The 113,118-nt window shown below is 50.2% G+C and overlaps 7 protein-coding genes, 1 long non-coding RNA gene, 1 other non-coding gene and 2 pseudogenes across 16 annotated transcripts; 7 read left to right on the plus strand and 4 right to left on the minus strand.

Annotated features, from left to right (window-relative positions):
• Positions 1-13,072: 13,072 nt before the first annotated feature.
• On the plus strand, positions 13,073-13,263 carry LOC117081914. The gene has a single exon (XR_004436378.1). It is a non-coding gene; the product is annotated as a U2 spliceosomal RNA (small nuclear RNA).
• A 2,217-nt stretch (positions 13,264-15,480) lies between these two features.
• On the plus strand, positions 15,481-23,711 carry WDR74 (WD repeat domain 74). Its single transcript, XM_033205021.1, has 11 exons — positions 15,481-15,703; positions 15,782-15,888; positions 15,975-16,096; positions 19,422-19,497; positions 19,616-19,762; positions 19,926-20,027; positions 21,249-21,349; positions 21,445-21,500; positions 22,699-22,844; positions 22,961-23,017; positions 23,487-23,711. Exons 1-11 carry the CDS (start codon positions 15,640-15,642, stop codon positions 23,664-23,666), a joined length of 1,158 nt encoding a protein of 385 aa, XP_033060912.1. The 5' UTR covers positions 15,481-15,639; the 3' UTR covers positions 23,667-23,711.
• Positions 23,712-24,567: 856 nt separating this feature from the next.
• Positions 24,568-50,848, plus strand: STX5 (syntaxin 5). Of its 3 annotated transcripts, XM_033205511.1 has the most exons (12): positions 24,624-24,728; positions 25,418-25,661; positions 28,979-29,049; positions 29,212-29,267; positions 29,385-29,455; positions 31,078-31,194; positions 31,278-31,334; positions 31,499-31,580; positions 32,055-32,161; positions 32,333-32,454; positions 43,472-43,589; positions 50,117-50,245. In XM_033205511.1, the coding sequence occupies exons 2-11, from the start codon at positions 25,437-25,439 to the stop codon at positions 43,545-43,547; spliced, it is 984 nt and encodes a 327-aa protein (XP_033061402.1). In that variant the 5' UTR covers positions 24,624-24,728; positions 25,418-25,436; the 3' UTR covers positions 43,548-43,589; positions 50,117-50,245. The 3 variants fall into 3 exon arrangements, with proteins under 3 accessions (XP_033061401.1, XP_033061403.1, XP_033061402.1); XM_033205510.1 differs by lacking the exon at positions 43,472-43,589 and having other exon boundaries at positions 24,568-24,728; positions 50,117-50,848; XM_033205512.1 differs by lacking the exon at positions 43,472-43,589 and having other exon boundaries at positions 24,585-24,728; positions 25,570-25,661; positions 50,117-50,848.
• Positions 41,016-41,116, plus strand: LOC117081832 (annotated as a pseudogene).
• A 1,402-nt stretch (positions 50,849-52,250) lies between the features above and the next one.
• NXF1 (nuclear RNA export factor 1) lies at positions 52,251-68,457 on the plus strand. The gene is made up of 21 exons (XM_033205509.1): positions 52,251-52,413; positions 53,744-53,930; positions 54,151-54,304; positions 56,070-56,153; positions 56,285-56,389; positions 56,518-56,598; positions 56,708-56,777; positions 56,920-57,008; positions 57,136-57,243; positions 57,848-57,957; positions 59,769-59,805; positions 61,255-61,323; positions 61,404-61,459; positions 62,060-62,167; positions 62,283-62,341; positions 62,452-62,567; positions 62,691-62,733; positions 63,555-63,627; positions 64,129-64,311; positions 67,928-67,988; positions 68,111-68,457. Exons 1-21 carry the CDS (start codon positions 52,386-52,388, stop codon positions 68,147-68,149), a joined length of 1,860 nt encoding a protein of 619 aa, XP_033061400.1. The 5' UTR covers positions 52,251-52,385; the 3' UTR covers positions 68,150-68,457.
• LOC117080442 lies at positions 55,529-69,622 on the minus strand. Its single transcript, XR_004435827.1, has 3 exons — positions 69,268-69,622; positions 66,603-66,607; positions 55,529-55,543 (listed from the first exon to the last, which is right to left on the minus strand). It is a non-coding gene; the product is annotated as an uncharacterized LOC117080442 (long non-coding RNA).
• On the plus strand, positions 68,518-70,210 carry TMEM223 (transmembrane protein 223). Its single transcript, XM_033205516.1, has 2 exons — positions 68,518-68,902; positions 69,617-70,210. The coding sequence occupies exons 1-2, from the start codon at positions 68,587-68,589 to the stop codon at positions 69,907-69,909; spliced, it is 609 nt and encodes a 202-aa protein (XP_033061407.1). The 5' UTR covers positions 68,518-68,586; the 3' UTR covers positions 69,910-70,210.
• Positions 70,211-70,288: 78 nt separating this feature from the next.
• Positions 70,289-73,192, minus strand: TMEM179B (transmembrane protein 179B). 3 transcript variants are annotated; one of them, XM_033205513.1, is made up of 5 exons: positions 73,027-73,189; positions 71,315-71,502; positions 71,099-71,233; positions 70,849-70,927; positions 70,289-70,642 (listed from the first exon to the last, which is right to left on the minus strand). In XM_033205513.1, the coding sequence occupies exons 1-5, from the start codon at positions 73,120-73,122 to the stop codon at positions 70,481-70,483; spliced, it is 660 nt and encodes a 219-aa protein (XP_033061404.1). In that variant the 5' UTR covers positions 73,123-73,189; the 3' UTR covers positions 70,289-70,480. The 3 variants fall into 3 exon arrangements, with proteins under 3 accessions (XP_033061404.1, XP_033061405.1, XP_033061406.1); XM_033205514.1 differs by having other exon boundaries at positions 70,293-70,642; positions 70,829-70,927; positions 73,027-73,191; XM_033205515.1 differs by lacking the exon at positions 71,099-71,233 and having other exon boundaries at positions 70,293-70,642; positions 73,027-73,192.
• A 20-nt stretch (positions 73,193-73,212) lies between these two features.
• On the minus strand, positions 73,213-96,000 carry TAF6L (TATA-box binding protein associated factor 6 like). Of its 4 annotated transcripts, XM_033205507.1 has the most exons (12): positions 95,816-95,853; positions 94,139-94,214; positions 92,363-92,522; positions 91,194-91,280; positions 89,266-89,416; positions 89,059-89,109; positions 88,394-88,488; positions 85,236-85,310; positions 84,871-85,091; positions 84,374-84,506; positions 74,164-74,292; positions 73,213-74,037 (listed from the first exon to the last, which is right to left on the minus strand). In XM_033205507.1, the coding sequence occupies exons 3-12, from the start codon at positions 92,507-92,509 to the stop codon at positions 73,258-73,260; spliced, it is 1,869 nt and encodes a 622-aa protein (XP_033061398.1). In that variant the 5' UTR covers positions 92,510-92,522; positions 94,139-94,214; positions 95,816-95,853; the 3' UTR covers positions 73,213-73,257. The 4 variants fall into 4 exon arrangements, with proteins under 4 accessions (XP_033061398.1, XP_033061396.1, XP_033061397.1 ...); XM_033205505.1 differs by lacking the exon at positions 94,139-94,214 and having other exon boundaries at positions 95,816-96,000; XM_033205506.1 differs by lacking the exons at positions 94,139-94,214; positions 95,816-95,853 and adding an exon at positions 95,597-95,778.
• Positions 81,291-82,109, plus strand: LOC117081673 (annotated as a pseudogene).
• Positions 96,001-103,329: 7,329 nt separating the features above from the next.
• POLR2G (RNA polymerase II subunit G) lies at positions 103,330-108,956 on the minus strand. Its single transcript, XM_033205518.1, has 8 exons — positions 108,810-108,956; positions 108,569-108,678; positions 107,447-107,606; positions 104,488-104,538; positions 104,316-104,381; positions 103,998-104,069; positions 103,769-103,802; positions 103,330-103,551 (listed from the first exon to the last, which is right to left on the minus strand). The coding sequence occupies exons 1-8, from the start codon at positions 108,819-108,821 to the stop codon at positions 103,538-103,540; spliced, it is 519 nt and encodes a 172-aa protein (XP_033061409.1). The 5' UTR covers positions 108,822-108,956; the 3' UTR covers positions 103,330-103,537.
• Between the last annotated feature and the right edge of the window lie 4,162 nt (positions 108,957-113,118).

Here is a 113,118-nt window from a genome sequence, read left to right on the forward strand (position 1 = left end):
TAGTAAATGGTACCAGCACCTGTTATGCCCAGACCATTTATTCCCCGAAGAAGACCACCAGAGTCCAGAGTCAAAGCCAAGCGGCAAGGATCTTTAATGCAAGTTCGAACTTGGTCCCTCCGTTCTACAACATACAAGAGGGCTCCGAATGATGCATGTGCCCGCTTTTTATAGCCCAATGCATACAGGATATGTAAGGTTAGGGAGGTACAAAGGAATTCTTTTGGTTGCAGCATCACAACTGGTAATTGGTTAATATTTTAAGTTATACAATTAACAGTTTTCTATTTGTTCCCGCGCATTTAGTAAAACTACAAACGGTTGTGACCTTATCAGGGGCTCTCTAGGTGGTGTTTCTGAGGTGTGTCGGGGGAGTGTGTTTGTGTTGGGCTCAGGAAGTTGGGACAAAATAGAGGAATGTGTTTGTACTGGGCCCAGGACTAAGATATGTGGCAGACACCGGTAATTAGAACAGAACAGAGCGGGACAGAGACTTTCACAACGTTTGTCCTTACAATGTCTGGAGTCTATAGATAACCTAATCGGTTAGGTCTGGGGTCCATCTTTAACTAGGCTCAGGGCGCCGCCCGGGCTGTTTGCCTGTGGACTTCATTTCTGCCTCTTAGTTTTTTCATTTGATCTCTTTCACACCAACAAGCTCCTCTATCTCAAATGCAGCAATGTGCTCACCAGAAAAACCAAGGCCTTGTGTTTTTTGTTGACTCCCGTTGGGTTACATCCTAGAGGAAGGAGGAGAGACAACATGAGACAGCCAAACAAACAACTGAATATTATTGAAATCGTGCAGTAGTTCTTGACCAAGGGTGTTTTTTGCCCACTAGGGGACATTTATCAACATCTGCAGACATTTTTGGCTATCACAACTTGGAGAGGGGAGGTATATACTACTGACAACTACTGGGTACTGGGCAAGGATGCTGCCAGATCCTACAGTGCACGGGACAGCCCCTCTCCCCCATCACCCCCCAAACAATGAACTGTCCAGTCCAAAAACTCAATAATGCTGAATTTCAGACACCCTGAGATTTAAATATTTACCGGCAAAGAAAGTGTGATGCAGCAAGAAAGGCGGTGGTCGGAAGGCTGGGTGTAGTGGCTCATGCCTGTAACCTCAGAACTTTGGGGGGCCGAGGTAGGCGGATCACCTGAGGTCAGGAGTTCAAGACCAGCCTGGCCAACATGGTGAAGCCCCATATCTACTAAAAATACAAAAATTAGCTGGGCATGGTGGCACACACCTGTAGTCCCAGCTACCAGGGAGGCTGAGGCAGGAGAATCGCTTGAACCCAGGAGACGGAGGCTGCAATAAGCTGAGATCGCACTACTGCACTCCAGCCTGGCAACAGAGCAAGACTCTGTTTCAGAAAAAAATAAAAAATTGGCCCGGTGGGGTGGCTCACGCCTGTAATCCCAACACTTTGGGAGGCCGAGGCGGGTGGATCACGAGGTCAGGAAATCGAGACCATCCTGGCTAACACGGTGAAATCCTGTCTCTACTAAAAAATACAAAAACTTAGCTGGGCACAGTGGTGGGCACCTGTAGTCTCAGCTACTTGGGAGGCTGAGAAAGGATAATGGCGTGAACCTGGGAGGCAGAGGTTACAGTGAGCCGAGATTGTGCCACTGCACTCCAGCCTGGGCAACAGAGTGAGACTCTATCTCAAAAGAAAAAAAAGTGGTCAGGGAAGGCATCCCTGAAGGGGTGCCACTTGAGCTGAGACCTGTAAGAAAAGATAGCGAGACACGGGCAGAGGTCCAGGTTGAGGAAACAGCAGATGACATAAAAAGGACCAATGATTCATGTGGGGAAAAGAAAGAGAGATCAGACTGTTACTGTGTCTATATGGAAAGAAGTAGACATGGCCGGGCGCGGTGGCTCAAGCCTGTAATCCTAGCACTTTGGGAGGCCGAGACGGGCGGATCACGAGGTCAGGAGATCGAGACCATCCTGGCTAACACTGTGAAACCCCGTCTCTACTAAAAAAATACAAAAAATTAGCCGGGCGAGATGGCGGGCGCCTGTAGTCCCAGCTACTCGGGAGGCTGAGGCGAGAGAATGGCGTAAACCCGGGAGGCGGAGCTTGCAGTGAGCTGAGATCGGGCCACTGCACTCCAGCCTGGGCGACAGAGCGAGACTCCGTCTCAAAAAAAAAAAAAAAAAGAAGTAGACATAAGAGACTCTATTTTGTTCTGTATTTGAGATGCTGTTAATCTGTGACCCTACCCCCAACCTTGTCCTTTCAAGAAACATGTGCTGTGGTGACTCAAGGTTTAACGGATTGTGGGCTGTGCAGGATATACTTTGTTAAACAAGTGCCTGAAGGCAGTATGCTTGTGAAAAGTCATCACAATTCTCTTAATCTCAAGTACCCAGGGATACGTACACTGACTGCCAAAGTTCTCAGGGACCTCTGCCTAGGAAAGCTAGGTATTGTCCAAGGTTTCTCCCCATGTGATAGTATGAAATGTGGCCTCGTGGGAAGGGAAAGACCTGATAGTCCCCCAGCCTGACACCCGTGAAGGGTCTGTGCTGAGGAGGACTAGTATAAGAGGAAAGGCCTCTTGGCAGTTGAGATAGAGAAAAGCATCTGTCTTCTGCCTGTCCCTAGGCAATGGAATATCTCCGTGTAAAATGCGTAAAACGATTGTATGTTCTGTTTACTAAGATGAGAGAAAACCGCCTTAGGGCGAAAGGTGGGACTTGCTAGCGCAATGCTGCTCTTTATGCACTAAAAGAGTTTATGGAGGCCGGGCGCAGTGGCTCAAGCTTGTAATCCCAACACTTTGGGAGGCCGAGACGGGCGGATCACGAGGTCAGGAGATCAAGACCATCCTGGCTAACACGGTGAAACCCCGTCTCTACTAAAAAAATCTAAAAAAATACAAAAAACTAGCCGGGCGACGTGGTGGGCGCCTGTAGTCCCAGCTACTTGGGAGGTGGAGGCAGGAGAATGGCGTAAACCCAGGAGGCGGGGCTTGCAGTGAGCTGAGATCCGGCCATTGCACTCCAGCCTGGGCGGCAGAGCAAGACTCCGTCTCAAAAAAAAAAAAAAAAAAGAGTTTATGGAGATGTTTGTATATGCATATCAAGGCACAGCACTTCTCCTTAAACTTATGTCACAGAGATCTTTATTCACATGTCTTACTGCTGACCTTCTCCCTATGATGATCCTATTATCCTGCCACTTCCCTTTTTTTAAGATGTTAAAGATAATGATCAACAAGGCCGGGCGCTGTGGCTCAAGCCTGTAATCCCAGCACTTTGGGAGGCCAAGACGAGCGGATCACAAGGTCAGGAAATCGAGACCATCCTGGCTAACACCGTGAAACCCCATCTCTACTAAAAAACTAGCCGGGCATGGTGGCGGGCACCTGTAGTCCCAGCTACTCAGGAGGCTGAGGCAGGAGAATGGCGTAAACCCGGGAGGCGGAGCTTGCAGTGAGCTGAGATCCGGCCACTGCACTCCAGCCTCGGCAACAGAGCGAGATTCCGTCTCAAAAAAACAAAAAAAAGATAATGATCAATAAATACTCAGTGAACTCAGAGACCAGTGGCGGCGTGGGTCCTCTGTATGCTGAGCGCTGGTCCCCTGGGCCCACTTTTTCTTTATTTATTATTATTATTATTTTTTTTTTCTGAGACGGAGTCTCGCTCTGTCACCCAGGCTGGAGTGCTGTGGCCGGATCTCAGCTCACTGCAAGCTCCGCCTCCTGGATTCATGCCATTCTCCTGCCTCAGCTGGGACTAAAGGCGCCCGCCACCACGCCCAGCTAATTTTTTGTTTTTTAGCAGAGACGGGGTTTCACCGTGTTAGCCAGGATGGTCTCGATCTCCTGACCTCGTGATCCACCCACCTCAGCCTCCCAAAGTGCTGGGATTACAGGCAAGATAATATAAGTCTTTTAACACTAGTTGACAATTTAAGGTATATTAGTTTCATGAAAATAAAACATGAATTTTAAATTTTTATTTCATTTTATTTATTTATTATTTTTTGAGATAGGGTCTCCCTCTTTCACCTAACCTAGAGTGCAGTGGTATGATCACGGCTCACTGTAGCCTCAACCTCCCAGGCTCAAGCCATCCTCCTGCCTTAGTCTTCCAAGTAGCTGAGACTCCAGGTGCGTGCCACCACACTTGGATAATTTTTGTACTTTTGTAGAGACAAGGTTCGCCATGTTGTCCAGGTTGGTCTCGAACACCTGGCCTCAAGTGATCTTCCTGCCTTGGCCTCCCAAAGTGATAGAATTACAGGAATAAGGCCCTGGGCCCTACCCCTGTACTAGTTTCTTATCGCCCCTGTGTTCCTTTCTTGTGGCTGTTGTAACAAATTACCCACACACTCAGTTGCCAAAAACAAAACAAATGTATCATCTTACAGTTCTGGAGATAGGAGGTCCAAAATGAGTCTCAATGGGTTAAAATCAAGGCGTAAGGACAGGGTTGCCATTGCTTTCTGGAGGCTGCATGGACGAATCTATTTCCTTGCTTTTTCCAACTTCTAGCTGCTGCCCACAACTCCCTGGCTGATGACTCTCTTCCATCTGCAGAGCAAGCCCTGGCTGTTCAAATCTTCCTCAGGTTGCATCACTCAGACCATTACTCTCTTGCCTCCCTCTACCCCTTATAAAGACATTTGTGATTCCTCTGAGCCCACCCAGAAAATCCAGGATATATTTCACCTTCTCAAAATCCTTAATTTAATTATATCTGCAAAGTATCTTTTGCTATGTGAGGTAACACATTCAGAGGTTCTCACTGACCATCTTTGGGGTGGGGAGGGCATTATTCTGCTTACTATCCTTTTTTGTTTTTGTTTTTGTTTTTTTTGAGACAGAGTCTCACTCTGTCACCCAGGCTGGAGTGCAGTGGCATGATCTCCTCTCACTGCAACCTCCACTCCCAGGTTCAAGCGATTCTCATGCCTCAGCCTCCCAAGTAGCTGGGACTACAGGCATGCACCATCATGCCCGGCTACTTTTTATATTTTCAGTAGAGATGGGGTTTCACCATGTTGCCCAGGCTGGTCTCGAACTCCTGGCCTCAAGTAATCCACCCACCTCAGCCTCCCGAAGTGTTGGGATTACAGGTGTGAGCCACCACGCCCGGCCCCCTGCCTAATACTCTCTTGATGTGGCACCTCTCCTAAGGCTCTGGGTTTACTTATGAGAACTTGTAGAAATTTCTTTTGATTATTAATACTAGTGTCATAAAATCATAGATTATCAGAAGCTTTGCTGGTTGACATTTTATCAGAGAATGTAACGCCTGACTCCTGCCTGGAGGATCTCAGCCATGCAAGACGCTTTGATGCAAAGACACTGCCTCTATTTCCAACCTGGGTTAAAGGGTTTCCAACAGAACGATCTCCGTTCATATTAATAGAGCTTCCAAGAAAGCAAGACCGTAAGTCCCTTCTCAGCAAGGGCCTCATATTAATCCCTTTCATTCTGGCGGGTTTCCTTTGATCGATTAAAAAAAATCGCGGCCGGGCGCGGTGGCTCAAGCCTGTAATCCCAGCACTTTGGGAGGCCGAGACGGGCGGATCACGAGGTCAGGAGATCGAGACCATCCTGGCTAACACGGTGAAACCCCGTCTCTACCAAAAAAAAATATACAAAAAATTAGCCGGGCGAGGTGGCTGGCGCCTGTAGTCCCAGCTACTCGGGAGGCTGAGGCGAGAGAATGGCGTAAACCCGGGAGGCGGAGCTTGTAGTGAGCTGAGATCCGGCCACTGCACTCCAGCCTGGGCGACAGAGTGAGACTCCGTCTCAAAAAAAAAAAAATCGCTACATTTCAATTTTACCTACACTCTCCTCCTCCTCCTTAGCCCCAGTTCTCTAACGACCCTGCCTCTGCCTTCGAGGAGAGGCCCTGTGGTTTCTCGGTCAGACTTCCGAGTGGGCTGCCTTTCCGCGTTGCTGGTCGGTCTGAAAGTAACTCTAAGGAGTGCGTGGGTTGGAGGACATCGGAGCTGAGGCGTCATACCTTTCTCCCACCGCGGGATCCCGGGTTTGAGGATCAGGAGCCTCCGAAATGGCTTTCTCAGGGCATCTTTCCCTCTCAGTGAAGGGCCGGGCGGTTGCTGGTGGACACTACAAATGCTGTTGTGCCCCGGTCCTTTAATTCACCAAAGAAGACCACCAGAGTCCAGAGTCAAAGCCAAACGGCAAGGATCTTTAATACAAGTTCGAACCTGGACTCCCGACCAAAAACTGTTAGAGAGCCCCCGGCTGGGTCTGAGACAGCGTTATACAGTCAGCAGTAAACAGGCACAGAGTCACAGGGGATTTTGTGCAATACAGATTTGGGATTGGCTGACATTTGAACAAGGCGATTTGGCCGTTTATGATTGGTTCCCGCCTTTTGGGAGTTTCAGTTATTCTTTCAAACACTCATGACCTTTATCAGGGGACTCTCCAGGTGGTGTTTTTTTTTTCCAAAAGTTGAGATATATGGAGGAATGTGTTTGTGTTGGTGCTGGGCTCAGGAAGTTGAGATATATGGAGGAATGTGTTTGTGTTGGGCCCAGGGCTGAGGAATGTGTGAGTGTGTTTGATCTCTTTCATTTCCCCCTTTCTCAGGAGACTGAGGGTCCAATCTTGGATCCCTATAAGGTTATCTCTGCTCCTTCTGCGCCCCTGAGGTCTAGGGGTTGATATTGGGCACGGAGAACCATAAGTTGGATGGTGTTGAACCTTTCTCTAACAAATTGCAATATTTTATTAATAACGCATGGTCCTATTGTGAGCAGGAGCAAGAGGGTTATCAGTGGCCCAATGAAGGGGGCTAGGAGAGAGAACATGGAAGAGTTCCACCAGTTATTAGCGGCTGAGGCAAACTGCTGCCTCTTCATTTCTAGGTTTAACTTGTGTAACTGTTGTACCCGACTTTCCACTAGCCCCGACTCATTTATATAAAAACAGCACTCTTTTTTGAGGAACATACAGGTGCCCCCTTTCTCAGCGGTGAGTAAATCTAAAGCTCTCCGATTTTGGAGGGTTACTTGTGCTAGAGAGGTGAGTTGCCGCTGGAGGGAGGCAAGGGATTCAGCCGACGCTTCCATTGCGACGGAGAATTGCTGGAACAGCTTGTCACTTTCCACTATTGAGTGGCCTAGTGCCCCCCTCCCCCCGCCAACCCAGCTGCAATAAGGGATGTGGAAAGGGAGATTCCAGCGACAAGGGGTAGGAACACTGCCCGTTTATGTCTAAGGGCCTCGTCAAAGACGGCACCTGTCCAGCCCAGGAACTCAGCTGGTGTCAGTAAAGTTAGCCGGGGGACCAGAGTGACAGGGAGGCATATCCGTCCGTCAGGAGACTCCCCAGACAAATTTTTAAACAGTGTACCATTGCACCAGAAAAATATGCCAGGTGGGGCATACAACGGGGTACTAGGGAGGGCAGCTGTGTGGTTACAGAGACTGGAGTTGGTAGCCAAATAGCAGTAGGGGAGCTTTTCCTGGTTCGGATTACGGTATAGGAGGACGTTTGACACCGGAGCAGCAGACGAGGGTTTTACAGTTTGGTTGCTGGGTGAGGTAGACAGGGGGACAGCAGTCAGTGGCGGACGCCCTAGAGCTGCACACATAAAGCAAGAAGACAAGTCGCCTAGGCCCGTAAGGTTGGCGACCATTAGCCCCTCCTGCAGTAGGGTTAGCCACGAAAAGGGACGTAGGTCCTGTAACAGTTTTTCTTTATGTTGGTGGATGTTCCCGTGGACTAGGGACTGGACTTGGACTAGGCTGCACCACAGATATAAGTGACTACTGGGCCAAGTACTGGTGGAGGAATAGTAGACAGCCCCATGCTGTGGCGAGGTCCACTGGGAATCCCATGGGTCTTTAATTATCCAAGTATAGGTGCCTGCACCGTGATAGAAGTTCCACCCGGTTTGTGTCCACTCTCTGACCGAGTGGGTTTTACAGTAGCTATAGGGGCATCCTGCACTCATTTGCTTCCAATAATTTTTACAGTTGTGTTGGGCCTGATCAAATTCGAAGCAGATCGTGGGTAATGCCAGTTTGGCAACCTGAAACCCAGTGAAGTTGAGGTAAATTGGGGTACTACATCCAGAGGGGGGGCAATCTGCACTAGCTAGCAATTTGCCAGCTTGGGGGTTTCTCCTGGGTGGGTTTGGTTCTCATAGAGCCAGAACCTCCAAACAAAGGGGTTAGTAGCTGGATTTGCAGTGAGCGGGGAGGATAGGCACAGGAGGCACAAAGTCACAAAGAAAGCTAACATAGTTACAGTGGGTTGCGGCGCTGGCGCAGTGTCAGCTTCAAAAGATTGTCCTTAGTTCGATCTATTGTCCAAGTATCCGCAGTCCCTGGCATCTCCACGCCTTGCTGGAGGAGATCTGCCGCTGGGTTCACCGGCCTGACGTGGGTGTGATGGATCCACGACGCGATGCCCTCAACCTTGAGAGCGGTAGGGGTGGTTAGGAGTACCTGGAATGGTCCTTTCCACCGTGGCTCTAGGCTTTCTTGCCGATGCCGCTTGACCAAGACCCAATCTCCTGGTTGATGTGAATGAGGTGTAGGCGAGGGTCCAGACTCATACAATTCTCGCAGTCGAGGCCACACTTCCTCCTGGACTCTCTGTAGAGCTTGCAGGGAAAATAAGAACTCAGAGGCCGGGCGCGGTGGCTCAAACCTGTAATCCCAGCACTTTGGGAGGCCGAGACGGGCGGATCACGAGGTCAGGAGATCAAGACCATCCTGGCTAACACTGTGAAACCCCGTCTCTACTAAAAAAAAAAAATACAAAAAACTAGCCGGGCGAGGCCGGGCGCGGTGGCTCAAGCCTGTAATCCCAGCACTTTGGGAGGCCCAGACGGGCGGATCACGAGGTCAGGAGATCGAGACCATCCTGACTAACACGGTGAAACCCCGTCTCTACTAAAAAATACAAAAAACTAGCCGGGCGAGGTGGTGGGCGCCTGTAGTCCCAGCTACTCGGGAGGCTGAGGCAGGAGAATGGCGTGAACCCGGAGGCGGAGCTTGCAGTGAGCTGAGATCCGGCCACTGCACTCCAGCTTGGGCGACAGAGCGAGACTCCGTCTCAAAAAAAAAAAAAAAAAAAAAAAAACTAGCCGGCGAGGTGGCGGGCGCCTGTAGTCCCAGCTACTCGGGAGGCTGAGGCAGGAGAATGGCGCGAACCGGGAGGCAGAGCTTGCAGTGAGCTGAGATCCGGCCACTGCACTCCAGCCTGGGCGACAGAGTGAGACTCTGTCTCAAAAAAAAAAAAAATAAGAACTCAGAAACACTTTCTAAGTCTGGGTTCAACAGGTCACTTTTTGAGCTGGAAATTATAGGTGGGGGGTGACCATACATGATTTCATATGGGGTAAGTTTTAACCTATAGGGGGTGTTACGAGCCCTAAACAGAGCGTAGGGGAGTAAGACTACCCAATTAGCGCCAGTCTCCATGGTCAATTTCGTTAAGGTCTCTTTTAGGGTCCGATTCATTCTTTCTACCTGTCCTGAACTTTGGGGTCGGTAAGCACAATGTAATTTCCAATCAGCCCCAAGGATGGAAGCCAGGTCCTGACTTACCTTAGCGACGAAAGCCAGTCCATTGTCAGACCCTATCTGGACAGGAAAGCCATACCTGGGGAGGATTTCTTCTAAAATTTTCTTTACAACAACCTGTGCAGGTTGGGAATGCCTCAGTCCATCCTGAAAAAGTATCTATGAAGACTAATAAGTATCGGTACCCATATTTACCTGGTTTAACCTCAGTGAAATCCACTTCCCAATAGACTCCAGGCCTGGTCCCTCTTAACCTCGTCCCAACAGTTTGGGACTGACTATAAGCATTGTTGAGTAGACAAACCTTGCAGTTTGCAGCTATCTTGCCGGCCTTTTCAGCCACATGCCTAATTTTAAGCTTGGTGTGTCTGATTAAGTCTATCATCCTTTGGGCCCCCAAGTGAGTGGACCTGTGGATACGTTCTAGCACTTGCTGTCCCAGCCTTTCAGGTAGGACGATGTTGCCACATGTATCTGTCCACCATCCATCTCGAATCTGTTTCATTGGGAGCTTGTCTATCCACCGTAGGTCTTCTTCTGAGTATTCAGGGTTACAGGGTAAATCTCGAGGTCCTGGGTCAGGGAGTTGGAGTGCAAGGAGCCGATTGAGAGCTTTTGCAATTTCTTTGGCAGTGGAGTCCGCTAGGTTATTGCCCCGGGCGACTGGACTGACTGGTTTCTGGTGTCCTGGGCAATGCACGATGGCCAGTTTCTTTGGCCTCCACAGGGCTGCTAGTAAATCAAGGATTTCTTTTTTATTTTTAATGTCCTTTCCTTCTGCTGTGAGCAAACCTCTTTCCCTATAAATAGCCCCGTGCACATGTGCTGTGGCAAAAGCATACCGGCTGTCAGTGTAAACTGTCAGCTTGTGGTTTGCCCCTAACGTAAGGGCCTGGGTGAGTGCTATAAGCTCGGCTTTTTGTGCCAACGTCCCGGGGGGTAATGGCTCGGCCCAAATTACCTCAGTTTCCGAAGTTACTGCCGCTCCTGCATACCTCTGTCCTTGGTGGACAAAACTGCTTCCATCGGTGAACCAGATGAGATCGGCGTCGGGTAGTGGGTGGTCTTGTAGGTCTTCCCTGACTCCGTGTACCTGGGCCAGTATCTCGGAGCAGTCATGGAACGGGGTTTCTAAGTCTGGATTTGGCAATAGTGTCGCTGGGTTTAGGGTCGTTGGGGGCAGGGAAGTTATCCTGAGGGGGTTCAGCAGTAGCCCCTGGTAGTGGGTGAGCCGGGCATTGCTAATCCATCGATCAGGCGGCTGTCTGAGAACGCCTTCAATGGCATGTGGAGTAGTGACCCGTAGCTCCTGTCCCATGATAAGCTTATCAGCATCCTGCACCATCAGGGCGGTTGCCGCGATTATTCGGAGGCAGGGCGGCCATCCTGCGGCTACGGGGTCCAATCTTTTTGACAGGTAGGCCACTGGCCTCCGCCAGGGGCCTAAATACTGAGTTAATACCGCTTTGGCAACGCCCCTGCTTTCGTCCATGTATAAGTGGAAGGGCTTGGAGACATCAGGGAGTCCCAGCGCGGGGGCTGATAACAGAGCGGTTTTGATCTGTTGGAAGGCCAACTCAGCCTCTTCCGTCCAATTGAAGGGCTGCTGTTCCTTTGTTGCCTGGTATAGGCGCTTGGCTAACTCTGCAAACCCGGGTATCCATAACCTACAGAACCCCGCCGACCCCAGGAATTCTCTTACTTGTCGCGTTGATTGGGGTCTAGGGATACGTAGGACTGTCTCTTTCCAGGCACTGGTTAACCAACGTTGCCCCCCTTTTAGCAGGTATCCCAGATAGGTTACCTCTGATTTGCAGATTTGAGCCTTTTTTGCTGAGGCCCGGTAGCCTAGCTTCCCCAAAGTCTTTAGGAGGTCTTCGGTTCCTTGAACACAGGCTTCCGGGGATTTGGCCGCTACTAAAAGATCATCAACATACTGCAAAAAGAGTTATTTCGGGGTGTTGCCGTCGGTACTCACCCAGATCTTCGTGGAGGGCTTCGTCGAACAGGGTTGGGGAGTTCTTGAATCCCTGTGGCAATCTGGTCCATGTTAGCTGGCCGTTTATACCCCTCTCGGGGTCTGTCCATTCAAATGCAAAAAGCTCTTGACTTTTGGGAGCCAAGGGTAGGCTGAAAAAAGCATCTTTTAAATCAAGGACAGTATACCACTGTTTTTCAGGGTTCAAAGTACTTAAGAGGGTATATGGGTTGGGTACAGTGGGGTGTATGTCCATGACTCTTTTGTTGACTTCTCTTAAATCTTGCACCGGCCTATAGTCTTTACTATTAGGTTTACGGACAGGTAACAACAGAGTGTTCAGGGCGAGTGGCAGGCGCGTAGAACTCCTTGGTCTAGAAGCCGGCGGATGTGGGGCGTAATTCCCTTTTTGGCCTCTAGGGGCATTGGGTACTGCCGAACCTGAACCGGGTCTGTCCCAGGCTTAACTTCAACAAATATGGCGGGGCGGTGTTTTGCCAGCCCTAAGTCCCCGGTTTCTGCCCGTGTTTCCGGGAAACGCTGGAGCCAGGAGTTGATATCTTGATCAGAAGGCACTTGCTCCTGATGGAGTCTATATTCATCCTCCAGGGTGATAGTGAGGATGGATATTTCAGCAGTAAACAGGCACAGAGTCACAGGGGATTTTGTGCAATACAGGTTTGGGATTGGCTGATTTGGCCGTTTATGATTGGTTCCCGCCTTTTGGGAGTTTCAGTTATTCTTTCAAAGACACATGACCTTTATCAGGGGACTCTCCAGGTGGTGTTTTTTTTTTTCCAAAGTTGAGATATATGGAGGAATGTATTTGTGTTGGTGCTGGGCTCAGGAAGTTGAGATATATGGAGGAATGTGTTGTGTTGGGCCCAGGGCTGAGGAATGTGTGTGTTTGATCTCTTTCAATGCAATGTGCAGGTCGTGCCTCGCCCCTATGTCCTCAGTTCTCACAAACTCCCGAGAGTGCGTGTCACCATTTCCCCGTTTAACTGAGGAGGAGACAAGGGCCTAAGTACCAAGCCTCAGGTCATTAAGTCAGGAACTGGAGAACGGGGAGCCCAACCTCCTTTCTTGGACTCCAAAACCTTTGCTTTGAAACCGCGCCGCGGCTTCTCCCAAGAAAGGTCCCAGAGAGGGGCGCCCCCACCTGCAGCACTGTCCCGCTGCCCCCTGGAGAGCCCCAAAACCTCTAGGCTGGGAGACTAACGCCACAATCTGGGAAAAGGAGGCCACGCGGGTATTGAAATCACGATTGGCATGTGGGCCAATCCCAGGATACTAAAAAAGCGAAAGGGCGGGTTTATGCAAAACAAACGGAGCAGCGAGCAGGCGGGAGAAGTAGTACAGGACTCTTAAATAGGTCTATTTCCAAACTATAGCCACTATTATTAAGAGAGAATAATGAAAACTGCGTTTCGGAATGATAACGTATTGGAAAATAATTTAACATTTAATGCCTAGATAGTTACCATAACTATATACAAGATGGGAAGGATAAAGCCGCCAAGGCGGCGCCATCAGCGGTATCGCTTCTCGGCCTTTTGGCTAAGATCAAGTGTAGTATCTGTTCTTATCAGTTTAATATCTGATACGTCCTCTATCCGAGGACAATATATTAAATGGATTTTTGGAAATAGGAGATGGAAAAGGAGCTTGCTCCGTCCACTCCACGCATCGACCTGGTATTGCAGTACTTCCAGGAACGGTGCACCCACCCCTCTCGGGGGTGACAATTACGTGTCTTTGAAAAAAAAGAATTGGAGAAGAAAAGCTGAACTTTCACAAACGTACTCGCTGGCATGTGAGTGAATAAACCGTGTGTGTTTTTTGTTTAGTGCTCTTTTATTTTGGTTTTGCTATAGCAAATGCAGCGTTTAACTACCGTCTCACTTCAACCGATTTTTCTATCTCAGTTTTCCGGGTGGTTGGGATTATAAAGGGCTTTTCTCCACGCCCGGCTAAATTTATGTAATTTTAGTAGAGATGGGGCTTCACCGTGATATACCCTGATTTCGTGTTCCGCCCGCCGCGGCCTCCCACAGACATGAGCCACCGCGCCCGGCCTGAGTTCTTTTTATCGTGTGTTTAACGCTTTTCTCCTCATGGTTTAACTAGAAACTGAGGCGGAAGAATCTCTGTAACTAAGGAATTCCAGGTTGATAGTGCACTGTGACTCCACTCGAATCCTTTTTTCTTTTTTTTCTTTTTCTTTTTGAGACTGAGTCTCGCTGTGTCGCCCAGGCTAGAGTACAGTGGGCGCGACTTCGGCTCACTGCAAACTCCGCCTCCTGGATTCACGCCATTCTCCTGCCTCAGCCTCCTGAGTAGCTGGGACTACAGGCGTTCGCCACCACCCGGGCTAATTTTTTGTTTTTTTTGTTTTTTTTGTTTTTTTTGTTTTTTTTGAGGCGGAGTCTCGCTCTGTCGCCCAGGCTGGAGTGCAGTGGCCGGATCTCAGCTCACTGCAAGCTCCGCCTCCCAGGTTTACGCCATTCTCCTGCCTCAGCCTCCCAAGTAGCTGGGACTACGGGCGCCCGCCACCTCGCCCGGCTAGTTTTTGTATTTTTAGTAGAGACGGGGTTTCACCGTGTTAGCCAGGATGGTCTCGATCTCCTGACCTCGTGATCCGCCCGTCTCGGCCTCCCAAAGTGCTGGGATTACAGGCTTGAGCCACCGCGCCCGGCCAATTTTTCGTATTTTTAAGTAGAGCTAGGGTTTCACCACGTTAGCCAGAGTGGTCTCGATCTCCTGACCTCGTGATCCGCTCACCTCAGCCTACCAAAGTGCTGGGATTACAGGCATGAGCCACCGCGCCCGGCTATCCGCCTCTTAACGAGTAAACGAGGCCGGGCGCGGTGGTTTAGTAATACAAGCTGTAATCCCAGCTACTTGGGAGGCTGAGGCAGGAGAATCGCGCCATTGCATTCCAGCCTGGGCGACAGAGTGAAGGTCTGTCTGTTATCTTAAAAAAAAAAAAAAAAAAAAAAAACCTTCGGTTTCCTTTTCCCATCTTTCTTTCTTTTGTGACATATTCCAGAACGAAGCCCCACACATCGTTAATGATCTGAATCGTTTCTAAAGTGGTTTTTATTTATTTATTTATTTATTTTTTATTTATTTATTTATTTTTTTTTTTGAGACGGAGTCTCGCTCTGTCGCCCAGGCTGGAGTGCAGTGGCCGGATCTCAGCTCACTGCAAGCTCCGCCTCCCGGGTTTACGCCATTCTCCTGCCTCAGCCTCCCGAGTAGCTGGGACTACAGGCGCCGCCACCTCGCCCGGCTAGTTTTTTGTATTTTTTTTTTTAGTAGAGACGAGGTTTCACCGTGTTCGCCAGGATGGTCTCGATCTCCTGACCTCGTGATCCGCCCGTCTCGGCCTCCCAAAGTGCTGGGATTACAGGCTTGAGCCACCGCGCCCGGCCTAAAGTGGTTTTTAAATCGTTTGTTGTTTCTTGTCTAACAGTCCAGAACACATATTACATAACGGAGCCGGGAAAGAGACTAGGGCTGGCTTGACCCGGCCACGCAGTCCAGGAAAGGTGCGTTTCACTCCAAGTGCAAAATGATCAATGTACTCTTCCGATCTCCCTAAACAAGCACCTCCTGGTTTCATTTTCGTAAAGCAAAACAAGCAAGGAAGCTTTACTCTTTCGGCTCTTTGAACTCCCAGAAACTGGGCCGGGCGCAGTGGCTTACGCCTGTTATCCCATCCCTTTGCGAGGCCGAGGCGGGCGGATCACGAGGTCAGGAGATCAAGACCATCCTGCCTAATACAGTGAAACCCCGTCTCTACTAAAAATAGAAAAAAATTAGCCGGGCGTGGTGGTGGGCGCCTGTAGTCCCAGCTACTCGGGAGGCTGAGGCAGGAGAATGGCGTGAACCCGGGAGGCGGAGCTTGCAGTGAGCTGAGATCGCGCCACTGGCTCTCCAGCCTGGGCAACAGAGCGAGACTCCGTCTCAAAAAACAAACAAACAAACAAACAACAACAACAAAAACTCCTAGCAACTGCACTGCCCTGCCTCGGACTCGACGCCCGTCGGTGACGCACACGCTGCGCCGGAAGTGCGACCCATCTGCCTCCAGGCTTTGTCATGGCTGCTGCTGCCGGGCGCTGGAACCATGTGTGGGTCGGCACCGAGACTGGGATCTTGAAAGGTGGGTGGCAGGCTCGGGCGTCGGGAAGTGCAGGGGTGCACTCGCGCCCCTGGTGTGACTGACGCCCTCCTCTCTCAGGGGTAAACCTTCAGCGAAAACAGGCGGCGAACTTCACGGCCGGAGGACAGCCGCGGCGCGAGGAGGCAGTGAGTGCCCTGTGTTGGGGCACGGGCGGCGAGACCCAGGTGAGTGGCCGCTGGCCGGGCCGGAGCTGGGGGCCTGGGACACAGCAGCCTCGCTCTCCTTGCCATCTTGCCCTTCTTTGCCGCAGATCCTGGTGGGCTGCGCGGACAGGACGGTGAAGCACTTCAGCACCGAGGATGGCATATTCCAGGGTCAGAGACACTGCCCGGGAGGGGAGGGCATATTCCGTGGCCTCGCCCAGACCGACGGGTAAGACCAATCCCCTCGCTAAACGCAGGGCCTAAGAGACAGCTTTGATGCTCCCTGCAGATACTGGAATGATGGCGACAGACAATCTGAGTGACACGGTTTTCAATAGGTGACAGAGACCTGGGTTTCTGCCTTACGTAGTTAATGCCTGTAACACATTTATTGAACACCTACTGAATTCCAGGCACTGGGCGAAGTACAGGGGCTGCTGGTAAAATTTCTGCTTTCAAAAAGTTCTCATCCTCTAAGGTTTTTCACCTTACTCCATTATAACCCTCTGAGTTTTGTGTGTGTGTGTGTGTGTGTAGACGGAGTTTTCGCTCTTCTTGCCCAGGCTGGAGTGCACTGGCGCGATCTCGGCTCACTGCAACCTCCGCCTAGGAGAACTGCCTCAGCCTCCCGAGTAGCTGGGATTACAGGCACCTGCCACCGCGCACAGCTAATTTTTGTATTTTTAGTAGAGACGGTTTCACTGTATTGGCTAGGCTGGTCTCGAACTCCTGACCTCAGGTGATCTACCTGCCGCGGATCCTCAAAGTGCTGGGATGACAGGCGTGAGCCACTGTGCCCACCTGTCATTTAACAGTTTTAAGCAAGTCTGGGTGTGGTGGCTCATACCTGTCATCACAGCACTTTGGAAGGCCGAGATGGGTGGATCACTTGAGGTCAGGAGTTCAAGACCAACCTGGCCAACATGGTGAAACCCCTTCTCTACTAAAAAAAAATACAAAAATTAGCCAGGTGTGGTGGCGCATGCCTATAATCCCAGCTACTTGGGAGGTTGAGGCTGGAGAATCACTTGAATCCGTCCCTCAGAGGTTGCAGTGAGCAGAGAGAGCACCAATGCACTCCAGGCTGGAGAAGACAGCAATACTTCATCTCAAAAAAAAAAAAAAAAGGAGCCGAGCGCGGTGGCTCACGCCTGTAATCCTAGCACTTTGGGAGGCCTAGGCGGGTGGATCACGAGGTCAGGAGATCGAGACCACGGTGAAACCCCGTCTCTACGAACAATACAAAAAATTAGCCAGGCGCGGTGGCGGGCACCTGTAGTTCCAGCTCCTCGGGAGGCTGAGGCAGGAGAATGGCGTGAACACGGGAGGCGGAGCTTGCAGTGAGCTGGGGATCGCGCCACTGCACTCCAGCCTGGAGGATAGCGTGAGACTCCATCTCAAAAAAAAAAAAAAAAAAAAAAAAAAAGATTTTAAGCATTCATTCATTAATTCATTTATATGTTTTGAGACAGAGCCTCACTGTGTCACCTAGGCTTGAGTGCAGTGGTGCATTCATGGCTCATTACAGCCTCAGCCTTCCGAGGTCGAACGATCCTCCCACCTCAGCCTCCTGAGTACCTGGAACCACAGGCAGGTGCCACCCTGCCCAGCTAAATTTTTAAGTTTTTTGTAGAGATAGGGTCTCACTGTGTGCCCAGGCCGGTTCAAACTCCTGGGCTCAACTTGAGCTCAACCAACAAGGTGATGTACCTCTGAAGGCAAAGATTAGGAAGGTGCTAAGTGGTTGGATTACTGGCCCTGCTTTCTTCCAAAGACGATGAAAGAGGGCTGTGAAGCAGGCTGCATAGGTTTGGTGGTGGTAATTCTGACAAGTGAGGTCTAGAAAGCCTCTGGGGAGGACTGGATGTTTGAACTGGGTCTTGAGGGATGGGTAGAATTTTGACTGGTGGAGAAGAGAATAAGGGTATTCTAGAAAGAGGGTACTGCCTGGGAGAGGCCAAGGACTGGGGGCATGCTATAGGGTACATAAATAGGATAAATAGCATTTGATTTGGAAGTTGACAAGAAGGAACCTTTTTTTTTTTTTTAAATGCAGAGTCTCACCCTGTTGCCCAGGCTGGAGTGCAGTGGCATGGTCTCGGCTTACTGCAACCTCCAACTCCCAGGCTCAAGCGATTCTCCTGCCTCAGCCTCCCAAGTAGCTGGGATTACAGGCATCCACCACCATGCCCAACCAAGTTTTTTTTTTTTTTGTATTTTTATTAGCGACAGGGTTTTACCATGTTGGCCAGGCTGGTCTGCATCTCCTGACCTCAAGCGATCCGCTCACCTTAGCCTCCCAAAATGCTGGGATTACAGGTGTAAGCCACTGCACCCAACCAAGGAAGCATTTTAATACACGATGGACACTATATTAGGTTGGGATTAAATGTAAAGGGCTTTAAGTGCTAGGTTGAGAGATGTGTACTTTTATTGGTGTTGGTGAGTTATTCATTTTTTGTTTTTGTTTTTCTGAGAGACAGAATCTTGCTCTGTCTCTGAGGCTGGAGTGCAGTGGCATAATCCCGGCTCACTGCAGCCTCCACCTCCCTTGTTCAAGCGATTCTCCTGCCTCAGCTTCCCGAGTAGCTAGGACTACAGGCGTGTGCCACCACACCCAGCTAATTTTTGTATTTTTTAGTAGAGACAGAGTTTCACTATATGTTGGCCAGGCTGGTCTGGAACTCCTGACCTCAGGTGATCTGCCTGCCTTGGCCTCCCAAAGTGCTGGGATGACAGGCGCGAAGCACTGTGCCCGGCCGAGTTACCAGTTTTTGAATAGCAAGTACCATAGTCAGCACTGGGAGCCTGTAGGAGTATGGAGGGTAGATTGGAGACAGCAACTGGGAGACTTTTGTCACAGCTCAGGCAAGTCGATACAGAGCCTGAACCCAGCTGGGGAGGGTTGGCAGGCATGAGAAAGAACATAGGCGCAGGCTGTGCAGATCCTGGGGAGAGACTTGCTTGGACTTCTTGAGATACTTTAAGCAAAAGACTGACATTTAGTTCCTGAAACCCAGAGCAAGGAACACAAGAAGCTGGTGTTTGACTTTGACCAAACCCTAAATTCAGACCAGTCCCATTTCAATCCTTTTAGAACTACTGATCCTGAGCCCTAGTAAGCAACTCAAGATTCAGATAGACCAGTACGGCCAAGTGCTAGACACAGCTGTGAACAGCAAAAGCACTCCGGAATATTACAGAGTTGATTTCTAGCTGCGTTTGTAACATAGCTGAGTGGCAAATTAGCTTCTCAGCAATTCTGTTTCCTCACTTGGTAAACCCTCACCCTGTTGAGTAAGTTGAATTAACAGATTAGGAAGCTGGAAGCTGTCAGGCTCTGCCTAGAGCCCAGTGACCTAGAGACTTTCTTCTAAACTGGACTGTTGGTAGGGAATCGGGTTGATAGGAGTTTGGGGCCTAGAGAATACTTTTGTACTTTTTTTGTTTGTTTGTTTTTAAACATTAGTCAAGTCTAGTAGTGAGAAGGAGAGAAAGATTAGAACAAGGAGTTTAAGCACTTAAAAAATCCCAACTCTGTCCTTTCTCTGCAGCACCCTCATCACATGTGTGGATTCTGGGATTCTCAGAGTCTGGCATGACAATGACAAGAACACATCCTCTGACCCAGTGAGGCTTCCCTGCCCTGATGGTTGCGGGAGGGGGCTGGGGTAGGTGCCTAATGATCATGTTGGGGAAGGGAGGATTATGAACTCTAGAACGAACTCTTATTTCCCATTCTTTTTAGCTCCTGGAACTGAGAGTGGGCCCTGGGGTGTGTAGGATGCGCCAAGACCCATCACACCCCCACGTGGTTGCCACGGGTGGGAAAGAGAATGCTTTGAAGATGTGGGACCTGCAGGGCTCTGAGGAACCTGTGTTCAGGGCCAAGAACGTGAGTGACAAGAGTGTGAAGGAGCTGTTCCTGAAGTTGAGGAAGGCTGTGGCCACTGACTATGCGTCAGAGACTAGATGGGCTTTAGGGGGCGAAGGAGGGCTGAAAGGAGGAACACATCAAGCCCCCCACAGCCCTGTTCCCCATCTGCCCACCCCACCAGGTGCGGAATGACTGGCTGGACCTGCGGGTTCCCATCTGGGACCAGGACATACAGTTTCTCCCAGGATCACAGAAGCTTGTCACCTGTACAGGGTACCACCAGGTAAGGTGTCATCTCACCCCTACCTTCTCCTGGGATAAAGCAGCCTTCTGGAGAAATGGCCCCCATGGTTTGGCACAACTGCCTTTCTCACCATTCTGAGCTCAGAGGAGCAAGCGCATCCCCATCTGTTCCAACCCTGTCCCTGAGCCCATGACCTTCCTCTGCTGCATTCTAGGGTGGAGTTTCCTGAACTGTGCTATTTTCCTCCCACCTGGAAGAGAGGAAAGGAGAGTGGATCCCCTTCACTGTGGGAATTATAGGGTGCAGGTGTCAGAGGACATTGGGCTAGGGGTTAAGAGAACTGGGTTCTGGTCCTGATGCAGCCTCTCTGATTTGCTTTGGGACTGAGGCCTGAGCCTCCCATCTCTGGCCTCAGCTCCTCAGCTTTACAGGAAGGGCCCAAATGAGGAATCTTTATGGCTGTCTCATTTGACGTCTTGAGACACGGGTAGGGCTGGGTCACTGTATTTCTCCTGTTTCCTTTGCTTTCTGCACATTGAAGTCTGATCTTGGTCGTACGCCTTTGCTCAAAACACATATGAGGTCATCCTCTTTCGTCCTTCATTCAGGCTAACCTCTGCTTGAAATTTAGCACCCACCGACTACTAGACTGACTTGCTTTTCCATCCCTCCATTTCCCCTAGATGGGAGTATGGGGGGATGGAATGCTCACACACTTCCAACCTAGGGGACCTCTCCCCTCAGCTCTGTCCATTTATGCTGCTAAGCAGCTCTTCTGACACCCTGATGCTCAGAGAAGAGGCATACATCTAAGATGAGAAGGTTTCTGACAGTGGATCATAAATAAGAGAGCAGTGTGCAGGGAGCAGGTGAGGATGCAGAGATGCCAGAGGGTAGGTGCAGGGTGAGGATACTTTCTTTTTTTTTTTTTTTTTTTGAGACGGAGTCTCGCTCTGCTGCCCAGGCTGGCGTGCAGTGGCCAGATCTCAGCTCACTGCAAGCTCCGCCTCCCGAGTTCACACCATTCTCCTGCCTCAGCCTCCCGAGTAGCTGGGACTACAGGCGCCCGCCACCTCGCCCGGCTAGTTTTTTTTTTTTTGTATTTTTAGTAGAGACGGGGTTTCACCGTGTTCGCCAGGATGGTCTCGATCTCCTGACCTCATGATCCGCCCGCCTCGGCCTCCCAAAGTGCTGGGATTACAGGCGTGAGCCACCGCGCCCGGCCGAGGACACTTTCGTGATGCTTCAGTCTTCCTCTAGGTTCGTGTCTATGATCCAGCATCCCCCCAGCGCCGGCCAGTCCTAGAGACCACCTACGGAGAGTACCCACTGACAGCCATGACCCTCACTCCGGGAGGCAAGTGAGTGTTTAGAGGGGAAGGGGTGGGAGGGTGGGGCTTGGGAAGGGCTCCAGGAGGTTACTGCTGACTCCGCTTGCCTCTGGTCTCATCCTCAGCTCAGTGATTGTGGGAAACACTCATGGGCAGCTGGCAGAAATTGACCTTCGGCAAGGTGAGTGGACTAGGGTATGTTGGGGGGGAAGGAAGGAGCAGGGAGAAGGGTAAGGATTCCCTCTAAGGCGGTGCAGTGGGGCCAGTGAGGCCTCATTCAGGTGCCAGATTGCCTGGGTTCAAATCCTGGTTTCCTCAAAAGCTGTATGACCTTAAACTATTTCAACTCCCTGTGCCGTAATTTCCTCACCTGCGAAATGGAAATATTAGTAGAAGTTCCAGTCTCAGGGTTTTATTTTATTTTATTTATTTTTTTTTTTGAGACAGAGTCTCGCTCTGTTGCCCAGGCTGGAGTGCAGTGGCCAGATCTCAGCTCACTGCAAGCTCCGCCTCCCGGGTTCCCGCCATTCTCCTGCCTCAGCCTCCCGAGTAGCTGGGACTACAGGCGCCACCACCTCACCTGGCTAGTTTTTTGTATTATTTTTAGTAGAGATGGAGTTTCACCGTGTTAGCCAGGATGGTCTCGATCTCCTGACCTCGTGATCCGCCCGTCTGGGCCTCCAAAGTGCTGGGATTACAGGCTTGAGCCACCGCACCCGGCCCAGTCTCAGGGTTTTGTTGCAGATTAAATGTTGAAATGGAGGCCGGGCGCGGTGGCTCAAGCCTGTAATCCCAGCACTTTGGGAGGCCGAGACGGGCGGATCACGAGGTCAGGAGATCGAGACCATCCTGGCTAATACGGCGAAACCCCGTCTCTACTAAAAATACAAAAAACTAGCCGGGCGAGGTGGCGGGCGCCTGTAGTCCAGCTTCTCGGGAGGCTGAGGCAGGAGAATGGCGTAAACCCTGGAGGCGGAGCTTGCAGTGAGCTGAGATCCGGCCACTGCACTCCAGCCTGGGCGACACAGCGAGACTCCGTCTCAACAAAAAAAAAAAAAAAAAAAAAAAAAAAAAAAAAAAAAAAAAAAAAAAAAAAAAAAAAAATACAAAAAACTAGCCGGGCGACGAGGCGGGCGCCTGTAGTCCCAGCTACTCGGGAGGCTGAGACAGGAGAATGGCGTGAACCCGGGAGGCGGAGCTTGCAGTGAGCTGAGAGCCGGCCACTGCACTCCAGCCTGGGCGGCAGAGCAAGACTCCGTCTCAAAAAAAAAAAAAAAAAAAAAAAATAAATGTTGAAATGGAAAGTGATTGGAACAGGAAACAATGAATGGTTGGTTATTGGCCAGCCAGTTATCACGGATGCTTTCCCCCTTCTCTAGGGCGTCTACTGGGCTGTCTGAAGGGGCTGTCAGGCAGTGTCCGTGGGTTGCAGTGCCACCCTTCAAAGCCTCTACTAGCTTCCTGTGGCTTGGACAGAGTGTTGAGGATACACAGGATCCAGAATCCACGGGGTCTAGAGCATAAGGTAAGTCATCTCTCCCACCCCAAACTCATGGTCTTGTGGAGGCTCCGCCTCCTTTGTCCCCTTTCATGTTTCTGTCTCAGCATGCCTGGCTCCTTAAGGTCCTTCATCTTTTGCAGGTTTATCTCAAGTCTCAATTGAACTGCCTCCTCCTGTCAGGCAGGGACAACTGGGAGGTGAGCAGTTGGGTCCGGTAATGTGGGAATTAAGGGCATAGATGTGAGGACCTCCTTATGAAGAGGAAAAGGAGGCAGCTGGAATACAGACCTGGGACTATCTGTTTACCTGCCTGGTCACTTAATTTCTCTGAGAGGCATTAACAGTTAAAATCCTGAGAGGGTTATTGCCAAGAGCATGGATGGGGTTGCTTTCTGGGAGCAGGGAATAAAGGTGGTGGTATCCAGAGGGATTATTTCTCAGCCAGGGTCTCCTTCCCTGTGGGTTTGTCCCTGTGCCCCTGACTACTTTTTCTTTTTTTTTTAACTTCTTTTTGTGGAGATGGGGTCTCCTTATGTTGCCCAGTCTGGTCGCTAAGTCCTGGGCTCAAGCAATCCTCCTGCCTTGGTCTCCCAAAGTGCTGAGATTACAGGTGGGAGCCACCATTCCCAGTCCCCCTGACTCCTACGCTTTCTTCCCACTCACCAGGATGAGCCCCAAGAGCCTCAGGAACCCAACAAGGTGCCCCTAGAAGACACAGAGACAGACGAACTTTGGGCATCCTTGGAGGCAGCTGCCAAGAGGAAGCTCTCGGATTTGGAGCAGACCCAAGGAGCTCTCCAAACCAGACGGAGAAAGAAGAAGCGGCCTGGGTCCACCAGCCCCTGATGTCCCTGTGCCTGCCCACTTTGTAAATAAACAGCTGAACATCCACCATGACCCTGAGACTTTTGTGATGGGAGAAAGGAATGAGGGGTACCTTGGGGTGGGGGCTCCCTGAGCTGGGGCGACGGGATATCTGATGTCACAAAAGCCGGGCCTGGAGGCAGGTAGGCTGGCATGGGTGGCAGGGAGTCCAGGGCCACGCGGGGCCATGGGCTGCTGCCAAGATAAGGACTTTGAGATGTCGGATGAGCAGTACAAGGAGGCAGAGTCTGAGGACGTCGGGGAAGATGGGACCAGAGACACACACCGAGGGCCCAGGGAGTGTGAGAAGGGGCTTCCCGAGGGTAGGGGTGAGCTGAAAGGCCTCGTCGTCGCCTCAGGCGCCGAAGGTGTCGACTTGAACTCCCCAGACCATCGGAATCACAAGTCGAACGAAAGCCTTCTGATCACCGTGCTGTGGCGGCGACTATCCATGTTCAGTCGTCGGGGCTCCTCGCAGTCAAGCAAGAGACAATCAGACCAGAGTCGGTCATCTATGTACAGTGGTCGGGGCTCCTTGCCGTCAAGCAAGAGGCAATCAGATCAGATTCGGAAGCAGAAGCGTCCGATCCGAGAAGGCAACCAGGAGGAGCCGGAGAAGGGATGACCCCAGACCTGCTCTTAGTCCGCCCCAACCTCCAGAGAATAAAATTTCTAACGTGTACCTGCACCACCACTCTGGGAACTGGGCGCGGACACCGCCGGGCGGCTGGTTCTTTAAGGCTCCTCCCCGGAGGCGGGCCCAGCCCCCTGGGCTCCCGCTGTAGTACTCCGGGGCGGGGTCACGGTAGCGCCTTAGCCAATGGGAGGGGGGGTGGCTCTTGCGTTCGGTTGTGGGGCGTGTCTTTCGGGTCGCCTGGCTTGAAAATGCGTGGGACCGCCCCCTCGTCGCCGGGGGTGGGGTTACGTGTAGGTGACGTGGCCGCTTCTAGTCTGGTCGGGTTTCGGCGGCTTCAGTGCCCGGGGAGGAGGCAGTGACGGCCGGGGAGATTGGTAGTGGCGGCGGCGGCAGGCGGCAGAGGGGAGGTAAGACTTGCTCTAAGAGGGGGTCTGGCCGCCGTGCCAGCTCTGGGGCAGTGGTTTTACAGGGGCGACGACTGGCGGGGGGAAGGGAACCAGGGGCGAGCAGGCAAGTCCTGCCGGCCCGGCTCCTGGTGAGCGAATTCCTTGCCGTCCAATCAGGAAAGCCTCTGTTGAGAGAGACGTCGGCCTTAGCTAATGAGTGGTTGAAGTCTTCCAGAAGGCGGACCTTGGGCGGGGGGTGGGACTTCCTGTTTCAAATAAACACCCAGAGGTTTCCCCCTCCGCCCACCGAAGTGTGTCAGTCTTTGGAGGTCTGTCACCGGCCCCCCCGAGGGGCCGAAGGAAACCACGGAAACGAAAGGACTGGGTTAGGGCCCGGGGCAGTTACACGGGCCGGGCCGCAGTCTTAGGGCCACGGGACTTGGCTCTGGCCCTGTCTCTGCTTCAGGGCCCCCGGCCCGCGCTCTGGCCGCCAGAGCCAAGTTGGAAGAAGAGTCTGAAGCGGGTTCGACTTCGGACAGGGGAAAAGCAGGGCCCTTTCCGCTGCTGGCCCGCCCCAGGATCTGCGAGCGTCTTGGGCACGAAAGTCCATGAGAAGTGCGGAAGGGGCTCGAGGATTTGTTGATTGGGGTGGGGCGGGGAGTTTGGGGAAAGAAGCTGCCTGGGGAATGACACTCTCCCCTCCACAACAGTCCGAGGTTATGCGTCTCAATGATCCCGCGGAAACGCTACGGGTCTAAGAACACGGATCAGGGTGTCTACCTGGGTCTCTCAAAGACACAGGTCCTGTCCCCTGCACCTGCTGGCAGTAGCAGCAGCGACATCGCCCCTCTACCCCCCCCAGTGGCCCTCGTCCCTCCCCCTCCCGACACCATGTCCTGCCGGGATCGGACCCAGGAGTTTCTGTCTGCCTGCAAGTCGCTGCAGACCCGTCAGGTAAGGACCTGAAGTGGAAAAGGCGAGGAGTGAGCCATACTCAAATCTAGGAAGGACTGTGCTCCACCACTGTTAACTGAAGTAATTCTTGGGGGTACCTGATGGAACTGATAGGCTTGGATGGGGCCAGTAGGGTCTGCTGTAAGCAACAGAGAAGAGGTTGGCTGGCTAACTAGACGCAAAGACTTAGACCTTGTTTTAGGAGGAATCCCTTGGAGGACAGGATTGCTATTCTGGAGAGAGTACTTCAGAGAGTACTTGGCTGCAATATAATTGGTGTGAATAAGGAACAAGTTCTAGGAAGAGCCTTTAGCTGAGAAACACGCACCTTGAATTTTCCAATATATTTCTACCATAAATTTGCTCTGTAACCATGAGAAAATTAGTTAATCTAGTTACATCTTAGTTTTTATCTCTGTAAGATTAACGACATTTTCTAGATCAGTAATTTGCTGTTTTTGTTTTGTTTTGAGATCTGTTTTCAACTCTGTCAACAGGCTGGAGTGTAGTGGCGTGATGATAGCTCACTGCAGTCTTGAACTCTTAGACTCAAGGGATCCTCTTTCCTCAGCCTCCTGAGCAGCTGGGACTACATGGATGCACCACCCAGCTAATTTTTAAATTTTTTCGTACAGGCAGTGTCTCACTATGTTGCCCAGGTTGGTCTGGACACAAACACCTGGCCCTAGACCAGTAATTTGTATCAAAATAACTTAGGGTTGGATGTGGTGGCTCATACCTGTAATTCCAGCACTTTGGGAGCCCTAGGCCAGAGGATCGCTTGAAGCCAGGAGTTAGAGAGACCAGCAGGGGCAATGAAGCAAGACCCTGTCTCTACAAGAAAAAAAAAAAGCTGGACGTGGTGGCATGTGCCTGTAGTCCCACCTACTTAGAAGGCTGAGCGAGACCCAGTCTCTTCCTCTCTTTTTTTTTTTTTCTTTTTTTTTATTTTAAGAAGGAATTTCGCTCTTGTTGCCCAGACTGGAGTACAGTGGTGCAATCTCAGCTTACTGCAACCTCCTCTTCCCTGGTTCAAGCGATTCTCCTGCCTCAGCCTCTGGAGTAGCTGGGATTACAGGTGCCCGTCACCGTTCCCAGCTAATTTTTGTATTTTTTTTTTTAATAGAGACGGGGTTTCACCATGTTGGTCAGGCTGATCTTGAACTCCTGACCTCAGGTGATCTGCCTTCCTCAGCCTCCAAAGTGCTGGGATTACAGGCATGAGCCACTGCGCCCAGCCTCTCTCTCCTTTTTTGGAAACAGTGTCTCACTATGTCACCAAGGCTGGAGTGCAGTGGTTCTATCTCAGCTCACTACAACATCTGCCCTCCTGGGCTCAAGCAGCCCTCCTGCCTCAGGCTTCTCAGTAGCTGGGATTATAGGCATGTGCTACCATGTCTGCCTAATTTCTGTTTTGTTAGTAGAGACGGGGTTTTACCATGTGCCCAGGCTGGTCTCGAACTTCTGTGCTCAAGTGATCCACCTTCATCTTCTCAAAGTGCTGGGATTACAGGTGTCAGCCACTGCACTCAGCTCCTCTTAAAAAAAATTCGGGAGTGCTTTCTAATTATTTAATTAATTAATTAATTATTTTTGAGATGGGAGTTTCGCTCTTGTCGCCCAGGCTGAAGTGCAGTGGCGTGATCTCAGCTCACTGCAACCTCCGCCTCCTGGGTTCAAGTGTTTCTCCTGCCTCAGCCTCCCAAGTAGCTGGGGTTACAGACATGTGCCACCACGCCCGGCTAATTTTGTGTTTTTAGTAGAGACGGGGTTTCTCCATGTTAGTTAGGCTGGTCTCAAACTCTTGACCTCAGGTGATCTGCCCGCCTCAGCCTCCCAAAGTGCTGGGGTTACAAGCACCTGAGTAAGTATTTTTTTGTTTGTTTGTTTGTTTGTTTTTGAGACGGAGTCTCGCTTTGTTGCCAGGCTGGAGTGCAGTGACATGATCCGGGTCCACTTCGGCCTCCGCCTCCGGGTTCAAGCGATTCTCCTGCCTCAGCCTCCTGATTAGCTGGGACTACAGGCACGTGCTACCACACCCAGCTAGTTTTTGTATTTTTAGAAGAGACGGGGTTTCACCATGTTCGCCAGGATGGTCTCCGTCTCTTGACTTTGTGATCTGCTTGCCTCGGCCTCCCAAAATGCTGGGATTACAGGCGTGAGCCACCGCACCTGGCCAAGTAACTGTACTTATTTATTTATTTATTCATTTATTTATTTATTTTGAAACAGAGTCTCGCTCTGTCACTCAGGCTGGAGTGTAATGGTGGGATCTCAGCTCACTGCAGCCTCCAGGTTCAAGCAATTGTCCTGCCTTTGCCTCCTGAGTAGCTGCCACTACAGGTGCATGCCACTGCACCTGGCTAATTTTTTGTATTTTTAGTAGAGACGGAGTTTCACCATGTTAGCCAGGTTGATCTCGATCTCTTGACCTCGTGATCTGCCTGCCTCAGCCTCCCAAAGTGCTGGGATTACAGGTGTGAGCCACCGCGCCTGGCTGAGTAACTGTGTTTTTAAATATTTTTACTGATGGCTGGGCATGCTGGCTCACACCTGTAATCCCAGTACTTGGGAGGCTGAGGTGGGAGGATTGTGCAAGCCCAGGAGTTCAAGACCAGCCTGGGCAATATAGCAAGACCCTATCTCTACAAAAAGTTAAAAATTAGCTAGGTGCAGTGGTGTGCCCTGTAGTCCCAGCTACTTGGGAGGCTGAAGTGGGAGGATCGCTCAAGCCCAGGATGTCGAGGCCACAGTAAGTTATGAGTTATGATCATGCTATTATACTCCACCCTGGGAGACAGAGTGAGACCCTGTCTCAAAAATAGTAAAGTTATAAAAAAGTGTTTTTCAGCTCATGGTAAAGCTGCTCTTCTATATGATCTCCAAGAACTTTGCAGTCATCCTTATTGATTTCCTGATTTGAGGAATAGAATGGCAATACTAGCTACCATTTATTTAGTGCTTACTGTGTACCAGATAGTTGACTGAAGTACTTTTCAGCCTTTTTGTTATTTAACCTTAGCAACAACAATGGGAGATGTGTGGATTGTCTTCATCTTATAGAAGAGGAAGTAGAGATTCAGAATGTTTTAAGTAACTTGCCCCAAATCCCCCAGCTAGTAAGTGGTGAGTCAAGATTTGAACTCAGATCTACTTGTCTTCAAATCTGGGCTCTAAATGACTTCCACTCATAAGTCTGGATCATCTGATGGATGCCACCAGTACTAGAGATAGTTTAGTGGACCCCTCAGGAAGAGTGAAAGCTGGAACTGGGGAAGGGAGAACTAAAGTTGTCACCTCCTGCCATTGCTTTTCAGAATGGAATCCAGACAAATAAGCCAGCTTTGCGTGCTGTCCGACAACGCAGTGAATTCACCCTCATGGCCAAGTGAGTTGAGAGAAGCTTTTTGGTGGGGTGATACAATGTCTGGAGAAAAGCAGACTTGCGATCAGTGTCCTTGGCTGTGAAGTCTGGGATTGGTTGTGCTGGAGCTTATGTGGGAAAAGGCCTCCTGCCCTTTCCCCCAGTCTCACTAGTGGTCATTTGCAGGCGCATTGGGAAAGACCTTAGCAACACATTTGCCAAGCTGGAGAAGCTGACAATCTGTGAGTGTTCTTGGGGTCTTTCAGAAGTGGGGCAGTAAATCAAAGAGGGCTGAGGGCTATATTCCCTGAGTTTTGTCGTTGACCTCATCCATTGTGGCTTCTTGTTTATCTCTGTAGTGGCAAAGCGCAAGTCCCTCTTTGATGACAAAGCAGTGGAAATTGAAGAACTAACATATATCATCAAACAGGTGAGCTACTAGCCATCAGGAGAGCCCAACATTCCAATCAGATCACTTCTGTCTTCCTGTCATTTTCCATTGCCATGGGGACCCAGAGCAACTTTCTTTTTTTAGAGAGGGAGTCTCACTGTGTTGACCAGACTGGAGTGTTGTGGTGTGATCCTAGCTCACTGCAGCCCTTAACTCCTGAGCTCAAGCTATCCTCCAGCCTGAGCCTCCTGAGTGGTTGAGACTATAGGGACATGCCCTCATACCTGGATAATTTTTTTTTTTTTGAGACAGAGTTTTGCTCTTTTGCCCAGGTGGGAGTACAGTGGTGTGATCTTGGCTCACTGTAACCCTCACCTCCCAGGTTCAGGCGATTTTCCTGCCTCAGCCTCCCCAGTAGCTGGGACTACAGGCACCCGCCACCAATGCCTGTCTAATTGTTTTATCTTTATTAGAGAAGGGGTTTCACCATGTTGGCCAGACTGGTCTCAAACTCCTGACCTCAAGTGAGCCGCCCACTTCGGCCTCCCAGAGTGCTGGGATTACAGGTGTAAGCCACTGCACTCAACTGTAATAACAACTTTTATTTATTTATTTATTTATTATTATTTTTTGAGACAGAGTTTCACTCTTGTTGCCCAGGCTGGAGCACAGTGGTGTGATCTCAGCTCACCACAACCTCTGTCTGCTGGGTTCAAGTGATTCACCTGCCTCAGCCTGCCGAATAGCTGGGCACATGCCACCGTGCCCAGCTAATTTTGTATTTTTAGTGGAGATGGGGTTTCTCCATGTTGGTCAGGCTGGTCTCAAACTCCTGACCTCAGGTGGTCTGCCCACTTCAGCCTCCCAAAGGGCTGGGATTACAGGCGTGAGCCCCAGCGCCGGGCCAATAATAACTTTTCTTTTCTTTTTTTTTTTTTAAAGACGTTGTCTTACTCTATTGCCAGGCTGGAGTGCAGTGGTGCGATCTAGGCTTACTGCTACCTCTGCCTCCCAGGTTCAAGCGATTCTTTTGCCTCAGTCTTCCAAGTAGCTGGGACTATGGCACTATAGGCATGCGCCACCACACCCAGCTAATTTTTTGTATTTTTAGTAGAGATGGGTTTTCACCATGTTGGCCAGGATAGTCTCAATCTCTTGACCTCATGATCTGTCTGCCTTGGCCTCTCAAAGTGCTGGGTTTACAGATGTGAGCCACTGAGGAATTGTGTGTATAAATATAATTCTGTTGATGCCTCTTGAAGCTACAGTGCCTTTGACTCTTCCCTTTTCCTGAGTACTGTCCAGAGGCTTTGTTGGTCATGCTCTAGACCCAAGATTTTGGCCTTTGAAAGGGTTCTGTGGCCAAGAGCATGGCCTCACAGAATGGAGCAGGGCAGTAGGCTGGAGGAGTAAACAAGTTATTTACAAACGGATGAAGGCCTGCTTTGCCTCTTTCTAGCTCTTATCTGCAGGAACTGAGCCAGAGCAAACACTAGACCTTGGAAAATCCTAGCAGGCCCATCTGGTCTGACTGTCTGGGATACTCTCACTCCAGCTAGTAGCTTCCACCTTGCCCTTCCTACCAGAGATGGCCACTGGGAGAGATGCTGACTGAGGACTCCTTGGCTAATACTTTGTTTTTCCCTGGACTCTTTTACCAGGACATCAGTAGCCTCAACAAACAAATTGCTCAGCTCCAGGATTTCGTGAGGGCCAAGGGCAGCCAGAGTGGCCGGCACCTGCAGACCCACTCCAACACCATTGTGGTCTCCTTGCAGGTGGGAGCTGGGGAGGAAGGGAAGGAGGCAAAGGGGAAGAATGTGGAGTCTTCTTTGGTTGACTATCTCTCCTTTTCTTCTAGTCGAAACTGGCTTCTATGTCCAATGACTTCAAATCGGTTTTAGAAGTGAGGACAGAGGTGAGAACAATTTGCCTAGGAGGGATAGGAATATGGGGGTAAAGATCCAAGAGGAAATGGGGAAGGTACACGTTCTACAGGGTCATGGGACCAATGGTGGTAGTCTCTTTAACATGCCTGCTTTCTAGTGGCTTCAGGTCCTTTGCGTTTTTCCCCAACCCCAGAACCTGAAGCAGCAGAGGAGCCGGAGAGAGCAGTTCTCCCGGGCACCTGTGTCAGCCCTGCCCCTTGCCCCTAACCACCTGGGTAAGTCAGAGGTAAAACGGGAAGCCCGGGGAGGTAAGGTTACTTACTCTGGTTGTGATGGCATCCTCTGAAGGCACTGGTTGGGTAGGAGAGTGGAGGGTCAAGGAAGTTTCTAGGCTCTATCTCTCAGAGGCCGAACCAGATGGTTGAAATTTGTGATCCACATTTAGACTTCCACATTCTCACTGTTGGGGTGAATTCAGTTATATTCAGAAGAATGATAATTTCTAATTTTTTTCATACACTTACCTTTATTCACATTCTCTCATTTAATTTTCACAACCATCCTTTGAGAAAGCAACTATTATTATCCCCCATTTTACAGGTGAGGAAACTGAGGCTCAGAGAGGTTAAATGACCTGTCCAGGGTCACAAGGCTAGTAAGTGCCAGAGCTGGGATTCAAACCCAGAGCATGTGGGCTTTGAACCTGCTTTTAACTGTGAAGATGTGCCACATCCTGTTTTCTCCCCCAGGGGGTGGTGCTGTGGTTTTGGGGGCAGAGTCCCATGCCTCCAAGGATGTCGCCATCGACATGATGGACTCTCGGACCAGCCAGCAGCTGCAGCTCATTGATGAGCAGGTACCCAGGCTTTGAACTAGGGAGAATCAGCTTCTCCATTATCCTCTGTGGTTCCCAAGAGAGTGTTTGGAGTGTGCCATGGGCAGAATGGCAAGCTGGGAGGGCTGTAAAGATGCAAGTCTGACCCTGAAGAAGCTGATGGTGCTCATGTGCTCTCTCCCTCTCCTGAAGGATTCCTACATCCAGAGTCGGGCAGACACCATGCAGAACATTGAGTCAACAATTGTTGAGCTGGGCTCCATCTTTCAGCAGTTGGCACACATGGTTAAGGAACAGGAGGAAACCATTCAGAGGTGAGACATACTCTCTCACCCCAAACAGAGGAGCTTTCTCTTACCCGTGGATTGGCATCTTAAAGTCCCCAGGGACTGCTTGATGCCCTTTGGAAGACAGAGTGAATTCTGCCCACCCATGAGACCCAGTTTACCTGCTTCCATCAACAAGTATTTATTGAGCACCTGTTCATGTGAGGCACTGTTGCAGGTGCGGGAGATACAGTGGTAAATAGGACAGTAAAGTCTCTCTGGAGCTACTTTGTAGCATGTGTAAGTGTATGGAATTTGATAGGGCAGATGAGGACAGCTGTGGAAAAGAACTGACGAGGCTGGCATGGTGGCTCACACCTGTAATCCTATAGGCGGCATTTGGGAGGCCGAGCAAGGCAGATCGCTTGAGTTCAGGAATTTAAGACCAGCTTGGGCAACAAAGTGAGACCCTGTCTCTACAAAACAATACAAAAACTAGCTGGGCATGGTGGCATGGGCCTGTAGTCCCAGCCACTCGAGAGACTGAGGTGGGAGGATGGCTTGAGCCTGGGAGGCAGAGGTTGCAGTGAGCCAAGATCATGCCACTGCACTCCAGCCTGGGCGACAGAGCCAGATTCTATGTCAAAAAATAAAAATAAAAATTGACCAACAAAATTTCAGGTAGTAATGAAGACTGTATACAGGGTTAAAGTAGGATGATGTGTTAAGAAAGTAATGGATGGGTACCTGTAATTCCAGCACTTTGAGAGGCCCACCCAGTCACCTGAACTAAGGAGTTCGAGACCAGCCTGGGCAACATGGTGAAACCCCATGTCTACAAAAATAAAAAAATTAGCTAGACGTGGTTGCATAGGCCTGTGGTTCCAGCTACTTGGGAGGCTGAGGTGGGAGGATGACTTAAGCATGGGAGGTCGAGGCTGCAGTGAGCCATGATGGAACCACTGTGCTCCAGCCTGAGTGACAGAGTGAGACTCCACCTCAAAAAAAAAATAAGAAAGTGACTAAGTAGGTATATCAGATTGTGTGGTAGGGAATGCTGCTCTGAAGACATCACATTTAAGTAGACACTTGAATGACAAGAGGGATCCAGCCAGGCAAAGAAGAGAGAGTGAGTGTTCTAGGCTGAGTGGACAGCTAGAGCAAAGCCTTGTAATGGGACAGTCTAACTATACGCAAGAATCAAGAAGGCCTGCGTGGCTAGAAAGTAATGAACAGGGATAGAGAAGTACAGGGTGTACTGGAGGGATGTAGGCAGAGGCCCAACAATGGGCTGGCCTCTCTGTTCCTCTGGTGCCTCCTGCTACTACAAGAGGTTTTATCTGATCCTCCTCTGTGGTGCGCAGCATTCAGTCAGTCAGTTATGGGAAATACAGCAGTGGACAAAAGAGGCAAAATCCTTGCCCTTGTGGAACGTGTAGCCATAGGGAGATAGATGGGAAAAAGTCATAATAAATAAATAGTATGTTTAAAAACAAGTCATAAATGCAACAAAAAAAAAAGTCAACACAGGATAAACTCATCAGGAGTGCCAGGTTTGGAGGGAGGTAGGCCTTATTAAGAAGGTGGCATCACACTTGGGAGAAGGTGAGGAAGTTAGGTACATAGACTCTGGCAAAGACCTCCAGGTTTGATATGTTAACGGAGAGCAGAGACTACTGCAGCTGGGATCAGTGAGGAAGAGAGTTGTACAAGGTGTGGTCAGAGGGGAACTGTTGAGACCGCTTGGGACCGTTGGTGGGCCTTAGCTTTTATTCCAAGTGACATAGGGAGCCATTGCAGGGGTTTGTTTTTGTTTCAGACAGAGCCTTGCTCTGTTGCCCAGGCCGGAATGCAGTGGCGCGATCTTGGCTCACTGCAACCTCCGCCTCTTAGGTTCAAGTGATTCTCATGCCTCAGTCTCCCTAGTACCTGGGACCACAGGTGTGCACCGCCATGCCCGGCTACATTTTGTATTTTTAGTAGAGACGGAGTTTTGCCATGTTGGCCAGGCTGGTCTTGAACTCCTGGCCTCAAATGACCTGTCCTCCTTGGCCTCCCAAAGTGCTGGGATTACAGGTATGAGCCATCACAACTGGCCAAATACATTTAACTTTATTTTATTTATTTATTTATTTATTTATTTTTATTTTTATTTTTATTTTTGAGATAGAGTCTCACTCTGTTGCCAGGCTGGAGTGCAGTGTCACAGTCTCGGCTCACTGCAGCCTCTGCCCCCTGGGTTCAAGTGATTCTCCTGCCTCAGCCTTCTGAGTAGCTGGGACTGCAGGTATGTGAGACTACGCTCAGCTAATTTTTGTATTTTTAGTAGAGACAGAGTTTCACCATGTTGGCCAGGATGGTCTTAATCTCTTGACCTCATGATCCACCCACCTCAGCCTCCCAAAGTGCTGGGATTACAGGCATGAGCCACCATGCCCGGCGTTAACTTTATTTTTATTTATTTATTTATTTTTGAGGTGGAGTTTCTCTCTTGTTGTCCAGGCTGGAGTGCAGTGGCACCTCTCGCCTCACTAAAACCTCCAGGTTCAAGCAATTTTCCTGCCTCAGCCTCCTGAGTAACTGGGATTACATGCACCCACAACACGCCCAGCTAATTTTTGTATTTTTAGCAGAGATGGGGTTTCACCATGTTGACCAGGCTGGTCTTGACCTCCTGACCTCAGGCAATCCACCCATGTCGGCCTCCCAAAGTGCTGGGATTGCAGATGTGAGCCACTGCGCCTGGCCACATTTAACTTTAAAACAAAAATTATAATAGCATATACTCTGGGATTTATAAGGTACGTAGATGCAACAAATTTAACTGTAGAATAAAGGATGAAGCAAGAGGGTTTCAAGATTTTGACAGGTTTTTCTTTTTTTTTTTGAAATGGAGTTTCACTCTGTCGCCAGGCGGGAGTGCAGTGGCTCAATCTCAAGTCACTGCAGCCTCCACCTCCCAGGTTCAAGTAATTCTGCCTGAGCCTCCCGAGTAGCTGGGATTATAAGCGCCTGCCACCACGCCTAGCTAAATTTTGTATTTTTAGTAGAGACAGGATTTCACCGTGTTGGCCAGGACAGTCTCGATCTCTTGACCTCAGGATCTGCCTGCCTTGGCCTCCCAAAGTGCTAGGATTACAGGTGTGAGGCACCGTGCCTGGCCGATTTTGACAGTTTATATAAAGTAGGCTGTGAAAAGTTAATAAGGTATATTGTCATCCTTAGAGCAACCACTGAAATAAAAGAGAAACTCAACAATGACATATAGCAAGAAGAGCAACAACCAAATTGAAATGGAAATAGAATTTTAACCAAAATTTCAGTTAATTCAAAAAAAGGGGCCGGGCGCGGTGGCTCAAGCCTGTAATCCCAGCACTTTGGGAGGCCGAGACGGGCGGATCACGAGGTCAGGAGATCGAGACCATCCTGGCTAATATGGTGAAACCCCGTCTCTACTAAAAAATACAAAAAGCTAGCCGGGCGAGGTGGCGGGCGCCTGTAGTCCCAGCTGCTCGGGAGGCTGAGGCAGGAGAATGGCGGAAACCCGGGAGGCGGAGCTTGCAGTGAGCTGAGATCCGGCCACTGCACTCCAGCCCGGGCGACAGAGCGAGACCCCGTCTCAAAAAAAAAAAAAAAGGACAAGAGAGGATAAACAGAAACAAAAAATAAAAGAGAAAAATAGAAAATAGTGCCAGGCGCGGTGGCTTACACCTGTAATCTCATCACTTTGGGAGGCCGAGGTGGGCGGATCACAAGGTCAGGAGATCGAGACCATCCTGGCTAACACGGTGAAACCTCGTCTTTACTAAAAATAGACAAAAAATTAGCCAGGCATGGTGGCAGGCGCCTGTAGTCCCACCTACTTGGGAGGCTGAGGCAGGAGAATGATGTGAACCCAAGAGGCGGAGCAGTGAACTGAGATCATGCCACTGCCCTCCAGCCTGGGCAACAGAGCGAGACTCGGTCTCAAAAACAAGGTAAAATGGCAGCCCTAAATCCAGCCTTATTAAAAATTACGTGTGGCCTCAAGTGATCTCCCCGCCTTGGCCTCCAAAAGTGCTGGGATTACGTGTGTGAGCCACCATGCCTGGCCAGATTCTGCCCCCCTTTTTTTTTTTTTGAGACAGAGTCTCACTGTGTCACCCAGGCTGGAGTGCAGTGGCGCGATCTCGGCTCACTGCAAGCTCCGCCTCCCAGGTTCACGCCATTCTCCTGCCTTAGCCTCCCAGGTAGCCGGGACTACAGGTGCCCGCCACCATTCCCGGCTACTTTTTTTTTGTATTTTTAGTAGAGACGGGGTTTCACCATGTTAGCCAGGATGGTCTCGATCTCCTGAACTTGTGATCCGCCTGCCTCAGCCTCCCAAAGTGCTGGGATTACAGATGTCAGCCAATTCTGCCCATATTTAATCTCCGTCCCAGACCTGCCTCCTAAATTCCATATATCCATATTCCTGTTCAACATCTCCACTTACTGGCCTGGGAGTGGTGGCTCATGCCTGTATTCCTAACATTTTGGGAGGCTGAGGCAGGTGGATCATTTGAGGTTCAGGAGTTTGAGACCTGCTTGACCAAAATGGTGAAACCCCATCTCATTAAAAATACAAAACAAAAAAATAGCTGGGCATGGTGACACATGTCTGTGATCCCAGCTACTCTGGAGCCTGAGGTGGTAGAATCACTTTAACCCTAGAGGCGGAGGTTGCAGTGAGCTGAGATCGTGCCATTGCATTCCAGCCTGGACAACAAGAGCAAAACTCTCAAAAAACAAAAACACAAGCTGGGCGTGGTGGCGCACTTCTTGGTCCTAGCTACTGTGAAGTCTGAGGCAGGAGGATCTGAGCCCCGGGGGCGGAGGTTGCAGTGAGCCGAGATTGCGCCACTGCACTCCAGCCTGGGTAACCGCAACACCCTGTCTCAAAAAAAAAAAAAAAAAGGTATTAAAAAGTTAAATGTATTTTAAAGAAATTAAGAGGAAGACGTGGTAATAGTACTCACATATTTACCATCTTCACTGTTCTTCATTCCTCCTTGAATAGATCTGAGTTTCCCACTGGTATCTCTTCCCTTTATCCTGAAGAAGCACTTCCTTTGGTATTTTTTTTGTAGTGGAGATCTGCTGACAACAATTTCTTTCAGTTTTCTTTCATCTGAAAAGAAAACAAATCTTTTTCACTAACTGAATCAAAACTAAACTTTTTTCACCTTCATTTTCTTTTTTTTAAGATAGAATCTCACTCTGTTGCCCAGGCTGGAGTGCAGTGGCGCGATCTCCTCACTGCAAGCTCTGCCTCCCGGGTTCACGCCATTCTGCCTCAGCCTCCCAAGTAGCTGGGACTACAGGCACCTGCCACCATGCCGGCTAATTTTTTATATTTTTAGTAGAGATGGGGTTTCACTATGTTAGCCAGGATGGTCTCCATCTCCTGACCTCGTGATCTGCTTGCCTCGGCCTCCCAAAGTGCTGGGATTACAGGCGTGAGCCACCGCACCCGGCCTCACTTTCATTATTGAAGGATGTTTTCTCTGGATATAGAATTCTGAATATACAGTTGTTGTTGTTTTTTTTTTTTTAACTTTTTATTTATTTTTCCTGAGACAGGGTCTCACTCTGTTGTTGCCCAGGCTGCAGTGCAGTGGCACGATCATGGCTCACTGCAGCCTTGACCTCCCACCTCAGCCTCCCTAGTAGCTGGGGCTACAGGCATACACCACCACACCAGGCTGAATTTTTTTTTTTTTTTTTTTGGTAGAGACCAGGGTTTCACATGTTGCCCAGGGAGATCTCAAACTCATGGGCTCAAGAAATCTTCCCACCTTGACCTCCCAGTGTGCCTGGCTCATACAGATTTATTCTTTTTTTTTTTCCGAGACGGAGTTTTTAGTCTTGTTGCCCAGGCTGGAGTGCAGTGGTGCGATCTTGGCTCATTGCAACCTCCACCTCCTGGGTTCAAGCGATTCTTGTTCCTCAGCTTACTGAATAGCTGGGATTACAGGCACCCACCGCCACACCCAGGTAATTTTTTCTGTATTTTTAGTAGAGACAGGGTTTCACTATGTTGGCCAGGCTGGTCTTGAACTCCTGACCTCAAGTGATCCTCCCGCCTCTGCCTCCCAAGTACTGGTATCACAGGCATGAGCCACAGCACCCGGCCTGATCATGTCTTTTTTTTTTTTTTTTTTTTTTTGAGATGGAGTTTTGCTGTTGTCACCCAGGCTGGAGTGCAGTGATACAATCTTGGCTCACTGCAACCTCCACCTCCTGAATTCAAGCGGTTCTCCTGCCTCAGCCCCTTGAGTAGCTGGGATTACAGGCGCCAGCCAGCACGCCTGGCTAATTTTTTATATTTTTAGTAGAGTTGGGGTTTCGCCATGTTGGGCAGCCTGGTCTCGAACTACTAACCTCAGGTGATCTACCCGCCTTGGGCACCCAAAGTACTGGGATTATAGGCATGAGCCACCACGCCCAGCCTCTGAGTTTTTTTGTTGTTTTTTTTTGTTTTTTTTTTTTTGAGACGGAGTCTTGCTCTGTCCCCCAGGCTGGAGTACAGTGGCCGGATCTCTGCTCACTGCAAGCTCCGCCTCCCGGGTTTACACCATTCTCCTGCCTCAGCCTCCCGAGTAGCTGGGACTACAGGCGCCCGCCACCTCGCCCGGCTAGTTTTTTGTATTTTTTAGTAGAGACGGGGTTTCACCGTGTTAGCCAGGATGGTCTCGATCTCCTGACCTCGTGATCCGCCCGTCTCGGCCTCCCAAAGTGCTGGGATTACAGGCGTGAGCCACCGTGCCCGGCCTCTGAGTTTTTTTTATGTGTAAATTTGTCTTTAACTAAATTTAGGAAGTATTTGGCTATTAAACATTTTTCTGCCTCTTTCTGTCCTTTCCATCTGGAAATATATACATATATATGTTTCCAGATACATGTCTCATATAATAAATTTATATTTATTATATATATATTTTTTCAGGTCAATCTGCTGTTAAGCCCATTTGGTGAATTTTTTTAGATAATTTTCAGTTTCAAATTTACACTTGGTTCTTTTTTAGAGATTATGTTTCTCTGCTGTGACTTACTACTTTCTTAGTCAGTACAATCATATTTTCCCTCAGTTACAATAGCTGCCTTAAAATTTAATTCTCATCATCTGGATTATCCTAGGGATGGTTCCTTTCATTGTCTTTTCTTTTCGGTATGGGTCACAGTTTCCTGTTTCATTGTTTATCTACTAATTGAGGATTTTATGCATGTTATAATTGATATAAAGATTCTGCATTATGTTTCTATAAAGAATATTAACTTTTTTGTTTTTGCAGGCAGTTAACTTCGCTGAAGTAAGATCGTTGTTTTTTATATTTCTTCTGTGGTTTATGTAATTTATGGAATGGTCAGTCTAATAGGAGCTACCCAGGCATTACTGGAAGCAGAACCTCGAAGAGTGAGAAATAGTCATTGGATTCAGCAATGGAGATATTGTTGGTGACTTTGAGTCAGATTCAATAGAGGGATGGGAGGAAAAGCTTGAATGCAATGGCGTTTAAGAGAGAATGAGGCCAGCCATGGTGGCTCTTGCCTGTAATCCTAGCACTTTGTGGGGCTGAGGCAGGCAGATCACTTGAGGCCAGGAGTTCGAGACCAGCCTGGGTAACATGGTGAAACTCCATCTCCACTAAAAATACAAAAAATTAGTTGGGCATGGTGGCATGTGCCACCACCAGAGACTGAGGTTGCAGTGAGCCAAGATCACGCCATTGCACTCCAACCCGAGTGACAGGGTAAGACTCTGTCTCAAAAAAAAAAAAAGAATGAGAGAGAGCAATTAGAAAGAGTAGGAATAGATGAATAGACAGCTCTTTTTTTTTTTTTTTTTTTTTTTTTTTTGAGACAGTGTCTTGCTCTGTTGCCAGGCTGGAGTGCAGTGGCGCGATCTTGGCCCACTGCAACATTCACCTCCTGGGTTCAAGCAATTCTCTTTCCTCAGCCTCCTGAGTACAGGTACGCACCACCACACCCAGCTAATTCTTTTTTTTTTTAGTAAAGGAGATGTTTCACCATGTTAGCCAGGATGAAGAATGGACAGCTCTAAGAGCTTTGCTTCAAAATGGAGAAAGGAAATGGAGTAATAGCTGATAGGAGGAAGTTAATCAGAAGTTTTCTTTTTTTGTTCTTTTAATACGAAAATTTGGGGGTTAGGCAAAGTAGCTTACACCTGTAATCCTAGCGCTCTGGGAGTTCAAGGCGGGAAGATCGCTTAAGGCCAGAAGTTCAGGACCAGCCTAGGCAACATAGCAAGACCCTATCTCTCCAAGAAAATGGAAAATTAGCCTGGCATGGTGACATGCCTGTAGTGGCAATAAAGTGAGACCCTGTCTCTAAAAAATTTTTTAAAAGAAAAATTTTAAATTTACCAGTAGGTTGAAAGAACCATAGTAAACACTAATACACCTACAACCTACACCCTACATTCAGCAGTTCACAGTTGGCCAGACTGGCTTTATCTTTTATTTTTCTGAACCATTTCACAAGGTGGCCGATATCATGACACATAGTCCTTAAATATTTTAACATGCGTCTCCTAAGAATACACAAATTCTCTTTAAAAACCACATCCAGTACTCACTTCAGCAGGACGTATATTAAAATTTGAATGATACACAGGTTAGCATGGCCTCTGCACATGGATGGCACAAATTTTGAAGCATTCCGTATTTTTTATTACCTGGGTGATGAGATAATATGTATACCAAGCCCCAAGACATGCAATTTATTTATAGAACCAACCTGCACGTGTACCCCTGAAACTAGAATAAAATTTAAAAATTAAATAAAAAAATTAAAACCAGACTGGGCACGGTGGCTCACACCTGTAATCCTAGCACTTTGGGAGACTGAAGCGGGCAGATCACCTGAGGTCAGGAGTTTGAGCCCAGCCTGGCCAACATGGAGAAACCCCGTCTCTACTAAAAATATACAAATTAGATGGGCATAGTGGTGCACGTCTGTGGTCCCAGCTACTTGGGAGTCTGAGGCAGGAGAAGTGCTTGAACCTGGGAGGCAGAGGTTGCAGTGAGCTGAGATTGTGCCACCGCACTCCAGCCTGGGCGACAGAGCGAGACTCTGTCTCAAAAAACAAAAAAACCACACCCAGTTATCCTATCTGTGAAAATTATCGATTTCCTAATATTATGTATTATCCAGTGAGTGTCACTCACCACAGAGTGATACTCTGTCTCAAAAAATAAAAAATAACCCAGTTATAATATCTGTGAAAATTAACAATTTCCTAATAATTATGTATTATCCAGTGAGTGTTACAACAGCGAGACTCTGTCCCAAAAAATAAAAATAAAATAAAAACCACACCCAGTTGGCCGGGTACAGTGGTTCATGCCTGTAATCCCAGTACTTTGGGAGGCTGAGGCGGTTCACGGGGTCAAGAGATTGAGACCGTCCTGGCCAACATGGTGAAACCCCATCTCTACTGAAAACAGAAAAATTAGCTGGGCGTGGTGGTGCGTGTCTGTAGTCCCAGCTACTTGGGAGGCTGAGGCGGGAGACTCGCTTGAACCTGGGACATGTGGGTTTCAGTGAGCCGAGATTGTACCACTGCACTACAGCCTGGCAACGGAGCGAGACTCTGTCTCAAAAAAAAAAAAAAAAAGACACCCAGTTATCATATCTGTTAAAATTAACTATTTCCTAATACTATGTGAAATCCAGTGAGTGTTTACATTTTCCCAGTTGTCCCCAAACTGTTTATTAGGTTTTTAAAAATTAGAAAGCCAGGCATGGTGGCTCACACCTGTAATCCCAAGCGCTTTGGGAGGCCGAGGCGGGCGGATTACCTGAGGTCAGGAGCTGGAGACCAGCCTGACCAACATGGAGAAACCCCGTTTCTACTAAAAATACAAAATTTGCTGAGCATGGTGGTGCATGCCTGTAATCTCAGCTACTCGGAAGGCTGAGGCAGGAGAATCACTTGAACCCGGGAGGCAGCGGTTGCAGTGAGCCAAGATCACACCATTGCACTCCAGCCTGGGCAACAAGAGCGAAACTCCGTCTCAAAAAAAAAAAAAAATTAGCCAGACGTGGTGACACATGCCTGTAATCCCAGCTATTTGGCAGGCTGAGGCAGGAGAATCGCTTGAACCCGGGAGGTGGAAGTTGGGGTGAGCCGAGATCACACCGTTGCACTCCAGTCTGGGCAACAGAGTGAAACTCCGTCTCAAAAAACAAAAAGAAAAAAGTCCGGGTGCGGTGGCTCACACCTGTAATCCCAGCACTTTGGGAGGCAGAGGTGGGTGGATCACGTGAGGTCAGGAGTTCGAGACCACGCTGATCAACATGGTGAAACCCATCTCTACTAAAAATACAAAATTAGGGCGTAGTGGCACATGCCTGTAATCCTAGCTACTCAGGAGGCTGAGGCACGAAAGTCGCTTGAACCCAGGAGGTGGAGGTTGCAGTGAGCCAAGATCGTGCCATTGCACTTCATCCTGAGCAACAAGAGCAAAACTCCATCTGAAGTAAATTAATTAAATTCTTCCTCTTTTCTGAGCATCACTATAGGCTTTAGTTATAGGTTTTAATGTATTGTCGTCTTAGTAGGGCAATGATTATTGTCAGTGCTCAAGTTGTTCCAAATATGTCTGGTGGGAGTCTAGAGGGTTTAAAAGGCTGAGAGAAATAAAGGTATGTTTGCATGCCAATGGGAATGATGCAACAGATAAATTTTAAAATGATGAAGTAGGAGAAAGATGGGAGAATTCTTGAAATGATGTCCTTAGGAAGGTGAGAAGAACTGGCTCCAGCACAGAAATCAAGGCTTGGCTCTAAGAGGAGCTGGTGATAGGTGGGAAGACAGGCTATTGTAGCAATGCAGGGGGTGGAGCGGCATTTATCTTCAGACCACTTCAGTCTTCTCAACTCCTTAAGAAGAAAGGCTAGTAGAGGAGAGGATAGGGGAGAGGAGGTGTAGGAAGTTTTAGGAATCCACTCCTGCTCACTTGCTCTTATCCCTTTAGTCAAGGTCCAACCCTGATTGATCTTTCTTCCCCACATTATCTAGCAGAATGCTTTTACTCTACGTTGTTGATCATGTGAAACTGAGTGAACACCTACATTTGTATAAAGCCACTTTCTGAACGTCAGTCCACTAAGCAGCCTCACACATTTGATTGGCCAAGGTAAAAGAAAATACTTGGAGATTATGATTCGAGAGATGTGAATGGAGTGGGCTTTCAGGGAGCTTCATTTTTACAAATTCTGTAGAAGTTCTGATGAGCATCCAGGTTTGGGAACCACTGATTTTAAAAAAGTTTGTTTGTTCAACTACTGTATGTTGAGCACCGGCCATTTATAAGGTACTGTGAGTACAGCTGTCTTGATCCTAGAGTCAGGAGAATTGACTGATATTTGTTGTTGTTGTTTGTTTGAGACAGTCTCACTCTGTCACCCAGGCCGGAGTGCAGTGGCACGATCTTGGCTGACTGCAACCTCTGCTTCCCAGGTTCGAGTGATTCTCCTCCCTCAGCCTCCTGAGTAGCTGGGATTACAGGCATGTGCCACCATGCCTGGCTAATAATTGACTGATTTTTTCTTTTTTTTTTTTTTTTTTTTTTTTTTTTTTGAGACGGAGTCTCGCTCTGCCGCCCAGGCTGGAGTGCTGTGGCCAGATCTCAGCTCACTGCAAGCTCCGCCTCCCGGGTTCACGCCATTCTCCTGCCTCAGCCTCCCGAGTAGCTGGGACTACAGGCGCCCGCCACCTCGCCCAGCTAATTTTTTGTATTTTTAGTAGAGACGGGGTTTCACCGTGTTAGCCAGGATGGTCTCGATCTCCTGACCTCGTGATCCACCGTCTCGGCCTCCCAAAGTGCTGGGATTACAGGCTTGAGCCACCGTGCCCGGCCTTTTTTTTTTGAGACGGAGTCTCGCTCTGTCGTCCAGGCTGGAGTGCAGTGGCGCGATCTCCACCCACTGCAAGCTCCACCTCTCAGGTTCGTGCCATTCTTCTGCCTCAGCCTCCTGAGTAGCTGGGACTACAGACGCCCACCACCACTCCCAGCTAATTTTTTGTGTTTTTAGTAGAGACGGGGTTTCACCGTGTTAGCCAGGATGGTCTCGATCTCCTGACCTCGTGATCCGCCCACCTCTGCCTCCCAGAGTCCTGGAATTATAGGCATGAGCCACCGCACCCAGCCCTTCTTTTTTTTTTTTTTTTTTGAGATGGAGTCTGGCTCTTGTCACCCAGGCTGGAGTGCAGTGGCAACCTCCACTTCCTGGGTGCAAGTGATTCTTCTGCCTCAGCCTCCCGAGTAGCTAGGACTACAGGCGCAAGCCACCATGGCCCACTAATTTTTGTATTTTTAGTAGAGAAGGAGCCATATTGGCTCATCTCACCATATTGGCCAGGCTGGTCTCGAACTCCTAGACCTCATTATCCGCCCACCTCAGTCTCCCAAAGTGCTGGGATTACAGGCGTGAGCCACTGCGCCTGGCCTGACTGATTTTTATCTATTTCAGCTGAGACCTAGGAAACCCCTTGCAGAGTTAGGCCATAAACACCATAGCTCCTTGAGCTGTGTTGTATTTTGAATATTAGAATATTAAGACTGGGCACAGTGGCTCACTTCTATAATCCCAGCTCTTTGGGAGGCTGAGACAGGTGGATCACGAAGGCAGGAGATCGAGACCATCCTGGCTAATACAGTGAAACCGCATCTCTACTAAAACAATACAAAAAAATTAGCCGGGTGTGGTGGTGGGCACCTGTAGTCCCAGCTACTCAGGAGGCTGAGGCAGGAGAATGGCGTGAACCCAGGATGCGAAGCTTGCAGTGAGCCACTGCACTTCAGCCTGGGTGACAGAGACTCCGACTCAAAAAAAAAAAAAAAAATTATTATAGATTCAGTGAAACAGGGTTATAAAAGATAAAATTTGAGTTCTTTCCTCAATCAATATACATCTAAAACAAAATAGCATATAGGCAACTTTACATTCTAGTCTTCCTTGAAACAGTGTCGTAAGTAGTTTTCACTGTTAGCATGCATTTGCTCATTGCTTTAGCAAACATTTATTGCTGCTGTGAGCTTATCCTGCTGGGTCTGAGGATAAGAGGGTGAAAGACCATTCTGGTCCTCCTGGAGCTCACTAGTAGGAGAGACGTAAGTTGACAGTAACAGCCCAGTATGATAGGGCAAGAAGAGAAGGGGATGAGGCTGGGTGCGATGGCTCATCCTTGTAATCCCAGCACTTTGGGAGGCCAAGGCAGGATTACTTGAGGCCTGGAGTTCAAGACAGCCTGTGCAACACAGAGACCCCATATCTTTTTTTTTTTTTTAAAAAGAAGGGGACGAGAGAACTCAGAGTAGGTACTGCTCCTAGGTGGGGCCAAGGGGCCTTCCCAGAAGTGATACCAAGCTAAGACTTGAGGGAAATGCCAGCCCAAAAAGGGGAAAGGAGAAGCTGTTCCATGTGAGGGAAAAACAGCACAGAAATGAGAAAGAACTTGGTAGATTCAGGAGTGCAGAATTACTCAGCATGGCTGGGGGAGTGGTGAGAGGCAAGGCCAGGTCACAAATGACCTGTGTGTCACAGCAAGAAATTCGATGTCAGGGAGAGAACATAAGAAGTGAGCAGATTGATGCTGGGTGAGAATTAGGTTTGTTCTGGATGTGCTGAGTGCCTCAGACTTCATGGGACAGCTAAATGACAGTTTAGTAGGCATTTCACGTTCTGATGTTTCGAAGAGAAGGCAGTGCTAGAGGTAAGGACTTAGGACAGTGGCCTGTTGGTGAAACCCTGGGCATAGACCACCCAGAGACAGTGGGTAAAGTGAGAAAAAGGTCAGGACAGATTCCCCCATGGAGTCGGGGTATGTAGAGAAGGGAAGAATCTGGCCAGACTGAGGAGGAAGTTTGAGGAAGATGAGAGAAGAAAGCAGAGAGAGAAATGTGTCCTTAGAACTTGGGGTAGAGGAATTTTAAGGAGTGGTTATTTCTCATTGCTCCTGAGAAAGTTAGAGGTAAGGATGTGTTGGAGTCCGGGGTGGGGGTGGGGGAGGCTTGAATTAATTGGATCAGTGCCAGTATTTTCAGCAGAATGGCTCAGTAGCAATTTTACAGTATGTTGGAGCATAAAAGGGAAATAAGGAAGTAGAATTTATGGGAAACCATATACAAAATAAATTTATGAAAGGATGCAGTCTTTAAAATAGGTGTAGACATTGATATGCATCTTCCCTGCATGCCAGTGGATCTGGGTTTGAGCACTTGCTCTATAAACCACTGATTAAGTCTGAAGTTCTTTGGGATGCAGATTCTTGGGCCCCAACCTAGAATTTCTGGTTGTGACACTTGAGAATTTTTATATTTGAGAATTTAACAGGTGATTCTTATTTTTCCTAAGGTGTGAAAACCACTGATCGAATGTTGCTCATTTTCTTTTTCACCTCATAAAATATTCAAACTACAGAAAAGTTGGGAGGATAGCACAATAAACACTCATATTCCCTTCACCTGTAGTCACTAACTTTGTTTTCATCTTTGTTTTTTTCTTTTCTTTTGAGACAAGGTGACACTCGGGCTGTAGTGCGGTAGCGCAATAATGGCTTACTGCAGCCTCAAACTCCTGGCCACAAGTGATCCCCCCAGCTCAGCCTCCCCAGTAGCTGGAATAACAGGTACATGCCACCGTGTCCAACTAATTTTTAAAATTTTTTCTTTGTAGAGACAGAGTCTCCTATTTTCCCCAGGCTGATCTCAAACTCCTAAACTCAAGCAATCCAGCCACCTTGGCTTCCCAAGTGCTGGGATTACAGGCATAGGCCATCTGGTCTGGCCACCAGTTGTTAACATTTTATCACTTTTTTTCCTCTCTTTCTTTTTTCTTTTTTTTTTTTTTTTTTTGAGACAAAATCTCGCTCTGTCACCCAGACTGGAGTGCAGCGGTGCGAGATCTCGGCTCACTGCAACCTCTGCCTCCTGGGTTTAAGTGGTTCTCCTACCTCAGCCTTCTGAGTAGCTGCGGTTACAGGTGCCTGCCATCACATCCAACTAATTTTTGTATTTTTGGTAGAGACAGATTTTCACCATGTTTGTCAGGCTGGTCTCAAACCCCTGACCTTGTGATCCGCCCACCTCAGCCTCCCAAAGTGCTGGGATTATTGACATAAGCCACCATGCTCAGCCTTTCCCCTCTCTCTTTTGCTGAATTATTTGAAAGTAGGTGCAAATTTCATGCTGTTTTATCCCGAAATACTTCATTCAGCATGCTAAGAATAAGGCATTCTCCTGAATAGCCGTAATGTTATTTTCTTTCTTTTTTTTGAGATGGAGTCTTGCTCTCTTGCTCAGGCTGGAGTGCAGTGCCACGATCTCCGCTCACTGCAAGCTCCACCTCCCAGGTTCCAGCCATTCTCCTGCCTCAGCCTCCTGAGTAGCTGGGACTACAGGCACCCACCACCACGCCTGGCTAATTTTTTGTATTTTTAGTAGACATGGGGTTTCACCGTGTTAGCCAGGATGGTCTCAATCTCCTGACCTCGTAATCCACCCACCTCGGCCTCCCAAAGTGCTGGGATTGCAGGCGTGACCCACCCCACCCAGCCCATAATGTCATTTTCAAGCTAAGAAAATTAACAATTCTCCAACATGATCCAGTAATCAGCCCATGTTCAAGTTTCCCCATCTGATACTTATTTTATTTATTATTATTATTATTATTATTATCATTAAGATGCAGTCTCACTTTGTCACCCAGGCTGGAGTGCAGTGGCGCGATTTCGGCTCACTGCAAGCTCCGCCTCCTGGGTTCCAGCGATTCTCCTGCCTCAGCCTCCCGAGTAGCTGGGACTACAGGTGCCTGCCACCAGGCCTGGCTAATTTTTTGTATTTTTAGTAGAGACGGGGTTTCACCATGTTAGCCTGAATGGTCTCAATCTCCTGACCTCATGATCTGCCCGTCTCGGCCTCCCAAAGTTCTGGGATTACAGGCTTGAGCCACCGCGTCCGGCCCCCCTCTGATACTTAAAACAGAAGTTTTTATCTCTTTTTATTTTAAGACCCAGGAAGATTCACATTTTGTATTCGATGTGTCTCTTTAGTGTGCCTTTTTATTTTTCTTTTTTTTTTTTTTTTTTTGAGACGGAGTCTCGCTCTGTCGCCCGGGCTGGAGTGCAGTGGCCGGATCTCAGCTCACTGCAAGCTCCGCCTCCCGGGTTTACGCCATTCTCCTGCCTCAGCCTCCCTAGTAGCTGGGACTACAGGCGCCAGCCACCTCGCCCGGCTAGCTTGTTTTGTATTTTTTAGTAGAGACAGGGTTTCACCGTATTAGCCAGGATGGTCTCGAACTCCTGACCTCGTGATCCGCCCGTCTCGGCCTCCCAAAGTGCTGGGATTACAGGCTTGAGCCACCGCGCCCGGCGTTGTTTTATTTTTCATGACAAATTAAACATTGATGAAATTAGGGTAAATACTTTTGCCATGATGATTACATTAGTAGGCACTTGATGAGGTTGTCCCTTTATTGCTGATGTCAATTGAATCACTTGTTCAAGGTGCTGTCAGACCAAGCACACTCATCCCTTGGTATTGTGGGGCATTGGCTGTAGGAGCCCCAGAGGAAACCAAAATCCGTGCATCCGCAAGGCCCATAACATCTTGTCATATTTGCTTGTAATCTACTCACACACATCCTCCGATATACTTATTTAAATTTTTTTTTTTTTTTTTTTTTAATAGAGACAGAGTCTTACCATGTTGTTCAAGCTGGTCTCCAACTCCTAGGCTCAAGTGATACTCTTGCCTGGGCCTACCAAAGTGCTGGGATTACAGCCCGGCCAAAACTAGGGCCCATATACCTTTTTTTTTGGTATGTGTGTGTGTGTGTGTGTGTGTGTTTTGTTTTTTTTTTTTTTGAGATAAAGTCTTGCTATGTCACCCAGGCTGGAGTGCAGTGGCACAATCTCATTGCATCCTCGAGCTCCTCAACCTCCTGGGTTCAAGCTGTCCTCCCACCTCAGCCTCCCAAGTAGCTAGGACTATAGGGTCACACCACCACACCCAGTTAATTTTTGTATTTTTTGCAGAGATGGGGTTTTCCCATGTTGCCTAGGCTGGTCTCAAACTCGTGAGCTCAAGCCATCTGCCCACCTCAGCCTCCCAAAGTGCTAGGATTACAGGCGTGAGCCACCATGGCTGGCCGTACTGCTTTTCTTATCCCCTGACTTCCTGTCCATGTCATTACGTTTTCCTTTTTCACTCAGAATCATGATTTCTTGACCGTAATGGTCTGTGAACATTTTTCCCCTTACAATAAATATAATACATACTCACCAGATAAAAATCTAAATACCGATGAGCAAAAATTATAACTAACATTTTTGGGGCTCTTGTGGGTTAGGGACTTTATACTAACTAATTGAAGACTGACAGCAGCCTGAGAGAAGGCAGGGCTTGGGTTATCCTCATTTTGCCGGTGAGGAAAATGAAGCTTGAAGTTAGACTAAAGAGTCTTAAGCTAATAAATGGCAGAGTTGGTTTTCAAGCCAGAAATAGCTTGTTTATAGTGTCCTTCCAAAACCTTTTCTATACACAAATATATATAAGAATGGGATCATATTGTGACCATCTTTCCATGTCAATAAATAGACTTCAGCAGCATTCTTTTTAATCCAGTGTCCTTTTGTTTCCTCTTCTCCCGGCCTTGTCCCCAGGATCGACGAGAACGTGCTAGGAGCCCAGCTGGACGTTGAGGCCGCCCATTCAGAGATCCTCAAGTACTTCCAGTCAGTCACCTCCAACCGGTGGCTCATGGTCAAAATCTTCCTCATCCTCATTGTCTTCTTCATCATCTTTGTGGTCTTCCTTGCTTGAACCCTCTCCACTCTGAGGCACTCCGTTGGGGTTTGGGACCCTCCTGGGAAGGCAAGTGGCCAGTGCTGCCACTGAGCCTGTGCAGGGTGCTTGGGAGAAAGGCCCTGTTTCCCTGGAACTGCAAAGAATGGCCACTGCCCCTGATCCCCCACCCCTTGCCTCTGGCCACCCTGTCCTCCCCCCACCACCTTCAGGCCTATGAAACACACAGGGTTCTAGATTTGGACTCTGCTGTGAAGTGACTGGAAGGGAGCAGAGGCCAGCTGGGGGCCAGTGGGGTAGGTTGTCTCCACTAGGAGACTTTTATAAACCCTCTCTAGCCTCTCCCAAAGGAAACGCTGGCAGCAAAGGGAGATGATGCCCTTCCCCACCTTCCTGTGAGTGAAGAGAGGAAGCAGCCCCAGGGACCAATTTTCCCAATTGACCTTTCTTCCTCTTCCACCATGTGAGGCAGGGAGCCCTGAGCTCTTCAGCTGCCTGCACAACCCCTGACATTGGCTGCTGGTGACTCTCAATCTGCCACATGTGCTGCAGCCCGTTTTCTCCCAATTACAGCAAGACTGTCAGCCTCACTAGCCATGTCATCATTTCTGGGTGGGAGCGTCGAAGGGCCTAGGCAGCGAGTGGAGTGAGCCCACTGCCCAGTGCCAGAACTGAAAGGGTTGGGCTAATGGCTCTGCCAGGTGTCACTGCTGAGGCAGGCTATTTTGGGCTCTGACACACAGCTGCCTCTAGGCAGGGGAGAACCAAGTGTTGCAACACTTGATTAGCGTGGAAACTTCCTTTCACACGGAAGCAGGATCCCAGAGGGGGTCCCTGATTGGTGGCAGCTTCCAGGACCATCTCAAGCAGTGTTTGGACCTATTTCATCTGTATCCTCCCAACTATTTGGCCGTAATTCTTCCTTGAGCTAAGCAAGGCAGAAGCTCTGCCTGCTGCCAGGAGTGGAAGGTGAAGAATTTGTTCCCAACTCCAGTTGAGGCTTTTGATTCCCTCCAAGCACTTCACCAAATCAAAGCCAGTCACAGAGAATGGAGGAGACACCTGCCCAAAATACCCACCGTCCAGAGAGATTAATGTGCTTTGTTCTTCCTGACCAAGACTCGCAACCACATTCTGAGGACACTCGAGTGCCCCTGTCTCATACATTCCAAAGGAAGCTGAAGCTATAGAGACAACAATCAATCAGGGGCTGGTGATGGTGCTTTTGGGGGTCTAGGAGAGCCCAAGGCCCTGATATTTTAAAATCTCCTCGGCATCTCCAGCAAGTTGCCACTGCTGGTGAGCTGCACTGTCTGCCCCGTTGATACGATGGGTTTCTAACAGGGGACGCCATTGATGGAAGGTCTGTGAAGACAATGCTCGGCAAACCCCTGACAGATGTCGTCTCATTTGACTCAGCAACTCAGGGCGGGGTGGGGGAAATTCATAGAATAGAAATTCATTTATTTCACAAATACATGTTGAATTTTTACTATGTGCCAGCCATAATACCTGCCGAGTCAAGCCCTCGAGGAAAAAAAAGCCAATAGTCAACGTTCGAGCTCACATTCTAATTCTCAACTTCGTGATTTGTTAATCCATCTTATAGGCGAAGAAAGCGAGGCACAGACAAGGAGCCGAGCTGAAACACTGGCTAGATGCCGGTAGGGGTCTGAGCCATCACTCCCACCTGGAGGCGCGGTCTCCATTCCTCGGAAGCCCTTGGTACGGCCCCGTTCCCCGCTGAGTTCTGGGCTGCAGCGGCAGCACTGTGCTCTAGCACTAACTCTGAAGCTGCCAGAGCAGCGTCAGCGGACAGAGGAAAAGATGCGGGGACCTGCTAGCTACCAGCACGGGTTCCGCAAGCTCAGGCCTTGGGCGGGGCGCGGAGGGTCAGGTCCCGCCCCTCGCACGACGGCCTTAAGTTTGCGCACGCGCAGGGGGTCACGCTTTCTCCGGGCGGCGGCACCGCCCCCAGCCTGGGACGTCAGCTCCGCGCGACGTGCTTTGCTATATAAATGCGGTGGCGCCCGGCGTAGGGACGCTTCGGTCCTGAGCGCTTTGGCGTTCGGTCGTTTGCCGGCGTAGCGGCCAGCGCTTGAGCCCGCCCTTGCTCTTCGCTGTGGCATGGCGGACGAGGGGAAGTCGTACAGCGGTCAGTGCTGGTCCTCGGGTCGGGAACCGGCTATCTGGGGCGCGGGTGGGCGGTGCCGGCCTAGGCCTCAGCCCCCGGGGCGTGAGGCCGCCAGGGGCCCGGCGTCCGCGGGGAGCGGCGCGCGGGGGGTCGGGGGTACTCGAGGTGGATTACCGAGTTGTTGACTCCTGGATTCCTCCTGGAATCCTGGTGTTGGGGGACCTGCGGCTCGGAGCGGGTGGCTTGGGGGTAGGGAGACGGGATTCCTTTGAACTTTGTGGGTGGTTGATGCCTGTCAGTTCGGTTTGGCGGCCTGACTCTTCCTTTAATGTGAGTTAGTGCCCTACTCGTGGGCTGCCCTGGTGCCCTATTTTTTACTGCGTCCAGTCTGTCTTGAACCCTCGGGCCTGGGCTTTGGCTTAATATTCGAGACTTACACATCAACTGGATATTCCAGTCTGAACACTACACTGGGTGTTAGTTCTTTGTAGTAGTTAGGAGTGCATGGTGGAGGTTGAAACCGTGAATTTAAAACTCTCCTCTTCCACCCCTTTAAAGTGGAATACAACAGTGTTTCTTAAAGAGGGGGGCGTAGGGGGGATGAGATCATTCCTATCAAGTGCCTGAAGCATAGTGGCCGGTACTGGAGAACAGTTCTCAGTGAATGTTAGCTGCGCCTTCCGTGTTCTTTTTTCCTAGGGTCATTTGTTGAGATTCATTGTTTACACAGTGCTCGGTATTAGGCAGATCTCTTTTGGGAGTTAGGGACCCTTTTTAAGACGCTAGTCCTACACAGCATGAATCAGATCATATTCCTGGATTCCAGGGTCCCTGGTTAAGCACCCTAGCCTGGCACTACCACTAGAGCCTGAGTCTAGAAATTGTCTCCCGAGTTAAAGGGCATTTCTGGCCAAGGAATCGAAGAGCTCTTCAGAAAACTTTAAAGTGGCAATTTGAGAACAAGGAGAATTTTTAGAGGATCCTTAAACTGATCATATTTGTAACTGGCATCTGGACTGTATAGACAAAGTACTGAGTGGCAGATTTCAGGTGGCTTTCAGGGGTCTGATTTGTGTTCACTTACACTTTTGGGTCTCACATTTATACATTCTGCTTCTAATTCCAGTTTCTACTTCATTTTTCAAAAGTCCTACACAGATTTCCAATAACTTTTCCTTGATGCTGACCTCCCACAGAGAGGGTTCTTTCCTGTGGACAGGCAGCGGAGTTTGCATGGAGATGGCCTGTGTAGTTAGTGTGTATCTCTTCCAATAGTTCAGAGTAGAAACTATGATTGCCACACCAAGCCGGACCAGTTACTTCTAATTTGTGTTCCTGTTTCTAACTCCAGAACATGATGATGAACGCGTTAATTTCCCTCAAAGAAAGAAAAAAGGCCGGGGTCCCTTCCGGTGGAAATATGGTGAAGGAAACCGTAGGTCTGGAAGAGGCGGTTCTGGTATTCGGTCTTCCCGCCTGGAGGAAGATGATGGAGATGTGGCAATGAGTGATGCCCAGGATGGTCCCCGAGTACGATAGTAAGTGACCAGTTGGTCTGGTTTGAATTTAGTGGCTCATGAGATTATATGGCCCTTTTACTGTCCATGTCATTTCCCTTCCTACCTGTTATAGTGAGAAATGCCAGGACTAGCTTAGTGATTGAACAATCTTAGTTTAGTCCCACCAACACAGTGCAGGAAGGTCTTTGAGAAGACTTTCCTAGCCTTTGTGGTCATTTTATTCTCTGTTTACCCACAGCAACCCCTATACCACCCGACCTAACCGTCGGGGTGATACTTGGCATGATCGAGATCGCATTCATGTTACTGTGCGGAGAGACAGAGCTCCTCCAGAGAGAGGAGGGGCTGGCACCAGCCAGGATGGGACCTCAAAGAACTGGTTCAAGATTACAGTAAGTACTTTGAGAAAGTAGATGGTACAGTAGAGATAGGAGGCCATGCTCAGAGTGGAGATGTTTAATTTTATTCCACAAAAATTATTCTTTTTTTTTTTTTTTTTTTTTTTGAGATGGAGTCTCGCTCTGTCGCCCAGGCTGGAGTGCAGTGGCTGGATCTCAGCTCACTGCAAGCTCCGCCTCCCGGTTTCACACCATTCTCCTGCCTCAGCCTCCTGAGTAGCTGGAACTATAGGCGCCCGCTACCTCGCCCGGCTAGTTTTTTGTATTTTTTAGTAGAGACGGGGTTTCACTGTGTTAGCCAGGATGGTCTCGATCTCCTGACCTCGTGATCCACCCACCTCGGCCTCCCAAAGTGCTGGGATTAGAGGCTTGAGCCACCTCACCCGGCCCCTTTTTTTTTTTTTTTTAAATGGAGTCTTGCTCTGTCACCCAGGCTGGAGTGTGGTGGCGTGATCTCGGCTCACTGCAACCTCCGCCTCCTGGGTTCAAGCGATTCTTCTGCTTCAGCCTCCCGAGTAGCTGGGACTACAGACACCCACCACCACGCCCGGCTAATTTTTATATTTTAAGTAGAGACGAGGTTTCACTGTATTGGCCAGGCTGGTCTTGAACTCCTGACCTCATGATCCGCCCGCCTTGGCCTCCCAAAGTGCTGGGATTATAGGCATGAGCCAGCACGCCCAGCCCAAAAATTATTCTTGTTAGCTGATTATGCCACAGTCAAGTATCTATCTTTTCTCCTAGGAATCAGTATCTTCCAACACCTTAGAGCAGGTTCAGAGAAGGGGTGGAAGAGAAATATGAAAACTGTGGTTGTGGAAGGAGTAATTCCTCTGGATGTCTTCATTTGGCTCAGGCTGAGTATGGGGCTTGGAGTCCCTGGAGTTCTCTGAGGGGCAGGCAAGGTGTAAATAATATCTTGGAACTTTTAGAATTAAAAAAATTGATTTTTTTTTTGGAGGGATTATAAGCATAAGTGGACTGGGTACAGTGGCGCATGCCTGTAATGCCAGCAGTTTGAGAGGCCAGGTGGAGGATCACTTGAGGCTGGGAGTTCAAGACCAGTCTGGGAAATACAGCAAGACCCCTTCTCTACAGAAAATTTTAAAATTAGCCGGGCATGGTGGTGCATGCCTGTAGTCCTGGCTACTCCAGAAGACTAAGACAGGAGGATTGCTTGAGCCCAAGAGATGAAGGCTGCAGTGAGTTATGATCGCACCACTGCACTCCAGCCTGAGTTACAGAGTGAGGCCCTGTTACTAAGAAAATATAGCAAGTGTTGGCCAGGTGTGGTGTCTCATGCCTGTAATCCCAGCACTTTGGGAGGCCGAGGCGGGTGGATCACCTGAGGTCAGAAGTTCGAGACCAGTCTGACCAACATGGTGAAACCCCATCTCTACTAAAAATACAAATAATTAGTCAGGCGTGCCTGTAATCCCAGCTACTCAGGAGGCTGAGGCAGGAGAATCGCTTGAACCTGGGAGGCGGAGGTTGCGGTGAGCTGAGATCGTGCCATTGCACTCTAGATTGGGCAACAAGAGCGACGCTTTGTCTAAAAAAAAAAAAAAAGAATATAGCAAGTGTAAGTAGACAGAAAGGAAGTTAAAGAATCTATGTATGTCTCAAGTAGAAAAGCTGGTACTGGTCCTTTCTTTAGGTAGTCTTTTAAAGTTTGGTAGAAGGTATAAAAGGGATTGTATTGGGTCTGCTATTCAGCCATACTTATCGTTCCCTTCTTTTATTTTTCTCTCATTGCTAGATTCCTTATGGCAGAAAATATGATAAGGCATGGCTCCTGAGCATGATTCAGAGCAAGTGCAGTGTGCCCTTCACCCCTATTGAGGTAAGACAAGGCCTGAGTGGCTGGCTGGCCAGGCATCCGGGATGGTGAAGGGGCAAGCTGGACTCCCAGTGTAATGCCCCTCCCCAAGGGTCTCTGGACTCCCAGTGTAATGCTCCTGTTTCCTCTTGCAGTTTCACTATGAGAATACACGGGCCCAGTTCTTCGTTGAGGACGCCAGCACTGCCTCTGCATTGAAGGCTGTCAACTATAAGATTTTGGATCGGGAGAACCGAAGGGTGTGTTTAAAGGGCCTGGCTTGGCTGGAGGTGGAAGTTGGTGCTCAGAGCAGGGACTGGGTCTTGGTCTGGGTCTTGTGACTTAGGCTTCTCTCGAGTTTTCTGTGCCCTTTGTGTCTTCCCTCCAGATATCTATCATTATCAACTCTTCTGCTCCACCCCACACTATACTGAATGAACTGAAGCCAGAACAAGTAGAACAGCTAAAGGTGAGGCAGGCTCAAATTAGATGTTTCCAACCCAGTCTTACCACTTCTCACAACCCCACCCCACTCATACCACCCCAGTGACCACTAAACCCTTCTTTTACCTCTGTAGCTGATCATGAGCAAACGATACGATGGCTCCCAGCAAGCCCTTGACCTCAAGGGCCTCCGTTCAGACCCAGGTTGGTTGACAGCAGTAGTTCTCAGATAGGTGGTGACAAGGTGGAATCTGTCAGGGAGGGAAAGTTTGAGGATGTTTTACTGCTAATGCTGCCCTGGGCAAGCCCTTCAGCCTTCCCTTTCCTTCCCTTCTGCTTCCTGAAGATTTGGTGGCCCAAAACATTGATGTTGTCCTGAATCGCAGAAGCTGTATGGCAGCTACCCTGAGGATCATTGAAGAGAACATCCCTGAGGTAAGGCCTTTGGCCCAGTATTAGGCATGAGGAAGCAGGGTGGGTTAGATAGGTTGTGGCTGGAGGGCAGATTCGTCTGTGATCCACTTGCTGGTGGTGCTTCCCCTAAACTCTTTTCTCCTCACAGCTGTTGTCCTTGAACTTGAGCAACAACAGGCTATACAGGCTGGATGACATGTCTAGCATTGTTCAGAAGGCGCCCAACCTGAAGATCCTAAACCTTTCTGGAAATGAAGTGAGAATTGATCGCTCGGCTACATTTTTGAAGGGATGGGTAGAGGGTGTAGAGAGTTTGTCCGGTGATGGCAAGAGGCAAGAGAGAGAACTTGGGCCAGATGTGCTGGTTTGCGACTGTAATCCTAACACTTTGAGAGGCCAGGGCAGGAGGATCACTTAAGGCTAGGAGTTCACATGCCTGTCGTCCAAGCTGCTCCTGGGGGCTGAGGTGGGAGGGTTGCTGGAGCGCAGGAGTTCAAGGCTGCAGTGAGTTATGATTGCGCCGTTGCATTCTAGCCTGAGCAACCTGTTTCAAAAAAATTTTTTTAATTTAAAAAATAAATTAGTCAAGCATGATGTCATATGCCTGTAGTCCTAGATACCCAGGAGTCTGAGGTGGGAGGATCTCTTGAGTCCAGGAGTTTGAGGCTGCAGTGAACTATGATCATGCCACAGCACTGAACTTGGGTGACAGAGTGAGACCCTGTCCCCCCGCCAAAAAAGAAAATTTTAAGAGATTAAAAAAGAAGATTTCAGAGCTAAGCATAGGGACTGGGGGTATGGGGATCCAGCTGGCTGTCTTCACCAGGGTCTCCTCCCTTTTTTCCTTCTACCATTTGCAGTTGAAGTCTGAGCGGGAGTTGGACAAGATAAAGGGGCTGAAACTAGAAGAGCTCTGGCTCGATGGAAACTCCTTGTGTGACACCTTCCGAGACCAGTCCACCTACATCAGGTCAGTTGTAGCCTGTGTCTCCCCTCCTGGGGACCTTCACCCCCTGGGAGGCTGAGCTAATGCATCCTGACCAGGGCCCGTCTGCGGAGATGTGCAGCCCTGAGCTGGAACCACCTGTCCTTTGGGAGGATCACGTGCTCCCCACTTTGGTCTGTCTATGTCTTCCAGCTTTGTCCTGAGATCCTTTCTCTTCTCTTTTGACCTGACTATCTGTTTGCTGGGTCTGTGGCTTTTCTCTTTCTTCCTGAACACAACCTTTTCTAGAATCTCCCTACCCTGTTGTTCCAGGAAAGGCATCTCTCCTTTCTACTCTGACCAGAGGGTATTTTGTACATACCCTATAGATGGGGTTGCCTTATACCAAGAGCCTGATGTCTGTGGGCTGAGGAAGCCCTCCCTACCTGGGACTTCCTTACTGAGATGGGCCTTCCGTCCTTTGTATTGTGATGGTCCCTCTTGCCCTTGCGGGAAGAGGGACCCTTTTCTCAGGATCCACTTGCCCAGGGTTGTTGCCTGGGCATTCCTGCCCATGCTGAGGTTGAGGCCTCCTAGGGGCTGGTGGCATGCAATCTGTCTATCTTGCCCAGTGCTGTGAGCTGGGCTCTCCCTGAAGAATAAACCTGGGTTCCCCAAGACGTGATCAGAGCTGGGGCCCCGCCAGCAGGCGAGGGAATCCCAAGGCAGGTGCTGGGCGTGGAGGCCACGGGGGCATAGGCTACTAAGGAGACAGAGAACTGACCCCCTCGGGGGCGCTGCCTCTCCCTCACTCACACACTGCACGTCACCCTGTTTGGCCCCGGTGGATGGCTGGTTAGCCAGAGACGGGTAAGATTCCTTAGGGAAGGAACAACCTAAGACAGGCACAGTCGCAGAGGGGCCATCAGGAGATAACTTGGGGGCAACAGAGGTGGGGCATGGACCCTCACCCCCACAATCCTGCAAGGGCCTGAACCCTCACACCTTCTGAGGGAGGTCTCCTGCCCCCGTGGCTGCTCTGCTCCCCACGCCCAGTTCAGATCGGGACCCAGGTAGCTGACAGAGGCCTGGCCAACAGCAAGGGCCCACTCACCACAGCAAGGATTTGCTTCTCATTTCTACCTTGGACCGCAGGGATGGGGCAGCTGAAAGAAAGGGCTGTGTCAGTTTCTCCCTTTTTTCCCTCATTTTTCTAGATGCTTTTTTGCCTTGTAGTTCTTTTCCGTTTTTCTTTGCTTTCTCTTTCTTTTTCTTCTCTGTCTCCTATACCTCCTCGTCTCTCCCTTGCCCCTGCCCCATCTTGCCTTTTTCTCTTTTTCCTCCTTTTCCTCTCCTTTCTTACTCCTTGGCTTCTCCTCTTCCTGAGCCCCACCTGCTCATCTCCCTGCCCCAACATCCTGTGCCATCCCTGTGGTGTGTTTGGGTCTTGGCCAAGGCCAGACCTGGCAGAACTGATGGATACCTGGTGAGGCAGCGGAGCCCCTGGGCTCCCACCCCATTCCCTCCTCCCGGGGCTGCACAGGTGAGTAGGTGGAAGGTAAGGGGGGCAGGGGGGGAAAGAGGTCCTGGGCTTAAAGCCTAGGCTTGGAGTACTGCTCCTTGACACTCAGGGTCAGGCAGAGAGAAAAGAGACAGCCTTCAAGGCAGTCCATGTCTGGGTGCCCCGGGTCAGGTGGGGAGTGGGGCCATTTTTCCCTGAGCACAGGCTGGGAGGGAGTGGAGGGATGAGCAGGATGGGATGGGCTGTCCCTCGGGTTTGGTATATTTGCTCCTAGAGCAGCCCAGGAGGCACGGTGGCTCTGAAGCATCACTCACTTCTGTCCCGTTCTTGACAGCGCCATTCGCGAACGATTTCCCAAGTTATTACGCCTGGTAAGTCCATAATTTTTTCATTCTAACAAGCACAGTGTCTCCCACTCACAAGGATTCCTGGATAGTTTTCTTTTTCTTTTTCTTTTTTTATTTTTTTTATTTTTTTGAGACGGAGTCTCGCTCTGTCGCCCAAGCTGGAGTGCAGTGGCCGGATCTCAGCTCACTGCAAGCTCCGCCTCCCGGGTTCACGCCATTCTCCTGCCTCAGCCTCCCGAGTAGCTGGGACTACAGGCGCCCGCCACCTCGCCCGGCTAGTTTTTTGTACTTTTTAGTAGAGACGGGGTTTCACCGTGTTAGCCAGGATGGTCTCGATCTCCTGACCTTGTGATCCGCCCGCCTCGGCCTCCCAAAGTGCTGGGATTACAGGCTTGAGCCACCGCGCCCAGCCTATTTTTTTTTTTTGAGGCGGAGTTTCACTCTTGTCACCCAGGTTGGAGTGCAACGGCGCGATCTCAGCCCACCGCAACCTCCGCCTCCCAGGTTCAAGCGATTCTCCTGCCACAGCTTACTGAGCCTGAGTAGCTGGGATTACAGGCACGTGCTACCACGCCTGGCTAATTTTTGTATTTTTAGTAGAGACAGGGTTTTACCATGTTGGCCAGGCTGGCCTCAAACTCCTCACCTCAGGTGATCCATCCACCTTGGCCTCCCAAAGTTCTGGGATTATAGGCGTGAGCCACCTTGCCGGGCCCTTATTTTTTTTTTTTTTTTTTTTTTTTGGATGGAGTCTTGCTCTGTTATCCAGAGTGCAGTGGTGCAATCTAGACTCACTGCAACCTCCGCCTTCTGGGTTCAAGCAATTCTCCTGCCTCAGTCTCCCGAGTAGTTGGGATTACATGCATGTGCCACAACACCCGGCTAATTTCTTTGTGTATTTTTAGTAGAGACGGGGGTTTCACCATGTTGGCCAGGATGGTCTTGAACTCCTGACCTCAACTAATCCATCCACCTTGGCCTCCCAGTGTACTGGGATTACAGGCGTGAGCCACTGCGCCCAGCCTAGATTCCTGGATACTTTTCATGATGCTTTTATACGTGACTTCTGATCCTTCTCTCTCTCAGTTCTTTAGTCTACTTATGCATCCAGCCTTTTTCTCTCTGGTTTAAACTGTCAACTTTCTTTTTTGTTTTTTGAGACAGGGTCTCGCTCTGTCATCCAGGCTGGAGTGCAGTGGCACAATCGTAGTTTACTGCAACCTTCGCCTGCCAGGCTCAAGTGATCCTCCCCCTTCAGCCTCCCAAATAGCTGGGACTACAGGCACACACCACCACGCCCAGCTAATTTTTGTATTTTTTTTTTTTGTAGAGATGGGTTTTGTCATGTTGTCCAGGCTGGTCTAAAACTCCTGGGCTCAAGCCATCTGCCTGCCTCGGCCTCCCAAAGTTCTGGGATCACAGGTGTGAGCCACTGCCCAGTCTACACTGTCAACTTTTACTTCCTTTCCACAGGATGGCCATGAGCTACCCCCGCCAATTGCCTTTGATGTTGAAGCCCCCACGACGTTACCGCCCTGCAAGGTAGGAAGCATGGACTGAGTAAGAATTTATGTGTGGAGAGAATACTACTTCCATGTTCCTAATATCTTGTTTGATTTCAGGGAAGCTATTTTGGAACAGAAAACTTGAAGAGTCTGGTCCTGCACTTCCTACAACAGTAAGTATCCCAGGGCCCCCTCTCTCCACCCCGGGGTTGGCAGGGAAAGGTGGGCAGACCCAGGCACACCTCAGCCGCACTCTTGTTTTTTTTTTATTTGTTTGTTTTTTGGACAGTGTCTCACTCTGTCACCCAGGCTGGAGTGCAATGATGTGATCTTGGCTCACTGCAACCTCTGCCTCCCAGGGTTCAAGTGATTCTCCTGCCTCAGCCTCCCCAGTAGATGGGACTACAGGCGTGTGCCACCACACCTGGCTAATTTTTGTATTTTTCATAGAGACGGGGTTTCACTGTGTTGGCCAGGCTAATCTCCAACTCCTGACCTCATGATCCGCCAGCCTTATCCTCCCAAAGTGTTGGGATTAGAGGCGTGAGCCACCGCGTCTCTTTGTATTTTTAGTAGAGACAGGGTTTCACCATGTTGCCCAGGCTGGTCTTGAACTCCTGGGCAAAAGCTGTTCATCTGCCTCAGCCTCCCAAAGTGCTGGGATTACAGACATGAGCCTCCATGCCCGGCCACAACTCACTCTTGGGAGCTACTGGGTCCTTTTATGGCTCTAGACCACATAGTCCATACTTTCTCTTTTGATTTTCCCATAGGTACTATGCAATTTATGACTCTGGAGATCGGCAAGGGCTCCTGGATGCCTACCATGATGGGGCCTGCTGTTCCCTGAGCATTCCTTTCATTCCTCAGAACCCTGCCCGGTGAGTATCACATCCCAGAATCTCCCCGGGACCACTGGGTTTCCCAGCAGATACAAGGCAGCACCTGCTGGCAGCACTGCTCTGAACACCACGTCCATTCCTCTTATTCCCCCAGAAGCAGCTTGGCAGAGTATTTCAAGGATAGCAGAAATGTGAAGAAGCTTAAAGACCCTAGTAAGTGTGTGATATGAACAAAATACGATGGGAAAAGGGTATGGGAAGGAATCAGTCATAGAACTCAGGAGTGTGTGGCAGCACCACTGAGCTTTCTCCTCCACCCACAGCCTTGCGGTTCCGGCTGCTGAAGCACACGCGTCTCAACGTTGTTGCCTTCCTCAACGAGTTGCCCAAAACCCAGCATGACGTCAATTCCTTCGTCGTAGACATAAGCGCCCAGACAGTAAGCTCCTGTTGGTGCCCTGACAGAAGCCTAAAATTGGGGTGGGGGTGGCATTTAATAGACAAGGGGGGGCACTCAGGCTCTGAGAAGTGTACATTGTACCCGATGCTGCCTCTCTTTCAGAGCACACTGCTGTGTTTTTCTGTCAATGGAGTCTTCAAGGAAGGTAAGAATCTTTGGAGTCCTGAGTTTGTAGCATGGCCCCACCCCCAGCTGGAATTTTCCTCAGCACTCTTAGCTTCCCAGCTACTTTCTCTCCCGTTTTCTTTTTGAGCGCCTTCTCCCATTCTGAACCCAAGCCGTCTTGGCTTGGCCTACTTCTCCACCTGTCCTTTCTGGATATGGGAAAAGCCTGGGGATTAGGAGGACTTTGGAGTCAGGCAGTTCTTAGTTTCCATCCCCGTTTTGGTTGTGTGGGGCTGTGGACAAGTAACATTACCTCTAAGACAGATTCTTTATTTGTAAGTTGGGGTTAAGTAATAGCCATCTCATAGTGGTGCTATAGGAAGTAACTGAAGTGACTTACAAGTAATTACTTTTTTTTGAGACGGAGTCGCACTGTCACCAGGCTGGAGTGCGGTGGCGCAGTCTTGGTTCACTGCGACCTCCGCCTCCTGGGTTCAACTGGTTCTCCTGCCTCAGCCTCCCAAGTAGCTGGGACTATAGGCGCGCACCACCACGCCCAGCTAATTTTTGTATTTTTAGTACAGACGGGGTTTCGCCATGTTGGACGGGATCCACCTGCCTTGGCCTCTCAAAGTGCTGGGATTATAAGCATGAGACACCACGCCCGGCCGTAGTTATTACTATTGTCCTTTCTGACCTGACCCTTCACCCCACCTCTGCTTCCCTCATACCCTTACATACTTAATCATCCCTCTCTGACCCGCTAGGATTCTTTGTATCAAAGAAGACCATGATTCAAGAAGCCGTTTGTAAACATAAAGCACTAGTGACCCTAAGGTGTCGTTGCTGTTCTCATTGCAGTGGACGGAAAGTCCCGGGATTCTTTGCGAGCCTTCACCCGGACGTTCATTGCTGTTCCTGCTAGCAATTCAGGGTAAGTATTCTGCTTTTCACGTTGGATACCAGTCCTAATCATGGCCAACAGTGTGGTGATTGGAAGGTAGAGTCAGTCTTTGGGGTGATTTCAGAAAGGCAACAGGAAATCAGAGAAAGCTCACATAGTAGTTAAGAGCCAGTTAGTTAATAGCTTGGCTCTGGAATTGTACCATCTGGGTTTTCACCCTGGCTCCACTACTTCCAGCAAGTAGGCTGCTGCCTCATCTGAAAATTCATTTAACAATATTCACTTCCTGAGTTTGTCGTAAGGATGAATAAAAGAGCTAAGAACTGTCCACGGGTTGGGAGAACTCTAGTGTGTTTGGTAGATAATCCTTCCAAACACTGATTCCATGGGAGGGGATAAATGATAAAAGGTAACAATAGCTAAGAGTGGGAGGGGGGGAACCTTGTGGATATTGAAAGAATCAGAGAATAGGAATGATGTTGGGAGGATGACGTTATCTGTCTAGCTTTTTAAGTGCTCTTTGTCCTCAAGGCTATGTATTGTAAACGACGAGCTATTTGTGCGGAATGCCAGTTCTGAAGAGATCCAAAGAGCCTTCGCTATGCCTGCACCCACGCCTTCCTCCAGCCCAGTGCCCACCCTCTCTCCAGAGCAGCAGGAAATGTTGCAAGCATTCTCTACCCAGTCTGGCATGAACCTCGAGTGGTCCCAGAAGTGAGTACTGGGCATGTGTAGGATGGGGTGAACTGAAGTAGGGCCAGTAGTAAATAATCAGAGCTCCTGATGGTTTTTTGTGTGTGTGTTTTTGTTTTCTTTATAGAGACAAGTTCTTGCTCTGTCATCCAGGCTGGAGTGTAGTGGTGATCATAACTCACTGTAGCCTCTAACTGCTGAGCACAAGCTATCCTCCCACCTCAGCCTCCAGAGTAGCTGGGCCTATAGGCATGTGCCACCTTTTTTTTTTTTTCTTTTTGAGATGGAGTCCTGCTCTGTTCCCAGGCTGTAGTGCAGTGGCGCGATCTTGGCTCATTACAACCTCTGCCTCGCAGGCTCAAGCAATTCTCCCGCCTCGGCCTCCGAGTAGCTGGGATTACAGGCACATGCCACCATGCCTGGCTAATTTTTTGTATTTTTTTTTTTTTTTTTTGGTAGAGACGGGGTTTCACCATGTTGGCCAGGCTGATCTCGTACTCCTGACCTCGTGATCTGCCCACCGTGGCCTCCCAAAGTGCTGGGATTACAGGCATGAGGCACTGCGCCCAGCCAGATTTTTATTTGCTTGTTTGTTTTTTTTGTTTTTTTTTTTGAGACGGAGTCTCGCTCTGTCTCCCGGGCTGGAGTGCAGTGGCCGGATCTCAGCTCACTGCAAGCTCCGCCTCCCGGGTTCACGCCATTCTCCTGCCTCAGCCTCCCGAGTAGCTGGGACTACAGGCGCCCGCCACCTCACCCGGCTAGTTTTTTGTATTTTTAGTAGAGACGGGGTTTCACCGTGTTAGCCAGGATGGTCTCGATCTCCTGACCTCGTGATCCGCCCGTCTCAGCCTCCCAAAGTGCTGGGATTACAGGCTTGAGCCACCGCGCCCGGCCTTGCTTGTTTGTTTTGAGACAGGGTCTCACTCTGATACCCAGGCTGGAATACAGTGGTGTGATCACAGCTCACTACAGCCTCAACTGCTAGGGCTCAGGTCATTCTCCCACCTCAGGTACCTGAGTAACCTGAGTAGCTGGGATTACAGGCATAGGCCACAGCACCTGACTGATTTTTCTGTATTTTTTTTTTTTTTTTTTTTTTTGTTTTTTTTTTGAGACGGAGTCTTGCTCTGTCGCCCAGGCTGGAGTGCAGTGGCCGGATCTCGGCTCACTGCAAGCTCCGCCTCCCGGGTTTACGCCATTCTCCTGCCTCAGCCTCCCGAGTAGCTGGGACTACAGGCGCCCGCCATCTCGCCCGGCTAGTTTTTTGTATTTTTAGTAGAGACGGGGTTTCACCGTGTTAGCCAGGATGGTCTCGATCTCCGACCTCGTGATCCGCCCGTCTCAGCCTCCAAAGTGCTGGGATTACAGGCTTGAGCCACCGCGCCCGGCCTTGCTTGTTTGTTTTGAGACAGGGTCTCACTCTGATACCCAGGCTGGAATACAGTGGTGTGATCACAGCTCACTACAGCCTCAACTGCTAGGGCTCAGGTCATTCTCCCACCTCAGGTACCTGAGTAACCTGAGTAGCTGGGATTACAGGCATAGGCCACAGCACCTGACTGATTTTTCTGTATTTCTTTTTTTTTTTTTTTTTTTTGTTTTTTTTTTGAGACGGAGTCTTGCTCTGTCGCCCAGGCTGGAGTGCAGTGGCCGGATCTCGGCTCACTGCAAGCTCCGCCTCCCGGGTTTACGCCATTCTCCTGCCTCAGCCTCCGAGTAGCTGGGACTACAGGCGCCCGCCATCTCGCCCGGCTAGTTTTTTGTATTTTTAGTAGAGACGGGGTTTCACCGTGTAGGCCAGGATGGTCTCGATCTCCTGACCTCGTGATCCACCCGTCTCGGCCTCCCAAAGTGCTGGGATTACAGGCTTGAGCCACCGCGCTCGGCCGATTTTTCTGTATTTCTTTGTGGAGATGGGGTTTCGCCATGTTGCCCACCTAGGCCTCCCAAAGTGCTGGGGTTATAGGTGTAAGTTACCATGCCTGGGTTCCTGAAATTTCAAAAGGCAAAACTTTTGGCTGCTTAAAAAAACCTAATAGTTGGCCAGGCGAGGTGGCTCACATTTGTAATCCCAGCACTTTGGGAGGCTGAGGCATGCATATCATGAGGTCAGGCGATCAAGACCATCCTGGACAACATGGTGAAACCTTGTCTCTACTAAAAATACAAAAATTAGTGGGGCTTGGTGGTCCATGCCTGTAGTCCCAACTACTCGGGAGGCTGAGGCAGGAGAATTGCTTGAACCCGGGAGGCGGAGGTTGCAGTGAGCTGAGATCGTGCCACTGCACTGCAGCCTGGTGACAGAGCAAGACTCCGTCTCAAAAACAAAAAACCAAAAAACCCTGATAGTCTACAAAAAATTTACCTGTGCATAAATTAGCATAAAGATTTTTAAAGGTTGCCGGGCGCAGTGGCTCACGCCTGTAATCCCAGCACTTTGGGAGGCCGAGGTGGGCGGATCACGAGGTCAGGAGTTCGAGATCAGCCTGGCTAACATAGTGAAATCCGTCTCTACTAAAAATACAAAAATTAGCTGGGCATGATGGTGGCACCTGTACTCCCAGCTACTCGGGAGACTGAGGCAGGAGAATGACTTGAACCGGGGAGGCAGAGGTTGCAGTGAGCCGAGATCGCGCCATTGCACTCCAGCCTGGGCAGCAGTGAGACTGCGTCTCAAAAAAAAAAAAAATGTTAAAGGCAAATGGAAGTTCCTTTTCATATACTGTTCTGCAACTTAGTTTCTTTACTTACACCATGAACATCTTTCCCTACCACTGTAAAAACTATCTTGGGCTTCTTGACAGCTATTTAATATTCCTTATCTTTGATAAGCTATTGGTAGAATATTTGGACTTTTACTAATTTCTCATTTGTATAAATAGTGCAAGGATGTATAAGAATGTACATGTTGGCCGGGCGTGGTGGCTCAAGCCTGTAATCCTAGCACTTTGGGAGGCCGAGACGGGCGGATCACGAGGTCAGGAGATCGAGACCATCCTGACTAACACGGTGGAACCCCGTCTCTACTAAAAACTACAAAAAACTAGCCGGGCGAGGTGGCGGCGCCTGTAGTCCCAGCTACTCGGGAGGCTGAGGCAGGAGAATGGCGTGAACCCGGGAGGCGGAGCTTTGCAGTGAGCTGAGATCCGGCCACAGCACTCCAGCCTGGGTGACAGCGCGAGACTCCATCTCAAAAAAAAAAAAAAAAAAAAAAAAGAATGTACATGTTTGTTGGCAAACTTGGGTGCTTTTATGGAATGGACTTCCAACTGGCATTTAGGGGTCAGAGGTTTTTTTTTTTTTTTTTTTTTGAGACGGAGTCTTGCTCTGCCACCCAGCTGGAGTGCAGTGGCCGGATCTCAGCTCACTGCAAGCTCCGCCTCCAGGGTTTACACCATTCTCCTGCCTCAGCCTCCCGAGTAGCTGGGACTACAGGCGCCCGCCTCGTCGCCCGGCTAGTTTTTTGTATTTTTAAGTAGAGACAGGGTTTCACCATATTAGCCAGGATGGTCTCGATCTCCTGACCTCGTGATCCGCCCGTCTCGGCCTCCCAAAGTGCTGGGATTACAGGCTTGAGCCACCGCGCCCGGCCTTAGGGGTCAGAGTTCTTACAGAGCTGCCTGTTCTTCCACTCCAGGTGCCTTCAGGACAACAACTGGGACTACACCAGATCTGCCCAGGCCTTCACTCATCTCAAGGTAAGGTCTGGAAATACAGTAACAAAAAGACTAGGATCTCTGGGCCTTCCGGAGGTCAGGTTAGCTGGGGTTGCTGAGTGGGGATGGTAGACCTGCCTCTACTGACCTTCATTTTTCTCCAGGCCAAGGGCGAGATCCCAGAAGTGGCATTCATGAAGTGATTGTAGTCATGCCCCAGAAGCAGCTCCCCCTGTAAATAGTCCTTGGATATTACCGTCTGGTTGTCGTCTGTCATCTCCTCCTGTCTGGCCCTAGGCCGCCCCTTGACTGTGACCGAGGGAGGGAGGGCTGCCTGATCCCTCTCCTCGCCTGCCCTGGAAGCCTTCAGAAGATTGAGCCTCACTGATGCCCGGAAGCCAAAGCTTACTTTGTAGAACTGACACTAAACTACCCGAAGGACTTAGGTGCTTTGTGTACTTAACCCCAGGACCTCCTTACTTTTTAATATAAAGAGTGATGTTGTATTTTGTGTTCTGCGTTCTGGATTGGTTGTCTCCTCCCAGCCCTGAGCGGGAGGGCGGGCCTTCTAGCTGGGGCGCCCAGGGAGGGCGGGAGGCGGCTCCGCGACAGGAAGTCCCACCCCGGAAGTCGGCTGGCCATGGCGGTGCCTTGGAGGCGGTGGCCCACGGGGCTGCTTATTGTGCTGCGACCCCTGCCCACGCGCCGGCCCCTGCAAGGCGCGACGCTGCAACGGGATGTGTTGCTCTTTGAGCATGATCGGGGCCGCTTCTTCACCATCCTCGGGCTGTTCTGCGCGGGCCAGGGCGTCTTCTGGGCCTCCCTGGCTGTGGTAGTCGTGTCCAGGCCCCCGGTCCCGGTGAAGCCTCTGGATGCGGAGGTCCCAAACCGCGGCCCCTTCGACCTGCGCTCCGCTCTCTGGCGCTATGGTCTGGCCGTCGGCTGCGGCGCCATTGGTAAGACGTGGGCTGGCTTCCCACTATGGCAACGTGGGGTGACGGGACACGACCTTCTCTATACAGACAGGGAGAGTCGGGGGCTCCCTATACAAGAGTGATGGGCGGGCTTAAGCCTACAGAAATTCGAAACACTGGCCGGGCGTGGCGGCTCATATGCTGGGAGGCCGGAGGGGGGCGGATCACTAGGTCAGGACCTTGAGACCATCCTGGCTAACACCATGAAACCCCGTCTCTACTAAAAATACAAAAATTTAGCTGAGCGCGGTGGCATGCGCCTGTAATCCCAGCTACGCGGGAGGCTGAGGCAGGAGAATCAGCTGAACCCGGGAGGCAGAGGTTGCAGTGAGCCGAGATCAGGCCACTGCACTCCGGTCTCAGAAAAAAAAAAAGCGAAACACGTGTGTCCCTGAGCGCCGTGCCCTGTCATAATCTAGGCTGAGGTCTCCCCTTTACTCTGTGACCTTGAGCAAGGTCCTTAAAGCTCTTCGTCCTCCCATTAAATGTCTACAAAAGTTGTTGGGAGGAATAACAGGATTGGGGTGTATAAGAGCTCAGTACTGCACTCCAGCCTGAGCGACAGAGCGAAACTCAGTCTCAAGCTCAGTAAATATTACTTTCATCCCCAAGATTTCTTATTCAGAGGGCACTGGAAAAGTTGGTACTTAGATGTACAGTGAAAACCCCTCACCCCAATCTCTGCCCTTCCTGCAGGAGCCCTCATACTCGGTGCTGGTCTTCTCTTCTCTCTCCGGTCCGTGCGCTCAGTGGTGCTTCGAGCTGGAGGGCAGCAGGTGACCCTCACCACTCACGCCCCTTTTGGCTTGTGGGCCCATTTCACAGTTCCTTTGAAGCAGGTATCTTGCATGGCCCACCGGGATGAAGTCCCTGCCATGCTACCTCTGAAAGTCAAAGGCCGACGCTTCTATTTCCTCTTGGACAAAGCTGGACACTTCCCTAACACAAAACTCTTTGACAACACTGTGGGTGCCTACCGGAGCTTGTGAAGAAACGACCTCAAGTCACTCACCTCTCCAACAGGGGGATAGAAACTGAACCTTGGGGAGCCAGGTGTGTTGGTTCACACGTTGTAATCCCAGCACTTTGGGAGGGTAAGGCAGGAGGACTGCTGGAGCCCAGGAGTTTGAGACCAGCCTGGACAACATAGCGAGACCTTGTCTGTATTTACAAAAAAAAAAAAAAAAGCCAATCTTAGAATGGAGTAACCACCAGGGTCACACAAGGAGGTTAAGATTCATTAATAACAAATAAAGGAGCAGCCATCCCTAGGGCAGCTGCCTAACAGTACCTCTAAGTTTCGATCCATGCCTGCTTAGCCTTCGCTCCTTCCTCCTAGCTAGTTGTACTTTAACATCAAAAACTCACAAGATGAAGACAGTAATATAGTATTTTGGTACAAAAACAGCTGTAGGAAGAGGAGTAGGGGGGCCTGTCATTACTTTTCCCCCCTGAAAGGAAAACTAAGACTCCCAACATAAACAGGGCCTTGTGGGGGCAAGAGGATTGCAGGCACTTGGGCATGGAGTCTTTGGCTGCAGGAAGCACTCTGGTTATTCTTCAGGAATGGGAAAGGCGTGGCCCAATGAGAGCATCTGTCTCAGAGCTCCACTCAGGGTCACCCCTCTCCAGAGGCCGGTGTGGGGTGGCTTCAGACTTCCACTGCACGACCTGGAGCACCAAGACCACACACCACAATACCAAATTCACCCAAGAAGAGGTCTGTGGGAGAGAGGGACAGGAGTGTCAGGAATGGGACTATTTCAAATCCAGTCCTTCCCACCCACACACCACTCTTAACTGCTGAATTTTAGGCTGACAACCCCCTCAGCTCCTCTCACTGGTGAGCCAAGCTCATAATACGCTGGTGAGCACCCACACAGCTACAGATACTTATGTGAATCTTTCCTTCTATCCTTGGGTCTCACTTCGGCACTGTGTAGGTTGGAGTAAAACTGCAGAGCAGTTCCGGGGGGTCTCCATGGAATTTTCTGGGCTTCAGAACAGCTGTGAGGTCAAAGAGACAGTTGTGAGAAAGGGTGATAGTTTATATCCGAGACACACCTGTGCCCAGTGCCCTATGAGTTGAGAGCAACTGATGGGGATAAAAAGGAAATCATAGGACCCTGGTGCAGAGGGAAGGTAGCCCTAGCCAGGCTTCCCTCCCTCTCCCATTACCTAATTGTACTGTTCAGGGAGATGATGGAGTTGCAGAGAGATCTGGTGCCAAATCGAAGGATACAGGCAGACACCAAGACCAGGAAGATGGCTATAGCTGAGATGGCCAGTGCAATGTGCAGCCCTATAGAACCTCTGAGAGGGAGAGAACAAGCCTTGTGGTGGAGGCGAGGCTCATCCTACCTCAGACCCTGGCCCTCATGGTTGGGCAGTCACCTGTGGGAGTCCTCAATGCAGCTGCTGTAGATCCAGAAGAGCAGAAGCAGGAGGCAGTAGAGGGCCAAGAGGCCAGAGGCCCCAGCTACAAAGTAGCAGAGGGATGGTGCCGAGGGATGGGATAAGGCCAGGGAGGAGCCATTCAGGGTGGCGACACCATACAGGGGACATCTACCACTGAAGGAGCCCTGTGGAGAGAAGCTGCTGAGTCCTAGATTTCAGGTTAATGCCTCTGGATGCAGTGTCTTGGTAGGTATTAGTGATAACCTAGGCCAGGACCATTCCAGGAAGTTATTTGTGCACTGTCAGTTCCTATTTCTGGGACAGAGATATTGATGGAGAGGGCCTGTTGGGGAATCAAACCTGCAGTGGCCAGAAGGATCAAAAAATAGCCAATGACTATAGAATACAATGAGCTTCGGCCGGGCGCGGTGGCTCAAGCCTGTAATCCCAGCACTTTGGGAGGCCGAGACGGGCGGATCACGAGGTCAGGAGTTCGAGACCATCCTGGCTAACACGGTGAAACCCCGTCTCTACTAAAATACAAAAACTAGCCGGGCGAGTGGCAGGCGCCTGTAGTCCCAGCTACTTGGGAGGCTGAGGCAGGAGAATGGCGTAAACCCGGGAGGCGGAGCTTGCAGTGAGCTGAGATCCGGCCACTGCACTCCAGTCCGGGCGACAAAGCGAGACTCCACCTCAAAAAAAAAAAAAGAATACAATGAGCTTCAGAGAAGCCTCATTAATTCTGGTCTTTGTACAGAAATCTTAGAGTAAACCCAGGCCTTGTATATCCTTCAACAAATAACTACCTTTGAGGGTTTTTTTGTTGTTTTGTTTTTTGAGATGGAGTTTCGCTCTTGTCACCCAGGCTGGAGTGCAATGGCACGATCTTGGCTCACTGCAACCACCGCCTCCCAGGTTCGAGCGATTCTCCTGCCTCAGCCTCCCAAGTAGCTGGGATTACAGGCATGAGCCACCACACCCGGCTAATTTTTGTATTTTTAGTAGAGGCGGAGTTTTGCCATGTTGGCCAGGCTGGTCTCTAACTCCTGACCTCAAGTCATCTGCCCGCCTCGGCCTACCAAAGTGCTGGGATTACAGGCGTGAGTCACCGCGCCCTGCGAATCTCTGAGGTTTTCTCATGGTGTAAAATAGGCACACTAGTGGCTACTTTATAGGCATTAAATGAACCCATGTTCACTAACCAGATTACCTGGCTGGGGTAAACGATGTAAATTATTGGCTTCTACCTTTACGTCAGCGTTTTCTACATCTCTTATTTTGTCATTTAATACACTGTGCTGCAATCACGTGGCATCTTGATCATCTCCACTACGCTATGCTTTATTTCTCGACAAAGCTCAGCACGAAAGGCTTCTGATTTAACGGATGGACGCAGGTTCCGCATCGACTTCTGTTTCAGAACCACAGTAAGGTCAGCAGGAGCCACGAAAACCGACTCCATCTAGTGCTTTAAGACGGCACTGACCCGTCCCTTTGGCGAGAGTACAACTCAGAAGTATGACCTGGCCCAGAGTAACCACAAAGCGCGATTAGCCTCGCTGCATTTCAGGTACGGGCCGGTGCCAGCCGTGCCTTACCAGGTCCACCGGCTCCGAGCAGCAGCGAGCTCCGTCGGAAAGCGACAGTGGCCTCGCCACGTCAGGACCGGCCAGCTCCCGAGCCTACCTGACCCCGCCCCGCAGCCGCACCTGGGTCCGAGTCAGCGCCGCGGCCGCCACGGCCCCGCACAGGAAGGTGGCAGCAAACAGCGCAAGCTCAACGCGCTGCAGCCAGGGCAGCGCCATGGCGCCCTGACCACCAGGAAGCGCCGCCGCAGCCTCAACCCGGCCAAACCCCACCTTATCCGGCGCGACCCACGAAGGTAGAGACGTCACTTCCGGGGGCGGGATTTATTTACAAAGACGGAAGCGCTCACCGACTCAGAGCGGCAAGTACAGCGAGTAGTCCGAGAGCGCCCACCGACGGGCGGGGCGGCTGGTGCGGCCGATCATGGGCAGCTTCTGCACGTAGCGGGAGGCCGGGCTAGGCCCGTACGGCGCGGGGAATGCAGTCTGGAAAAGGCGCCCGCGGCAGCGCCTCCCAGCCTGCCGCCCGGCGATGATGAAACGAAAGTGCGGGGCGCCGCGCGGGGCGAAACGGCTCTTCTGGAAGACGTCGCGGGTGCCGGTCCCGGGGCCCTGCTGCCGGGGTGCCCCGCGCGCCCGATGCACGCGCGGCAGGGGCCTGCTCTCAGAGGCGGCTGGCCCAGAGGCCGACGTGGGGCCGCCTCCGCCGCTGCCCCGGGGGCTCTCGTCGCCCTGCGGGCTGACCATGGCGCTTGCCGTCAGCTGCGGCATCTTCCGCACCGAGTCGGGGGCTGTCGCCGGCTCCTTCTTGTCCCCGGGCGGCCGCGGAGCCGTGGGTGCAGGCTGGCCGGTGCCGAAGCGTGTGGCCAGGCTGTCACCGAAGAAGGCGTAGAGCTCCCGGTAGATGTCCGCCAGGGTCACCGAAAGAGAAGGGTCCTCCGGCCCCGCTCCCCCTGGTGGCAGCGGGAGGCCGGACCCAAAGCTGGGCTCTGCACCGCCCCCGGAGGACGACTCTTGCAAGAGAAGGCTGTCCCATGGCAGGTCGTCCAGGCGTCGGCACCCCCTGCCACCTGGGCCACCCCTGTTGGGCTCTGCTGCCTGGGCCTTCATCTTCAGCAGTCGCTCTACGGCCACCTGTAAAAGCCGAGGACTAAGACAGGCAAAAAATTCGAAACCTGGGCCCATCAAATACTCCAAAGTAAGCCTGCTTGGCTGCTAAGCTCATGCAGGGAAGGGAGGCTGGAAGGGGATGGTACTCACCAGAATGGCTCCATAGACTTTGTGCCCATCTGCTTTGACCTGTGCATTAGATACTGAATAATCATCCAGCACAGCCTGCAAGTTTGTCCAGTACGTGGACAGGTGTGGGTACAGGACTCGTTCTACTGCCTGGAAGGAAGAGAAGGAATGCAGTTAGCATCTCTTTGATACTTATTCCCTCTCTAGGACCCTTTCCCATGAAACACCTACCTTTATTTCTGATCCTAGACAGAGCTCAATCCTCCTAAATTCCCTGATTGGCATATTCAGCCATACATTTATTTGGAACCTACTGTATACCTAAGCTAGGCATTGGGAATAAAGGTACAAAGGTAGACAATAAAAAGTGTACCCAGTATCACTACCTTGTGTGCCAAGGGCTAAAACAATGCTCATTGCTAACAACTCCAAAATTTAGTTTGCCTACTGCTACCCCATACAATCAGGCAAGTACTGGCTTCACTTAGATGTAAACTGAGACTCAGTTCAAACAATCTGCATAAAAACCACCAACCAGAGACTTGGACTCTGATTATACAATTTAAAATCCTGTGATTGGCCAGGCGCAGTGGCTCACACCTGTAATACCAGCACTTTGGGAGGCCAAGGCCGAGACCTCCTGAGGTCAGGAGTTCAAGACCAGCATGACCAACAAGGTGAAACCCCGTCTTTACCAAAAATACAAAAATCAGCCGGGCGTGGTGGCAGGTGCCTGTAGTCCCAGGTACTAGGAAGGCTGAGACAGGAAAATTGCTTGAACCCAGGAGGTGGAAATTGCAGTAAGCCAAGACCGCACCACTGTACTCCAGCCTGGACGATGGAGCAAGCCTCTATCTTAAAAAAAAAAAAAAAAAATCCTGTGATTAATTTGGGGGAAAGCAAGACTTCAAATAAATGACGTTTGTGATGGCCTTTGATGGATGAGGCAGAGTTCTGTGGTCATTCATCCACAGCACGAACACTTGAAAGTGTTGACAAAATTGTCAAATTCCTAAAAAATAAAACTTACTGCTGACTTGAGAATATGAAAGCTCCAATAATTCTGTAACTATGGAAGACGCTGAAATAGTAGTTAAGAATTAACTATAAAGAGGCCGGGCACGGTAGCTCACGCCTATAATCCCAGCACTTCGGAAGGCGAGGTGGGTGGCTCACAAGGTCAGGAGTTCAAGACCAGCCTGGCCAAGATGATGAAACCCTGTCTCTACTAAAAATACAAAAATTACCTGGGCGCAGTGGCAGACGCCTGTAATCCCAACTACTTGGGAGGCTGAGGCAGGAGAATCACTTGAACTCAGGGGGCGGAGGTTGCAGTGAGCCGAGAGATCATGCCACTGTACTCCACCCTGGAAACCCCGTCTCTATTAAATACAAAAAATTAGCTGGGTATGATGGTGGACACCTGTAATCCCAGCTACTTGGGAGGCTGAGGCAGGAGAATTGCTTGAACCCAGGAGGCAGAGGTTGCAGTGAGCCGAAGTCGCGCCATTGCACTCTAGCCCGGGCGACAGTGCAAGACCCTGTCTCGAAAAAAAAGAAAAGAAAAGAAAAGAAAATACCATGCCAGAATTTACAAAGGTCTACAGACACTCAAGAAAAAGATGGGCCAGGTGCAGTGCCTCACACTTGTAATCCCAGCACTTTGGGAAGGCCAAAGGATCAGTTAAACCAAGGAGTTTGAGACCAACCTGGGCAATGTAGGAGGACCTCATCTCTATTAAATAAAAAAAGAAAGAAAAAGATGATCTAAATCTTATGAAAGTAAATATAAAAAAGAAATACTCCCGTCATCAGGCCAGTGATTCTAAAACCAGACAAGGACAGTACATGGAGGAAACGTGTTTAATTTCACTCATGAATATAGGTAAACCCTTTTAATATTTAGAAGACCCAAAAGTAATTAAAATGCATTACAGTCGAATAAAAGTTTTGGATTTTTTTTTACAACTATCCCATGACCCAGTTGAGTGTATCATGGAACTATAAAGATTGTTTACTATCAGGAAATCTGTAATAACATTGGCAAATAAAAGCTGAAAAGCCTTAGGATCATTTCAAAAGATGCAGAAAAAGCATTTTATAAAAACCCAATATAAATTGATAAAATTAAGAACATAGGCCTGACGCCGTGGCTCACGTCTGTAATCCCAGCACTTTGGGAGGATAAGGCGGGCAGATCATGAGGTCAGGAGATCGAGACCATCCTGGCTAACACAGTGAAACCCTATCTCTACTAAAAATGCAAAAAAATTAGCCGGGTGTGGTGGCAGGCGCCTGTAGTCCCAGCTACTCTCGGGAGGCTGAGGCGGAGAATAGCGTGAACCTGGGAGGCAGAGCTTGCAGTGAGCTGAGATGGCGCCACTGCACTCCAGCCTGGGTGACAGAGCAAGACTCCATCTCAAAAAAAAAGCTCTCAAAAAAATTAAGAGTATATATATACACACACACACGTATATATACACACACACGTGTATATATGTATGTGTACATATATGCGTGTGTATATATATATATTTTGTGTGTGTGTGTGACAGGGTCTAGCTCTGTCACCCAGGCTGGAGTATAGTGGAATGATCATGGCTCACCGCAGCCTCAACCACCTGGACTCAAGCAATCCTCCCACCTCAGCCTCCCAAGTAGCTGGGACTACAGGTATACGCCACCACACCCCACTAATTTCCTTTTTTATAGAGGCAGGACTGCTGCCTGGGCCTTCATCTTCAGCAATCACTCTACGGCCACCTATAAGAGCCAAGGACTAAGATAGGAAAAAAATTTGAGGAACCTGGGCCCATCAAATATTCCAAAGTAAGCCTGCTTGGCTGCTAAGCTCATGCAGGGAAGGGAGGCTGGAAGGAGATGGTACTCATCCTGGTACCAGCCAGGATGGTCTCGATCTCCTGACCTCATGATCCGCCCGCCTCAGCGTCCCAAAGTGCTGGGATTACAGATGTGAGCCACGGCACCAGGTCTATATTCTTAATTGTATTCACCATGTTGCCCAAGCTGGTCTCAAACTCCTGGGCTCAAGCAATCCACCCACCTCGGCATCCCAGAGTACTGGGATTACAGGTGTGAGCCACTGACCCTGGCCATAATTTTATTTTTTTCTTTTTCTTTTTCTTGAGATGGAGTTTCACTCTTATTGCCCAGGCTGGACTGCAATGGCGCGATCTTGGCTCACCACAACCTCCACCTTCCTGGGTTCAAGCAATTCTCCTGCTTCAGCCTCCAGAGTAGCTGGGATTACAGGCATGGCCACCTTGCCCAGCTAATTTTGTATTTTTAGCAGAGACAGGGTTTCTCCATGTTGGTCAGGCTGGTCTCAAACTCCCAACCTCAGGTGATCCGCCCGCCTCAGCCTCCCAAAGTGCTGGGATTACAGGCGTGAGTGAGCCACCCACCGCGCCCAGCCAACCCTGGCCATAGTTTTCTTTTTCTTTTTTTTTTTTTTTTGAGACGGAGTCTCGCTCTGTCACCCAGGCTGGAATGCAGTGGCCGGATCTCGGCTCACTGCAAGCTCCATCTCCCGGGTTCACACCATTCTCCTGCCTCAGCCTCCCGAGTAGCTGGGACTACAGGCGCCCATCACCACGCCCGGCTAGTTTTTTGTATTTTTTAGTAGAAACGGGGTTTCACCGTGTTAGCCAGGATGGTCTCGATCTGCTGACCTCGTGATCCGCACGTCTCGGCCTCCCAAAGTGCAGGGATTACAGGCTTGAGCCACCGCACCCGGCCTAGCCATGATTTTCTTAATCTGAGAAAGAGTAGCTACCTGTACACACACAGTAAACATCACCCTAAATGGGAAAGGTTATTAGCACATCTTTTATAACTGGAAAGGAGACAAAGATGTTCATCATCATGTGTATATAACATTAGTAATCCTAACAGTAAGAAAAATAAAGGCATGCCAGGTGCGGTGGCTTACACCTGTAATCCCAGCACTTTGGGAGGCCGAGGCAGGCGGACCGCCTGAGTTCGGGAGTTCAAGACCAGCCTAACCAACATGGAGAAGCCCATCTCTACTAAAAATACAAAATTAGCTGGGAGTGGTGGCGCATGCCTGTAATCCCAGTTACTTGGGAGGCTAAGGCAGGAGAATCGCTTGAACCTGGGAAGTGGAGGTTGCAGTGAGCCGAGATCGTGTCACTGCACTCCAGCCAGGGCAACAGAGCAAGACTTCGTCTCAAAAAACAAAAAAAAAGCCTGGCGCGGTGGCTCACGCCTGTAATCCCAGCACTTTGGGAGGCCAAGGCTGGTGGATGACGAGGTCAGGAGATCGAGACCATCCTGGCTAACACGGTGAAACCCCATCCTTACTAAAAACTACAAAAAATTAGCCAAGCGAGATGGTAGGCACCTGTAGTCCCAGCTACTCGGGAGGCTGAGGCAAGAGAATGGCATGAACCTGGGAGGTGGAGCTTGCAGTGAGCCGAGATTGCACCACTGCACTCCAGCCTGGGCGACAGAGCAAGACTCCATCTCAAAAAAAAAAAAAAAAGGAAATAAAGCTGTCATTATTTATACATGATATGATATGATCATCTATATTAAAACCTCCAAAGAATCTATAATTAGCAATGATAGTTTAAGAAAGCAGCTGGACAGTACTCACCTGCTGATTGTATAGGGTGGCAGTTTGCAAACTGTAAATTTATGTTGCTAACAATAAGCATTACATATGCCTTCTTAGCCCTTCAGCCATATGACAGTGATAGCGGGGTCACTATTATCTGTCTTTATACCTTGTATGTATCCCCAGTGCTTAGCAAAGTAACTGGATAGTTTAGGAAGACAGGAATGTACAAGTGAATTACATTTCTATACAAGAGCAAGAAACTAACACCATAAAGACACCATTACAACAGCATCGAAGGACAGCAAGAATCTAGGAATAGTTTGTGTTTTTTTGTTGTTATTTGGGTTTTTTTTGAGACAGAGTCTCACTCTGTCACCCAGGCTGGATGGAGTGCAGCGATCTGGCTCACTTCAGCCTTGACCTCCCAGGATGAAACAATCCTCCCACCACAGCCTCCCAAGTAGCTGGGACAAAAGGTGCATGCCAATCACGCTAGGTTTTTTCTGTTTTTTTTGTTTTTTTTTTTTTTGTTTTGTTTTTTTTTTTGAGACGGAGTCTTGCTCTGTCGCCCAGGCTGGAGTGCAGTGGCTGGATCTCAGCTCGCTGCAAGCTCCGCCTCCCGGGTTTACGCCATTCTCCTGCCTCAGCCTCCCGACTAGCTGGGACTACAGGCGCCGCCACCTCACCCGGCTAGTTTTTGTTTTTTTGTTGTTGTTGTTGTTTTGTTTTGTTTTGTTTTTTTGAGACGGAGTCTCGCTCTGTCGCCCAGGCTGGAGTGCAGTGGCCGGAACTCAGCTCACTGCAAGCTCCGCCTCCCGAGTTTACGCCATTCTCCTGCCTCAACCTCCTGAGTAGCTGGGACTACAAGCGCCCGCCACCTCGCCCGGCTAGTTTTTTACATTTTTTAGTAGAGACGGGGTTTCACCGGGTTAGCCAGGATGGTCTCGATCTCCTGACCTTGTGATCCGCCCGTCTCGGCCTCCCAAAGTGCTGGGATTACAGGCTTGAGCCAACGCGCCCGGCCGTAGTTTTTGTATTTTTTAGTAGAGACGGGGTTTCACCGTGTTCACCATGATGGTCTTGAACTCCTGACTTCGTGATCCGCCCATCTCGGCCTCCCAAAGTGCTGGGATTACAGGCTTGAGCCACTGCGCCCGGCCTTTTTTGGGTTTTTTTAAGATGCAGTTTCACTCTTGTTGCCCAGGCTGCAGTGCAATGGCGTGATCTCAGCTCACCGCAACTACCTCCCAGGTTCAAGCAATTCTCTTGCCTCAGCTTCCCAAGTAGCTGGGATTACAGGCACACACCACCACGCCCGGCTAATTTTTGTGTTTTTAGTATAGACGGGGTTTCTCCATGTTGGTCAGGCTGGTCTCGAACTCCCGACCTCAGGTGATCTGCCCTCCTTGGCCTCCCCAAGTGCTGGGATTGCAGGTGCAAGACCACGCCCGGACACACTTGGCTTTTTTCTTTTTTTTTTTTTTGAGACGGAGTCTGGCTCTGTTGCCCAGGCTGGAATGTAGTGGCACGATCTTGGTTCACTGCAAACTCCGCCTCCCGGGCTCAAGCCATTCTCCCTGCCTCAACCTCCTGAGTAGCTGGGATTACAGGTGCCTGCCGACACGCCCAGCTAATTTTTTTGTATTTTTGTAGAGATGGGATTATACCATGTAGGCCAGGCTGGTCTTGAACTCCTGACCTGAGGTGATCCACCCGTCTCGGCCTCTCAAAGTGCTGGGATTACAGGCGTGAGCCACCACGCACGGCTCACTTGGCTAATTTTTAAAGTTTTCTGTAGAGATGGGATCTCACTATATTGCCCAAGGTAGTCTTGAACTCTTAGGCTCAAGTGATCCTCCCACCTCAGCCTTCCAAAGCACTACGATTACAGACATGAGCCACTGCACTAAGCAGAATTTTTTTTCTTTTTCTTTTTTTTTTTGAGACGGAGTCTCGCTCTGTTGCCCAGGCTAGAGTGCTGTGGCCGGATCTCAGCTCACTGCAAGCTCCGCCTCCCGGGTTCACGCCATTCTCCTGCCTCAGCCTCCCGAGTAGCTGGGACTACAGGTGCCCGCCACCTCGCCCGGCTAATTTTTTATATTTTTTAGTAGAGACGGGGTTTCACCGTGTTAGCCAGGATGGTCTCGATCTCCTGACCTCGTGATCCGCCCGTCTCGGCCTCCCAAAGTGCTGGGATTACAGGCTTGAGCCACCGCGCCCGGCCTCCTCTTTTTCTTTTTGAGATGGTATCTCACTCCGTTGCCCAGGGTTGAGTGCAGTGGCACGAAGTTTCACTGAAACCTCCACCTCCTGGGTTCAAGCGATTCTCATGCCTCAGCCTCCAGAATAGCTGGGATTACAGGCATGTGCCATCATGCCCAGCTAATTTTTGTATTTTAGAAGAGATGGGTTTTTACCATGTTGGCCAGGCTGGTCTTGAACTCCTGACTTCAGATGATCCGCCCTCCTGAGTCTCCCAAAGTCCTGGGGTTACAGGCGTGAAACACCGCACCCCCAGCCCTCCTCTTTCTTTCTTTCTTTTTCCTTTGTATCTTGTTTCTATTTTTTGTCTTTTTTTAACTCTTGTTTTTCTATAGTTTAGTCGATCCATAAAGAAACAGCTTTTTAAAGTATGTGTAGATTCTATTCAGGGAAATTTTGAAAGCATCCGAGAAGCCTGTGAAGACCTAAACAAAAATTGAGATATAGGGGAAGGGGCAGCAGGCGCCATGTCCGGCCGCGAAGATGGCAAGAAGCAGCCACTGAAACAGCCCAAGAAGCAGGCCAAGGAGATGGACGAGGAAGACAAGGCTTTCAAGTAGAAACAAAAAGAGGAGCAGAAGAAACTCGAGGAGCTAAACGTGAAGGCCGCAGGGAAGGGGCCCCTGGCCACAGGTAGAATTAAGAAATCTGGGCCGGGCGCGGTGGCTCAAGCCTGTAATCCCAGCACTTTGGGAGGCTGAGACGGGCGGATCACGAGGTCAGGAGATCGAGACCATCCTGGCTAACACGGTGAAACCCCGTCTCCACTAAAAATACAAAAAACTAGCCGGACGAGGTGGCGGGCGCCTGTAGTCCCAGCTACTCGGGAGGCTGAGACAGGAGAATGGCGGGAACCTGGGAGGCGGAGCTTGCAGTGAGCTGAGATCCGGCCACTGCACTCCAGCCTGGGCGACAGAGCGAGACTCTGTCTCAGAGAAAAAAAAAAAAAAAGAAATCTGGCAAAAAGTAAGCTGTTCCTTGTGCCTGAGGAGATGGTGACCCTTTATTTCATCCATATTTAAACATCTGTATTCCCTGCCATAACATCCTTTGACACCTATAGCTGGAATTAAGGGTTGTCTTGGAGCTGTTGTACATTTAAGAATAAACTTTTGTTAAACAAACAAAAAAAAAAAATGGAGATCTAGGCTGGGCACGGTGGCTCATGCCTATAATCCCAGCACTTTGGGAGGCTGAGGTGGGTGGATCACCTAAGGTTGAGAGTTCGAGACCAGCCTGACCAACATGGAGAAACCCCATCTCTACTAAAAATACAAAACTAGCCGGGCATGGTGACACATGCCTGTAATCTCAGCTACTTGGGAGGCTGAGGCAGGACGATCACTTGAACCTGGTCAGGGTGGAGGTTGTGGTGAGCCAAGATCACGCCATTGTACTCTAGTCTGAGCAACAAGAGTGAAACTCCATCTCAAAAAAAAAAAAAAAAAAAGGAGATATGATACCTTCATGGACAGGATGACGTACTATGATAATGATATCACTCCCCTCCAAAATTAATCTAATAGATTTGATGTAATTCCAATAAAAATCTCAAAAGTGGCCAGGCGTGGTGGCTCACACCTGTAATCCCAGCACTTTGGGAGGCCAAGGCAGGTGGATCACGAGGTCAGGAGATCGAGACCATCCTGGCTAACACGGTGAAACCCCGTCTCTACTAAAAAATACAAAAAACTAGCCAGGCAACGTGGCAGCGCCTGTAGTCCCAGCTACCCGGGAGGCTGAGGCAGAAGAATGGCGTGAACCTGGGAGGCAGAGCTTGCAGTGAGCCAAGATTGCGCCACTGCACTCCATCATGGGTGACAGAGCGAGACTCTGTCTCAAAAAAACAAAAAAAAAAATAAGTGTTGCCACTGTGATAGTATTAAAGGGTAGGATCTTTTATTTTTTTGAGATGGAGTTTCGCTTTTCTTTTTTTTTTTTTTTTTTTTGAGACGGAGTCTCACTCTGTCGCCCAGGCTGGAGTGCAGTGCAGTGCAGTGGCCGGATCTCAGCTCACTGCAAGCTCCGCCTCCCAGGTTTATGCCATTCTCCTGCCTCAGCCTCCCGTGTAGCTGGGACTACAGACGCCCGCCACCTCGCCCGGCTAGTTTTTTGTATTTTTTAGTAGAGACGGGGTTTAACCGGGTTAGCCAGGATGGTCTCGATCTCCTGACCTCGTGATCCGCCCGTCTCAGCCTCCCAAAGTGCAGGGATTACAGGCTTGAGCCACCGTGCCCGGCCGGAGTTTCGCTCTTCTTGCCCAGGCTGGAGTGCAGAGGCACGAACTTGGCTCACTGCCGCCTCTGCCTCCTGGGTTCAAGCAATTCTCTTGCCCCAACCTTCTGAGTAGCTGGGATTACAGGCATGTGCCACCATGCCCACCTAACTTGTATTTTTTTTTTTTTTTTGACGCAGATTCTCGCTCTGTTGCCCAGGCTGGAGTGCAGTGGTGCGAACTCAGCTCACTGCGAGCTCCGCCTCCCGGGTTCATGCCATTCTCCTGCCTCAGCCTCCCGAGTAGCTGGGACTATAGGCACCCACCACCACCCCAACTAATTTTTTTGTATTTTTAGTAGTGAGGGGGTTTCACTGTGTTAGCCAGCATGGTCTCAATCTCCTGAACTCGTGATGTGCCTACCTCAGCCTCCCAAAGCACTGGGATTACAGGCATGAGCGACTGTGCCCGGCACCAACACCTAATTTTTAAAACACATAATCATTTGATAATTTCTATAGATGCTAAAAAGTCATGACAAAATTCAGTATCTATTCATGTGTAAAATGCTCAGTACAACAGGAATTGAAGGTATTTTTTAATGTGGTAATATAGAATGGGCAGGAATTGGCCGGGCGCGGTGGCTCAAGCCTGTAATCCCAGCCCTTTGGGAGGCCGAGACGGGCGGATCACGAGGTCAGGAGATCGAGACCATCCTGGCTAACAAGGATCTCTACCAAAAAATACAAAAAACTAGCCAGGCGAGGTGGCGGGCGTCTGTAGTCCCAGCTACTCGGGAGGCTGAGGCAGGAGAATGGCGTAACCCCGGGAGGCGGAACTTGCAGTGACCCGAGATCCGGCCACTGCACTCCAGCCTGGACGACAGAGCGAGACTCCATCTCAAAGAAAAAAAAAGAATGGGCAGGAATTTATAAAATGGGGGGACATCAGTATCTGTCATATAGGACTTTCGAAAGGATAAGACATTTACACACAGAAAGTCAAGCTATCACTGAGGCTGGCCTAAGGCTAGAACTCAATACATGGCAGTGGCAGGTACACACCATTTTGGAGATAAAGACACACAAGTACTATTTTTCTAACACAAATGGGAGTTCTTACGGCTCTGTGAGAAAGGCCAGGGTGCTCACCTTCCAGCCAAGAGCATGCAGCCCCACCACGGCTCCATAGTGACAGCAGAGCGGCCGCACAGGATCTGCCAGGATCTTCTGCAGGGACAGCAGGATATGCTGATAGAGGCCACTTACAAGGTCCCCATGCGTCCTGTGGGAGCACCATTCAGTTAGTGAGGGGAATGAGGCACAGTGCCACCCAACAGGGCACAAGACAACACCAAGAGAATAGCATCTGTACGGCACACTCAGGCGTACTGGGGTTAAGTGAAGAAGGCTGCCAGGGGTGACTGGCCTAGAACCTGAGGGCTGTAGAACCAATACCTTGGCGTATTTGTAATCCATTTTCAGAATCCCAGTGTGTCACAGCACACCAGCTAGGACGCTCCGAGGGAAAAGGTTTCCCATCTTCTCATAGACCCTCAAAGCCAGAGGCTTCGCCTCATTTCCTTACCCCAACCCACTTGGCTCTGCAGCAATCCCACCCTTTGCTCAGGTCTACGCCCAGTGGCTACCAAAAGATGTGGCTGAGCAGGAGGGCAGCGCCATCCCGCAGAGTCCAGTGGTCATTCAGGGGATTGATGGAGGCAGCCAGTGGCTCCAGGACACAGTAGAGGACACTGCCCACCAGACAGCGGACATAGGGCCCCAAGCACAGGTGTGGATTCCGAAACAGGCTCCGTGCCACCTGCAGTAGCCGGTGCAGTTGCTCCAGGTCATGACTTACAGATTTCACCTGTTGGGAGAAGAGGGTAGCTTAGGGGAACATGAGGGGACAGGCAGGAACCCACCATTCTGACAGCACTTGCCATGAGCCCTACACCTGCTGGGTCATCTCTTCCTTACAAAACACTCTCTCTGTCCCAGCCTGGTCACTTACCCCACTAACCACATAAACAAAGTAAGGCAGGAGTGCCCCAATCTTGGAGTTCGTCTGCAAGTCCTGGAGTGCAACCTAAAAGGAAGGGCCCAGACTGCATTGGATCCACCAGAAAACTGTAAAACATCAATATGGTATTCTTCTGGAAGGCAGTGTATCACCTTATTCATGTTTTACAATTTTAAATGTTCATATTCTTTGATTTAGCAATTATATTTCTATAAATGTAACCTACAGAAACTCATTCACATATACCTGCATATGGCACGGAATACAACCTGAATGTCCAACATATTTTTAACTGAGAAAGGTAATCTATAAAACCAGATGTTTAATATAATACCACTTAGATTTTTATGAGAGTAATCATAGTTGATACAGAGGAAAAAAAGTAGGTGGAGGAACAGACTTTTCAGTTTTTCTCTTTTCTTTTTTTTCTTTGAGACGGAGTCTCGCTCTGTCGCCCAGGCTGGAGTGCAGTGACTCAACCTCGGCTCACTGCCACCTCTGCCTCCTGGGTTCAAGCGATTCTCCTGCCTCAGCCTTCCAAGTAGCTGGGATTACAGGCGCCCGCCACCACACCCAGCTAACTTTTGTATTTTTAGTAGAGACAGGGTTTCACCATGTTGACTAGGCTGGTCTCAAACTCCTGGCCTCAAGCAATCCGCCCGCCTCAGCCTCCCAAAGTGCTGGGATTACAGGCATTAGCCACTGTGCCTGGCCCTCTTTTTTTTTTTTTTTTTGAGATGGAGTCTCACGCTGTTGTCCAGACTGGAGTGCAGTGGCACGATCTCGGCTCATTGCAACCTCCACCTCTTGGGTTCAAGCGATTCTCCTGCGTCAGCCTCGCGAGTAGCTGGGATTACAGATGCACGCTACCAAGCCCGACTAATTTTCTGGTATTTTTAGTAGAAACGGGGTATCACCTTCTTGGCCAGGCTGGTCTCGAACTCCTGGCCTCACATGATCGGCCCACTTCGGCCTCCCAAAGTGCTGGGATTACAGGCATGAGTCACAGCACGCGGCCACTTTTTTTCATTCTATGTTTTCATATCATATGTACGTCTACAGTAAACATACACTAGTATTACTTTTTTTTTTTTCTTTGACAGGGAGTTTCCTTCTACCAGCCAGGCTGGAGTGCAGTGGCACGATCTTTCTTTTGAGATGAAGTTTTGCTCTTGTTCCCCAGGCTGGAGTGCAATGGCGTGATCTCGGCTCACAGCAACCCCTGCCTCCGGGTTCAAGCAATTCTCCTGCGTCAGCCTCCTGACTAGCTGGGATTACAGGTGTCCACCGCCACACCTGGCTAATTTTTGTATTTTTAGAATTTTTTTTTTTAGTTTTTGTAATTTTAGAACTCCAGACTTCAGGTGATCCACCCGAGTGGCGCAATCTTGACCCATTGCAACCTCTGCCTCCTGGGTTCAAGCAATTTTCCTGCCTCAGCCTCCCAAGTAGCTGGAATTACAGGCACCCACCACCATGCCTGGCTAATTTTGTATGAGTGAAGATGGGGTTTCACCACGTTGGCCAATCTGGTCTCGAACTCCTGACCTCAAGTGATCCACCCACCTCTGCCTCCCAAAGTGCTGGGAGGCCAAGGAAGGATTGCTTGAGGGCAGGAGTTTCACCAGCCTGGGCAACACAGTGAGACCCTGTCGTTAAAAAAAAAAAAAAAAAAAAAAAAAAAATTGGCTCATGCCTGTAATCCCAGCACTTTGGGAGGCGGAGGCAGGTGGATCACCTGAGGTCAGGAGTTTGAGACCAGCCTGGCCAACACGGTGAAACCCTGTCTCTACTAAAAATGCAAAAATTAGCCAGGCATGGTAGTACGCCCCTGTCATCCCAGTTACTTGGGAGGCTGAGGTGGGAGAATTGCTTGAACCCAAGAGGCAGAGGCCGCAGTGAGCCAAGATCACACTACTGCACTCTAGCCTAGGTGACAGAGCAAGACCCCATCTCAAATTTTAAAAAAAATTTTTTTAAATTAAAATAATAAATAAAAATTTAAATATTCATAGAATTAGGCCAGGCACAGTGGTTCACACCTGTCATCCCAGCACTTTGGGAGGCCAAGGTGGACGGATCACCTGAGGTCTGGAGTTCGAGACCAGCCTGGCCAACATGCTGAAATCCCGTCTCTATTAAAAATACAAGGCGCTAGCCGGGCGAGGTGGCGGCGCCTGTAGTCCCAGCTACTCGGGAGGCTGAGGCAGGAGAATGGCATAAACCCGGGAGGCGGAGCTTGCAGTGAGCTGAGATCCGGCCACTGCACTCCAGCCTGGGCGACAAAAATAAAATAAAATAAAATAAAATAAAAATACAAGGCCGGGCGTGGTGGCGCACGCTTGTAATCCCAGCACTTTGGGAGGCCGAGGTGGGTGGATCACGAGGTCAGGAGATCGAGACCATCCTGGCTAACACGGTGAAACCCCATCTCTACTAAAAAATACAAAAAATTAACCGGGCATGGGCTGGGCGCAGTGGCTCAAGCCTGTAATCCCAGCACTTTGGGAGGCCGAGATGGGCAGATCACGAGGTCAGGAGATCGAGACCATCCTGGCTAACACGGTGAAACCCCGTCTCTACTAAAAAATACAAAAACTAGCTGGGCGAGGTGGCGGCGCCTGTAGTCCCAGCTACTCAGGAGGCTGAGGCAGGAGAATGGCGTAAACCCGGGAGGCGGAGCTTGCAGTGAGCTGAGATCTGGCCACTGCACTCCAGTCCAGGCGACAGAGCGAGACTCCGCCTCAAAAAAAAAAAAAAAAAAAATATTAACCAGGCATGGTGGCGGGCACCTGTAGTCCCAGCTTCTTGGGAGGCTGAGGCAGGAGAATGTAGGCGGAGCTTGCAATGAGCCGAGATCGCACCACTGTACTCCAGCCTGGGCGACAGAGCGAGACTCCATCTCAAAAAAAAACAACGAAAAACAAAATTAGCCAGACGTGCTGGCACATGCCTGTAATCCCAGCTACTCAGGAGGCTGAGGCAGGAGAATCGCTTGAACCTAGGAGGCAGAGGGTGTGGTGAGCTGAGATCATGCCATGGGACTCCAGCCTGGGCAACAAGAGCGAATCTCCGTCTCAAAAAAAAAAAACAAGTTCATAGAATTTACAAGTTCAAATCTGCGCCCCAACTTGGACCCACTCGCTCACCTTCATCAGTTGCGGATCATCCCCTAGCACAGCACGAGTCACCTGGTGATAGTACTTGAGAAGGTCATCCGTCAGTGAAGACACAGCACTGGGCACTGCCAGAGGACAGGCAGGAAGCAGGGACAGGTGGAGAGCTGGCCTTCTCCCGGCCTTTCCAGCCTCCTCCTGCTCAACCACCACTCCCACACACATCCGCGAGAAGCCTTTCAGTCAGGACAACCAGGCCAAGGGACTCCCACTGCTCTTAGGGTCTGCTCAGCCCTGACCATCTAGGCTCCACACACCTCTGTGCTCTGTCCTGTCTTCCACCCACCCTCTGCCGGACAGACTCCTGAGAGCTTCAGGCTCTGTGAAGGTCTGCTCAGCATACCCTGGGGGTGCAACACCGCCCCAGCATGCTGCCCAGACTTCCATCTTAGCATCCAACACGCTGCAGCATGACTGCTTACAGGTCTGGGCTCCCATCTCCAATGCTGAGCCCTCTATGCAGAGCCCAGTGCCCACTCAGACCACGGCACAAGGCAGGCATGGGTAAACACATGTTAGATGCAGACTCGGGGGCACACAGGCACCACCCTCACAACCTCGGAGGCACACAAGCACCACCCACACAACCTAAGGGAGAAAATTCATCCCAAGGGCCTGTTTCCTGCATCACCCCTTACCCGATCCTTGAGGTGCCAGGTTCCCTTTGCCATCCAGGTAGGAGACGTGAACTAGAAGCAGTGTAGAGAGATGTGTCAGCCTGGCGTTCTGCCTCTAGGAGTACTGCCTACCCTTCCAAGTTCTGCCTCTTCCACCAGCCAGCCCATCACCACTTCTCTTCACGGCCCAACTCCCATCCCCAACCCACGCAGGACCCCGGCAGCCACCTCTGACAGCTGTCTCGGCACAGCCTTTGGGGATGTTGGTAGCCAGGGCCAGCTCCACCAGGTTCACCTCTCGATCCTCAGGAAAGTAGAGTTCACCCTCCCTGGCGGGGCGCATGGGCAGTGCCTCCTGGGATCCGTAACCACATACAGCCTGAGGAAAAAGGGAATTGGAGAGCAGCCTGAATCCAGGGACGGAGCAGGCGTCAGGATGCAGGATGAGGCTCCACCGACCAGGGCAGACAGCCCATGTTTGAGGGAAGAGTTCAGAAGTCCCAAGACAAGTGGTGGAAGCCTGGGGCTCAGAGCCACCACTGGGGACTTGCCTGGAGCATCCTGGGCTCCTTGGGTCAAGGGAGAGAACATGGTCGCTCCTCCCATAACTGGAAGGGTCCTGAGCCCCACACCAAGCGGGTCCTCCTTATTCACACTCACTCACTTTGAAAACTCACTAATGTCTTCTAAACATGGCCTTCCTCTCTTATCTCACTGCTCCAGAAAAACCACACCATGGCCGGGCGCGGTGGCTCACGCCTGTAATCCCAGCACTTTGGAAGGCTGAGGCGGGCGGATCACGAGGTTAGGAGATCGAGACCATCCTGGCTAACACGGTGAAATCCTGTCTGTACTAAAAATACAAAAAATTAGCCGGGCGTTGTGGTGCACGCCTGTAGTCCCAGCTACTCGGAGGCTGAGGCAGGAGAATGGCGTGAACCCGGGAGGCGGAGCTTGCAGAGAGCCAAGATCGCGCCATTGCACTCCAGCCTGGGCAACAAAGCGAGACTCTTGTCTCAAAAAAAAAAAAATCCCACACCATGAAGCCCTAACACTTAGCCTGAATGCCTTCTTTTCCTCTTGGCCTAGTTTAAGCCAAGCTCAAGTTCTTCACCACCCTTTAAGGCCCAGCTCTAGTCCCACCTCCTCCAAAAAGCTTCCTCTAACCTCTGGGCCCCCAGTGGCCTCCTCTCCCTCTTTTCTGAACATGTAGCCCGGTGGGCTGGGCCTAGCACCTGGTCTGCTGTTGCTATCAGTGTCTTGCTTCTCTTATGTGCGTGTTCGGTCTTTTTTTCTTTTTTTGTTTTGAGACAGAGTTTCGCTCTTTCACCCAGGCTGGAATGCAGTGGCATGATCTTGGCTCACTACAACCTCCGCCTTCCAGTTTTAAGCGATTCTCCTGCTTCAGCCTCCCAAGTAGTCGGGATTACAGGCGCCCGCAACCACACCCAGCTAATTTTTGTGTTTTTTTGTTTTTTTGACACGGAGTCCTGCTCTGTCACCCAGGCTGGAGTGCAGTGGCGCAATCACGGATCACTGCAACCTCTGCCTCCCAGGTTCAAGTGATTCTCCTACCTCAGCATCCTGAGTAGCTGGGGTTGGTTACAGGCACCCACTGCCACAGCCAGCTAATTTTTGTATTTTTAGTAGAAATGGGGTTTCACCACATTGGTCAGGTTGGTCTCAAACTCCTGACCTCGTGATCTGCCCGCCTCGGCCTCCCAAAGTGCTGGGATTTTAGGTGTGAGCCCCTGAGCCCGGCCTTTTTTTTTTTTTCTTTTTTAGAGACAGGGTCTTGCTCTGTTGCCCAGGCTGGAGTGCAATCTCAACTCACCGCAACCTCTGCCTCCTGGGTTCAAGCAATTCTCATGCCTCAGTTTCCTGACTAACTGGGATTGCAGGCATGCACCACCAGGCCCAGCCAATTTTTGTATTTTTAGTAAAGAAAGAGTTTTGCCAAGTTGGCCAGGCTGGTCTTGAAGTCCTGGCCTCAAGTGATCTGCCCACCTCGGCCTCCCAAAGTGCTGGGATTACAGGCATGAGCCACCACGCCTGGCAGCATTTGGCCTTAATGTCTCGCCACACTGCCAGCCCTGAACTGGACATGGAAGTGGCCTCATGCCACCTGAGCCCTCTGTGGCCTGCACCCCACTTACCTCCACGCTGCTCCATCTGAGGGCCCTGTTGAAGTCCTCAACCGTCAGCTTCCGGCGTTTGGTGTGCTTCATGAACTGAGAGCTATTCTGGAAGGGAGGGAACAGAAGCCAGAGTCAAAGGATGTGGAGCAGGGAGCGTGGGAAACCCCAAATGAAGTGGGCCAGACTGGAGAGAAGGCAAACAGGAGACCACGCTTAGCGATCAGAAGCACAGATTCCGGCCGGGCACCGTGGCTCACGCCTGTAATCCCAGCACTTTGGGAGGCCAAGGTGGGCAGATCATGTGAGGTCACGAGTTCGAGACCAGCCTGACCAACATAGTGAAACCCCGTCTTTTTTTTTTTTTTTTTTTGAGACGGAGTCTCGCTCTGTCACCCAGGCTGGAGTGCTGTGGCCGGATCTCAGCTCACTGCAAGCTCCGCCTCCCGGGTTTACACCATTCTCCTGCCTCAGCCTCCCGGGTAGCTGGGACTACAGGCGCCCGCCACCTCGCCCGGCTAGTTTTTTGTAGTTTTTAGTAGAGACGGGGTTTCACCGTGTTAGCCAGGATGGTCTCGATCTCCTGACCTTGTGATCCGCCCATCTCGGCCTCCCAAAGTGCTGGGATTACAGGCTTGAGCCACCGCGCCCGGCCTGTGAAACCCCGTCTCTAATAAAAGTACAAAAATTAGCCGGGTGTGGTGGTGGGCGCCTGTAATCCCAGCTACTCGGGAGGCTGAGGCAGGAGAATCGCTTGAACTCGTGAGGCGGAGGTTGCAGTGAGCCGAGATTGTGCCATTGCACTCCAACCTGAGGCACAAGAGTGAGCCTTTGTCTCAAAAAAAAAAAAAAAAAAAAAGCCTAGATTCCGTCTCTGTTCTTGTACAAAAACACCCCCCAGGTGTCACATCTTCTGTCAACACCTCAGTTTCTCACATGTAGAATGTGAGTATGTACCCGCTCTGCCTGCCCAGCAGGGCTGTGGTGAGGAGCACATGGGAAGATGCCTGGCAAGCGCTTTGTCTGCTGGAAGCCCAGACAGCTACAAGTAGAGCTCTGTAAAGGCGTGGACCGTCTCTGTTGTATGGAGCAGGCACCCAGTGTACACTTGAGTGAATCAATGAGGGTAGAGGTTAGTAAAAAGGCAGGAACAAGGACAGTTGGAGGTATCGGGGGTGAGGGGAGTATACCTGCGTGGCCTCTCTCAGACGATAGCACACGTCCTCCGCGAGCAGTGCCGCCACCTCATCGCTCAGCTCCAGGCCCGTGCTCTCCGCCATGAGCCGGACAGACTCCCGAGGGATCTCCACAAACCGCCGCTCTTCTCGCTCCGACATGGCCCCAGTGGAGCTGGGAGTGGAGAAGGAAGATTGGAAAAGCTGCCTCAGTCTCCTGGAGAGCTCAGGAGTGTGACCCAAGGCCCTCCACACCAGCCTTGCTGCTCATGCTCTGGAATTTCTGAACAAGGAGCTCTGAGTACCCAGACGAGGAAACTGAGGCTCAGAGAAGAGACTGGCTAGTGGGACAAGAACAGTGAAGCCAGAGGAAGTCCAGGCGTTGGGGTTCACAGAACTAGGTCCCATTCCTGCCCTGTCACTTTCTATGTGAATTTGGCCAAGGCCTTCATCAGTCTGAGCCCTTGTGTCCTAAATTGTAAAACAGGCATTAATTGTAAAATAATCCCTGCCCTCTCCAGCTCACAGGGTTGCTATGAAATGAGACGATCGATATGGTTTGGCTGTGTCCCCACACAGATCTCACCTTGAATTGTAATAATCCCCACCTGTCAAGGGCGGGACCAGGTGGAGATCACTGAATCAAGAGGCTAGTTTCCCCCATGCTGTTCTCCTGACAGTGAGTGAGTTCTCAAAAGATCTCATGGTTTGATAAGGGGCTTTCCCCCTTTTGCTCGACACTTCTCCATGCCGTGGCCATGTGAAGAAAGACATGTTGGCTTCCTCTTCCACCATGATTGTAAGTTTCCTGAGGCCTCCCTAGCACTGTGAGTCAATTAAACCTCTTTCCTTTATACACTACCCAATCTTTTTTTTTTTTTTTTTTTTTTTGAGTCTCGCTGTGTCGCCCAGGCTGGGGTGCAGTGGCATGATCTCGGCTCACTGCAACCTCTGCCTCAAAGGTTCAAGCAATTCTCTGCCTCAGCCTCCCGAGTAGCTGGGATTACAGGCGCCCACCACCACGCCTGGCCAGCTAATTTTTGTTATTTATTATTATTTTTTTGAGACAGAGTTTCGTTCTTGTTGCCCCCAACTCTCCTCCCTCAGCTTCCCAAGTAGCTGGGATTACAGGCACGTGCTACCAGGCCCAGCTAATTTTTGTATTTTTAGTAGAGACACGGTTTTGCCATATTGGCGAGGCTGGATAGTAGCTGGGCTTTCTGCCTATGTGTTTGGTCTTCCTCAGTTTGGCTGCAAGGCCTAAATGCAAGAACCTGTATTTTCACAGGACATGGCACAATAAGAACCCGACAAAAACAGAAGCTGATGACTCACTCCAACAACGCACACCACAATGAGAAGGTAGGTTCACATGCGCCAAAGTGAGGCATCAACACCTCAGACAGGAAGGCCCAGATCCATGATGACCCACCCAGCCACTGCCCCGACTACTCCTCTGGCAGGGATCAATGGGTCACCAGTGATGTCCAGGTCCCTACATCCAAGGGCAGCTATGTGGCTTCTGCGCAGCACTCCTCCCAATGGCTCCCCCATTGTCTTTGAAATAAAGAACAAATTTGAACAAGGGCTCTGGAAGCTCTGCATGTGCTGCCTACTTCTGCAACACTTCTTACCTCTTACTTTCTTGTGTTCTGCATTCCCACCTGTGGCCTCCTTTCATTTCCTTAAATACACCTATTTCCGGACCTTTGAACGCTGTTTTCTCCACTTGGAACTCTCTCCTCCCTGTCCTCCACCCCTAATCCCTTTGTCTCCTGAACTGCTACTCACTCCTTCAGATTTCAGTTCGAATGTCACTTGCTGTCAGGGATGTCTTCCTAGATCCCCCAATGTCCTTGCACTCTGCCTTCAAACCAGTTATAAGAATTTGTAGCCGGGCCCGGTGGCTCACGCCTCTAATCCCAGCACTTTCGGAGACCAAGGTGGGCCTGCGCCACCACGCCCGGCTAATTTTTGTATTTTTAATAGAGACAGAGTCTCGCCATGGTAGCCAAGCTAGTCCGGAACTCCTGACTTCTGGTGATCCGCCCACCTCGGCCTCCAAAGTGCTGGGATTACAGGCGTGAGAACACGGAGCCTGGCCCGACGAGCTTTTTTTTTTTTTTCTTTTTTTTTGAGGCGGAGTCTCGCTCTTTCGACCGGACTGGAGTACAGTGTGGCGTGATCTCGGCTCACTACAACCTCCACCTCCCTGGTTCAAGCAATTCTCCTGCCTCAGCCTCCCCAGTAGCTAGGACTACAGGCATACGCCGCCACGCCGGGCTAATTTTTTTTTTGAGACGGAGTCTCGCTCTGTCACCCAGGCTGGAGTGCAGTGGCCGGATCTCAGCTCACTGCAAGCTCCGCCTCCCGGGTTCACGCCATTCTCCTGCCTCAGCCTCCCAAGTAGCTGGGACTACAGGCGTCCGCCAACGCGCCCGGCTAGTTTTTTGTATTTTTTAGTAGAGACGAGGTTTCACCATGTTAGCCAGGATGTTCTCTATCTCCTGACCTCGTGATCCGCCCGCCTCGGCCTCCCAAAGTGCTGGGATTACAGGCTTGAGCCACCGCGCCCGGCCGCCGGGCTAATTTTTTGTATTTTAGTAGAGACAGGGTTTCACTGTGTTGCCCAGGCTGGCCTCGAATTCCTGAGCTCAGGCAATCCGCCTGCCTCGGCCTCCCAAAGTGCTAGGATTACAGGCGTGAGCCACCGCGCCGGGCCACGAATAGCACTGTACTATGCCTGAGACATAGCTAAGTGCTTTATATGATTACTTCACTATATCCTCAATAATAAGATATTATTATGTATTTCGTCTATTTCACAGGCAAGGAAATAAAAACTCAGAAGTTAAATGTTCCATTACTTCTCCAAGATCACGAAGTAAGCACTGAGTAAGTAGGGACGGGGAGCAGGGACTCAACCCCTTGCTCCTAATCATTACTCTATGCTGCTTCAGGAGCCGCCAGCTGTGTGGGGAACAAGGCCTGAATCCCAGCCCAAAGACATGGGTTGGAGACCCACCCCTCGGTGACCCGAGACCCGCCAATAGATGACTGTGAAGCTACAGTTTCCCCATCTGTAAAATGGGAGTATTTAGTCCACCCGCGCGAAAGGCGCGGAGGCAGTTTCCTATTATATGCCAGTACACGAAGTCTAAATTGTGACCAAAGTCTCCCGCTCTTCAGCCACCTCTCCTCCGCATCCGCAGCCACTAGTCAAGCTGGCGAAGAGGCGTGGGAACTGACCTCCGCGGGCCGGGCCTCGGCGACGCGCATCCTCCCACCCGGCCTCGCCCAGCCCAGATCGGGAGAGGGGGCTGCGGGGGGAGGAGGTCAGGGGTCACTGAACTTGGGTCACGTGGCCAGCAAAGGGGGCGGGCCCCCACGGAGCGGGCTCCAAGGCCGGTGAGTAAGCGGTCGGCGGTGGGAATGGGGAGTCCCTGGACCAGAGCAGGGCCTGCTCACCTGAAGACCCCAGCGTGGCGAAGGCTGCTACGGAGACGACGGCGGCGGGGGCGGCGGCGGCGGCGCCGCCCACTCACCAGCTCACTAATTCCCTCTCTGGGGGCCCCGGCCCCGCCCTCCAGAAGTACAGCCAATCGGCGGGCGCCTTGGAAAGTTTCCGGCCCTCCAGGAGGCTTCCTGGCTCCTGATTGGCTAGTGTGAACAGACTGTAGAGACCGGTGGTCACGAGACGCTTAAGATTCGCGCTTCTTAAAGCAACCTCTCTTGCTACGTTTGCGAGTAGGTGTGTATTATGGACACACGTTTAATAAGCATATTTTATTTTTTTACTCACTCCAATAGTCACGAGGAAATAAACAGTCTCAAGGACAGCGTCTTCATTTTCTTTGTCTTGTTTGCTCCCGAGTTTCTGAGCACCTGCATTTTCGCAGCTGCAGCAAAGCTTTAGATTTTGATGTCTGGCTTAGTTTTCCTGCCCAGCCTACCTCCCCAGCATCACATACCACTTCCCCTTCCTGAAGGGATAGATGGGGCTCTCGGTAGGTGCTCTCTGCAAACAGAGGGGACTTCTTTTAAAGTTTTGTTTTTTTTTAAATCAGTGTTGACCAGGTTGGCCTCGAACGTGTAGCCTCGCCTCCCCGCGTGCCAGGGCAACCGGCCTGAGCCAGCGCGGTTCCCAGCAGAGGGGACTTCTGACCGGGCCGAACATCCCGCGCAAGCTCCGGACTCCAGGGTTCCGCTCCTTCTGCGCCTACTTCGCATTCTGCCCAAGTCTGTGAACCAAATACAAGCCCTGGCCTGCCTTGCCTTGCATGACCGTTGGACAGGCACTCTGACGGCTCTCTTTCTCCAACTCCCACTGCGTTAGCAGCTACTTGGACAGTTCTCAATTGATAAGCAGTGGGCTTAGTGAGTAAAGGATGGTATTTGGAGTCAGACCGAGCTGCGTTAAAATTCTGACACTGCCTTTGGGCAAATTACCTAATGTGGGGTAATAATGCGCACTTCACACGGTTGTTGTAAATTAATGTCTGAGAGTCTCTGGCAGAGTTGGAGGTTAAACTTTGTTTCTTGGCCGGGCGCGGTGGCTCACGCCTGTAATCCCAACACTTTGGGAGTCCGAGGTGGGCGGATCACCTGAGGTCGGGAGTTCGAGACCAGCCTGATCAACATGGAGAAAAACCATCTCTACTAAAAATACAAAATTAGCTGGATGTGGTGGCACACACCTGTAATCCCAGCTACTCGGGAGGCTGAGGCAGGAGAATCGCTTGAACCCGAGAGGCGGAGGTTGTGGTGAGCCAAGATCGCACTACTGCACTCCAGCCTGGGCAATAAGAGTAAAACTCAGTCTCAAAAAAAAAAAGAAAAGAAAAGAAAAAGAGAAACTTTCTTTCCCTCATACGTCACAAGGCATACAGTAAATTCCTTTAGGTTCACCCAAGATGGGGTAGTTTGCACTGGGTGAACTACGGGAGCATAAGGGAGCACGAATGTACACATTCTCTCTCTTCCCCTCTCTCAGGGCTAGATGGTGCTGCCGCTGGAAAAGAAAATCCTCTGGGAACAGAGCTGGCAAAGCCAGATGGATGCGACTGTGGTTGTCATGGCAACCCCACCAAAGGAGACTGTGACCCTGCTGAGTCTCTTCCAGTTATATTCAGAACCATATTAGAAGTGGTTTAGGCCGGGCGCAGTGGCTCAAGCCTGTAATCCCAGCACTTTGGGAGGCCAAGACGGGCGGATCACGAGGTCAGGAGTTCGAGACCATCCTGGTGAACACGGTGAAAACCCGTCTCTACTAAAAAATACAAAAACTATTCGGGCGAGGTGGCGGCGCCTGTAGTCCCAGCTACTCGGGAGGCTGAGGCAGAAGAATGGCGAAAACCCGGGAGGCGGAGCTTGCAGTGAGCTGAGATCTAGCCACTGCACTCCAGCCTGGGCGACAGAGCAAGACTCCGTCTCAAAAAAAATAAAAAATACAAAAAACTAGCCGGGCGAGGTGGCGGGCGCCTGTAGTCCCAGCTACTCGGGAGGCTGAGGCAGGAGAATGGCGGGAACCCGGGAAGCGGAGCTTGCAGTGAGCTGAGATCCGGCCACTGCACTCCAGCCTGGGCTACAGAGGGAAACTCCGTCTCAAAAAAAAAAAAAAAAAAAAAGAAGTGGCTTCAAATGTCTTCCCACCTGTGCGTTAAGAGAAAGAGGGGCCTCTCCTCTAAGGTCTGACTGAGCTTGAAGTCAGCTTAGCCAGACCTGGGGAGCTGGCAGACCTCCTTGCTTAGGTTTACTGTTCTGGACAGCCATCAGCAACCTTGGAGACACTAAAAGATGGGAGGGAGGCCGGGACTGCCAGGAACCTGTTAGATGTAGTGAACCTGTATCCAACCTGTCTGGAGCTCATTTGCTCCCAATCCGAGTGGAGGCAGGCACCAGGGAAGGCAGTAGTGAGACCTCCATGGCCACAGATGGGAGAAAGATGGCTCGCTCTGCACACCCAGCGCCTGGCAAGAACTATGATGGCTTTGTTGTGACACTTTTTTTTTCCTTCCTTTTTTTGAGACAGAGTAGCACCCTGTCGCCCAGGCTGGAGTGCAGTGGCACAATCTTGGCTCACTGCAGTGGCACAATCTTGGCTCACTGCAACCTCCACCTCCTGGATTCAAATGATTCTCTGGCCTCAGCCTCCCAAGTAACTGGGATTACAGGCACTCGCCACCACAGCCAGCTAATTTTTTTATTTTTATTCTTTTGTTTTTTTTTTTTTTTTTTGAGACGGAGTCTCGCTCTGTCGCCCGGCTGGAGTGCAGTGGCCGGATCTCAGCTCACTGCAAGCTCCGCCTCCCGGGTTTACCGCCATTCTCCCGCCTCAGCCTCCGAGTAGCTGGGACTACAGGCGCCCGCCACCTCGCCCGGCTAGTTTTTTGTATTTTTTAGTAGAGACGGGGTTTCACAGTGTTAGCCAGGATGGTCTCGATCTCCTGACCTCGTGATCCGCCCGCCTCGGCCTCCCAAAGTGCTGGGATTACAGGCTTGAGCCACCGCGCCCGGCCTAATTTTTTTATTTTTAGTAGAGACAGGGTTTCACCATGTTGGCCAGGCTGGTCTTGAACTCCTGGCCTTGTGATCTGCCCACCTCTGCCTCCCAAAGTGCTGGGATTACAGGCGTGAGCCACCATACCTGGCCAGAGTCAGACTGCTTTTATTTATTTATTTTTATTTTTATATTTTTTGAAATTGAGTCTCGCTCTGTCACCCAGGTTGGAGTGCAGTGGCGTGATCTTGGCTCACTGCAATCCCTGCCCTCCAGTTTGAAGTGATTCTTTTGCCTCAGCCTCTGGAGTAGCTGGAATTATGGGTGTCCGACACCATGCCTGGCTAAGTGTTGTAACCTTTGTATTTTTAGTAGAGATGGGGTTTCGCCATGTTGGCCAGGCTGGTCTTGAACTCCTGACCTTGTGATCCGCCCGCCTCAGCCTCCAAAGTCCTGGGATTACAGGCATGAGGCACCATGTCCAGCCTTTTTTTTTTTTTTTTTTTTTTGAGACAGAGTCCTTGCTCTGTTGCCGAGGCTAGAATGCAGTGGAGGAATCTCAGCTTACTGCAACCTCCGCCTCCGTGGTTCAAGGGATTCTTGTGCCTCAGCCCCGAGTACCTGGGATTACAGGTACGCACCACCACACCTGGTTAATTTTCATATTTTTAGTAGAGACTGGGTTTAGTCGTGTTGGCTAGGCTGTTCTCAAACTCCTTACCTCAAGTGATCCACTCACCTCGGCCTCTCAAAGTGTTGGGATTACAGGCAAGAGCTACCACGCCAGGCCCAGACTATTCTTAAAAAATCACAGCTCACTAGCTGTGTGACCTTAGGCATATTAGTTCACCTGTCTGACCTGTCTCATCAACTATAAAGTGGGATAATGAAATCTACTCCATGGAACTGTTGTGAAGATTCAGAAATGTGTGTAAAGGATTTAGCATGTTGCCAGGCACATAGTACACTATTACCCTGTGACCTCTTTAGGAGGCTATAACTTTCAGACTCCCTTACTACCAACCTTAAAAGCTCAGAAGAGTTCTGGAAACCACCTCCAGGTTCCCTTCCTCCACAGGTGACAGCCTTTTTTTTTTTTTCTTTTTTCTAATTAGTGCCAGCCTTTTCGATACCACACCCTACATCCACACCGGCACCCACATGCTTAGGATCCATGAGCTGCTTCTTTGTCCATCAGTTTCTTCCTTTCAGGCTTGGTGTTATTCCCCTATTTGAGAACTTGGGAAGAACTCCAGGACTCCAGTGATCCTCCCACCTCAGCCTCCTAAGTACCTGAGACTACAGATACCCACCACTGCACTGGCTTAGGGATGCATTATATAATAATTATGATCATTAAAAGTTGAGGCTGGGCCGGGCGCGGTGGCTCAAGCCTGTAATCCCAGCACTTTGGGAGGCCGAGACGGGCGGATCACGAGGTCAGGAGATCGAGACCATCCTGGCGAACACTGTGAAACCCCGTCTCTACTAAAAAATACAAAAAACTAGCTGGGCGAGGTGGCGGGCGTCTGTAGTCCCAGCTACTCGGGAGGCTGAGGCAGGAGAATGGCGTGAACCCGGGAGGCGGAGCTTGCAGTGAGCTGAGATCCGGCCACTGCACTCCAGCTTGGGTGACAGAGCAAGACTCCGTCTCAAAAAAAAAAAGTTGAGGCTGGGCCCGGTGGCTCACGCCTGTAATCCCAGCACTTTGGGAGGCCGAGGCGGGTAGATCACGAGGTCAGGAGATTGAGACCATCCTGGCGAACACGGTGAAACCCCGTCTCTACGAAAAATACAAAAAATTAGCTGGGCGAGGTGGCGGGTGCCTGTAGTCCCAGCTACTCGGGAGGCTGAGGCAGGAGAATGGCGTGAACCCAGGAGGTGGAGCTTGCAGTGAGCCGAGATCACGCCACTGCACTCCAGCCTGGGCTACAGAGCGAGACTCCATCTCAAAAAAAAAAAAAGAAAAAAAAAAAAAAGTTGAGTGCCCATCATGGAGCAGGCTCTATGCCAGCCTCTTTAACATATGTCTGATACAGGAGCCTCCAAACAGGGTTTTTTGCCCATTTTATAATGAAGAAACAGAAGGTCATCCAGCTAAGACTCTTCTTTTTGTTTTTGTTTTTTTTTTTTTGAGACAGAGTCTCACCTGTCACCCAGGCTGGAGTGCTGTGGGCCGTTCTCAGCTCACTGCAAGCTCCGCCTCCTGGGTTTACACCATTCTCCTGCCTCAGCCTCCCGGGTAGCTGGGACTACAGGCGCCGCCACCTCGCCCGGCTAGTTTTTTGTATTTTTTAGTAGAGACGGGGTTTCACCGTATTAGCCAGGATGGTCTCGATCTCCTGACCTCGTGATCCGCCCGTCTCAGCCTCCCAAAGTGCTGGGATTACAGGCTTGAGCCACCGCGCCTGGCGGTTCTTGTTTTTTTTTTGAGATAGAGTCTGGCTCTGTCACCCAGGCTGGAGTGCAGTGGAGGGATCTCAGCTCACTGCAACCTCCCCATCCCAGGTTCAAGCGATTTTCCTGTCTTATCCCTTATCCTCCCGAGTCCAGCTAAGACTTAAACCAGCTCTGTATCAATCCGAATACCACGCTTTCTTGTTTTCTGCTACAGCTCTGCTTCCCAAGGAAGTCAAAGAAAGTTAAAGAAAAAAACAAAACATAACTGAAATGAAATTTCACAGATTAGTAGATAGGAAATGGACAAGCTGGGAAAGGGCATTCCAAGTTAGACAAATAGTATTGCCGAGGTATAGTGTCAGGGAAAATTGGCATGTTTGTTTAATCCTGTAGGCATTTCATGTATTTTTGTACCCTAACTAGATTCTGAGCCCTTTTACATCTTCAGTTGAGTTTAGTATAGTGATATACTATTGTTTATATACCCATCTTAGGAAGGCTGTGTTGAGATCCTATAGCCTGTGTCATTACTAGCCTCTTGTTCATCTCTCCCTGTCTGCTGTCTCCTCTCCCTTCTTTCCCAGTTATGCTCTTGGTTACTTTTTTTTTTTTTTTTTTTCTGAGACGGAGTCTTGCTCTGCCGCCCAGGCTGGAGTGCAGTGGCCGGATCTCAGCTCACTGCAAGCTCCGCCTCCCGGGTTTACGCCATTTTCCTGCCTCAGCCTCCCGTGTAGCTAGGACTACAGGCGCCCGCCTCGTCGCCCGGCTAGTTTTTTGTATTTTTTAGTAGAGACGGGGTTTCACCGTATTAGCCAGGATGGTCTCGATCTCCTGACCTCGTGATCCGCCCGTCTCAGCCTCCCAAAGTGCTGGGATTACAGGCTTGAGCCACCGCGCCTGGCGGTTCTTGTTTTTTTTTTGAGATAGAGTCTGGCTCTGTCACCCAGGCTGGAGTGCAGTGGAGGGATCTCAGCTCACTGCAACCTCCCCATCCCAGGTTCAAGCGATTTTCCTGTCTTATCCCTTATCCTCCCGAGTCCAGCTAAGACTTAAACCAGCTCTGTATCAATCCGAATACCACGCTTTCTTGTTTTCTGCTACAGCTCTGCTTCCCAAGGAAGTCAAAGAAAGTTAAAGAAAAAAACAAAACATAACTGAAATGAAATTTCACAGATTAGTAGATAGGAAATGGACAAGCTGGGAAAGGGCATTCCAAGTTAGACAAATAGTATTGCCGAGGTATAGTGTCAGGGAAAATTGGCATGTTTGTTTAATCCTGTAGGCATTTCATGTATTTTTGTACCCTAACTAGATTCTGAGCCCTTTTACATCTTCAGTTGAGTTTAGTATAGTGATATACTATTGTTTATATACCCATCTTAGGAAGGCTGTGTTGAGATCCTATAGCCTGTGTCATTACTAGCCTCTTGTTCATCTCTCCCTGTCTGCTGTCTCCTCTCCCTTCTTTCCCAGTTATGCTCTTGGTTACTTTTTTTTTTTTTTTTTTTCTGAGACGGGGTCTTGCTCTGCCGCCCAGGCTGGAGTGCAGTGGCCGGATCTCAGCTCACTGCAAGCTCCGCCTCCCGGGTTTACGCCATTTTCCTGCCTCAGCCTCCCGTGTAGCTAGGACTACAGGCGCCCGCCTCGTCGCCCGGCTAGTTTTTTGTATTTTTTAGTAGAGACGGGGTTTCACCGTATTAGCCAGGATGGTCTCGATCTCCTGGCCTCGTGATCCGCCCGTCTCGGCCTCCCAAAGTGCTGGGATTACAGGCTTGAGCCACCGCGCTCGGCCGCTCTTGGTTACTTTTAAGGGCAGGAGAAGAGCAAACACTCTGGAACTAGATCAGTACTCAGGATGCCGCTAATGATGGTATCATTTGCTGGAAGCCAAAGACCCAACATCAGAGCCTTGACTTCAATGAGGTCACCTTTAAACCTGGACAAATGGGTTAGTCAGCTCCCCTGGGTGGCTGAGGATAGCAGAGGCATCAGTATAAGACAGAGGGGCTAGTAAGCAGCCAACTCCACAGCCTCTTTAAAGAGTTACTGTTACTGCTAAAAAAAAAAAAAAAAAAGAAAACACTTCCATGAGAACCAAGGACTTTTTATACTTAGAACACATACTGAAAAATCAGGAGGCAGTAGCTAAGCTAAAAGCAGCACCAGATGCCTTCTGGAATGAGTTGCCTTCCTTGCCTCCACAACAGTAGCCAGACTGGACCTCTGGACAACACGGTAAGTGTGACAATCACACTTCCTAGATCAGGACCAAGGGTAGGAGGCCACCAGGCTCAGCTTACAAGCCCTGTGAAACCAGAAAAAGCCCATCAGTTAGACCCAGAATGTGGGGGCAGCCACAGCCATGTACTTCTCATCCCAAGGGACGCGTCCTGATCTTTCAAGCAGACAGCATGAAAGTTTCTTCTGTCTCTCTCATTTGGGCATTAAATCCTATATTACTCCCCACCCCTACACACCCCTTCTCCAGGCAATAACCCCGGCCCATATGATCAGGCACTCACCCAAGTAATCGTCCATCAGGGAGCCAATAGCAAACTGCAGGAAAGATGGTAAAAAGAAAGGGAAGCCACGATGAGCACAGAACCAACCTCTACCCCGCAGCCCCAGGCCTTCTGCCCATCCATCCCTTCTTCCTGGCAGAAGAGCATCGAACCCCCTGACACTGGGTGGCAAGGAATCCGACAGCTCTCAGCTCAACCTGGTATAGGTAGAGGCGGGGAAAAGACTCACAATGTCATTCTTGTCCACACGGGTCCCCACAATCTTTAAGCGGATCTCATCATCCTGCTGAATCACAATATCCTGGGGAGAGGAGGGAACAGCGTACAGATGCTCCTCAGTTTATAAGAGGTTACAGCACAACTACTTCACTGTAAGCCCGGGGGCATATTGAATGCACATCACTTTTGCACCATGTAAAGTCATAAAATCATGAATCAAGCCATGGTAATTCGGAGACCATCTGTGCTCGGCCATCCCCAGGCCAATATTCTCCCTCAGAATGACTGATTCTCTCCTCCTCTCCCTGACTTCTTTCTGTTCACTTACCTCATCCATTGTCTTGTAACATGGTGGGTTGGAGTTAGGATCAAACTCCATCTCTGAAGGGATGGACTAAAAGGAAAGTGAGATTAGGTTAGCACTTTAAAAGGATGCTTCAGTAGATGGTAATGAATGGGTATCTCTCTTTCTCAGCCCCACCCAGTGTGCCCAGACTTACATGTCGAGAGATGAAGCAAGACATGGGTCCAATTTCTGTGAAGAGTCCAACCTAGAAAAAAATGAGTGATCTTGGCCGGGCACGGTGGCTCAAGCCTGTAATCCCAGCACTTTGGGAGGCCGAGACGGGCGGATCACGAGGTCAGGAGATCGAGACCATCCTGGCTAACACAGTGAAACCCCGTCTCTACTAAAAATAACAAAAACTAGCCGGGCGAGGTGGCACGCGCCTGTAGTCCCAGCTACTCGGGAGGCTGAGGCAGGAGAATGGCGTAAAACCCGGGAGGCGGAGCTTGCAGTGAGCTGAGATCTGGCCACTGCACTCCAGTCCGGGAGACAAAGCGAGACTCCGCCTCAAAAAAAAAAAAAAAAAAGAGTGATCTTATGGTCATGCGCGGTGGCTTATGCCTATAATCCCAGCACCTTGGGAGGCCGAGGCAGGTGGATCATGAGGTCACAAGTTCAAGACCAGCCTGACCAACATGGTGAAACGTTGTCTCTACTAAAAATACAAAAATTAGCTTGGCGTGGTAGCGCGTCTGTAATCCCAGCTACTCAAGAGACTGAGGCAGGAGAATCGTTTGAACCCGGGAGGCGGAGGTTGCAGTGAGCCAGATCTCGCCATTGTACTCCAGCCTGGCAACAGAGCAAGACTGTCTCAAAAAAAAAAAAAAAAAAAAAGAGTGATCTTGCTTTTTTCTTTGTCCCCTCAAGTGTTGTGTTTTTGTTTTTTGTTTTCTAAATTTTGAGACAGGTTCTCACTCTGTTGCCCAGGTTGGAAAGCAGTGGTGTAATCACAGCTCACTGTACCTTTGAACTCCTGGGCTCAAGCAATCCTCCCACCTCAGCCTCCCAAGTAGCTGAGACCACAGGTGCACACCACCATGCTAGGCTAATTTTTAAAAACTTTTTGTAGAGACAGAGTCTTGCTATGTTGCCCAGGCTGGTCTCAAACTCCTAGGCTCAAGCAATCTTCCCACTTCTGCCTCCCAAAGCACTGGGATTATAGGTGTGAGACAGCACACTTTTTTTTTAAGCTTTCATTTGTATTTCTTTATGTATTTACTTTGAGACAGAATCTCACTCTGTTGTCCACTCTGAAGTGCAGTGGTGCAATTTCAACTCACTGCAACCTCCACCTCCCAGGTTCAAGTGATTCTCATGCCTCAGCCTCCCGAGTACCTGGGACTACATGCACATGCCACGATGGATGGCTAATTTTTGTATTTTTAGTAGAGATAGGGTTTCACCATATTGGCCAGGCTGGTCTTGAACTCCCAACCTCAGGTGATCTGCCCACCTCAGCCTCCCAAAGTGCTGGGATTAAGATGTGAGCCACCATGCCAGCCTAAGCTTCCTTTTAAAGTATTTTTTTTTTTTTTTTTTTTTTTTTTTGAGACGGAGTCTCGCTCTGTCGCCCAGGCTGGAGTGTAGTGGCTGGATCAGCTCACTGCAAGCTCCGTCTCCTGGGTTCACGCCATTCTCCTGCCTCAGCCTCCCAAGTAGCTGGGACTACAGGCAACCGCCACCTCGCCCGGCTAGTTTTTTATGTTTTAGTAGAGGGGGGTTTCACCGTGTTAGCCAGGATGGTCTCGATCTCCTGACCTCGTGATCCCCCGCCTCGGCCTCCCAAAGTGCTGGGATTACAGGCTTGAGCCACCGCGCCCGGCCCATTTTAAAGTATTAAAGAGCTTAGGCCTGTTAGTCTAAGATTTGAACACCTGTTGGCCACATGATCTTGGCCAATACACTTAACTTCTTTTTTTTTTTTTGAGACAGAGTCTTGCTCTGTCACCCAGGCTGGAGTGCAGTGGCCAGATCTCAGCTCACTGCAAGCTCCGCCTCCCGGGTTCACGCCATTCTCCTGCCTCAGCCTCCCGACTAGCTGGGACTACAGGCACTCACCACCTCGCCTGGCTAATTTTTTGTATTTTTTTAGTAGAGACGGGGTTTCACCGTGTTAGCCAGGATGGTCTCGATCTCCTGACCTCGTGATCCGCCTGTCTCGGCCTCCCAAAGTGCTGGGATTACAGGCTTGAGCCATCGCGCCCGGCCTTAACTTCTTCTAAGCTTCAGCTTCTGTATAAAGCACCCACTGGCCAGGTGCAGTGGCTCATGACTACAATCTCAGCACTTTCGGTGGCTGAGGCAGGCAGATCACCTGAGGTCGGGAGTTTGAGACCAGCCTGACCAACATGGAGAAACCTCGTCTCTACTAAAAATACAAAAATTAGCTGGGCGTGGTGGCGCATGCCTATAGTCCCAGCTACCTGGGAGGCTGAGGCAGGAGAATCGCTTGAACCCAGAGGCGGAGGTTGTAGTGAGGTGAGATTGCGCCACTGCACTCCAGTCTGGCGACAGAGCTAAACTCCATCTTAAAAAAAAAAAAAAAAAAAAAGGAAAGCACCCACCTTTCAGAGTCATTGTGAGTCTCTGCACTTCACCTGGCCCACAGTCACTACTCAATCAACACAGGCTTTTACTGTTATGACTATTAATGTTGACTCTTGCCCTCTGAGTTGGGCAGGGCAAGATTACCATACAATTTGAAAGTGCAGCACAAGAAGTAAAGTGATGGCCAGGCGTGGTGGCTCACACCTGTAATCCTAGCGCTTTGGGAGGCCGAGGTAGGCAGATTGAGCTCAGGAGTTCGAGATCAGCCTGGACAATATGGCAAAACCCCATCTCTACAAAAAAAATACAAAAAACTTAGCCGGCCATGGTGGCACGTGCCTTTAGTCCCAACTACTTGGGAGGCTGAGGCAGGAGAATCACTTGAACCCAGGAGGCAGAGGTTGCAGTAAGCACCACTGCACTCCAGCCTGGGCGACAGAGCAAAACTGTCTCAAAAAAAAAAAAGTAAGGTGACTTAGCTGAAGGCACAGTTATGAAGTGGAGCCAGGACCCAACCCAGATCTACTGAGAGACTACCCCAATGCCTCCCCTAGGTATGGTCTCACCTTGTTGACCTGAGTGACAACAGCATCCACGACCTCTCCTTTAAAGGGCCGGAAAACAATGGCCTTGTACTTAACTGGATAAAGGACAAAGCCTCGGCCTGGCTGGATCACACCAGCACCAATATTGTCAATGGTGGTGACAGCAATTACAAAGCCATACCTGCAAGGAGGAGGAGAAACAGACATTGTGTGTCCAAGAGCCTCTAGAGATATCTGCAATAGAAGTCACTGAGCTCTTGGGAGTAGGGTCGGGGAGAGCAAAAGGACAAGTAGATAGAACCTCTGCTCCCAGAGAGCTTAATGACCAAGAGAAGACAGAACACAGATCAGTATGTATAAGACCAAATGCTGTTCTGGTAATTTCACAGTAAATGTACAAGAAGGCTGGAGTCCTTGAGGAAACAGATCTCAATCTTCGGGATGCCTGAGAATCATCTTCTTAAAATGCAGATTCTCAGGTCTGCCTCACAGAGTCTTGATTCTGTAGGGAATAAGGAGGCTCAGGAATCTGCATGTTCCCGCAGGTTTTTCTGATGCTGGAGGCCCAAGTACTCCACTGCCCTGGGCTGGGTCCCAGCTCATTAATATCAGAGAGGCCCCTCTGTACAAAGCCCAGAGATGGCCAAGTCCCAGTCTACTTCCTTCCTCCCCCAAACTCTCGATCCACTTTTTCTGGTCGTTCATTCAGAAGATATATAGAGGCCCATGGTGTGTGGTCCCTGGACACAGGGGATAAGAGAAAACCAGCAGAATGACAGAGAGAGAGGAGACACAGGAACAATAACTCACTGTGAGCTCCACAAGGGCTGGCCTCATTCTATCTTGTTCCCATTCTACCTTGTTCTGAGCCCAACACGGGTCCTGGCACATACCCAGTGCTTTTTAAATGTTTGAGAAGTAAATGAATGAATCACTAATCTCAGCTGAGGGAAGGAAGCCTTATTGTCCAGCATTACAGAGGGCGCCCTGGGAACCCAAAGCAGGAAGCAACTGGCTGCCTGAGAGGGTTAGCGGGGTCCCCAGAGTGGGTGGCAGGACGAGTAGGAGTTGGGGAGGGGTCGCAGGTATAGCGCCCCGTGTGCGCATCGAACGATCTGGCGGCGCGGTGAGCTCTGCACTCACTTCCCTGTGCAGGTCCCCTCCACCTCGGTGAAGAGCTTCTGCTTCACCGTGTTGAGTAAGTTGGGGCCGAAGTAGCGCGGGTGCAGCAGGATTTCGTGCTCTAGGGAGATCTGCGGAGAAAAGAGGGATGGCGACCAGGCCACGCGCCGGGAGGTTATCGGACAAGGGGCGCCTCGCGCCGGCGCCTGGCCTTGCTCCTCCTTTCCACCCAGCCCTTGCCGCCACCCTGAGCCCTGCTCACATGGTAGAACATCGTCCCGGAGCAGGCAAGCAGGAACAGTCCACACCTCCGACCGCCCCTGGGAATCCACCGGAAACACACTTAGCCGCCGCAGCCCCAGTCCCCCGCCTGCTGCGACGACGAGAGCGGAACTCCACCTCCTCCACGGGTCTGATTGGGCCTTGTAGCCGTGGGCGTGAACCACTAAGCCCCGCCCCTCACCACCGCCCCGCCCCTCCCACCGGCCATCAAACCACAAGTCCTTTTTTTGTTTTGAGACTGATCTCGCTCTGTCGTCCTGGCTGGAGTACAGTGGCGCGATCTCGGCTCACTGCAACCTCCGCCTCCCGGGTTCAAGCGATTCTCCTGCCTCAGCCTCCCGAGTAGCTGGGATTATAGGCATGTGCCACCACACCTAATTTTATTTATATATATATATATATATAGTTTTTTTTTTTTTTGAGATGGAGTCTCGCTCTGTCGCCCAGGCTGGAGTGCAGTGGCGCGATATCGGCTCACTGCAAGCTCCGCCTCCCGGGTTCGGGCCATTCTCCTGCCTCAGCCTCCCCAGTAGTTTGGGACTACAGGCACCCACCACCACGCCCGGCTAATATTTTGTATTTTTAGTAGTGCCGGGGTTTCACCGTGTTAGCCAGGCTGGTCTCGATCTCCTGACCTCGTGATCCGCCCGCCTCAGCCTCCCAAAGTGCTGGAATTACAGGCGTGAGTCACAGCGCCTGGCCAATTTTGTATTTTTAGTAGAGATGGGGTTTCTCCATGTTGGTCAGGCTGGTCTCAAACTCCCAACCTTAGGTGATCTACCCACCTCGGCCTCCCAAAGTGCTGGGATTACAGGCGTGAGCCACTGCGCCCGGCCAGCAACTCTCTGAATTGCTTGAACCTGGGAGGCCACTGCACTCCAGCCTGGGCAACAAAAGCGAAACTCCATCTCAAAAAATAATAATAATAAATAATAGCTACCACTTCCTGCTTTCTTCCTAAATGCCAGACATTGTGTCAAGCCCTTTATATAATTATCTCCCTTAATTCTCATAATAATCTACAGAAATTGGTGTAGAAATAACAAAAAATTTACATAAGTCTTAGCCAAAAGGCCAAGAAGCTACAGAAAATAATGAAATTTAGGCCGGGCGCAGTGCTTCACGCCTGTAATTCCAGCATTTTGGGAGGCCGAGGCAGGCGGATCATGGGGTCAGGAGATTGAGACCATCCTTGCTAACATGGCGAAACCTCGACTCTACTAAAAATACAAAAAATTGGCGGGGCGTGGTGGCACGTACCTGTAGTCCCAGCTACTCAGGAGGCTGAGGCAGGAAAATCGCTTGAACCCGGGAGGCGGAGGCTGCAGTGAGCTGAGATCGCGCCACTGCACTCCAGCCTGGCAACAGAGCAACCCTAAGAAAGAAAGAAATTAAAAGCTATTGCAATCCCAAAAAACATTTTAAGCCTCGAGAGAGATATGACTGTGACTCACATATAGTTTACAATTTCTGTTCTCAGATTATAGATTAACTCTTTTTTTTTTTTTTTTTTTTGAGAGGGAGTCTCGCTGTGTCACCCAGGCTGGAGTGCAGGAAATCCATGACTATTTCATCCTCTGTTAAAAAATGTTACATGCCCCAGGCACGATGGCTCACGACTGTAATCCTGGCTACTTGGGAGACTGGGGCAGGATAATTGCTTGAACCCGGGAGGTGGAGGTTGCAGTGAGCTGAGATCATGCCACTGCACTCCAGTCTGGGAGACAGAGCAAGACTCCCTCTCAAAAAAAAAAAAAAAAAAAGTTACGTGTGAATCACAAGGTCAGAAATTCAAGACCAGCCTGGCCAAGATGGTGAAACCCCATCTCTACTAAAAATACAAAAACTTAGCCGGGTGTGGTGGCAGGTGCCTGTAATCCCAGCTACTTGGGAGACTGAGGCAGAAGAATCCCTTGAACCTGGGAGGAGGAGGTTACAGTGAGCCAAGATCATGCCACTGCACTCCAGCTCAGGCAACAGTGCGAGATTCCAAATCAAAAAACATTGAAAAAAAAAAGTTACATGTACTTTTCCCAAAAAGAAACATTGTCTATAGCCAACCAAATTACTATAACTATGTACCAGTCTTCTATGAACAATGTAATCCTGCTAAAAAGTCCTGTGTGCTTGCCTACAAGTGGGGAAAGAGATCAGACTGTTACTGTGTCTATGTAGAAAGAAGTAGACATAAGAGACTCTATTTTGTTCTGTACTAAGAGAAATTCTTCTGCCTTGAGATGCTGTTAATCTGTAACCCTAGCCCCAACCCATGTGTACAGCACATGTGCAGAGACATGTGCTGGGTTGACTCAAGGTTTAATGGATTTAGGGCTATGCAGGATGTGCTTTGTTAAAAAAGTGCTTGGGCCGGGCGCGGTGGCTCAAGCCTGTAATCCCAGTACTTTGGGAGGCCGAGATGGGCGGATCACGGGGTCAGGAGATCGAGACCATCCTGGCTAACACGGTGAAACCCCGTCTCTACTAAAAATACAAAAACTAGCCGGGCGAGGTGGCGGGCGCCTGTAGTCCCAGCTCCTCGGGAGGCTGAGGCAGGAGAATGGCGTAAACCCGGGAGGCGGAGCTTGCAGTGAGCTGAGATCCGGCCACTGCACTCCAGTCCGGGAGACAGAGCGAGACTCCGCCTCAAAAAAAAAAAAAAAAAAAGTGCTTGAAGGCAGTATGCTTGTCAAAAGTCATCACCATTCTCTAATCTCAAGTACCCAGGGACACATACACTGTGGCTTTCCTGCACACCTAGGAAAGCCAGGTATTGTCCAAGGTTTCTCCCCATGTGATAGCCTGAGATATGGCCTCCTGGGAAAGGAAAGACCTGACGGTCTCTCCGACACCCGGAAAGGGTCCATGCTGAGGAGGATTAGTGAAAGAGGGAGGCCTCTTTGTAGTTAAGAGGAAGGCATCTGTCTCCTGCTTGTTCCTGGGAATAGAATGTCTCGGTATAAAACCCCATTGTATGTTCTATTTACTGAGATAGGAGAAAACAGCCTTAGGGCTGGAGGTGAGACATGCTGGCAGCAATACTGCTTTTTATTGCACCAAGATGTTTGTGTGTGTGCACATCAAGGCACAGCACCTTTACTTAAACTTATTTATGACACAGAGACCTTTGTTCACATGTTTTCCTGCTGACCCTCTCCTGACAATTACCCTATTGTTCTGCCACACCCGCCTCTCCGAGATGGTAGAGATAATGATCCATAAATACTGAAGGGACTCAGAGACCAGTGTCGGCACGGGTCCTCCGTATGCTGAGTGCCGCTGGACCCACTTTTCTTTCTCTATACTTTGTCTCTCTTATTTCTTTTCTCAAGTCTCTGGTTCCACCTGACACCCACAGGTGTGGAGGGGCTGGCCACCCCTTCGCCTATATAAATGAAATATTAACTTTCTTACTTCACAACACTGACTCCATTCCTCTGGAGTTGGACCTTGTAAATGAGACCGAAAGAGATTAAGGGGAGATATTTGAGTATGAATAGCGGACCTGCTCCAAAGCTTGTGTTCCTTTTTTTTTTCTTTTTTCTTTCTTTCTTTTTTTTGTTGAGTCAGAGTATCCCTCTGCCACCCAGGCTGGAGTGCAGTGGCGTGATCTCGGCTTGCTGCAACCTCTGCCTCCCAGGTTCAAGTGATTCTCCTGCCTCAGCCTCCCAAGTAGCTGGGATTACAGGTGCCCACCACCATGGCCAGCTAATTTTTTTGTGTGTGTATTTTTAGTAGAGATGAGGTTTCACCATGTTGGCCAGGCTGGTCTCGAACTTCTGACCTTAGGTAATCCACCCACCTCAGCCTCCCAAAATGCTGGGATTACAGGCCTGAGCCACTGCGCCCAGCACCCCCGCTTTTTTTTTTTCTTGAGAAAAGGTCTCATTCTGTCACCCAGGCTGCCAGGCTGGAGTGCTCATTGCATTCCCCAGCTACAGGTGTGGGTCATCATGCACGGGTAATTTTTTTAGTTTTTGCAGAGATATGGGTCTTACTCTGTTGACCAGGCTGGTCTTGAACGTCTGGCCTCAAGTGATCCTCTTGCTTTGGTTTCCCAAAGTGTTGGGATTACAGGTGTGAGCCCTTGCACCTGGGAAAGTTGCATTCTTCACTACTGTACACTCTACTGCCTGAGACTGAAACTTTGGATAAAAAAGACACCAAAGCAATGAAAAGGACTGTTGTGTCTGCTCCTCAAAGTGGGTACATGTAGAGCCTGAAAGCTCAGAACAGCAATTCTGAAATTGTGGTCCTGGAAGGAACCTTTCAGGGGACTGGTGAAGTACTCT

The sequence above is a fragment of the Trachypithecus francoisi genome, unplaced genomic scaffold (genome assembly GCF_009764315.1).
Source record: "Trachypithecus francoisi isolate TF-2019V2 unplaced genomic scaffold, Tfra_2.0 Lachesis_group8, whole genome shotgun sequence".
In the NCBI taxonomy this organism is placed as follows: Eukaryota; Metazoa; Chordata; class Mammalia; order Primates; family Cercopithecidae; genus Trachypithecus; species Trachypithecus francoisi.

Bases quoted from the DNA above. Each gene is read 5' to 3' on its own strand.
- WDR74 (XM_033205021.1), top strand. From the start codon at position 15,640: ATGGCTGCTGCTGCCGGGCGCTGGAACCATGTGTGGGTCGGCACCGAG. The intron at 19,763-19,925 runs GTGAGTGACAAG...CCACCCCACCAG, and splicing joins CTGTGTTCAGGGCCAAGAAC to GTGCGGAATGACTGGCTGGA. The intron at 21,501-22,698 runs GTGAGTGGACTA...CCCCTTCTCTAG, and splicing joins AGAAATTGACCTTCGGCAAG to GGCGTCTACTGGGCTGTCTG.
- STX5 (XM_033205510.1), top strand. From the start codon at position 25,437: ATGATCCCGCGGAAACGCTACGGGTCTAAGAACACGGATCAGGGTGTC. The intron at 29,050-29,211 runs GTGAGTTGAGAG...GGTCATTTGCAG, and splicing joins GAATTCACCCTCATGGCCAA to GCGCATTGGGAAAGACCTTA. The intron at 31,581-32,054 runs GTAAGTCAGAGG...TTTCTCCCCCAG, and splicing joins CCTTGCCCCTAACCACCTGG to GGGGTGGTGCTGTGGTTTTG.
- NXF1 (XM_033205509.1), top strand. From the start codon at position 52,386: ATGGCGGACGAGGGGAAGTCGTACAGCG. The intron at 52,414-53,743 runs GTCAGTGCTGGT...TTCTAACTCCAG, and splicing joins CGAGGGGAAGTCGTACAGCG to AACATGATGATGAACGCGTT. The intron at 61,460-62,059 runs GTAAGTATCCCA...ATTTTCCCATAG, and splicing joins GTCCTGCACTTCCTACAACA to GTACTATGCAATTTATGACT.
- TMEM223 (XM_033205516.1), top strand. From the start codon at position 68,587: ATGGCGGTGCCTTGGAGGCGGTGGCCCACGGGGCTGCTTATTGTGCTG. The intron at 68,903-69,616 runs GTAAGACGTGGG...CCCTTCCTGCAG, and splicing joins CGTCGGCTGCGGCGCCATTG to GAGCCCTCATACTCGGTGCT.
- TMEM179B (XM_033205513.1), bottom strand. From the start codon at position 73,122: ATGGCGCTGCCCTGGCTGCAGCGCGTTGAGCTTGCGCTGTTTGCTGCC. The intron at 71,234-71,314 runs GTGACTGCCCAA...TCTCCCTCTCAG, and splicing joins TGCATTGAGGACTCCCACAG to AGGTTCTATAGGGCTGCACA. The intron at 70,643-70,848 runs GTGAGACCCAAG...TCTCTCCCACAG, and splicing joins CCAACCTACACAGTGCCGAA to ACCTCTTCTTGGGTGAATTT.
- TAF6L (XM_033205505.1), bottom strand. From the start codon at position 92,509: ATGTCGGAGCGAGAAGAGCGGCGGTTTGTGGAGATCCCTCGGGAGTCT. The intron at 85,092-85,235 runs GTAAGTGACCAG...TTCTCCCAACAG, and splicing joins TTGTTTATGTGGTTAGTGGG to GTGAAATCTGTAAGTCATGA. The intron at 84,507-84,870 runs GTAGCCACTGGG...GTGCTCCCACAG, and splicing joins CTGCTCAGCCACATCTTTTG to GACGCATGGGGACCTTGTAA.
- POLR2G (XM_033205518.1), bottom strand. The intron at 107,607-108,568 runs GTGAGTGCAGAG...TCCTCCTTGCAG, and splicing joins GAGGGGACCTGCACAGGGAA to GTATGGCTTTGTAATTGCTG. The intron at 104,070-104,315 runs GTAAGTGAACAG...TCCTCTCCCCAG, and splicing joins GTTACAAGACAATGGATGAG to GATATTGTGATTCAGCAGGA.